This window comes from Adiantum capillus-veneris, chromosome 27 (genome assembly GCF_014529385.1).
Source record: "Adiantum capillus-veneris isolate H3 chromosome 27, ASM1452938v2, whole genome shotgun sequence".
Classification (NCBI taxonomy): domain Eukaryota; kingdom Viridiplantae; phylum Streptophyta; class Polypodiopsida; order Polypodiales; family Pteridaceae; genus Adiantum; species Adiantum capillus-veneris.
The window spans coordinates 117,213,224-117,357,402 of NC_140957.1; the positions used below are offsets into that span (position 1 = coordinate 117,213,224).

The following is a 144,179-nucleotide window of genomic DNA, read 5'->3' on the forward strand; positions in this document are numbered from 1 at the left end:
CTGCACCATCATCATCACCCTTTCCGCAAACCTTCAGGTCATATGTAGCTGCTTCCACAAGAGCAACATTATGTTGTATCTCTTCAACTAGATTTTTCATGCCGCCCCTACCAAAGTTCAAGCGGAGCATCTCACCTGTTGCCCTGAGGTGAATCTTCTTGTCCTTCTAGAAAACCACATTCCTTTTGTAAGCTTCATCAAACTTATCACATTCCTTAACATACCTGTGGTCTTCTCTATCGCACCACATGCATCGATCCCAGCCTTTGCGTGGAGGTTGCTGTCTAGGCTCAAAAGTAGACCCCTTTGCAGCTAACCCTTCAAATTTTATAGATTTGAAATTCAAATTTAACTCTTGAATACCTTTCACCAATCAATTCAGAACTAGCTCTTCCACTTTGGGTATTGTCGAGGTTGTTTTCTCCTTAGGTTCCTCTTCCACAACATCCATGACATCAACCACGATCAGCCTATCAACTCTCATCTGTCGTTTCAGTACAATCGTATTTACCAATTCAGTGACTATCTTCCAATCAGTTGTTAAGCCCAATTCACCTGTTGAATCCTCCAGCAACTGCACTAGACTCTTCTGAAGTCGTGGATCAGCAGCCTGAATGAAAAGTTCAACCTTCTGATCCTTCATTGAACGTTGCTCTGTCGAGGACAATTATTCTAATTTTTTTTCAAACTCCCGTAATAATTCTCGTGCAGATAAATTTTTTTTTTCTTCTGCACCCACTTCATAAAGCTTTGTGTGGTTACCCTTTGTGAATCCTCAAGAAAATATTCCTCCTACAGTGCCTTCTTGAATTCCTGCCAATTCAGACCTTGAATTGCCTGAATCTCTTTTATTCGGCCCCTAAGTTCTGGCACCGCAATCAAATGAAATCCTTCCACTGCTTTTTGATCATCGATTCCATTACCTTCCATTGCTTGCTCGTAGATATTACAAAATCTGCTAATATCCCGGCCTTAAATAGTTGTAATTTCTCTGTAACTGTATGTTGAGCTTTACGAATCCGCTCTTGCAGGTTATACTTCTGTTGGGAAGCCTATTGTTTTTGCATATATGCAGCAAACTGTTGCATCATTTGCTGCATGGCTGCCTCTTGCGGTGTTGACATCTTTCTCCACAAATACTTCTCACCCCGGCTCGTTTTGCATCGGGTTCACCAAGAATGTCGGGGGATTTGTGTTCGAAAGGTGAGCCAGGAAGGCACGGGGCCTCTGGCTATGAGAGGTGCAAGGAAGAGAGTTGCAGCAAACACAATCAATGTAGACAAATCTTGAAATAGACAGCTTGGACCACCAAAACTCAAATACCCAAAACGGACAATGAACAATACCACTGCTTAAATTAAATGTTAATTGTGGAGTATTAAGCTCCTTCCATGGTTTAACCTGCCTTAATCCAGGTGATAATTAAGAAAATCAAACTTCAATGATGATGATAATGTCCAACCCGATGATAGCAGTATGACGGTACTTTCCCATGTTCCTTAATTGGCCTACAGAGCTTATCTTGACAAAGCTCCTCTCCTTCGTTCTTCCTTTGCTGCTTCACGGTCGAGAGAGAGAGAGAGAGAGAGAGAGAGAGAGAGAGAGAGAGAGAGAGAGAGAGAGAGAGAGAGAGAGAGAGAGAGAAATCCTAGAGAAATGATTAATTAAGGCTTAGAAATACGACTCGGGTTATGGCTTTTTGGCTTCGGATTCCAATTACTTATGGTAGGTTTGAGTTTGGATTCGAATGGCTATGGAGTTTAGGATTGGAAACCTGCCTTCCTGCTAGGATTAGAGAGTTTGTTTAGCAGTAGGATTTGGTGGGCTTATGGTCTTTAGCTTAGGTCTATAATGGATGAAGAAATCTTTGGATTAGAGAAGGCTTAGCTTAGTATTAAAGCTCGCTTAAGAGGGTCGATTAAAGTGGGCTTAAGAGTTTAGGATTAGAGATTAGGCGACTGTGGAGCTTAGCTGAGGATTATGATGGCTATCAAGCTCTGGCTTAGGATTACGATGACTAACAAGCTTCTCTGGAGAGAAGAAGAAGAAGAATGAATGAAGAAAAAGGCTCCTTATCATTTTTATACCAGCCGACTTGAGAGTTTGCATGGGTAATTACCCATACTATTTTCGACCAACCCATTAGCGATGTCGCTAATGGGCAGCGCCCCTTGATGATGTGGCATGGCCGAGTTTGACCTGCGCAGAAGTTGACGCAAGTGACTCCAAATAGAAGCGCCATGGCCTAGCGAGTGTTTTTTGTTTCCTCAGTGTCGTCATTCGAGCCACCTGCTGCTCCTTGCGAGCGTCTTCTTCCTCCCCTACGCCCTTGCTGGCTGCTCTCGCCATCTCCTCCTTCCTCTTCACATTAGGTTTTTAAAAAAACCTCTTTTATGGCTAGTGGGCGGCCACACTACTTAGGGCGGCCTTTTTGACTTAGTGGGTAGTCATGACCCTTTTTAGGAACCACATTTGGCATAAATATCGGGCAATCAATGCATTGCATTTAGCATGTATATCGTTCATCTTGAAAATGCATTTGCTACTGGAGACGGCCTTCGGTTGCCACCATACCTGGCACATATATTAACCAAGGCATTGCCGTGATAAGCTCATCAAGATGTTAATGTACTTTCATGAAGACATCACATTTGGTGATTACATCGTCCAAGGCATAGCTTTCGGCTCCGATGGCTCCATTTCCTAGAACCTGGCTAAAGCTCAAAAATTACCAGATGAACAACTGACCGAGGCGACCAGAGTGGTACAGAACTGGCCCCCGGTGAAACTTAAATTGGCCATATCTTGCAACCGAAACTCCGATTGACAATCTGGAAAGACCAACACGCTCCTCAAGTGAGCACTTTAGGCTTATTCATTCATATCATCTTTGACCCTTTATCAGCAGCTGCCCCAATCCGGTACGAATTTGCTACTGACTCAACTTCAAACTGACATAACTTCTTATATGTAGCTCCGATTGACAAGCCGCAAAGATAGGCTTGTAGAGCACTTCAAGTACGTAATTATAATAAATAAAATCCTAGCTATGACCCCTTCAATCATACTCACTATTAGCATTAACAAGACATCTTTTGGCCCTTAGAGATGCATCTGGCATACTTTCATATTAAAATTGGCTTGTTAGCAAGCCCTCATTACTTCTGAATAATTATGTGGGATTCAAATAAACCTGATTGGCATCCTTTTGCTCATTTTTTTTTCATGGAAGCGAAACTGTATGACAACGCTCTTTCAAAAAAAAAACCAATGTTGGTGGACACTTTCCACTACCATTTGTTGATTCGATTAGGGTAAGTAGATATTCAGGAAGATTTTTGATCTATCTCACCCTCTGAATTGTCATCGATGAAGTTTCATGTATAAGACTCATAAGGTGAGTACGAAGTATCAAAACAACATTTCTGGTCAATATTGATCTTGGAAAGGCTATAGTCACCTGCTGGTAAGTCAAAAATCAGCTTTCAAGAAAAATTTCAAAGCTCGGCCAAAAATGGGAATATTATCTCGCCTATGATAGAGGCGAGCTAATATGATAGAGGCCTGCAAATGTGAGTTTTGTTGGCTAAAAATAATTGCAATAGGTTGCATAAAACCTGAATGCCACCAAAATTCCACAAAAAAAAACTGACCTATAGATAATAAGCACTTTTTTTAAGGCCTGACATTGAACTTTTTTCACTTGCACATCTTGATTAGGTAGTATTATGACACTTTTGTGAAGGCTCAAGAGATTATGATTTTATTTGGGAACAAAATTTTACCAAAACACTCTTCACTCTGAACGGACAGACAACTAGGACTGAGAACACTTGAAACTTAACAAAAATTGATAAGACTCCTTAACAGGTCTTAAAACACTTTGTTACAGCTGTGGGAAGTGAAAAAGTGGAAAGAAACTTGCAAAAGTGGGCAGTTAGATAATAAGCGCGCTTATTATCTTGAGTCTTGAAAAAGAAAAATTTTGACCAGTTGTCAACTCCACATGCATCAAAATGGTGTAATAAGACCCCTATTCAAGTTTGGTAGCATTTGGGATTATAAGTTGCGATAGGCCTAGAAATCATTTGAACCAGACTGCAGATACAAAAATTGGGCATGAAAACTTCAAAACTGAACCAAATTCCATGAGACTTGATTTGTGACTTTTTTATGCTGTGAACATCCGACACAATCCAAAAAATCATTCTGACCTTAGAGATAATAAGAGCACTTAATATCACTTATCCTAAAAATTCAACTTTTGGACATTTTTTCAAAGGGGATTCGGTTTAGAGTAGTAATAGAGTACTTGGGAGAAGTTTCAAATAATTTGGACAACAATTGACTTACATGATCACTAGATTTACATCTTGAAGCCAGACGCAAACTATTGGGGAATTGAGCTAAACTTGTCCAACAAATTGTTAAACCTTATTCAGGGCTTTCTGAGCACATGCTTAACCAATGTGGATCAACAAAAGTAAAAAATGATGATTTTTTGACTTAGTAGATAATAAGCGTGCTTATTATCTCCTGATAGCCAGAGAGCTCATTTTTGACATTTTGTGGTTCATAAGGCTCATAGACACTTCATATAGATAGCCTAGCAAGTTTGAGGTCATTTAGACACTATTTTCTACTTGAAATTGAATTTTCTTGATTTGAAGGTTGTAGATTATTTCTTTAGCTACTTTGGCAGGATTGAAGCTAGAAATTTGACCAAGAGTCCTTGTATATATTGCTGAATAATAGATTAACTAGCAAGTTTGAAGTCATTTAGACATTGTTTGCTACTTGAAATTGAGTTTTCTAGATTTGAAGGTTGTAGATTGGTCCTTTGGCAGGATTGAAATTCCTTGTATGTATTGCTAAATAATAGACTAGCTTCATTACCTTTGATTGTATAGAAGAGATCAAGATCCAGCGTGAGCAACAACCATATTGGATTTACGACGAGTGAAACGGGTTGGTATTGGTACTGAAGGCTAGGTATTCATTATCATTTAGCATTTTGAGTCTTTATGTATCTTAGGTCAAGCCATGTCATAGCAAATCAGGGCTGTAACAGAGAGACGGAGAGTAGAGTATCTACTAATAAGCGGAGTGTAAACCAAGGGGGACTTTTAGAGACTATAGTTGAGGAAGTGTCTGACACTTACTCCGGCTCAAGTTCCAAGATGTCTTTCTTTTTGACTCAATCATAGGCTGAAACCTCTCTCAGGTTCAAACACATTTGGACCTTTTACAAGATCAACAAGCATGGTGCCCATATTTATCTCGATCCCAAACGAGGAGTATGTGGTAAGGGTTGATGACCACATAGTTGAATTTGAAGAGGAAGTCGGAGCTAACAAACAAGATACCTTCTATATGGACCGAAATGGAGTGCAATATCTAAAAATTGGGGATCCTGACATTGTGGATTGATAGGGCTTGGAAGTTGATACACTGATTCTGAACATGACCACTAAGGAGGGGTCACCAGTGTTAGAATTGGAAGAGTATGACCAAATAGATGCCAAACCTTTAAAATGCATACCTATCGATACCCATGACTCAAAGTTTATTGTTGGGAGGATAATAATATCAAGGATTTAATTTTAACAGCTCATGCTAAACCAAAGCACTTGACACCCTTGAAAACAATGTATATTTTCAAGATCAAGGAGAAAGGCCTAGCGGACCTTCCCATACACCTCTTTAGGGATTGTTATAACAACAACTTTGTTATGATGACTCTGAAAGAGGTTGAACAGACCAAGTACTAGGGTTACTCGATCCGAGAAATGATTATGGATATGAGACCTGAAACAAAACAAATCTTGGGACCAACCAAGAGAGCATTTGGTAGTACGGTCAACCAACATACGCCAATGATGAGAATTGGGGGAGGGACATGGAAACCACTGCTAAACAAAGAATAACGAGTGACACAGGACAAGAAGAGGTCCACACGATTCATATTTACCAAGCAGCTGGTTTGAAGGCTTAGTTGGAGAGACACAAGTAAGGAGATCGAGTGTTGAACACAATTGTAGAGTCCCTGAAGTTGTTGGATGCATTGGACATGCGAATAACAATTACACGAAAAGATAGATTCAGAGTCAAAGCACTCGCAAACACAGGTGCTCGGATTATGTAGTAAGTTATTCAACCTACAAAAAGGCGACTACCCAACCATTGGAATATTGCAAAGCTTACCATAAAGACTTCACTCCAACACTGGGATTGACTAATTTGAATATCTTCATGCATGGATTTCTGTGCCGCACACGTTTATGTGCATTCTCGACGAGCATATGAATAAAGATATAGTGCTAGAAGTTCCATGGATGCAGACACACAAAGCTATTTAGGATTGTGATGACAAAGTTCTTGAGTTAACGCCCAAGGGTGGACAATTGCGTATACAGAAGAGTGGAAATCAGTTCTCACTCTTTGTGTTACCCTTTACTTCTAAGTGATGAACGGGAAGCGTAAAACTCCCTGTCTCAACTCTGGCTTTCGTTGCTCAATGCCATAATTAGCCTAATCGCTCCTAAAGCTTTTTTAAGCGTCGACTTATAAAGGTATTGAGCTGCATGTTGGCGATTATTACCATGATTAGCTTGGTTCCATGTCTCTCCAATGTGGAACGCTCTCGGTGCACGCTTTCGCTTCCAAGTTAGATAAACTCAATGCTAATGACACAAGAAGTAGGGTAAATAATCAAGATCTCATAGCATAGTGATAACACCGACTTACAAGGCTAAATGGGTTACAATTGAGCATAGATGTGAGCTTTTTTATAGGAAAAGGAGTGGTAGGTTGGATGACATTATAAGTGAGGTGTGAGAGCTTCTTAAAATCAGCCCAAATGGAGAGGATCATGGGCAAAACTAATATGCTCCAAATGGACTCATATGCAAGTGTACTAGGTCTAGAAACCTCTACGGGTCATATATGTATGGATGGGCATCATTTTCCATCATCTAATCATCATGCATGGCTAAGGAGAGGCTCCATAAGGCTAGGTAATTTAGGGTTATCCCAACAGCAACTTTTGCATCACACATGCATCTCTAGTTGCACACCTCACTTGCAAGCGCTTAATTGGGGTATAGCCAATCAACGACAAATGCGCTTGTTCAGTAGAACGATGATGTGTTTTTCTTGCTTTGCATGATCTCTTGAAAATGACAAAGAGCTTCTTGGTTCTGGCAACATTTGGCATAGCCTCCAATTGATGCATTCCGGTTGCACATGTTGCTCTTTGTGTTACCCTTTACTTCTAAGCGATAAACGGGAAGCGTAAAATGTCTTGTCTCAACTTTGGCTTTCGCTGCTCAATGCCATTTTTAGCCAGCTGCGCTTTTAAAGCTTTTGTAGGCGTCGATTTAACAAAGGTAATGAGCTGCATGTTGGCGATTTTTGACCTGCTAAAGCCTTAGTGTTGGGCTCGCTTGGGCGTCCTACAACCTATGGCATCCACGTGGAGGTTGGAGGCCAGTTACTTTGTAGAGCGTTAAAGGCTTAGAGGCGACGGTACTCGGCGACTGCAGTCGATGGGGCTAGCCTGCACGTGTTTGACGTGGTGCTTATAGGCATGCGACAGTAGGGGTCCCTGCAGGTGAACTCGCGAGCCTAAAAGTAGACAGCCGTCTTCTGCAAGCTGTGCAAGCAGTCCAGCGCTTCAATAAATGCAGTCAAGAAGAGTGAGTAGACCCCTGCAAGCAGAATTTTGCACGGCATTGCGTGGGAGATCTGTGGAAAAGGAGAAAGGTGCTCGCCTTTGGGCTGCAGACGTGCAATCTAAACAAGTCCCCTCACTCCTCGCGAGCTTGACGTGCTTAGAGTCGTCTTCTGCACGCTGTCCAGGCGGTCCAGCGCTTCAATAAATGCAGTCCAGGCGTTTGAGGACGTGACTGCAGGCTGTCAATTTCCGTTTGCCAGAGGGAGGGAGCGCGCACGTCAGTCGAGAGATCTCCCCGCTAGCTCAGCAAACATCCCCGCCAGTGCTCGAAAAAAACTTTTTTCCAATAAATTTACAAACCTACATGTGAGAAGTAATACATGTGAATTGACTAAATTTGAAGGTTTTTACACCAAATAACACTCTATTTTTTAAAAATTTGTAGGTATTCTCACCTTCAAATATAAAATTTGTAGGTAAATCTCAAAAGTTGTAGGTGGGATTACACTAAACCTAGGTTTTTTTCGAGCATTGATCCCCGCATTATTTTTTATGCCTTGGCTTAGTTAGCCCTAGATAAAAATAACATTATTTCTATTTTATTGAAAGGATGTTCTTATATTTGTGCCTCTCCAGGCTCTGCCTGATAAAGTGTTTTTTTTATCGTTGTGCTACTGAATTATGCAGCATTTAAAAGACTAGAATCAGGGTTAAATTTGCCTCGTAGAATACAAAAACAGCTTTCTGAAGGTATTTTTGCTATTGCTAAAGTAAATATTTTCACTTTTTTCAACGCCTATATAGGCTTATCTGGCTTCTTGGCGAAAGCAATCGAGATTCTGCAAATTTGCAGGTTGGTCCTCAGCCAAAAATGAGAAAATTATTAGATGGCGTACATAGTAGAAAAGAAAGCACAGGGGCATTTCTGCATTGGACCCGGCGCCGGGGGAGCCACCCACGCGCTCATTTCAGCCGCCAACAGCCCCCGCCGCCTGCCGATCGCCCCACGGCCTCTTTCAGTATAGCGTCAATGGGGACCATTCCTGGAATTTCTTTCTGCTCTTGTTTTTGGCCTGCTAAAGCATTCCCTTAGTGTTGGGCGCAAGGGGAAAAGGAGAAATTCCGCCCGAAAATAGAGAAAAATAGTGTAAAAACCTAAAAAATTAAGCTAATTTTCTAAATCTTTCTCTTTGCAAAAATAAGGAAAGGTATTTGCATGTTTGGGAAAATAGTTTTTCCCGAATACTGCATGCCGTTTTCGATTTTGAAAATGCTGTGAACCTCAAAAGAGAGATAGTGTTTCGCTGTAGGCAGTGTCACGGAAAAATGTGTCTCAACTGAATACCATGTCGTTTTTTATTTCGAAAATCTTGTCAACCTCAAAAGAGAGAAAAATAGTGTAAAAGCGCAAAAAATAGTACCTAATTTTTCAAATTTTCCTCTCGAAAAATTTTGTTAGGGAGAAATGTGTCTCGACCTAATACCATACTGTTTTCAATTTTGAAAATGCTCTCAACCTTAAAAGAGAGAAAAATAGTGTAAAAACCCTTCAAAAAATTAGCCTGGTGTTTAGAATTTGTCGGCATTTTTTATATTCAAAATGGTATGGTGTTAACCCGAGGCACATTTTCCCCAAATATTGCTCGGCAATGTCCAGGCTATGGTACGAAAATATTTCAAGAGGAAACTTCAAAAAATTAGGCTATTTTTTAATATTTTAACACTATTTTTGTATATTTTGGGACGGCATTTCTCCTTTCTCCATGCCCTCAATCGATATTGAAAACGACACGATATTAAGACGAGACACATTTTCCCCGAACACTAGAGCGGAATTTCAAAAATTAGGCTACTTTACAAAATTCCAACACTATTTTTTGTCTATTCTAGGGCAACGTTTTTCCTTTTTCCCAAATACTATCGTGCCCTCGAGCGGCGTTTTCAAAATTGAAACCGGCACACTATTAAGATGACACACAATTTACAACGAGTACTAGTTTTCGAAAATCCTTTTCCTACCAAGTGCTAAGGAAAAATCATTTTCTCGAGCATGCAAATTTCTTTTCGCTAAGTTTCTCAAGAGAAAAATTTAGGCTCGTTCATTCGTTATTTCTATGGTGTTCAACACATGAGCATGGTGGGAACCCTAGACCACCAACACACACTTGTCCACTAGTTCATTAATCCCTTTGAATTTGATGTCAAATATGATAGTAGGTTAGCTTTAAGATATAGTGAACCGTTGAGAAAGGCAAGGGAGCTTCAAAAATTAGTTCAAAAACATCCCTCTCCCTTACTTATCCTAAGATGCTTGTGGCTGTGTGAAGTATTATTTCTATAAACTTATTCATCCTTTAGCTAAAGCAAGTGCTTTACCCTTTGCTTCTTTTGAACACATCAAGTAATAATTGTGTGAACATTATTTACCATCCTCTCTTAATATGGTTGCCTCTTCTTCCTCGTGAAATCCACTCGATGGACATTACGATGGCTACGATGACAACGTTGAACCCATGTGCGATGAATCTAGTGATGTTCACTCGATGGAGTTTGAAAATGGTGACTCAATAGCTTGCTAACTTATAGAAAATGATTGATATATGCTTGGCAATAATGTGACTTTCCTTTTTATTTTTACAGAGTTACACAAGATAGTGCATCGTGATACAGCTATATCTTTTTTGGGACCCGATAGTGCCCTCGTTCTTGATCATGTGTCTCCACTCCGCACAAGGAGCGCTTCGAGCCTACCTAAGGTTGATGTTTCTTCTTCTCTTGGCGTTGGGCCCAAATCCCTCAAACGTGTGGAACAAAGTGGGGCAATAGCATGTACACTTTCCAAGACGTGTGAGGCGACAACGGAACTAAGTAAGACTTGCTTGCACCGCATAGATAGTGTATTGTTGTATCCAACCCTTACGAGTTTTGTTTTTGTTGTGGCAGCCAAACCTTTATTGGGGAGACCACCACCTGTAGTTGAAAAAAAAGAGAGCGTTGCGAAGGGTGCCAAACTAGAAGCACATATTGGTACTGAGTGTTCCCATGAGAATGTAATTCCCGCTGGTTCATCTTCTCTTGTGCCTTATATTCCCACTAAGATCCCTCTATTGCGCATTGTTGACATCACTGAAACTTGCCCTTGTTTCGCATTCGAGGGGTGCATACTTAATCGATATGGAACCTACAAACAAAGCCCAGAGGTCGCTAAGTATATGCGTTACCTTAAGGCAGACCAATTGATCCACTCAACACTGACACCATCACTTGTGCTATTAGCGATCAATTTATTGAGCAATTCATTGACACCCTTACTATAGGAGACTTTGTGCACATTGAGAATGTAACTGTAAAAAAAAAACTAAGTCAGATGGTTGCACATCTCCTCATGTACTATTTTTCAATGCTTCCACGATTGTAGAAAAAACAAAGCCTTTTGAAGTCAGCCTTAGTTTCTACCTAGAGAGCAAAGTGCGTCAATTTCTGGATGAGGCACAGTCCTTACATGCACAAGGCACCCGTACACACTTTGGAACTGTAGCTTTTGTTGTTATACAGGGCCATGCTAGCACTTCAAAAGTTGGTCTTTCCCAAGGTGATCTTATTGTTGGAGATGGGCCAGCGCCTGAGGACCGTGCCACTGTAAGGCTTGCTTATCTTCGCCCTTCTATAGATTTGCATCTTTCTAATGTTTTTCCTCTCTTGTCATCGTAGCTTAGCTTCGTGAATGCACGTAAAAACGATTACCACGCTATTTTTCGTGCTTTGGAGACCGATGTGCATCCTATGTTTGTTGCACAAAACATAGGTTCCTTCACCGGTCAAAGCAATACACTCTCAGTCTTGGATATTACTATCCTAGCACACGTCAAAAGCCCTCGTCTCAAGCATCGTTTAGAGGAAGCATATAAGGCTCATATTCTTGATGTTGGTCACAATCAAGAAGTAAGTATTGATCTTGCTTTTCCTTTTTCACCGCAATAACTCAACAAAGCTCTAACTTGTCAGATGTCTATACATAGGTAACTGGTCGTGAATATGAACTCAATTTTGGTGGAACGTTTTTGCGGTCAATGCAAATCTACTAAGATTCACCACCAACAGAGGTGGACTATTTGCTCAAAATCTAAAACTATTGTTTTGGTGCCCAAGGTTGAAGGAAAGATTTTGGCCAACAAAGCTTCCCCAATTGATGTTTCCTTAGCGGGTGACTTAGTCGACAAAGTATTGCACCTTGACAAAAACTTTGTTGACTTATATGCTTCTGATGTGCTAGATGCACGTGAGCTACTAGCCTCCCTTGTTCGCACTAGCAAATTCACTATCAACAAATTAGGCCTCATCACATCTTTTGTCGAAGAGACAAAGTAGTGCTCCTCTACAACATTGAAACTCCATCGCCTCCACGCCAAAGAACACCCTTTGTATTATATCGCTTTCATCCATTCTCATCTTGTAAATTTTCGTCTCAATATTTCAAGAGAAAATTTCAAAAAATTACGCTGCTTTTTTAAATTTTTACACTATTTTTGTTTATTTTGGGGCGGCATTTTTCCTTTTTCCATGCCCTCAATCGGCACTTTTTAAATTGAAAATGACACGATATTAAGACAAACTAAGTTAGACGATTGCACATCTCCTTATGTACTATTTTTCAATGCTTGCACGGTTGTAGCAAAAACAAATCCTTTTGAAGTCAGCCTTAGTTTCTACCCAAAGAGCGAAGTGCGTCAATTTTTGGATGTGGCATAGTCCTTGCATGCACAAGGCACCCGTACACACTTTGGAACTGTAGCTTTTGTTGTTATATAGGGCCATGGTAGCACTTCAAAAGCTAGTCTTTCCCGAGGTGATCTTGTTGTTGTAGATCGGCCAACAGCTGAGCACCGTACCACTGTAAGGCTTACTTATTTTCGCCCTTCTATAGACTTGCAGCTTTCTAATATTTTCCCTCTCTTGCCATCATAGCTTAGCTTCATGAATGCACGTAAAGACGATTACCATGCTATTTTTCGTGCTTTGCAGACCGATCTACATGCTATGTTTGTTGCCAGAAACATAGGTTCTTTCACAGGTGGAAGTAATACACTCTCAGTCTTAGATATTACTATCCTGGCACACGTCAAAAGTTCTCGTCTCAAGCACCGTTTGGAGGAAGCATATAAGGCCCATATTCTTGATGTTGCTCACAATCAAGAAGTAAGTATTGATCTTGCTTTTCTTTTTTCACCGCAATAACTCATGAAAGCTCTAACTCATCAGGTGCCTATACATAGGTAACTGGCACACTGCACTTTGTGAATGTGAACTCAATTTTCGTGGAACGTTCTTGCGATCAATGCAAATCTACTAAGATTCACCACCAACAGAGGTGGAATTTTGCTCTATTTTCTCAAAATCTACAACTATTGTTTTGGTGCCCCAGCTTGAAGGGAAGATTTTGGCCAACAAAGCTTCCCCGATTGATGTCTCCTTAGCGGGTGACATAGTCGGCAATACTTACCTTTGTGAATGCACGTAAAGACCATTGCCACGCTATTTTCGTGCTCTGGAGACCGATGTGCATCCTACGTTTGTTGCACGAAACATAAGTTCCTTCACAAGTCGAAGCAATACACTCTCAGTCTTGGATATCACTATCCTAGCACACGTCAAAAGTCCTCGTCTCAAGCACCGTTTGGAGGCAGCATATAAGGCCCATATTCTTGATCTTGGTCACAATCAAGAAGTAAGTATTGATCTTACTTTTCCCTTTTCACCACAATAACTCAAGAAAGCTCTAACTCATCAGGTGCCTATACATAGATAACTGGCACACTGCACTTTGTGAATGTGAACTCAATTTTGGTGGAACGTTCTTGCAGTCAATGCAAATCTACTAAGATTCACCACCAACAAGGGGTGGACTTTCGCTCTATTTGCTCAAAATCTACAACTATTGTTTTGGTGCCCAAGCTTGAAGGAAAGATTTTGGCCAACAAAGCTTCCCCAATTGATATTTTCTTAGCGGGTGACATAGTCGACAAAGTATTGCACCTTGACAAAATTTATTGACTTATATGCTTCTGATGTGCTAGATGCACGTGGGCTACTAGCCTCCCTTGTTCGTATTGGCAAATTCACTATCAACAAATTACGCCTCATCACATCTTTTGTCAAAGAGACAAAGTAGTGCTCCTCTACAACATTGAAGCTCCATCACCTCCACACCAAAGAACACTCTTTATATTATATTGCTTTCATCCATTGCTCATCTTGTAGATTTCCATCTCTGTCTCTTTCTGCCTCTCTCTCTCTCTCTCTCTCTCTCTCTCTCTCTCTCTCTCTCTCTCTCTCAGTCTCTCAGTGTGCGCGTGTTTCATTTACTTATCTTCCTTCCACCCCATACCGTAAGGGGAGGAAAAACTGCATGTACATGGCTTCCTCAACCAACCATAATGCATCTTTTGAACAATTCATTCAAAATGATATTGACAGTGCTTTCCTTGCTGATCACCCATGGAATAATAATGTTTCCTTGTGCTCAATAAAATATTAAAGCCGCGCTCGTCATTGCAAAAAATCACCAACATCATGATAGAGGCAGTGAGAGTATCATTGGAGGAAACACCAATGATCACACCTTCTCTAGCGCATTTGGCTTCCAGTAGACATGATTCCTCCATTTTGACCCAAGTATTAAATAGCCACACATCATCTATTAGTATTGCGCTTGATATTATCGATGTGTTCTCTTTTAGATTCAGTATTGCATGTGATGTTTATATTTACGGTGTACCAATAACTTCAGTCAAAAACACAACATTCAATAGTGGAACCGAACCAGCGACATTTTAGAAAATCATCATTGTTGATAGAAGTGGCAACCTATTTTTTTACTCGGGGGGCACCCGATCCTCACACAAACGCAAGCCTCGTACCTGGGACAAAAATGAAACAGAGTCATTGACAGCTTTGATTCTCCAGCAACCAAATGAACTCCCTATCTCCATCGCGAGACAATTTGCTTGCTTAGGTGATGGAACCATCCGAGAAATAGGTGCAATAACATCAAAAATTAAAAAACTTTTAAAAAAAAACACCCCACAGCTCCGTCCAACATAAACATTCAACAAGCCTCCCCATCAGAAAAAGCTATACAATAGTACACAGAAACAACAAACGATGTTCCTATATATCGATGTTATAAATGTGGACGTTTAATGTTTTTTTCCCAGTTAGGTCGAAAAGGGCGTAGGTCGGCACTTGGGAGGTCTAGAAGCAATGAGATACACGAAAACTGTGTTTGCACTTCATGCGATCGTAGAAGGCAAGAACATGGTGCACTGCTCATCCAATTGAATTCCATAGGATTTAACCTCCCCTTGGCTACAGTAGAGAAGCTAAATCATTTAGAAAGCCGCCTTGTAAGTCCTAGACTACCTTTCACCAAAATTAGGGAGCTTACATATGATGGTCAATTTGGCTTGCGAGGTAGCGTTGTTAATGTTTTGGCATCCTTGGGGAAAACACAATAAATATTGCCAAGGTTTATTCATGATGAAGCCTCGATAATAGTGGACATTAAGTGTCGTCTACAGTACAATCATTGCTACCTTTCCGGGGTTGTTCGACCATTGCTTACAATGAAAGCCACTGCTCAACTATTGCAAACATCTTTATACAAGAACGAAATATTACTCTGAACAACGAGTGGGTAAGCCATTTCTATAGTCTTTATTGTCCTTTGCCTGATGATTTTGCCGACGACAATCAACCATCAGAAGAAGATGATCTAGCTACAGATGTCATGCTCCATGGAATTGAATCATCACAACAAGTAGTAGATCACAACGACAAAATCTTCTTTGTAGCTCCTGCCGAGGGAAATAATCCTTTGAGTATTTTCAAAGATAAATATTCTGAAGAACTTAGTTTCCCTACTATTTTCTATGGTGAGCCCTGTAAATACCATACACTTGCTAAGCATAAATATCAGCACGTGGCCCAATGGGAGCTTATGCATAGTGATAGAAGGTTCTCACTAAATTTAGAGAATCTTTTTTTTCAAAACAGTCAAAGTCATGACTCAAAAAAGGATCCATTTGGATACGTATGCACAAAGGCAAGCTAACAATACACTAGTGGCCGCACAGGTTGTTGGAGATACTAACATTGAGAAGGTCTTGTCTTCCTAACTTGGATATGGTGACTTTGAGGCATTGCGAACATCACCTGACTACAAAGAGAAACTAAAAAAAAACGCCTTTGCTATGATTAGACAACTTGGACCACCAACATTCTTCATCACATTTTCTGCGGGGCTGAGAAACGTTGGAAGCCCTTGATTATAGCACTTACTAAGCTCAACCCCATCACGCGTGTAAGCACACAGACAGAAGCTTCATACAGACAAGATTTGGTCCGAGCCGATCCTGTAACAACAGCTCGCTTTTACTTGAACCGATTTAACGGGATGAAGAAATTACTAACCAAGGATATAACCATATTAGGAAAACTCAAAGATTACTTTTTTGTAACCGAGTTTCAGAGCCGAGGTAGCGAGCATGATCATGGGCTCCTATGCATAGAAAATGCTCCTATCTATGGGAAAGAACCCAACGAAGATGTTGTGGATTTCATTGATAAGTACATAACAACTGACTCCATGCTCCTTCTTGTAGATTTACAAGAAATTCAAACACACAACCATAGGAAGACTTGCTTCAAAAAACACAAGGGATGCCGCTTTGACTTTCCTCGCTACCCAATGCCTTTTACTATGATTTTAGAACCCTACCGTTCTCCAGATAACAATATCCAATACAAAAGAAAGAAACACAAACAAATCAAAGATAATATGCTACTACTAGATTATAAAGCGAATATTACATTCGAACAGTGGCTCCTATCTATGGACCTTCGATTTGACGATTACATCGAAGCTATATCATCCACAATCTCATGCCCAACACTTTTGTTGAAAAGAAATATCAAAGATATTTACAAAAATAACTTCAATCCAACTATGGGATGCGAATTCAGATATACAATACATTTTAAATGCACACGGAGCAGCTACCTATTGCACCTCATATATAACAAAATTTGATAACACACTCATCAAAGCAATCAAAGAACAATTTGACTCTTGCATTGAAAACAATGCAACTACATACGATAGACTTTGAAAAATAGGAAACACAATACTAAACACACAGCAAATAAGCTCACAACAAGCAGTATATATTGCACTTTCCCTACCTCTCTACAACGCAACTCGAGAATTTATGTTCATAAACACAAACCCTCCCCACGAGAGAACAATGCTTCTCAAGCGAAAACACCTCCTACAAAACATAGACCCGACCAGCACAAAAATCTTTTACGAGTCAAGCATAGACAAATACTGTACACGTCCGGCCCAGCTCAATGCCATATTCTACGGACTTCTACGTTTCTATAACCACATATCACATTCCAACCCAACAACGACAAAAGCTTTGCTAATGGCATACACAAGCAAGGCTGCCTTTAACATTGGTGGAACCACTATCCACTCAGCCCTCCACTTGCCACTGCTCACATCATCTAACACTTCCCTATCACCTGAGAGACTGAATGAGCTACGACTGCTTTATCGCGACCTACAGCTAGCCGTTTTCGATGAAGTCTCCTTGATTGGAACTAGCATCTTCGCTATGGCAGACTCTCGCCTGCGTGCAATAAAAAACAACTACGACCTTCCATTGGTGGCGTAGATGTTGTCTTATGTGGCGATCTTTGTCAAGCGAGTCCTGTGCGCGACTCTTGGATTTTCTCCAGAAAACATCAATTGCTCGAAGCTATCTCACCCTCTTTCTGGCATGACCGCATAAAGTCTTATGAGTTAACAAGCACCTTGAGACAAACTAACAAGACATTCATCGACATACTCAACAGGACACGCGTTTCAAAGCACACCAGCGAAGACATTTTGTACCTCAATACACATTACATGCACGCAGTACCTCATCCAGCCATCGTCTCCCACTTTTACTATGCAAATAAAGATAAAGGCCTACACAACCAACATATTTTCAACACTACCATAGGGACACCACTATTTATTGAAGCACAAGACACAAGGGCAAAAAATTGTAGCAAAACTATTCAAATACCAATAGATCCAAAATTGACAGCAGGTCTTCACAAAAAACTTCACTTGAAACCAAGACTAATTGTAGAACTTTGTGCTGGAAATATTGACATTCTCGATGGTCTAGTCAATGGAGCCGACGGTATATTAAAAGCGATAACATAAACCTCCACGACACAAACCATCTGGATTCACTTTCAAATCACTAAAGTAGGCCAAAAAACTAGGTATGAAAACCATCAACTATACATTGCATCAATAGATAGGCAATGGACACCAATCCAAAAAATAACGCGTGAGTTTCAAATAGGAAAGAACTTCCTGAACACTATTACTAGAACACAATTCCCAATTCAACCTAAAGCTGCTAGAACCATACACCGTGCACAAGGCTTGACGCTAGACACCTTGGCTTTCGATCCAACCAGCATTCGAAGTCACGGCCTTGTGTACACTGCCCTCTCCCGCGTAAGAGATCCCAACAACTTTTACCTCCTAGCAGAATTAACTTCCAACCATATTAAAGTATACCAAACAGTTCTAACTCAGTTACACCGCCTCAAAACACATGCCACTTGGCAACCTGCACAGCTTAACCTCCACTCTTTGCCCGACAATCACTTGATAATACAATCTCTTAACATTGTGTCCCTAAAGAAACACCACAAAAACCTTATTCATGATAATAGCTTAATGGCCTTCCACATTCTTTGTCTCCAAGAAACAAAACTACGACATCCCAACACAATGGCCATATACGATTACACACACACACTCAAACAATTGGCCTCATGAGAGTATCCCTCTTCACATCAAATAAAAACATACATTTACAACTCCACAACATCATTTCAAGTTACCCAACTGCTTGGTTTCTATCGATCATGCCCATCTGGGCGGATGCCCACGTTGCAATGCTCGGTGCCCCCCACTTTGGAAAAAAAACATACCTGCATGCATCGGGGACAGAGTCGTCCACGCCAGCAGAGCGGAAGCTGAGGGAGGGGGGTCCCTCAGCTGCTGCCCATGCATCCGCCGAAGCCTTCGTCTCATGGCTCCCCGTCATTTGCTCGCAACCTTGCCGTTTTCCTAGTATCGACTCACAAGACAGGATTTTGCTTCAACCAACTAATTAACGCAGAGGAGGAGAACGACAACGTTTTCCACTCAAGACCGCAGTCCATTTGAAAGGAAAGGAAATGGGTCAAGCGCGGATCTTAAAACACAGCGAAGAAAGGAGAGTGATCCATTTGAAGGGAAAGGAAATGGGTCAAGCACAGGGAGCTTGAATCACAGACATAGAAAGAAGGGTGCTGGACAATGGGTGGTGAAGAAGACTCCTCTGCTCTTGTTACCGTGGCGGATGAGAGAGCCCCTTTGCTATCGCAGACTGCCTTTGACCCTTCTATGCAGCAGCGGTGGACTGAACTTGAAACTGTTCACCTTATTTCTGCCTATCAAGAGAAGTGGTACTTGCTCAAGAGGGGACAACTAAAGGCTAGGCACTGGGAGGAAGTGGCCAATAATGTCTTCTTGCGTGGTGGCAGTAGCAAGCCCAGCAAATCTTCTGTCCAATGCCGCCACAAGGTTGAAAAGCTGAGGAAAAAGTATAGGGAGGAGAAGCAATTAGAAGAGCAAAGAGGGCCTGGTTCCTCATCTTGGCCCTTTTTTGATTACATGGATGCCATGGAGCGTGGTAAACCTATAAGCAAGATAAAGTTCCCTGCGACATTGGGTGGTGTTGGTGCTGTTACTTCTGGCAATGGCAATTCCAATCGGGGTAGCCACTCTCGATCAAAATTGCAGGACGGTGGTGACAAGGATTATGAGCCTCCCTTGAGTATGAACAAGGAGAGTCGTGATGCTAGTCCTCTGAGAAAGAGGGGGTCTGTGCGGGTTAAAGGGGGTTCAACTCAGCATCCTGAACGCACATACATTGAATCCCCTCGAGTCACCCTCCGCCCAAAGATTCGTAAGAGCTATGCCATGGATGATGATCACATCAGCATGGATGAAAAATCAACCTTCCCTGGTGTTAATCATTCGTTCTCAAAGCGAATGAAGACTGAGCTTGCCTCAATTGTCTGTTCTCTGGGAGAAGGATTTCTCAGAATTGAGCAGATGAAGCTTGAGATGCAACGGGACAATGAACGACTGAGAGCAGAGGTAGAGTTCAGGCGCATTCGCATGCTCTTGGATTCACAAAGGCAAATAGCAGAAATGTTTACAAAGGCACTAACTGGTAAGAAGGGTGTCAAGAAGCGACAGCTACAAGAGTTGTGAGACCGCTATGAAGGCACATCATAAAAAATCCAGAAGAGGTCAGTGCCTAATTCTGTCTGGAATTTTGTTCTAACGGTGATACTTGTTGGTTATTCAGACAAGCTTCAAAGTATGATGGTTGCAGGCCCAGCCTGATCATATTTAGATCGAGTAGTGTTTCTTTCTCAGAGCTACAGCTGCAAATTTCAGAACAAATCATGCATGTTGTTGAGACCTTCATTTATATGAAAGAATATGAGTACACAGTTCTGCAGTCTATCTTTACTTGTTTATTGCCTCTAAAGTACCTTGTAGAAGACAGAGTTATGACAGATAGTCACTGAAGTTTTTTCTCGATTATTTTTATCACATATGTCCAACAAACTTTGTTGCTATCAAGATTTCGATAAAGTTTTAAAATTTGGTGGGATGATTTTTCTTTCCAACACAAAGCAAGCTTATTAATGTTTTTGACTTCTGGGTTTTTGGTCTACTAAGCTTCATTGCTTTTTAAGGTTTTTTGACTTAGCAAGTACTAATTTGGTGTGTTCACGCCAGAAATATTCTTGGAGGCACTTATTAGAGTATGCACCGCTCTGCTTCTTCACTGTATCTGGTCTTGGCTGGCCATTTTGGCCAGCCGTCTCATCTATATCCGACCGCCCACTAGGGCTTATTATTTTCTGGGGCGCCCTCCCATTATTTTGGGTCATGGGGTTTTTGGTAGGTGTTGCCCGACCTAGCCCCTGCACTAGTAAATAGGTAGGGGCAGTATGCACCCTACACACACATTGTATCTGTGCCCTTCTGGGCTCTTTGTGGTCTATGCAGTTTTTTTTCGGGGGGGAGGGGGAGGGGGGGATTGAGTAGCCTCTCTCTCTCTCTCTCTCATTCTCTCTCATGACCACCCTTAGGTTTTGTTTTACTTCCTTTTCCATCTTGACGGACCCTCAATCCTTAACTGACATGTATCTAATGCTCTCACTTAGTGGAACTCGTTGTAATGTTTTGTCTCTGGTCCCATGGGTCATATCTGACCTTCGCGGACGATAATTCATGTATCTATCTATCTATCTATCTCCACTCTCACGCTTCTATTAGAGTTTTATCTCGTGTTCGGTGGTGCTCCAATATCTCCCAGGAGCAGATTAGGGAGTGAGGGTTGTTTTGTGGCTATGCCCGACCGTGTTTGAGGTAGACATACCTTTTTTGGCGATAGGCTGGCATGAGACAAGACTCCTGTTCCCAGGTGTTCTCAAGGTCAGAGTCTTTGTATTCTGCAGATTATCACGTTAGGTCACCTTGTGGTGGCATAATTTGTGCTATTTGGCATAGTTAATCTAGGTGTCCGTTTGAATTATCGTAATGTGGTATTTTTCCAATCTCCTTGATTTATTGGGTCGTGGGGTTTTTCCGATGTGGGTTGGGCATACCCCCTCTCTTGTATATTCCAATATTGCAAGAGAGTTTACCAGCATTTTGGGATAGTTCTCTCTCTCTCTCTCTCTCTCTCTCTCCAACATTTTCTCTCCCCTCTCTAACGTTTTCTCTACGCACTCTCTCTAGCTTTTTGTAGTTCCAACGTTTTGTCTCATTGTGATCTCACTCTCTCCTGTACAGTTATTGTAGGACACCTCGAGGCTGTTCTAGGACCTTGCAGAGGGCTGCCCTCTTTCGGAGGCTAATTTGGAGTCGTTCCTTGTGGTAGATTGGAGATTTGGTGTCTGCTTGTGATTGAGAGAATGAGACTTGATCGTCATGCAACTCACCTCTCCATTGCTCCTTTGACATGGTACTAGAACCACAGCGTGCGCTCGAGTCGGATAGGTGATTTGTGCGTGTTTTCGGTGCTTATTTTCACGACATAGAGGAGCATACGGTTGTTGTTGCCTTTCACTATGTTGGGGCTGATTTGGAGCGATTTGGAGAACCCTCTTCAATTCAATCGGTCCTAGCCTATTCACATGCCCAAGTTCTCGTCAATCATGATTAAGGAGTGTACGAGGAAGTTACAGATGAAGGAACCAAGTGCGACGAGGATTGGGGAGGTTGGTCGCAGTTCTACTCCGTTGTTGGAGACCAACGTGCCAAGATTCCTACTCTATCCACCTTTCCTACGGATTGACAATTGAATGGCGAGAACTATGCGATTTGGAGAGCAATGATGACAGCGGTCTTCGACTCATATGAGCTTGGAAGCTTTGTCAGTAGCGATCCCACAAAGTAGTGATGTGGCAACCATTGTAGACAAAGGGGGCACTGAAGACAAAGCGGGTTATGACTTTAAAATTCTAACCTTGGCCAAACTTAGAAGACATGGCGAAGAGGCCTAAAATCTAGAACCCTATCAACTTGCAGTTTATGGCTAAGGGGCCTAAAACCCTAAAAGAAGATGAAGACCTCCAATTTTGCATAAATTGTTGACGTGGCCATGCTGTAAGGACACCCCCGTGTTTTACGGAACTGCTGACATGGCATGTATAGATAGCCCGTGAATTGTGGAAGCAGCCCTCTGGGTGTATGCTTTTACAGAAGATGTCTTTGGAGCATTGCTTTTTATGCGTTTGCTTTTAGAGGCCAAGGGCCTTCAAATCTGTAAGGTGAGTTCTCTCTCTGGCATTCCACATTGCAGGGAAGCAGAGCAGAGCCCAGAAACTTGTACCGTGTTGAAGCAATAGAAAGAAATACTGGAAGGGGCACCAGGGTTTTGGGGCCAGTGCTCCCTAGGAGTGGAACTTCGCCATTCTGTGTCTCGCGTGGATTCTCTCTTTTTCTCTGTTCAGTTGTTTTGAAGTGCTAAAAGTCTATGTCAATTTGTTCTTTTTAATCAGCACGGGGTGGATTCTCTCTCTCTTTCTTTGTTCAATTGTTTTGAAGTGCTAAACGGTCTGTGCCAGTTTGTTCTCTTCAATTGGCACAGGGTGCCCTCCCGTTCCAATGGTATCAAAGCTTCAAGTGTGTGCTTTTGTAAAAGCATACGGCCCCTTCAAGAACATAAAAAGCAAGATGGCGCTTCTTGATTCTACAAAGTACTTGTAGTTCCTTCTTGATGAACTTCGCAACATCCTCTCGAGGCATCTCAGCAGAACCTTCCAATTTTGCAGAGCTTTCAGTAGATTCCGAACTACATGTTGCCGCCTCTGTTGCCTCAGGTTGTTCCTCTGCCTCTGACACGAGAAAGTACGAGGGCTTCCTCTCAACAACCTACACAGTTCTCTATTATGATCGAAGGAGTTTTCAGACACATGGTGCAACCATCTGACTTCTTTTCGGTGCGACCGCCTCTGTCACGGCCATTGCCGCCACCTCCCTCACCGCCACTTGGGTATAATGGTTGGAGCCCGCATGCCTACCCCTATTGGATTTGCACCTCATCAGCCCAAGGACTTCAAGGATGGCGGATCTACAATAAACTTTTTCACCTTTTTGGGAGTGAAAGATAGAAAGAAAGCCTTACAGTTTCTGCAGTAGTTTGACAATATTTTTGCAATGGGGAAGTACACTGAAGAATCAAAGATCTCTTGAGCCGCCGTTTTTCTCAAAGACAATACTATGCAATGGTGGAGTTTTATAGCTACCAAGTTGCACGCTCCAAGGACTTGGCAAGCTTTCGAGAATATTTTTGCTCGGAGTCACATGGCATTTCTCTTTGAAGTGCAGCTTTTGGCTCCGAGCAAGAATACTCATAGTCACATGACATCTCATGCCATGGAAGCCATGGAAGACCAAACCGCGGGGTCTGTCTTGCATACCTCGCGGATTTTATCCAATATCCTCACTGCTTATTAAGCTGACAACATTAACCTTTGGCATTCTGCTCAAGGCATCAAGCATTACATTTTGTTTTGGGCTTATGGATGATTTCTATGTCATACTCTGCGAGCTGATCCTGCCACCAGCTCTGCTTTTGTGAGAGCTTGAGCTGAGCGTGAAAATACTTAAGTGACACATTGTCAGTGTATATCTTCGTGTGCTTATCCAAAACATAATGATCTAAGCAATACACCACAACATACATTTCTTGCTCATGCGTAGCCCACCTCTTGTGGGGGGCGTTAGATATATAGGCTACATGCCTATTTTCTTGCTTTAGTACACCCCCCATTGTAACGCGGGATGCATCACTGTGTATTTTAAATGGTTTGCCGAATTCTGGCAGCTTCAATATTGGTAAGGCGCACATTACCTGTTTGACATGCTCAAAAGCCTTTTGAGCTTCATTTGTTCATTTGAATGCTTTGTTCCCTTTAATAGTGTTTGTGATGGGAGCCGTGATTTGAAAAAGTCCTCGATGGACTTGCGGCAGTACTGTGTAAAACCACAAATTCCCTGACCTGAGTGACAGTTCGTGGGGTTGGCGAATTTACCACGGCCTCAATTTTCTTTGGGTCTACCTGGGGACGTTCTGCAGTGACGAGGAAGCCCAAAAATTCGACCTCTTGCATTGCAAAGACGCATTTTTCAAGCTTGGCATACCATTTGCTTCCCGCAACCTTTGCTGCAGGACTTGTCGGAAGATCACGTAAAACATGTGCAGCAAGTCTTGCGGAGGTTGTGGGAACGCAAATGGTATGCCAAGCGTGAAAAATTCGACCTTGCAGTGTGGGGGGGATTTTATAGAGGCCTTCAAGGTCATGAAAGCTGCCACTTTCTTGAAAGGCAATGCGCTTACATGGTGGACGACAGTGTTGATGCAAGGATAGGCACCCGCCACATGGGTATAGTTCAAGCAAATGTTTGCATCTGTGTGGCTGTGTCACGTGACACATCCAACCCTATGTGTCCGTGGACAAGCTACAACATGACCAGGGTTCAGTTCAGTCAAGTCAAGTCTAGATTAGAAGTGATCTGGCACTTTTGTGAGTCTATTCGTAGACCGTGCATGCCCAGTCACTTAGCATAGATGCATATCCTCTTGTTGCACACAGCATGATCATCAGTATTCCCATCAGAATCCATCAGATTCCATCAAGGGAATTTTCTAGTGCATTTAGCCTATTTTCCGTATTTTTCACTTATTATTTTTAAGTGACTTTCCAACAAAAGTAGGTAGGGCAATTTTGCTAAGTTAATATATAAGCAAACCCAAGTTAGCACTTTCTGGCAGAAGAGGCAGCAAGAGCACATGCTCAACAGGCACCTTCTCAGCAGAACCCAGCAAGAACCTTGGCGTTTTCCATTGCCGTCATCGCCAACACCCTCAAGCACCTAGCGTTTTTTGTCTTGACAGTTTCCGCATCGGCAGCAGTACCCAGATCCATGGCATTTCCATCCTTTCCATGATCGCCATCACCCTCAGCATCCCAGCGTTTGCAGATTCCCATGATCGCCATCAAATCCCAGTTTGGCTAGCGTTTTCCATTTCAGCCCATCAGCGTTTTTGGACTTCATCAAGCTAGCGTTTTTGCTAAGGACCTAAGTCAGCCAGCGTTAGTGGTTTTCAGCCATTGCCGCGTCAGAGAGGCAGCGTTTTCAGCCCTATGGAACAGCAGTAGAATCAGCCCAAGTTGGTTGCAGAAGAACCCCCAATTTCAGCCTCGAAAACGCAGCCAAAACAGTCATTTTCAGCCACCGAAACAATCCCGAATTTCAGCAGATAGAAGACCACAGATTTCAGCCCTAAAGTCGTCATCGTCATCAATGTCGTCGTCATCGGCATAGTCCAAGTTGCATCAGTCCATTGCATACGCATTGTACCACTTTGTGCAATCAAAAAGTAGAACACTCTCGCCGACGAGAGTGGGGCCTTCGGAGGAGGGTTTTACGTCTCTGGTGTCGTATCTCTCTTCTCTCTCTATCTCTCAGTCTCATACACTTGCACGCACATTGTCCATTCACTTTGTTGTGATCATAGCACTTTCCATTAAGAACGGAAGGCTCTCCCTTCCATAAGAACTAAAAGAAACCTTGAGCACAGTTCGGAGCACTCATCATGAGCAAAGCGCAAACAATCATTCCGCTGCACCTAACAGGTTGTCAAATGAATTTGAAGCCGATGTCATTACAGATTGGCACCAACTTACTGCGGTTACTTGCAAGAGCCTACACGAGTACAATCGGAGGTTCTGTAAAGCGTTGCTCTCAGTTACCTCCTACAGGTTTGTGCCACTTACAGAGTAGATTGAGAAGTATTGTTGTGGGCTGCCTAGAGGGCTTCGAGACTACTGTACAAAGAACAGAGTGGCTACCCTCACTCAGCTTATGGAAGTTGCCTACACTGGTCATGCCTTGCTGAAGGGAGAGGACAGTGGGTTTCTGGCAACGTGAAAGGGGGTCAACAAAAGAAAAATTCAGCAAAGAAGCCCGTTGTGAAAGTGACTCTTGAAGCGTCCCAGGGGTTAGGAAAGACAAGGAAAGCCAAGGACTCAGCGGAGACGGCTGAAGGACAGGCTAAGAAAAAGAAAAGGAAGCCTTTTGTGCTCAAGGCCTTCGAAGAGAAGGCTTTAATGGCTGAGAACAAATGTTTTATATACGAGCAGCCTGGTCATTCTGCTGCAGATTGTCCCCAGAGGAGGAGGCTAGCTGACTCAAAGGACAGAAAAGGGAAGAAGCCCAAACCCACGGTCGGGTTAGTGCCAGATATGGTGGGTGATAGGCCAAACTTAGATGCCAGTGAGTTGCGGAGAGCGTGGGTAAAGTGAGAGACCAGACAACACTTACCTTGTTTGATCCAGGTGCTAAAGCAAACTTTATCTCATGAGAGTTGGCCATCAAGTTGGGCATCAAAGATGAAGAGATGGGGTACACAACAGAGGCAGGGTTGGCATGTCTTGGCCACTCAGAGTGTGTTACGCCTACCATAGGAAAGTTGCGTCTACATATTCAGTTAGATGTGGACACAGAGGAATTTTATATCATGCCACTCGAATGGTGCGATGCGATGTTGGGAATCCCGTGGATGTTTTGTATACATGGAGTGTTGGATGTCTTCAACAAGATCACATCCTTGATGTAAAGCTTAAAGGGAAGTCTGTCCCTATTGTATCTGCTTCGGCTATTACTTCTGTGATTAAGAATCATCTTTTTGCGTACTTGATTTTTGCACGTGACGTTTCACATTTTTGTGAGAGTTTAGTGACTGTTTTTCTGATTCATTACTATCGCAATTGCCCCGTGAGAGGCCCGAAGATCATGCAATAGATTTGGTGCCAGGTTGTAGCCCACCAAATAGGCCTCTTGTGACAGACTTGGACACTCCAAGTAAGAATCAATCGCGAAAGCACCAAATAACCACTTCAAAACAATTCACAGATCACAATAGATTTGCATTGGCCCGGCGGAGTTCCGTGCCTAGAGATATTGGCCCCAAAGGCTGGCGCCCCTTTCGGTGTTTCTTTTTTTGTATTAGTCAGTTCAAAGTACAAGAGAGTGGGTCGGGATTCACTCTCAGACTCTGCGTCTAGATGCTCTGAGAAGTGAAGGCCCAAACCACTTATTTAAATGTTTACAAGGGATGCCAAAAGCAGAGCCCCAAAAGCTTCAAATTAAAAGCAACTGCTCTCTCTCTCTCTCTCTCTCTCTCTCTCTCTCTCTCTCTCTCTCACAGAGTCAAACTTGAAAGCAAAAGCATTCTCTCTCTCTTTCTCATTGCGTAGAGAAAAAGCAAGGAGTCCGTACGGCTGGCCGCAAAACGCGCCGCAAATCATGGAATCTGTACCAGCTGCCACGTGGCATTTGCCCGGCAAATTAGGGTTTTAGCCAGAAATTAGGGTTTGCAAAAAATAAGGGTTTTTGGCAGATTTTAGGGTTTGCAGGAATTTTAGGGTTTTTGGCATCCGTAGCCACGTCATCACTTTGTGACATACCCCCCTCTTGAAAGCATTGTAATCGACTGCGATTACGCCTGCAAAACCGACAAAAGCCATAAACCGTCTTAGCAGACTCTGATTGTTAGTACCTACGTACTAGGAACACACATCTAGCACATGTACCAAATCGACAGTCACATCACAGGACATCACATGACATTCAACATTCATTCGGATCTTAGAGCATGATTTATCGATAATGTAGCTAGCAATCACATCTAGGTCCAATCGGGACCTCATCGATGTCCGATTGACTAACCCCTATTGCAACCATGTCTATTCGAGATCAATCAGACCAAAATGCTGCAGTCATTTCGTCTATGAGTTCCTGCACTTAAGAGAAGTCAAGAACAAATCAGTATCATAATCAGGAATTTCATTTCATAAAGTCATCCAGCAGAATACTGTCAGCTCTCAGTATCCCTGAAGCTCAAAGAGACATCAGTGACTTTAGTATCAAAATCAAGGCATTTGTTGACAAAGGAGCGGAGTAACTCCCCTCCTGTGCATCCCACTGCACCAGATCTTCGGCCAAGCTGAATTTCCGGGTTCCGTTTGGAGCAGACTATGCTAAACCAAAACATCGAGGTAAAGTTTCACAATTTAGGAGTATCTACTAGGTCCTCCTCCTCCATCCACTTCACATCAAATGCAGGAAAGTTCTTGAACTTAAACAAGAACCGCCTTCGGACTTTACCTTTAGTTTTCGTATCCTTATGTGCCAAAATCTGTTCAGGAACAAAGATCTCCTCGTTTTCTTCCACTTCGGGTTGCTCATCAGGCTCCCCATCATCAGGCACATCACCTTTAAAAGGTTTCAAGAGACTCACATGGAATGCATTGTGAATCCTTCAAGTATCTGGCAGTTTCAATCGGAAGGAGACATCATTTATCTTTTCAGTGATCTGGAAAGGTCCGTAGTATTGCATACTAAGCTTTGGAAAAAGCCTCTCCTTTCCCTTTTTCTTTCGTAGGCGTGCCTTCTCAAAACGTAAGAGCATCCAATCATCCTTCTTCAATTTCATGTCGCAACGATGGCGATCTGCTGCCTTTTTCTGTCGTTCTTGAGACTCCTGCAAAGTCTCGCGAACCTTGGCAAAAGCTGTTCCAAATCTCGCGAATATTTATCCGCTTCAAATATCTAATCTTTTGTGCTTAGGAAGGATGAAACCTTTGCAGCACTTTCAACAATCTCAAATGGCGTCTTCCCCGTCAAAGAGTGTATCGTGTTATTGTAGGCAAATTCCACCAAAGGTAAGTTCTTTTCCCATTGAGTCTTCTGATCCGAGATACAAGACTTCAATAAATGTAAAACCACTGAATTGGCAATCTCAGATTGCCGGTCAGTCTGAAAGTGGAACGATGACGAGAACTGCAACCGCGTGCCAATGTTCTCCCAAATTGCCTTCCAAAACAAACTCATAAATCTGGGGTCTCTGTCGAAGACAATCGTGCCATGTTATCGGAAAATCATCGTGATCATTCTGTGTTCTCCGGAGATCAAAAATGAAATCCATTGCAATACTTTCCCAGCGGCAGGTGGGTATGGGTAAAGGCTGTAATAATCCCTGTGTCTTATGCCTGTCAAACTTGACCTTCTGGCATACTGCGCACAACTCTTCCACATCCTTTTTTTTTTTTCGAGAAAGAGATCCTTCTATTAGTTACTGAAACTGTCCATAGGGCTACAACCACCTCTTCAAGAGAGGGCTACAACAACCATGATGGGCCACTCTCCCAATGAAAAAACCAGCATATGTACAATAAGGCTAAATCAAGAAATGGGAGGAGGGAAAAGCCACACAGGTGGTCGTAATGCCATTGGAGTACTCCCTAGACCATGGTGTAAAACGGCCCAGGACGCCAGAGTCGAAGGGAAGCCTCTCTGCGCTCCCGCATGCGGTCGGAGCTGCCTTGTAGTCCCTCAAGCTGTCCTCTGAGAGTATGGATAAGCTCTAGCCAAAAATCGCGAACAGTCTCTGCTGGTGGCACAGGGCAAGCCTCAAAGATGCGGAAGCAACGGGCCTGCCAAATGAACCAGAGTGTCAGGTCACTGATGAGCTCCCAACACTCCTCTCTCTCACTGCACCACTCCTTTGGAGTAAGCTCTGTAGCAGGCTGGAGTATAGGTCGCCCCTCCTGCATCACTATCATCCTGCTGGTGGAAGATAGCTCAAACTGAAGTGCCGGGCCCGTGAGGGTGGACCAAGCCGCTGCTCCCCAAGTGTACCATCGAGCCGTGGATAGAGCAGGCATCAGCAGAAGAACTCGTAGCCACACCAGCAGAAGAACTCGTAGCCACACCTGCTGGGCCGAGGGACAGTCCCAAAGACAGTGACGTTGACTCTCCACACAAGCTGCACATGCGGCCGAGAGACCACTATGCACTAGCCAGCTCCCAACTGCTGTAGCTTTGTGTGTGACCAACCACTGAAACAAGGTGACTTGCCTCGGCTGTCTGGAGTCCCACAACCTCTCCCAGAAGACTGCCAAGAACTCAGCTGTGAGACCCTCCTCCTGCCAATGAGGTGTTGCAGCGGGGCGGACCTCTCTGTGTTGCTAGTATATGACGTCCGGGTCGAACAATGTACTGTGTACTGAAAGAAAGGGACTCTTGGGTCGTCTGTAGAAGAGAAGGGGTCCCTCCAGAGCCACTCACCAGGATTCCACTGTACTCGTGCCAATGGACAACACTCCCAAGCCCATAGCCTCCAGTGTCTAGTCTCAAGAGCTGCTGGGTCAGGATCTATGATACAAGTCCTCCCACAAATGCCCACTACTTGGATCCTCTGAAAACAGCACACTGCCACCTGCGGGGCCTCTACTGCAACTCGCTGTAGGCGTCCCCCACCCTGAAGCTTGAAGAAAAGGGATGGAACAGTCTCTGAGCAGGCCCCGACGAAGATGAGAACCTCCAGTTGTGTGAAGGCTCCCATCCACCTGGGCGCTAATGGCTCGAGAGGCGTGAACCACTCAGCTGGAACTGCCTCTTAAGATGTCCTGGCACATGCTCTGCACCCCTCTCATGCCTTGTAGGTGGAAACCTTGCACCTCCTCTGACAAGCCTGTGAACTCTAACCAGTCACCTAAAGAGCGCGCTGGACCCGCTGCCATGGGACCCCAGGAAACATGAGGCCGACTACCAACCAAGTGGCCTCGTTGAGTGCTAACCATGGGGTTCCAGACAAGGGGTTGCAGTAGGCGCTCCTCTGTGCAAATAGGCTGTCTCTGCTCCATGCCTCGCCGCAAGAGCTCCCAAGATCGAAGCAGTCTCACAGCGAAGCGGTCCTCCAGTCTCCTGCTCAAACCAACTCTGCGCATCTCTGTGAAGATCCATCTGGTCGAAGGTTGCCAGGGGCCTCCTGCCTGAGGCACCCTAGCATGAAGCCGCTGTAGCAAGAACTCCTTCCCTGGCTCCTCACTTGGAAGAAGTCCTCTGATGATGAACTTCCCAAGAAGGGCTCTGCTCTGCTGTGCTGTGCTGGGTCAATGATCCCAAGCCCTCCCTGTGAACAAGGAAGAGTGATGACCTGCCAAGCCACTTTGGCTCGGGCTATCTGAGTGTCACGTCCTGACCAAAGGAAGTTCCTGATCAGCCTCTCTACCTGGATGATACAAGAACTTGAGAAGATCCAACAAGAAGTGATGTACCACATAGTCGCCAACAACACCTGGTTGGCCACTTCTATGCCAGCCAAAGAAAGTCGTGCTGAGCTCCAATGTAACAACTTTCTCCTGATAGACAAGAGAAGGGGAGCAATCTGCTGCTTGGGAGACAAGTCCAAACCAACCTGACAGCCCAAGTACCGAACTGCAGTCCCTGGGGGAATCCACCGAAAACCCTCTCCTGGCATCCAATCGGGTACAGGAGCACTACCAACCGAGAAAGCCACTGTCTTTCTCCAGTTGATCAGTGTGCCCGATGCACAACAGAAGGTCTCAAGAGCCTGCTCACACCTGTGAAGGTTGGCCTCCTGGCCATCTAAGTACAAGGCTGAGTCGTCGGTAAACTCAGTGTCCAGAAGCTCATCTCCCCAAATAGGGAGTGCTAAGCCCCGTAGACCAACTTGCTGCGACACCAAAAACCTGCTCATCGCTTCCGCATAGAACAGAAAGAGGAAGGGGGCAAGAGGACAGCCCTGTTTGACCGAACGTGTGAGCATGAAGCGATCACCTCTACCTCCCGCCAAAAGTACCTGACTGTGAGCCTGTTTGTACAAAGCTGACACCCCTCTGATCCAAGCATCTAAGAAGCCCATCCTGCGTAGAGTGCCCTCTAGAAAGTCCCAGTCAACTCTGTCGTATGCCTTCTCAAAATCGAGAAGAAGAATCACTAGGTCCTCACCACGGAGCCGTGCCAGGGCAGAAGCCTCCCAAAAAGTAAAGATGTTGTATCAAGGATACTGCGTTCCTTGACAAAACCTGTCTGAGTCCCATGTATAAGGCTCTCTAGAAGTGGCTGAATCCTCAAACTCAGAGCCTTGGCAAGAATTTTGTAGGCTGAGTTGAGGATGGTGATGGGGCGCCACTGTCGAATCTCATCCAAGGAGCCACCCTCCTTGGGAATGAGGTAGATCAGGTCCTCACTCATGCTGTCAGGCATCACTCCTGTATGCAAAATGTATTGAAAAGCACTACAGAGATCTGGACCAAGCAGGTCCCAGTACTCCAAGAAAAAACTGGGAGTCAGCCTATCCTCACCTGGACAGCTACCACGGGGGAGGGCCTTAAGAGCCGTGTGCAGCTCCTCAAGCTGAAGCGGTAGCTCAAGCCTCTGACGCATCTCCTCAGTCACAAGACAAGGCATCTGTGCCCAAACCTGCTCTCTGCATGCATCCTGACGCTCTGATTGGGGCTCTGCAGACAATAACTCACGGTAAAAGTCAGTAGCAATTGCACGCATATCCTCGGGTTCAGAAGCAATTGACCCGTCGGGCCTCCTCAACTGTCGCATGCCGAGGTCCCACTGCCTCAAAGAAAGCACCCGTCACTCTGTCGCCCACGTGGGTCCACTGAGCTAACTGTCGGTGGAAAGCAAACTCACGTCGCCTCTCCTCTGTGCTAGTCTGCTGGAGCTGCTCCTCCAACCAAGGACTGTGTGGATGCTGCTCCTGCATCCTCTGTAGAGAAGTAATGCCCCGTCTGAGATGCTGCTCCTCCTCTCTCGTTGCAGCCCGGCGAGCCAGAGACTCATGGAGAAAAAAACGGCTAATCTGAGCTAGGCATGAGGCCTCTCTGTCAGCAGGAGAATCCTGCCTGTCCAAGCTCTCTGTCCGGAGAGCCTCTACCCGCTCTCTGAGTGTTGAGTCCAACAAGACCCTCTCTGGGATGCGAAGCATCGTGCTCCCACTCCTCTGCCTGTCTGCCACTGTGAGGATCACTGGTGCATGGTCCGAGAAGGAAGTCCCTGCCAGAATGCCCACTGTCCCTCCCAAGTCACTGAAATGGTCACTAGTGTAGAAGCGATCTATCCGCGATAGATTCACTTCTCCCACTTTGCGGGCCGAACGAGAGAAGGCAAGGTTGTCTGGGGGCCTCACAAAACCAGAGTGCTGCCAAACATCTGAGACCCTCAGAGTCATACAAAACCTCTCCCAAGCTGCCAGCTCAACTCCATGAACAGTAGCGTGGCTACCACCAATCCTGTTAGAAGGGTCCTCCAACATGATGAAGTCCCCTCCTATGCACTAGTGTTCTGCCTGCGGCAGAGACTCAACTATCTGTGACCAAAACTCTGCTCGAGCACTCGCCACATTGGGCGCATAGATGTTCAGGAAGCCCACTAGGCAACCCTGAACCTGCATAGTAATCCATTGATCCCTGCCTGGCACAATAATCCCTCTGCCCACAATGGCTTGCTGCAAAGAGTCCGCAATAGTCATACATACTTTACCTTGGATGCCTCCAGGTCTAAAAGCAGCTGACCAAAAAGTGTCATATCGTCCACGCAAGAGCTGACCACAACGTCTAATGCGGCTCTCACACAGATGGTGCTCCTGAAGCATAAGGAGATTAATCTCTCCTCCCACAAGGCAGCGCTGAAGCTCCTGACGCAGTCGGCCCCGCTGACGCTGAAACTGGGGCCCGCCTAGTCCCTGCACGTTCCATGAGACGATCCTCTTGGGGAGCGAGAGAGAATAGATGCTGTCGCAGCAGCTAGACGGGCTATCTTCGAGGCTGGCTTGGATGGGAAGTAATCTGCATCCAAACGACCTCTAGATAGGCGTGACTGCAACGAGTGCCTGGCCCAAGCCTAAGCAGAGCGAGCCGTACGTAAAGCAACCTCCTCTGTCCAGGAGTCCTCATGAATGTATACATAGCAAGGCAAGCACTGTGTATCGGCAAAGAAGTAAACCACAATGTGTCTACATCCTGCTGAATCTGGAGGTGTCACCGCAAACTTGGTCAATGGCCACAGAGTCTGAAGCATGTCTGTAACTCCTAGTTCTCCCATGTGGTGAGGGAACTCTAGGACCTGTGTGTGCAACCATCCCAACACCGAGTCGAGAGTCCACTCTGTCTGGTCCCTGCCGTAGAGGGGAAAGGAGAAGCCAACTGTTGAGTCCAAGGCCTCTGTCCCCCTAGCTGCAAGGAACAGAACATGGACCCTGAAGCAGGTTGCCTCATGGTCTGCTGAGGGTTGCCGAGAAAACGAGTGAAGTCGTAGTCGAAGAAATCCCATCGGCGCCGGATGTCAATGCTCGTCAGACCTCGAGGGATATCTGCAAGGGGGGACGTCTGCACGTGTAGAGGGGGCCGCAAGAAAGGCTGTCCCTCTCTCGCCAAGCGACTCGTGGCAAAGGCGCTGCCAAGAGATCTCCTAGCCGCGGAGAAGGCCCTGCCCCCTGGGACGACTGTGGAACTGAAGCGGGAGGGGGGGGGGAGGAGCAGGGGGGACCGGTGGAGAAGAGGGGCGGGGGGGAGCGGTAGAGATAGAGGGGCGGGAGGAAGAGGCGGGGGGGAGGATGAGGAAGAGGGGGGGAACTCTGAAGTTTGGAGGAGGAGGGGCTGTCGAGGGATAAGCTAGGGTGGGGGCTGGAGCAAGGACCTCATCCTGCTCAAGAGGACCAAACCGGTTCCCCGTGGGAACCCACTGCTGCTGAGTAGGCGCCTGAGGAACACTCTGAGTGCCAGGCTGTCGCAATGGCCCCTGTCGTCGACGACCACGGAGCTGCTGCTATCCCTCCTTCGCTGGAGCCTCAGGCTCAGAGGGTGGCTTTGCATGTGTGTGCTGTGTCTCTGTCTGTGTCTGTTGGCCAGCCCTTGTAGGCTGGGGCTGAGGCTGTGGTGTAGGTCGCAGCCTCCTCCGTGGACAGGCCTTCGCTAGATGGCCTATCTGTCGAGAAATGAAGCATTGGTTCGGGAGGCCCGAATATTCCACACTCTGTCTAAACCAACCCCCACTCACCCGAGGCAGTAGAATAACCTTCGGGAGCGTGTGAGTGTCTCTGACCAAAACGCGAACTAAGGAAATGCTAGCTGCCTTGGCAGCTACTGAGGTTGCCGTGCGAGGTGTCTCCAGGACAGTCCCAATGGCTGAGCCGATCCTGGACAAAAGAGGTAAGTACTCCCTCCGCAAACTCGGAAAGCAGACGGAGATGGGGATGTCTGCCTCCTCTACTAGAACATCCGAAGCAGGGTCGAAACCTTGTCCCCACTTTCGAAAGTGGGCTCGTGCTGCTCGGATGGTCAATGGACTCATGGCGATGACCTTGGACACCATCTCGGAGGTCTCAAACTCGATCTGATAGTAACCTCGTCCGAGTATCTGTACGTCCAAGATCTTGCCCACCTCTGCGAGAAGGCGGCCTGGAGAAGGTCATGCAGCTCTCCTCTGCTAGGTCAGGTGCCGAGAATCTTGCAGATGACAAAAGTCACCTGCAAGCGCTCTACCTCTGCGGCTAGGCTCGCTTGCTCTGTCGGCGAAAGAGCAAGTTGAATGGTGGGCTCAGCGGGGTCGGGTGAGGGGGCTTCGGACGAGTCCCTCTGTAGTTGGAGCCTCCATCTGTGTCTATTGCTGTGTCGAAGAAGCGGACGGTGAAGCGACTCTCCAGCCGAGCGCGCCGAGCACTGTCCAAAGAAACAATGCTACCAGAGCCAAGTGCAGGAGGCTTCGAGGAGAAGAAGGCGGGGGTTGGGGGGGGGGGGGAGATCGGATAAGGCGGGCATAGTGTGGGACCTCAAGAGGCAGGCAGCGGGCGGGCGGGGTGGGGGGGTTTTGAAAGGCAGTGCGAGAGGGGGGCAGTTGGCGGGCTGGGGGCAGCGGCGGATACGCGTAGCAGGGGGTCGGTGGACTGGGCTGCCGCGCGCAAGGGAAGGCGGGGGGCAGCCGGGGGGGTGTTCAACAGTGCCGAGCGTGGCTGTATGTTTGTATTTCTTATGCTCCCAAACCTTGTTCCTTTTTGAGTCTCGGCCAAAAGAAGTATCTCTCTACCCCCTTCATGGTGGTAGCAATGCCGTGGTGACCCGTAAAAGGTGGATAGTGGCATTCAGTTATAACCTTTTCCCTTAACAGCTGTGTAACGCACAACATAGTCTTTCTCATGAAGTAGCCTTTCCGAACTGAGTATCGAGCTACTGTCTCCCCATCCCGTATCCGTGTGAAAAATATCTGCAAAATCTGTATCTGTGGCATATCGATCGACCATATCCTTGAAGCTCCTATGATGTATTGCGGAAATAGCTAGAACCAACGGCTTCCGAGACAAAACATCTGCCACCACATTCTTCTGTCCCTGCACATGGACAATCTGGAAGTGAAACTGTGACAAGATGTTCGCCCACCGCATCTGCTTTTCTGAAAGCTGCTTCTGTGACAAGAAGTAGCGCAAACTCTGATGGTCTGTAAAGACAGTAAAATCCGCTCCGAGTAGGTAATGCCGCCATTGAGTAAGAGCAGGGATAATCACCAAAAGCTCTTTCTGTTGCTAATCGGACTATTTTCTTATTTTTAATGATTAATCTCTTTTTTAGGATATTTTATTATGTGCACTAAGAACTGTTAAAAGGTTGTAGCTACAGGAACTGCCATCAAGAACGGACAAACTCTGATGTGTCATTTGATGGGTGACGGTAAACATCGCGAAGGAGTTTCCGTAAGTTCGGTGGAAAGGGCCGGGTTACGGGTGCCCCTGATGCGTCACATGATGGGTGACGGGTGCATCAGTAAGGGGGCATCCCGTAGGCTAAGGAGGAAATCCTAACTGAGTAAGAAAATACGCGTAAGAACGCAAGCACAAGAATAAAGATGGGTTCAATGAAGCTTTTTACGAAAAGTAGGAACAGTCGCGGGAGGACAGATGTTTTCCCTCGAGGAGTTTGTGTCTGCATTGCATCTGTGTCGTGTCCTGCACCCGGGGATGCCTGGAATGTGTCCGTGTAGCATTATTTTAACTAACTGAGTGAGTTTTTAAAGTTTGAACAGGTTCACACTTTATTTTATAAAGTGGCTGGTCACTTTAAAGTGACCAGCCCTTTTATTAATAAAATAAAGCAAGCAAGGCCCTTAAAAAAAAAACCAACGCTAAAACCAAGGCAGGGGGCTGATTTGCGATCTCTCTCTCTCCTCTCTCTAGAAAACGCAATTTTCTCTCTCCTCTCTCTAGGAGCGCCAAGCTCTGCTTTTGGACCCCTATTCCTGCTGGGTGTCGGACCCTATAAAAGGGTAGCCAGCGTTTCAGTTTGGAGGAGCCGGAAGTAGGAGAAAAGCACCAGTGTTGGGATTTTGGAGCAGAGTCTGGCGGCGGAAACTGCAAGTATTCGCGTGACGACTGAGTACGGAGGTCGATTCTCCGAGCAAGAAGCGATAGGTATAAGGTGTTGGTACGCTTTGAGAATTGTTGCTTTGTGTGGTTTGTTTTGCAGGAATCTCCTGTGTCACGGGAAGGCCCTTCACGGGAAGTACGGCTTCACGCCTAAGTCCCTGACGGGAAAGCACGGGTTCGCGCCTAAGTCCCTTACGAGAAGGAACGGCCTTGTGCCCAAGCCCTTTACGGGAAAGCACGACCTTCGGGTCTAAGATTACAGAACGGAGGGGTTTACTCGGGTTCTCGTGCTTGTATAAGAATTCTCCTTGAATAAAAGAATACTCTTAACAGGGGGGGGGACCAGCCCATCTTCTGGTCCCCAATCCTGTGTCGATCTTCTCCCTTCTCTCATGTTTTCAAAGAATTATAATTTTCAGATTTTCTAAGTGCTCGTGTACGCTCCCGTTTTGTGACAGTGGTATCAGAGCTCGGACTCCTCTCTTCTCTGAAAAGAAGGACGATTCCGGGAAGAACCATGTCGAGCCAAGGGAGAAGCGTTGAAGAGGAGCTTCAACAAGTGCAAGCTCAGCTTGCGGAGTTGCAACAAATCTTACTGTTGCCAGACGTCCAAAAGCTTTTGGGCGGAATGAAGAAAACGAATGGAACTGATGCAGCCAAGCATCCAGACAACACTGTTGGCGTGAGACCACAGGAGGCAAGAGAAGAAGAACGTGTAGAGGTGCACAAAGGATCTTCAGATCGGAATGAACGGCCTACTTCAAGGAAAGGCTAGGAAAAAGCGCTCTCTTTGCTAGACGAGAGCAAGGACATCTCTATCTCATCTCCATCTTACTCTCCTGATTATACTTCTACTTCTCGATCATCTCGTCAAAAGAAGGAAGCAGCTACTACTGCCACTACCCTACATCAACCTAAAGATAAGCCTCGATTCAAGAAGCAAGGTCGCAAGTCTCAACATCGCATGAGAGTCTTCAAATCGGGCGACAAGGACATCAAGTTCGAAACCTACAATGGACGGAGAGACATCTCCAAAGCACTGTCCTTCATCAGACAGTTTGAAGTCGCCTTTACCAATGGGCACTTCACAGAAAAATCCAAATTATGCCATGTGGGGATGCACCTCAAGGAAACGGCAAGTAATTGGTGGTTAGCCAAGATTCTGGAAGGTTCTCAGGCCAGAACTTGGGAGAGCTTCAAATCTGAATTTTATGAACAATTTCTTCCACCTGACTTCGAGCAGGACATACGGAAGGAATGGGACTGGCTTGCCCAGAAGGAACATGAATGAGTAACGACTTATGTGGACTATTGGTCGATTCTTCTGAAGGTCACTCCCTTCATGAAGATTGCCGACGAGGAAAAGAAAAGAAAATTCGAAGCGGGTCTCCAACCGTAGCTTCGAAAGAGTATGAAGGTGTATCCGCATGATACTCTTCAAAGGATGATGGAGTCAGCAATCATTGCTGAGGATTTGCACTCAACTGGGACGCCCAGAAAGATGGAGCATAGCACTTACTGTGCAAGACAAAGAGGGGTCTATGATGACCAAGTGGGCCAAGGAAGAAAACGTCCTCCATCTAGAGACGATGATCATTCTAAAAAGCCAAAGGGCACTGGCAAGCGAACTAAGTATCTTTCTCCTTCTCAACTTCAAACTTTCAGAGAGGAAGGAAGATGCTTCTACTGTGGCGAGAAAGGACATATGAAACCGGATTGCCCGCTAAAGCAGCAACGGCAAGAGCAAGCCTCTACGAGGCAAGAGAAAGCAAGGAAGGAACCCGCACCACCAAGCTCGAACTCAATTCCAGATGTTCAAGGAAACACAGAAACGGAGAAAGGGAAGCATCAACTTTTGAGGGGCTGGGGGTCTTTGAACAACCAGCGAGTATTGATTCTTTATGATCCAGGATCCACGGATAACTTCATCTCCCTGGATACTGCAAAACGTTTGTGCCTTACACCGGCTCAACTTGGCACATCGGTTACATCAGGATCGGCATTCGAGGGGTTGACAACCAATGCAACTCCCATGCAAGGACAGCTCAATCTTCGGATTGGCGAGTACAAGGACCGCGAATCATTTTTGATGGCACCCATCGAGGGATGTGATATCATCTTGGGTATGCCATGGCACTTTCACATGACACCTATTCCCGATTATGTGGAAAAGACCCTCACTTTTGATCATGGGGGTAAGAAAATAAAGATTTGAGCTGATGCAGGAGATTGGCAATTCCCAATTGTAAGCCATATCTCCATTAAGAAAGAAATGAAGAAGTGTGTTTCTGCTTACTTGATTTTTGCACAGGATAAAACTAGTAGGGACTCTCTCTCTAGTCTGGAAATTAAGCGTCTTCAATTTATTGAAAAGTACAAGGATTGTTTCATAGAAACACTTCCTGACAAACTCCCTCCGGTACGCCCGGAAGATCACCGCATAGATCTCATACCGGGTAGCTCGCCTCCCAATCAACCCCCTTATCGGGTGAGTCTTGCTTAGCAAGAGGAAATTTTGAAGCAAGTCAACGAGCTTCTAGAGAAAGGGTTAGTACGGCTCAGTGCTTCACCCTACTGCTCTCCAGTTCTACTGGTGCAGAAGAAAGATGGCACTTTTCGAATGTGCATAGACTATCGGTCTTTAAACAAGATCACAATCAAGAATCGCTTTCCAATCCCTCGGATTGATGATATACTTGATAAGTTGCAGGGTGCAAGTGTCTTTAGTCGCATAGACTTAAAGAGTGGGTATCATCAGATACGGATCGCCTCTGAGGATGTCCATAAGACTGCTTTCCGCACAACCTTTGGACTATATGAATTTTTGGTAATGCCTTTCGGCTTGACCAATGCTCCTGCGACGTTCAATCGCATGATGGACCGCATTTTCAGCCCGTATCGAGCTTTTACGGGAGTATTCTTTGACGACATACTCATCTTCTCTAAGTCAGAAGAGGAACATCGGAAGCACTTGGACTTAGTGTTTCAAGAATTGCGAAAGCATGAGTTGCATGTAAATGCAAAGAAGAGCGAGTTCTTTCTCTCAGAGATACACTATCTCGGCCATATAGGCTCTCACAATCAAGTGAGTATGGATCCTGCCAAGATCCGAGTGGTAGAAGATTGGCCTATTCCCACTACGGTACATGATGTACGTAGTTTCCTGGGATTATGTTCATATTATCAAAGGTTTGTTCGAGGATTTGCTCATGTAGCAGGACCACTTCATGATTTGACAAAGAAGAAGATTCCTTTCAGATGGGGATCGAGACATCAAGGAGCTTTTGATCGGCTCAAGTACTTGCTAAGCCATGGACCTATTTTGATAGTGCATAACTTAAGGAAACCATTTGAGGTTCACTGCGATGCTTCAGGCGATTTCATCGGAGCAGTGTTAAACCAAGAAGGCCATGCAGTGGCATACGAAAGCAGACGGCTTAAGGATGCAGAGTTGCATGCATCAATCTACGAAAAGGAACTCTCGGTTGTGATTCACGCCTTATCCAACTGGAAGCACTATCTTCTAGGAGCGGATTTTGTGATCAAGACTGATCACCAGAGTTTGCGGTATTTTCTTACGCAAAGGAAACTATCTGAGAAGCAGATGAGATGGGCAAACTTTTTGTCTATGTTTCACTTCTAGATCCTTCACACGGCTGGGAGTAAGAATGTAGTCGCAGACGCATTGTCTAGGCGGCCAAGGGTGAACGCTATCACTTCGGTGTATCACCAAGAATTAGAAGCACTATCGGATTTGTATCCGAATGACCCAGACTTCTCCACCATTTGGGGAAAGCTACATCGTGGAGAGAATGAGTTTCCCTATTCCATTCGGGACGGTTATCTCTACCACCATCAGGCCATATGTGTGGCGGAACCATTAAGAAAGAAGATCATGGATGAAGCACACGCCTCACCTTATGCGGGTCATCGGGGTATTCTCCCTACGACCTTAGCAATGGAAAGATATTTCTTTTGGCCTAGCCTTAAAGCAGACATTGATAAGTATGTCAGGGAATGCTTGGTTTGCCAAAAAGTGAAGTATGATCGGCATAAGACGCCTGGGTTGCTACAACCTTTGCTTGTGCCTAATGAACCTTGGGAAAGTATTGCCATGGACTTCATCATGGACCTCCCTAGAACTCAGACCGGAAATGACGCGATCTGGACCATTGTGGACAGGTTTAGCAAGCAAGCACACTTTATACCAGTCAAGAAAACGATCAAAGCAGATCATATGGCTAGGGTCTTTCTAGCACAGATCTTTAAGCATCATGGAATGCCTAAGTCTACTGTGAGCGATCGAGATCCTCACATGACAGGAAATTTTTGGCGTGCCTTGATGGATAATCTTGGTACAAAGCTGAATTTTTCATCTGCCTACCATCCTCAAACGGACGGGCAAAGTGAGATAGCCAATTCCATAGTATTGGATATGTTAAAAGCTTATGTGTCAGACCGGCAATCTGACTTGGAGAAATATTTGCCTCTTGTCGAGTATGCGTATAACAATACCATACACTCATCGACGGGGAAAGCACCTTTTAAGATTCTCTATGATAAGCCTTTGCTTCCACCCATCCTTTTAACTAAGGATAAGATCTTTGCAGCAGATGAATTTGTCCGGGATTTGGACACCGCCTACGGGCAAGTTAGGAGAGCTATTCTACGCTCTCAGGAAAAGCATAAGAAGGTTGCAGACAAGCACAAAAGGAATCTCGACTTAACAGTCGGACAATTAGTCTTACTCAAATTTGAGAAGGCAAGACTTAAGAAACAAGCGTCTCATAAGGGGAAAGTGGTAAAACTTTCTATCCGTTATTATGGGTCGTTTAAGATCACTGAGCGAGTGAATGATGTCGTTTTCGGATTAGAGCTACCGCCTAATTGGAAGATCCATAATGCTTTCCATGTCAGTTTACTCCGGCCATCTGTGGGACTGCCTCCAAGCCAGCCTAGTGCTGAGGAACCTCCTGAGGTTGAGGAAACAGAAGAAATACTCCAACCGGAGTAGATAGTAAGTCATCAGGAGCGGTCTCTCAAATCCGGAAAGATAACAGGGAAGTATTTGGTTAATTTTAAGAACTATTCGAATCTAGATTCTCAGTGGATGACACAGGAGGAATTAGCAGCTTATCCCGAGATACTGGAGGTATATGTCCAAGCACTACAGTTGAGGTCAACTGTTTAGAAGCCAGAGGGATGTTGCTAATCGGACTATTTTCTTATTTTTAATGATTAATCTCTTTTTTAGGATATTTTATTATGTGCACTAAGAACTGTTAAAAGATTGTAACTACAGGAACTGCCATCAAGAACGGACAAACTCTGATGTGTCATTTGATGGGTGACGATAAACATCGCGAAGGAGTTTCCGTAAGTTCGGTGGAAAGGGCCGGGTTACGAGTGCCCCTGATGCGTCACATGATGGGTGACGGGTGCATCAGGAAGGGGGCATCCCGTAGGCTAAGGAGGAAATCCGGATTGAGTAAGAAAATACGCGTAAGAACGCAAGCACAAGAATAAAGATGGGTTCAATGAATCTTTTTACGAAAAGCAGGAACAGTCGCGGGAGGACAGATGTTTTCCCGCGAGGAGTCTGTGTCTGCATTGCATCTGTGTCGTGTCCTGCACTCGGGGACGCCTGGAATGTGTCCGTGTAGCATTATTTTAACTAACTGAGTGAGTTTTTAAAGTTTGAACAGGTTCACACTTTATTTTATAAAGTGGCCGGTCACTTTCAAGTGACCAGCCCTTTTATTAATAAAGTAAAGCAAGCAAGGCCCTTATAGAAAAAAACAAACGCTAAAACCAAGGCAGGGGGCTGATTTGCGATCTCTCTCTCTCCTCTCTCTAGAAAACGCGATTTTCTCTCTCCTATCTCTAGGAGCGCCAAGCTCTGCTTTTGGACCCCTATTCCTGCTGGGTGTCGAACCCTATAAAACGGTAGCCAGCGTTTCAGTTTGGAGGAGCCGGAAGTAGCAGAAAAGCACCAGCGCTGGGATTCTGGAGCAGAGTCTGGCGGCGGAAACTGCAAGTATTCGCGTGACGACTGAGTACGGAGGTCGACTCTCCGAGCAAGAAGCGACAGGTATAAGGTGTTGGTACGCTTTGAGAATTGTTGCTTTGTGTGGTTTGTTTTGCAGGAATCTCCCGTCTCACGGGAAGGCCCTTCACGGGAAGTACGGCTTCACGCCTAAGTCCCTTACGGGAAAGCACGGCTTCGCGCCTAAGTCCCTTGCGGGAAGGAACGGCCTTGTGCCCAAGCCCTCTACGGGAAAGCACGACCTTCGGGTCTAAGATTACAGAACGGAGGGGTTTCCTCGGGTTCTCGTGCTTGTATAAGAATTCTCTCTGAATAAAAGAATACTCTTAACGGGGGGGGGGACCAACCCATCTTCTGGTCCCCAATACTGTGTCGATCTTCTCCCTTCTCTCATGTTTTCAAAGAAATATAATTTTCAGATTTTCTAAGTGCTCGTGTACGCTCCCGTTTTGTGACACTTTCTCATAAATCTGTGCTGTCATCTCCGGCCTAGAGAACAATCGGCTCTCGTAAGCAATGACATGGCCTTTGTATCAAGACCGCACCCAGACTACGACCACAAGCATCACAATATACTTGAAATGACTTCTGCAAGTCCGGTAAAGTCAAAACTGGTCCCGTAGTCAATTTCTCTTTCAAGGTCCGAAAGGCAGTCACCTCTGTGGATCCCCACGAGAAAGGGACTCCTTTCTGTATCAAGATATGCAAAGGGGAAGCAACCTCTGCAAACTTTCGGATGAACCGTTTGTAGGATGAACACATTCTTCAAATCGGGCCAATCAGGTATAGTCTCTATCTTGGCTGAATCCACTTGCACTCCTGCTGCTGAGACAAAGTGTCCCAAAAAGTCTCTGAAGCGGATGATCTCTGTGTTCTGCTTCATTCTTGGAGAAACAATGATATCATCAAACAGAGTGCCACCAAATAGCCTGTACTCTCGAAAAAATCCTGTCCATCATCCGATTAAATGTCGCAGGAGCATTGGTTAAGCCAAAAGGCATCACCAAATACTCAAATAATCCAAAAAGTAGTCCGGAAGGCTGTCTTGTAGACGTCTCTCGTCGCGATTCGGATCTGATGATATCCACTCTTCAGATCAATCTTGCTAAAGCACAAGGATCCCTGTAACCTGTCGAGTATATCATCGATCCTAGGAATCGGAAATCTGTTCTTGATGGTGATTTTGTTGAGAGCTCTATAATCGATGCACATTCTCCAAGATCCGTCTTTCTTCAAATCCAGCAACAGTGGAGAGCAGGTGAAGTACTAGGCTGGACAAGACCCTTTTCCAAGAGGTCTTTCCTTGGTACATAATCTTTTCAGTCTCTACTCGGCTCACACGGTAAGGTGGCCGGTTCGGTGACGTGCTTCCAGGTATCAGGTCAATGGTCTGATCTTCAGGCCCTCTAAAAAGCAATCGGCATGAGTGTGGAGAAAAATCTTGGCGTTCTTTTGATCAGGTCAAAAGATATTCAACCTTTATTCATCGTTCAGTTCTCTCTCTCAAAAGAATGAGTAAAGAAACTGAAGTTCATCAAGAACAATTCTCTGAGCCCTTCATTTATCAAAGTCGGTTTCTGTCACAAAAATACGGAAGCGTAAACTGACGTTTAATTGCACTTCAAATACTCAAGAGAATTAGAGGGAGCGAGAAAACTTGACACTTCATTGGGGACCAGAAGATGGGCTGGTCCCCCCCCATAAAGAGAATATCTTTATTACTAAGGGAGAATCTTTACAAGCACAGGAACGGGGCATACGCCCGTCCTCTATTCTTTCTTCTGTTCTGTTCTGACTACTGACTGAGAAAGTGTTTCCACTTTCTTTCTGCTTAGGAGATTTCCCATCTTCTGCGAGACTGGTTGGAAGCTCTCGAAAAGAGAGTCTATCTTCCAAAACAGCTCACCGGAAGCTCTCACAGAGGAGAGTCCATCTTTTGTTATGTATTGCCTTCATGCTCATTCATTCATGCATCGAACACAAAAGAGAAAACAAGCAAAATGCACACGCACATGCTTGCTGTAATTTTCTGTACATAACCTGAAATTCTTACCTGTGCACACCCCTACGCCGAAACAGAGGTCTTCTTCGCGATGGAATCGCGCCAAACTTGGTGTAGACTTAGGATAAGGAAAGAGAAGAGAATTTCTATGGCTGATTTGCTGAAAACAGCCCTAATCGAGGTGATTAGGGGCTGAAAACAGAGAATTATAGCAGCCGCACTCTGCTAAGAGAGCGTCTACGGCAGCTTCTCGCGATGAAACTTCACCAGAAGGTGTCTATGACTGTGAGATCCCTTGTTCTTGACAATGGGAGCACAAGGCTACCACATATGTCGCAAGGGGCTGCTCTCAAGCTTCAATGGAGGGATCCACCGCGTAGAGCACGCTCACATTAGGGGGGGTAGGTGCACTGCCAGCCCTGAAAATGGGGGAGGGGGGGCTCCTAAATAGCCATCAGGGAGAGGGGGCGCTAGGAAGAGAGAGAGGGTGAGAGTGAGAGTGAGAGAGAGTTAGTTTGCATTGGTAAGTGTGCCACTTGGCACACTTACTTTAAAAACTTAAAAACCATTCAACTTTTGACTTTAAAAACTTCTAGCTCATTAATTAAAAATGTGCAACTAACTAACAACTGCTACCAATGATTCTTTTATGAGAACACCAAAGGTCTGTCGGCGCAATGCCGCACCGGCACTGCACCGCCTTTACCTGTTCACACTTGTCCGGCCGCCCGCCCGGGCACGGACCGTTAAATTTAATTTAACGAAACTTACCCTAAGGCTTTATTAGCTTTATTAGCCTTAGGGTCACTGTTCTAAGGACCCCATCTCATTCATGTGCTTGTACTGACGCGCGTATTTTTCCTGAGCCTAAAATCTGAGGCTACTGCTTACCCCTTTCTGAAGACCCGATTTCCCAATCACTAGGGCTTCAGGGTAATTTTTGCTAAGGTCCCTCTGAGGTGTTCTAGCCCGCATTTAGGCTCACCTGAGACCTTAGAACTGCTAGGTCTATATTGGTGTGCACACAACTAATTAGATAATTCTTTTCTCGTAAATAAATTAATTATTTACAAAGTCTGACTTAGTTACATCCCTCTTGGTTCTAAACAGTTGACCTCAACTGTAGAGCGTCAACATAACTGTGCAAGATGTCAGGGTAGTCCTTGAGATCGGACTCAGTCATCCACTTTGCATCTAAAGGAGTGTAATTCTTGAACTTGACTAAATACTTTCGATGTAGACTCCCCGACTTGAGTTGTCTCTCCGAGTGGTGTATTATCTGTTCAGGTTGAAGGATTTCCTCAGTCTCTTCGACTTCTGGAGGATCTTCTTGTACTGGCGCCACTAGAGGAGGTCCAACATATGGTCGGAGGAGACTGACATGAAAAGCATTGTGGATGTGCCAGTGAGAAGGCAAATCCAATCTGAAAGTCACATCATTGACTTTATCTGTAATTTTGAAAGGGCCGTAGAATCTATGGGAAAGTTTGACAACTTTCCCTTTGTCGACCCGCTTTTTCAATCTAGCTTTCTCAAACCGAAGCAGGACATATTGTCCTTTTTCAAGATTGAGATTCCTTCTGTGCTTGTTTGCTTTTCTCTTCTGTTGCGCTTGAGTACGAAGAATTGCTTGCTTTACTTGTTGATGGGCGATATCAATATTGCGCACAAATTCATCTGCGGTGAAGATGTTTTCTTTGGTCACCATAATAGGAAGTAAGAGTGGCTTCCCGTAAATAATTTCGAAGGGGGCTTTACCAGTTGAGGAATGTATGGTATTATTATACGCAAACTCAACTATTGGTAAGTACTGTTCCCATTCGGATTGTCGTTCCGAAACATAGCACTTGAGGAGATCTAAAACAGTGGCATTAGCGATTTCGCTTTGACCATCTGTTTGAGGATGATAAGCTGACGAAAAATCAAGCTTAGTTCCCAAGTTTTCAAACAATGCCTGCCAAAATAGACTAGTCATGTGGGGATCTCTATCGCTGACAATAGTCTTTGGCAATCCATGGTGTTTAAAAATCTGAGCTAGAAATATTCTAGCCATGTGATCAGCTTTGATCGTCTTTTTTACTGGAAGAAAATGTGCTTGCTTACTGAACCTGTCTACTATAGTCCAGATTGCATCATTTCCATTCTTGGATCTAGGAAGATCCGTAATAAAATCCATGGCAATACTTTCCCATGGCGTGTTAGGCACAGGGAGCGGCTGAAGTTTGCCATAAACTTTATGTCTGTCATATTTCACTTTTTGGCATACTAAACACTCACGTACATATTTTTCAATGTCCGCACGGAGTGTTGGCCAAAAGAAATACCTTTTGAGGGCACTAGTGGTGGAAGCAATTCCCCGATGCCCGGCATAAGGAGAATTATGTGCTTCATCCATCACCTTTTGTCGTAAAGGCTGAGCTATGCATATTGCTTGTTGACGATAGAGTGTATTATCCCTGATAGAATAAGGTGGCTTTGAGTGACCAGCTTGAAGATCTGCCCAAATTGTGGCGAAGTCTGGATCTTGAGGATACATCTCGCTGAGAGATTCTAGTTCCTCATGATAAATTGTTGTTAGTGCATTGATCTTTGGACGCCTGGAGAGAGCATCTGCAACTGCATTCTTTGTTCCAGAAGTGTGTAAAATCTGAAAATGAAACATTGAAAGAAAGTTGGCCCATCTCATCTGCTTTTCTGATAACTTTCTCTGTGTGAGAAAGTAGCGAAGACTTTGATGATCTGTCTTGATAATAAAATCAGCTCCTAATAGATAGTGTTTCCAAATGGAAAGAGCATGAATTAGTGCCATTAGCTCTTTTTCGTATATGGAGGCATGCAACTCTGCATCTTTAAGGCGCCGACTTTCATAGGCTATCGCGTGACCCTCTTGGTTCAAAACTGCTCCTACACAATCTCCAGATGCATCGCAGTATACCTCGAAAGGTTTGCGAAGATCAGGGACGGTAAGAACGGGTCCGTGACTGAGTAGATACTTAAGCTTTTCGAAAGCTTGTTTTTGTCCAGACCCCCAATGAAATGGAATCCGCTTCTTTGTCAGCTCATGGAGGGGACCTGCTATCGCGGCAAAAGCTCGAATGAAACGCCGATAATAAGAACAGAGGCCAAGGAAACTTCGTACATCATGTACTGTAGTTGGCGTAGGCCATTCTACAACCGCTTGAATCTTTTCAGGGTCCATTCTCACCTGGTTGTGAGATACTATATGGCCCAAATAGTGGATTTCTTTTAAAAAGAACTCACTCTTCTTAGCATTCACAAATAATTTGTGTTTGCGTAATTCTTCAAACACTAAGGCGAGATGCTTATAGTGTTCGTCTTCCGTCTCTGAGAAGATTAAGACGTCATCAAAGAAAACGCCTGTAAAACTTCTATATGAGTGGAAGATTCTATCCATCATTCTGTTGAATGTAGCTGGTGCATTAGTGAGTCCAAAAGGCATCACTAAGAATTCATACAACCCGAAGGTTGTTTTAAATGAAGTCTTATGCACATCCTGAGGAGCTATGCGGATTTGATGATAACCGCTCTTCAAGTCTATACGACTAAAGACACTTGCTCCTTGTAACTTGTCAAGAATGTCGTCAATCCTAGGGATTGGAAATCGATTCTTGATTGTGATCTTGTTTAGAGATCTATAGTCTATGCACATGCGGAATGTGCCATCCTTTTTCTGTACTAGCAAGACAGGTGAACAATATGGAGAAGTACTAGGCCTTATTAAGCCCTTCTCCAAAAGTTCGTTAACCTACTTGAGAATTTCCTCTTGCTGCATTAGACTAACTCGATAAGGGGGCTGATTTGGAGGAGAACTTCCTGGGATCAAATCAATGGTATGATCCTCAGGTCGCGAAGGTGGGAGTTCATTTGGAAGTTCATCTGCAAAACAATCTTTATATCTTTCTATTAACTTAAGTCTTTTTTCCTCTAAAGAGGAAGAAAGTTGTGAAACAGACACATCTCTCTCTCTTGCAAAAATCAAGTACACTGAAACACACTTTTTCATTTCTTTCTTGATGGCAATATGGTTGGCGATAGGAATACGCCAATCACTTGCATCTGCAAGTACAAGATACTCCTTTCCTTTATGAGCAAAAGATAAGGTTTTCTGAACATAGTCAGGAATGGGATGCATCTTGTAGTGCCAAGGCATTCCCAAGATAACATCGCATCCTTCAAGTGAAGCTAGTAAGAAAGACTCTTGATCCTTGTAGTTGTCGACCTTTAGATTCAACTTCCCTATGATTGGAGTAGAGTTTGAGTTCTGCCCTTTGAAAGCTGATTGCGCTTGAATAGAGACTCCAAAACGATTGGGCTGCAAGTTCAGGTCGTCAGCTAGCTGGGTAGATGAAACCGGCCTGTTCAATCCGAAAAGGGCGGTAGACTTTACTTTAAACCTTGATTTAGCTTTCACCCATTATTAGTCGTCTATTTTACCTGTACTTTCAAGACACAACAAAGGGGAGAGGGATACAGGCTGCTAGATTGCACCTGTATGAGTAGACGGACACCAGATTGGCCCCTAACTTAGGCGCCCCTTTCGGTATTTCTTTATTGTTCAAAAGAGGGAATAAACGCTGTGGTTCCCTACAAGCTGCCCCGCACAAACTCGGCTGAATTTCCACTGTTCCAGCCTGATTTCGGCAGCATAACTGTACTAGAACCCTTCACGGTCAGTATTCCCACGCATTGACTGACTTTCCCGACGCCTACGGGCACTTTGCAAAACCTGGCGAGAATCTGCAGCACGCTGAATTCTCTGTTTTCAGCCCTGAAAATGCGCCAGATCGCCTGTACAGCGGTCCCCTTGCGTCCCCGAACCTCCTGGGGGTATTAGGGTCCGTTTAGGGCCAAAACCCTAAACCTGCAAAAATACACAGCAGGCTGTAATTCACTGTTTCGGGCTCCGTTTCGCGTGCCGGTCGCATCCCTAGCAAGTCCTCGAGCTCCCGCACCTGTAGGGCTACTTGCCCTTTGAATCGGACGAGATTTCTGGCGTGAAACCTCTCCGAATTCACCTGTACCTGCGGGGGGATTAGCCGCTAGCTAATCCAGTACCTGTGCAAGAGGCTCTTGCCTCGGCAATCGCGCATGAACCCACACAACTGTACATTGGTCAAATGAAGAGCCCACTAGAGGGGCATAACATACTGCCAAAGGGGAGAGAGAGGGCAGTGCGTAGCGTGCAGGGCATCACTCCTGGCACCGCACTGTGCATAAGAGGGAAAGCAAGCACTCCATAGCTCTTAACCTGTGACAGAGACTTGCAAAATGAGCCTCCCAGCTATAAATCACGTTTTTGCCTTCTCTATAAGTAGTAAACTGGCCTCAAAGTGCCAAGTGTCACTCATTTGTGCATTTTCCCGCTTTAGACCCTCGGGTCTAAAAATATCTCACCTGCAGCCTCTGTTGACTTGGCCACAGAGTAACAAAATGATCCCCATGTCAAACTGCACGTAATGACGCGAAGACATTTTCAGGTCCCAAAATAGCAGTTCCCTAAATTTTAGGAGATGCTGCCATTATATCTTTCTAGGTCATCCGACCCTCTTTGTACACTGTGGCCACATCCAAAACTGAAATGTAGCCTCTGTAGCAAAGGATTCCACTTTGGCTAGTCAATGACCCCACTTGGCTAACCATAGTCCTTGTCCAACCTTAGTGCTCTCTTGCCCTCAGGCCTGGACTCCCTCTGGACAGTTCCACACTAGCTATGCAATGCAGGGCAGTTAGATTTCCCGAGGGGTGTTTCCAAAAAGTGAAAGTAAATAGATAATAAGAAAGAAATCAACAAAAAGGATAGATAGTAGTCACACGCTGGTGACATACCCCCCTCTTGAAATCTCAAACGTCCTCGTTTGCATCTATGTCGTACATGCTTACTGTCAACACTGATGTATTCAACACCTGTCGACACATATACGACACATACATGCTCATTGTCAACCCTGGTGTATTCAACACCTCGTCGACTCATGTATTGCCTGCGTGTGAACCCTGTCCCAATGACATAGTGGTAGCTTCGCACTCTGCCATTGCTTTGAGTCACTAACTTTCCAATGACAAAATGGTAGCTGCACATTTTGCCACTGTCTTATAGTACACGTTGGATCCCGTAACACTTTCGAGCATACCCAAACCGACAGTTTAAGAATGCAGTTACACATGTACTCCTGAATAGAAGCAACCATTGTATCCTTGACAAACTGACAAGAAATACTCACTTCTATAGCACTAACCAAACTTTTGGACATTCCATAAGAGCAATTGCCAAACTGACAATCTGTACAGCTCTAACATTCATGTAACAGGTATTTCATTTGAGCTCACTTTAAATACCATGTACATCATTTGTTTCAGAAGCCATTGTCACACTGACAATCCATTTAGCTTTGAAACTCAAGGGGTCAAGGTAGGTTGCAAATCGAAGGCTTCCAGGTAAAGTGATAACACAGTTGGTGACTCTGCAAGTTCACCTTCTTCCATCCACTTAGCATCCATTGGTGGATAGTTTCTGAACTTTACCAAGTAACGCCTAGCAACCTTGCCTTTCACTTTCCTTTCTTTGTGTGCCAAAATCTGTTCAGGGACCAAGATCTCGTCAAGTTCCTCGACTTCCGGCTGATCTTCAGCTGGAATAGCTTCTGGCACATCACCCACATAGGGTCTGAGAAGACTCACATGAAACGCATTGTGAATCTTCCAACTGTCAGGCAATTTCAGCCTATATGCAACATCACTAATTATGTCGCATACTTGAAAAGGCCCATAGTAACGCATGCTGAGCTTTGGAAACAGTCTTTCCTTGCCCTTCATCTTCTTTAACCTTGCCTTTTCAAAGCGTAGAAGCACCCAATCACCAAGTGAATATACTACTTCACGACGGTGACGATCAGCTGCTTTCTTTTGCTTTGCCTGAGTCCTTTCTAAGGCCACTTTGACCTTCTTGTACATTTCATCCATGTCTTGAACATACTTATCTGCTTCAAATATCTTGTCCTTTGTATGCAGTATGGGAGGAACTTTCTTGCCACCTTCAACTATCTCAAAAGGTGCCTTGCCAGTTGATGAATGCACTGTATTATTGTATGCATACTCCACCAATGGCAAATACTGCTCCCACTTCCCTTTATGCTCTGACACATAGCACTTGAGCAGATCTAGGACAGTAGAATTTGCCTCTTCCGACTGCCCATCTGTTTGAGGATGAAATGACGAAGAGAATTTGAGCGTGGTGCCCATATTCTCAAACAAACCTCTCCAGAACAAACTTGTCATGCGTGGATCACGGTCGCTAACAATCGACTGTGGCATGCCATGATACTTGAAAATATTGCTCATAAACAAGCGTGCCATCTGATCTGGCTTTATCTTCTTCCTGACAGGAATAAAATGAGCCTGTTTGCTGAATCTGCAAATAATGGTCCAAATACCATCATTTCCTGTCTGCGTTCTCGGAAGATCAAAGATAAAATCCATAGCAATACTTTCCCATGGTTTATCTGGAATAGGTAGTGGTTGCAATAACCCTGGTGCCTTTTGCCTGTCAAACTTGACCTTTTGGCATATTAGGCATTCTCGCACAAAGGCATCCACATCCCTTCTCAATGTAGGCCAATAGAAGAATGTCTCAACCGCTTTAACTGTAGCATCAATACCACGATGCCCTGCATACGGTGGGACATGACTCTCTTCCATAACTTTGCGTCGCAATGGCTTTGTGACACACAATCTGCCATGCATCATCATGAACCCGTCTTTAAGAAGATAGTGTTCATGACGTTGTCCATCCATTAGTTGCTCGAAGACCCTTGCAAAATCTTCATCATTTGCATACTGTTCTCTCATATCATCAAGTTCATGATGATAAGGAATCGACACAGCTGAAATTTGTGGCTTCCTTGACAAGGCATCAGCCACAACGTTCTTCTTGCCTTCCACATGCACAATCTGAAAATGGAACATGGACAAGATATTTGCCCATCGCATATGCTTCTCAGATAACTTTGTCTGTGTCAAGAAGTATCGCAAGGTCTGATGGTCCGTTTGGACAACGAAATCTGCACCTAGCAGGTAGTGTTTCCAACTTAAGAGCGCATGAATCACAGCCAGTAACTCTTTCTCATAGACCTGCATGGTCATCTCTGGCCCTTGCAAAATTCTGCTCTCATAGGCTACTACCCTGCCATCTTGCATTAGCTCAGCACCAATGCTACTACCGCAGGCATCACATTGGACCACAAATGACTTCCTAAGATCTGGCAACACAATGACTGGATCCGAAGTCATCTTTTCCTTTAAGAGATTAAAAGCTAAAATCTCTTTTTGTGTCCATCTAAAGGTGGCTGCCTTCTTTTGAAGAGCATGTAAAGGTGAAGCAATCTCAGCGAAATTTCGGATAAACCGTCTGTAATAGGAGCATAGTCCCAAAAAGCTTCGGACATCATGCACCGTCTTCAAATTTGGCCATGACTTGATCGCTTCAACTTTTGCAGGATCCATTCTGACACCATCCTTTGAGACAATGTGTCCCAGAAAGTGAATCTCTTCCAGAAAAAACTCACTTTTCTTTGCATTGATGAGCAACCTATGACTGCGTAGCTCTTTGAACACAATGGCCAAGTGATGCCTATGCTCCTCTTCATTCTTTGAGTAGACTATCATGTCATCAAAGAATGTACCAACAAACTGCTGGTGTGGACGGAAAATTCTGTCCATCATCCTATTGAACGTAGCAGGAGCATTTGTGAGACCAAAGGGCATCACTAAAAATTCGTAAAGGCCAAACGTTGTTCTAAAAGCAGTCTTGTGCACATCCTCTGATCTAATGCGGATCTGATGGTACCCACTCTTTAGATCTATCCTGCTAAACATAGCTGCTCCTTCTAATTTGTCCATAATATCATCAATTCTAGGTATAGGGAACCTATTCTTGATGGTATTCTTGTTCAGTGCACGGTAGTCGATGCACATACGCCATGAGCCATCCTTTTTCTGCACCAACAACACTGGAGAACAGAATGGAGATGAACTGGGCTGAATCAGCCCCTTTTCTAACAACTCCTGTACTTGGCCCATTATCTCTTTCTGCTGAGCCGCACTAACCCTGTACGGAGGCTTATTTGGTGGGCTACAGCCTGGCACCAAATCTATCGCATGGTCCTCGGGTCTCTCTGGCGGTAATTGAGACGGTAATGAATCGGAAAAACAGTCACTATACTGTTGTAAAAACATTGACCTTTCTTTATCTAGCACAGATAAATTTGATTCATCACAATCTGACACTTCACGTGCAAAAACCAAGTACGCAGAAAGATGCTTTTTCATTACAGAAGTAATAGCAGAAGCTGATACAGTAGGAATAGACTCCCCTTTAAGCTTTACATCCAGAATGTGAGTCTTTCCCCTGCTCTGTACAGTGATCTTTTTGTTGTAGGCATCCATGATTCCCTGTACACGAAACAACCAAGGAATACCTAACAACACATCACATCCGTCCAGTGGCATGATGTAAAATTCTTCAGCATCTACATAGGACTGGATATGTAGACGCAACTTTCCAATGATGGGTGTCACAGCCTCTGTATGGCCAGGACATGCCAAACCTGCCTCTGCTGTATACCCCATCTCTTCAGGTCTGATTCCCAACTTTGAAGCCAATTCTGGGGAAATAAAGTTGGCTTTGGCACTTGGATCAAAGAAGATAAGCACTGTTTGATCCCTAACCTTTCCCCATGCTCTGCAAAGCTCACTTGCATCTGAATTTGGCTTGTCGCCCACCATATCTGGCACTAGACCAGCCATGGGCTTCTTTCCTTTCTTGTCTTCCTTGTCTTCAGAATCAACTGGCCTTTTCTTTGTAGGACAGTTGTAAGCAATGTGGCCAGGCTGCTCACATATAAAGCATTTGTTCTCTGTCCTCAGGACCTTCTTTTGCTCTTCTGACTTGCGAGGAAAACGTCTTTTCCATTTCTTTGCTGGTCCTTTTTCTGATTCAGCCGTAGCTTTGTCTTTCCCTGCGTTGGCTGACTCCTGAGTCCCTTTAGGAGCCTCATTGGGAACGTGCTTCTTGGCTGAATTTTTCTTGCCTGATCCTGCCTTGACGCCAGTGTTAAATTCACAATCTTCTCCCTTGAGCAAACCATTGCCAGTGTTTGCTACCTCGATGAGCTGCGTCAAAGTAGTGACTTTTGTCTTCGTACAGTACTTTCTCAATCCTTTAGGTAGGCCACAAGAGTATTTTTCAATCTGTTCTGTCAATGGCACAAACCTATAGGAAGTTACTGGAAGTAGAGCTTTCCAAAACTTCCGATTGTAATCATCCAGATTTCTGCAAGTGGCAGCATTAAGCTGGTGCCATTCTGTCATGACATCTGCTTCGAAATCATCAGATAACCATGCTGCTGCAAAAATCTGCTTAAAGTAAATCCATGTGGACGGAGCTTGCCCTTGAAGCAATAAAGTTGTCCACCATTGTCCCGCATTCCCTGTCAAGAAAGTGGCTGCCTTGCGGACCTTTGAAGCCTCTGTAAAGTTTCCCCCTGCATAGGCCTTGTCAAACTGCTGGAGGAATGAAAGAGCCTTCTTCCTGTCATCAAACCCTGTAAAGGTCGTGAATGACACTCCTTTGCCACCTTCTTTGTACGGAGTTGGCCTCTCCAGCGGCGTTAAATTGTCATATGGAAGTGACTGAAACATGGGAACACTATTAAGGTTCATCTGTGTTCCTTGGCCGCTATTAACTTGACCTGGAAATGCCATATTTGGCTGCTGATTTGTAATTCCAGCCATACCAAAATTTGCTTGTGGCATCCCAAATTGTCCCTGAGTGCTTTGAAACCCTGGTTGCATACCCATGACACTGTACATGGGGTTAGGCATCATCGTTTGAGCACCCGCAAACACTGTTCCTGGCGTATAAAACTGATTTCCAGGTGCATGACCAGCCATGCTCTGAAATACCGATCCACCTCCAAAATAGCCAGGGTGTACTGAAGGTGGTGGGAAGACCTGTTGCATAGCCTGTAAGTTGCTTCCCTGCCCATTAGAACCAGCTATAGGCTGCTGAAAGGTGGCGGGCTGAATTGGTACAGCTTGAAAAACTGGCATCTCAGCCACCTGTTCTTGCACCTTAGGCATACGTTGTGGAGACTGCATGTTCTCCGTCAAGTGTACAGGTGTTTCCATTGACTGTGCGGTATGAATCACCTGTGCTCGAGCCTTAACAGGCTTTTGAATATGATCCAGTGACCCAACTTGCTGAGACGGAACAGGAGGTTGCAGAAAGGCTAAAAACCTCGGATTCTGCATTACTTGTGTGAACATAGCCACAGCAGTAACCAACTGGGTCCTGAATATATCATCATCAGTCTGTGGTGGTCTTGAGGACTCACCCACTTCATGTGTCTGTTGACCCTGTGAAGAGGAAACCTCTTCAGTCACATCATCTGGTCTGTCAGCCATAATTACAATTCCCTGTGTCTGGTCTATGATCCCCTGTGTCTTCAAGCCGAAAACTGACCAAGGCTCACTTCTATGGGAAAAAGTGATTTAATCCCGTCGATGGAACCATGAAACCGGCCTGTTCAATCCGAAAAGGGCGGTAGACTTTACTTTAAACCTTGATTTAGCTTTCACCCATTATTAGTCGTCTATTTTACCTGTACTTTCAAGACACAACAAAGGGGAGAGGGATACAGGCTGCTAGATTGCACCTGTATGAGTAGACGGACACCAGATTGGCCCCTAACTTAGGCGCCCCTTTCGGTATTTCTTTATTGTTCAAAAGAGGGAATAAACGCTGTGGTTCCCTACAAGCTGCCCCGCACAAACTCGGCTGAATTTCCACTGTTCCAGCCTGATTTCGGCAGCATAACTGTACTAGAACCCTTCACGGTCAGTATTCCCACGCATTGACTGACTTTCCCGACGCCTACGGGCACTTTGCAAAACCTGGCGAGAATCTGCAGCACGCTGAATTCTCTGTTTTCAGCCCTGAAAATGCGCCAGATCGCCTGTACAGCGGTCCCCTTGCGTCCCCGAACCTCCTGGGGGTATTAGGGTCCGTTTAGGGCCAAAACCCTAAACCTGCAAAAATACACAGCAGGCTGTAATTCACTGTTTCGGGCTCCGTTTCGCGTGCCGGTCGCATCCCTAGCAAGTCCTCGAGCTCCCGCACCTGTAGGGCTACTTGCCCTTTGAATCGGACGAGATTTCTGGCGTGAAACCTCTCCGAATTCACCTGTACCTGCGGGGGGATTAGCCGCTAGCTAATCCAGTACCTGTGCAAGAGGCTCTTGCCTCGGCAATCGCGCATGAACCCACACAACTGTACATTGGTCAAATGAAGAGCCCACTAGAGGGGCATAACATACTGCCAAAGGGGAGAGAGAGGGCAGTGCGTAGCGTGCAGGGCATCACTCCTGGCACCGCACTGTGCATAAGAGGGAAAGCAAGCACTCCATAGCTCTTAACCTGTGACAGAGACTTGCAAAATGAGCCTCCCAGCTATAAATCACGTTTTTGCCTTCTCTATAAGTAGTAAACTGGCCTCAAAGTGCCAAGTGTCACTCATTTGTGCATTTTCCCGCTTTAGACCCTCGGGTCTAAAAATATCTCACCTGCAGCCTCTGTTGACTTGGCCACAGAGTAACAAAATGATCCCCATGTCAAACTGCACGTAATGACGCGAAGACATTTTCAGGTCCCAAAATAGCAGTTCCCTAAATTTTAGGAGATGCTGCCATTATATCTTTCTAGGTCATCCGACCCTCTTTGTACACTGTGGCCACATCCAAAACTGAAATGTAGCCTCTGTAGCAAAGGATTCCACTTTGGCTAGTCAATGACCCCACTTGGCTAACCATAGTCCTTGTCCAACCTTAGTGCTCTCTTGCCCTCAGGCCTGGACTCCCTCTGGACAGTTCCACACTAGCTATGCAATGCAGGGCAGTTAGATTTCCCGAGGGGTGTTTCCAAAAAGTGAAAGTAAATAGATAATAAGAAAGAAATCAACAAAAAGGATAGATAGTAGTCACACGCTGGTGACAGTAGAGATGAAGTTGTCTGTACTACCAGGGTCAAACAAAATAAGAGCCCGCTGGTTGTTGATACTACCCCATGCTTTGAGAAGAGCTCTTTCTTTTCCATCCTTGGTTGTATTTCCCTGTACATCTGGGACTGCATTGGAGGAGGGTGGTTGTGGAGGTTTGGTTGGACAGTCACCCTTCATATGACCAACTTGTCCGCACTTGAAGCATCTTCCTTCACTAATGTAGGTTCGCAACTCAGCAGGAGAGAGATATCTCCCTTTCTTGGGCTGATTTGGCTTTGCTTCTGCTTCGGAGGCGGTTCTTTTCTTCTTTTGAGAAGAAGTAGAAGAGGTAGGTTGCTCATGGAGAGCCTTCTGCTTGGCATGGTAAGTGCTTTGCTCCATCTTCCTTGGAGTACCCTTGTCATGTATTCCATCAGCTATGCGGGCTGATTCCATAAGTATCTGCAAGTTACCTCGAGGGTAAAGCTTCATAGCCTTTTGCAAGGCTTCATGCAAACCTGCTTCAAACTTGCGCATCTTCTCCGAATCGTCAATCTTCTTGAATGGAGTGACTTTCAAGAGAACGTCCCAAAACCTATCCACATAGCGTGGAACAGTTTCGTTCTCTGACTGTGAAAGTCGATCCCATTCTTTCTTTACCTCTTCCTCATAGTCTGGAGGAAGGAACTGTGCGTAGAACTCCTTCTTGAAAGCGGTCCAATCTTGGGGTTTGCGATCTTCCAGGATAAGGGTTAACCACCAATTGCTGGCGGTGCCTTTCAGGTACAAACTAACATGGCGAAGCTTGGATCTTTCTTTAAAATTCCCTTCAGCAAATGCAACTTCAAATTGGCGGATGAAAGCCAAAGCTTTGTCATTATCACGCCGTCCATTGTAGGTGTCGAATTTCACATCTTTATCTCCCGACTTGAATGTTTTCTGCCTGTGGTGCTTCTTCTTATGGTGCTCCTTCTTTCGATGCTTAGACTCCTTGGGGACAGGAGTCCTTTCCCTTGAATGTACTTCTTGCTGCGACGGATCGTCGAGAAACATGTCTTCCGGAGAAACTATGTCTTCCAGATCCTTCATGAAAGAGAACTGAGGGGAATCAGGGGGATCCTGCTCTTGAACTTTTGGATTAAACCGCACATGACGTTCTGGAGATTTCTTCTGCCTCTCGTGCATGCGGGAAGTTCCAATCAAAGGATCTTTTCTTGGTTGTGGCGCCTTTGGGTTCTGCGGGATTTCTCCCGACCCCATCGGCATTTTCTCCTTCCCTTTTTCAAGAGTATGGAGAATCTTTTGGACTTCTGGATGGGAGAGAGCTTTCTGCAACTCTTCCACCTGCTGTTGAAGGAGAGATAACTCTATCTCGCGTCCTCCCATTTCTGCAGTCTGCCAAGAGTCGTCAATCCCTTCAGGAAGAGAGAGAGGACCTTGCTCTGATACCACTGTCACAAAAATACGGAAGCGTAAATTGACGTTTAATTGCACTTCAAATACTCAAGAGAATTAGAGGGAGCGAGAAAACTTGACACTTCATTGGGGACCAGAAGATGGGCTGGTCCCCCCCCATAAAGAGAATATCTTTATTACTAAGGGAGAATCTTTACAAGCACAGGAACGGGGCATACGCCCGTCCTCTATTCTTTCTTCTGTTCTGTTCTGACTACTGACTGAGAAAGTGTTTCCACTTTCTTTCTGCTTAGGGGATTTCCCATCTTCTGCGAGACTGGTTGGAAGCTCTCGAAAAGAGAGTCTATCTTCCAAAACAGCTCACCGGAAGCTCTCACAGAGGAGAGTCCATCTTCCGTTATGTATTGCCTTCATGCTCATTCATTCATGCATCGAACACAAAAGAGAAAACAAGCAAAATGCACACGCACATGCTTGCTATAATTTTCTGTACATAACCTGAAATTCTTACCTGTGCACACCCCTACGCTGAAACAGAGGTCTTCTTCGCGATGGAATCGCGCCAAACTTGGTGTAGACTTAGGATAAGGAAAGAGAAGAGAATTTCTATGGCTGATTTGCTGAAAACAGCCCTAATCGAGGTGATTAGGGGCTGAAAACAGAGAATTACAGCAGCCGCACTCTGCTAAGAGAGCGTCTACGGCAGCTTCTCGCGATGAAACTTCACCAGAAGGTGTCTATGACTGTGAGATCCCTTGTTCTTGACAATGGGAGCACAAGGCTACCACATATGTCGCAAGGGGCTGCTCTCAAGCTTCAATGGAGGGCTCCACCGCGTAGAGCACGCTCACATTAGGGGGGGTAGGTGCACTGCCAGCCCTGAAAATGGGGGAGGGGGGGCTCCTAAATAGCCATCAGGGAGAGGGGGCGCTAGGAAGAGAGAGAGGGTGAGAGTGAGAGTGAGAGAGAGTTAGTTTGCATTGGTAAGTGTGCCACTTGGCACACTTACTTTAAAAACTTAAAAACCATTCAACTTTTGACTTTAAAAACTTCTAGCTCATTAATTAAAAATGTGCAACTAACTAACAACTACTACCAATGATTCTTTTATGAGAACACCAAAGTCTGTCGGCGCAATGCCGCACCGGCACTGCACTGCCTTTACCTGTTCACACTTGTCCGGCCACCCGCCCGGGCACGAACCGTTAAATTTAATTTAACGAAACTTACCCTAAGGCTTTATTAGCTTTATTAGCCTTAGGGTCACTGTTCTAAGGACCCCATCTCATTCATGTGCTTGTACTGACGCGCGTATTTTTCCTGAGCCTAAAATCTGAGGCTACTGCTTACCCCTTTCTGAAGACCCGATTTCCCAATCACTAGGGCTTCAGGGTAATTTCTGCTAAGGTCCCTCTGAGGTGTTCTAGCCCGCATTTAGGCTCACCTGAGGCCTTAGAACTGCTAGGTCTATTCTGGTGTGCACACAACTAATTAGATAATTCTTTTCTCGTAAATAAATTAATTATTTACAAAGTCTGACTTAGTTACAGTTTCTCGGCCCGATAGTCAACCACGGCGTAGTTCTTGTGGTACCAAGGGATCGTGAGTAGAACGTCACTCGCGTGCCCTGAACACCCTTGTCATTGCAAACGAAGTTTGCCAATTCGCGGTGTAATGGCAACATCCCATCCGGGTGCCAGTCGAACTACCTCCGCCTGTGGCGTCAGTCTGTTGGGCGTAATTCCAAATCGAGCCGCCAATTCCAAGTGAAAAGAAGTTAGCCTTGGCTCCTTCAAAAGAGCTTCCCGATTCTTCACTTTGCCCCAAAAGCGGCAAAGTTTGTACTTTCATTCATTAGATTCGGTGCAGGTCCCACGCCATGTGGTACCAGTTCTGCTTTTCTATCTGCCTTTTTGGCCACGTTCCTCAGCTGCTCTCAAACTCTCAGGCCTGTCATCGTCTTTATCATTCTGTTCTTTCTGTGCCTTTTTAGGGCACTTCGTGGAGATAGGTCCCTGTTCCCCGCATCCAAAGCACTTCCCCTCTCTGATGAAGCGAGCTCTCTCCTCAGGAGTAAGCTTGGGTCGTGCATCCTTTTTCTCTGGGTTGCTCTTTTTCTTTCTACTTTTATTCCCAGAAGTCTGTTCGGCTCGTTGTGTCATGGCCTCATCTGTGGGGTAGGTCAGACTGCCAGAGTGAATGGCAAAGCCCCGCTTCGCATGACTCATCAACTCCTGAATAGAAGCTGACTTCTGTTCCAAGCAGTGATCTCGGATCTCTGTAGGTAGACCCAAGGTGAACCGCTCAATCCGTTCTCTGAACGAGATCTTCTTGAATGAAGAGGCGGGTAGAAAAGAGCTCGTGAATCTTTCAGAATAAGCATTGATTGTATCTTTCTTGGTCATCCGAAGATGGTTCCAAGCAGCTCGTATATCTCGTTCATATTCTTGCATCAACCAAGAAGAAATAAAAAGCTTTTTGAATTTCAACCATTCAATTGGCACAGTCTTGTTTAAAAGAAGCGTGGACCACCAAGTACGAGCATTCCCCTTAAGGTAAGAGGTAGCTCTCCGAATCTTGGAGTGCTCTGAATAGCGTCCCCCCACGAAAGCAATGTCAAACTGCTGTATAAACGACAAAGCCTTCGAAGCATCTGAGTATCCTGAAAAGGTATCAAACTTGATCGAGTGGCCACCTTCCTTAAACTCTCAGACTTTCTTGCTTTTATCTTCGAGAAAGTCATACTGGTTGGCTTTGTAAAAATTCTTCTTGTTCGCATAGAAGTTTCCATCATCAGAATCTGAGCTGTTTGTAGACGAGTCCTCAGTAGAACTGTCAGGCTCTGGGCGAGTTTTAGCCTTCTTTGCCTTTTTCTTGCCCTTTCCGAAGCTTTGTTTCTTGCTTCGCTTTTTACCTTTTCTATCTTCTTCGCTCGAATCTGAAGAGCTAGACGAATTGTCAGAAGAAGAAGAAGAAGAACTCGGTACTCCTTCAAATCGAACACGTTTCTTCTGTTTCTTTGCCTTATCAAAAGTTGATTGACGACCCGAATATCCCGGGAAGTCAGTGCTTTTCTTCTGCTTTTTGCCGTGCTTTTTGGCTTTCTTTTGCACGTCAAAAAGCTGGGCTATCCGTGCATCAACCACCTCTTCTAATTCCTTCTCTGAATATTTCTTGTGAGCAGAAGGTTTCTTGAGAGTGGGTTTCGGGGATGGTGTAGTGGTTTTCTGCCACTGCTCATGCACTTCCTGAAAAGAAGTCTCGCTCATATATTTTGCAAATTTTGGGTCCTTCGCAAAATTGAGCATCATCTTCGTTGCATCGCCGATCAACTGGCGACGCTACATCTCTCGCTGCTCCGCTTGAGTAGGCCGAGGCAGGCCATACTGTCACGGGGACGTGGCAGTTATTAACCATGTCACAAGGATGTGGCTACTGCTAACCTTGGTTGTTGGTTTCTTTCCAATGGGGTTTATTTTTATTTGTTTTGAGACCCTCTTTTTGAAGTAGCAAACGGTCGGACATTGCATGGCCAATGTGAACGGTAGATTCGCCCGCAGACGGGAAGTGGTCGGCACTGGAATTCGTATGGTAAGAGGATGTCTAGGCTCATAGCAAGATCATAAAGGTCCCCCCGTCGCACTTAGCAAGTTGGTGGTTACTAGGAAGTGAACTCAATTAAGGCGTAAAGTCAAGGTGGGACTACCAACAAAAAGTATCCGACAGTCGGGCCACATTGCACTTTTGGATGCGGTCCCAATGAGGATAGATGGTCAGAAGACCAGTGGAAGCCCAACGGAAGCATCTCCTAAAATTTAGGGAACTGCTATTTTGGGCCGTGAAATGTGTTCGCGTCATTACCTCCGGTATGACTAGGGGAACATTTTATAACTCTACCGCGAAGTCAACTGACGCGTCGGTTGGGATATTTTTAAGCGGCGAACCCGAAACGGGAAAATGCTTGTCAATGCGCCAAGTGTCACATTTTCATGCACTTGCCTCTTCCAGAAAAATGGGCGCTGAATTTTTAAGCTGGGAAGGCCTCATTATGCAATTTGTCACAGGTTAAGAGCTATGGAGTGCTTTCTTTCCCTCTCATGTACAGTGTGGTGCCAGGAGTGATACCCTGCATGCTACACACTGCTCTCTCTCCCCCCTACGTGCAGTTATGTGATGCCCCACAAGAGGGCTCCTCATTTGACTGATGTACAGTTGTGTGGGTTCATGCTTTTGTGCTGAGGCAAGAGCCTCCTTGAGCAGGAACAGGGGTAGCTAGTTGCTACTCCAAAGCAGGCACTGGTGAGGGTCATAACCTCACCATACAAGTGCAAAATCAGCTCTGTGTATGCGCTGTAATTTTACTGTTTTTCAGCCATACGGACGCCAGAACCTTTGGGAATCGTGCCCCACTGGCAGAGGACAGTCAGGGGACTGTTTGGGGCTGAAAACAGGGCAAAAACCAGTAAATACAGCGTGCTGAATTTACTGTTTTTGGGCAGGAATCAGAGGGTATAAGCTAGTGCAAGTGAGTTCTAGCAAGGGAATTGGTTTCGCGCAAGTTTTGGGGTTGTTATGTTGCCGAAATTTGGCCAAATCAAATGGTATCTAGGTGGATACACGTGAAGGATTCCCAGGACCTTACCTTGTAATTTACCCTCCTAAAGAATAAAGAAATACCGAAAGTGTCACATTTTCATGCACTTGCCTCTTCCAGAAAAATGGGCGCTGAATTTTTAAGCTGGGAAGGCCTCATTATGCAATTTGTCACAGGTTAAGAGCTATGGAGTGCTTTCTTTCCCTCTCATGTACAGTGTGGTGCCAGGAGTGATACCCTGCATGCTACACACTGCTCTCTCTTCCCCCTACGTGCAGTTATGTGATGCCCCACAAGAGGGCTCCTCATTTGACTGATGTACAGCTGTGTGGGTTCATGCTTTTGTGCTGAGGCAAGAGCCTCCTTGAGCAGGAACAGGGGTAGCTAGTTGCTACTCCAAAGCAGGCACTGGTGAGGGTCATAACCTCACCATACAGGTGCAAAATCAGCTCTGTGTATGCGCTGTAATTTTACTGTTTTTCAGCCATACGGACACCAGAACCTTTGGGAATCATGCCCCACTGGCAGAGGACAGTTAGGGGACTGTTTGGGGCTGAAAACAGGGCAAAAACCAGTAAATACAGCGTGCTGAATTTATTGTTTTTGGGCAGGAATCAGAGGGTATAAGCTAGTGCAAGTGAGTTCTAGCAAGGGAATTGGTTTCGCGCAAGTTTTGGGGCTGTTATGTTGCCGAAATTTGGCCAAATCAAATGGTATCTAGGTGGATACACGTGAAGGATTCCGAGGACCTTACCTTGTAATTTACCCTCCTAAAGAATAAAGAAATACCGAAAGGGGCGCCAATTTTGGGGCCTACAGGTTGTCAGTGTCTGCTCGGAGCATTCTAGCTTCCGAGCCGTGTGTGTATTCAAGTGTTAATTCCCGTCGCAGGTTCTCTTTGCGAAGTGCTCTGTGTGTGTGTCTAAAGTAAAGAATATCGGGGGAAAGCCAACGCCTTCCGCCCTACGGGCCGGTTCCATGGTTCCGTTGCCAGGACATCAATCACTTTTTCCTTAAAGAGTGAGCCTGGATTGTTTAGGGTAAAGACACAGAGTGCAGGAACGCGGGGATTACACTATGGCCGACAAGGGGAAGGGAATTATGGAAGAGGGTTCCTCTTCAAAGGACAGGCAGGAGATCCTTATGGTTTTTGAGATTGGCGAGAGCTCACAGCCACGTCAGTCTGTACCACCTGTCAACGTGAATGTCCCTCCAGTAGTACAGGCCTTTATGACAGGGTAAGTTGAGTATGATGCGTTCAAGACTCAGTTAGTTGCCGCGGTGTGTCTTTTCGCAGCTGGTGCAGAATCCGAGGTTTATGGAATTCTTGCAAGCGCCACCAGTGCAACAACAAAATAGGCAACCTACACCGCGTACGGAGCTTGTTGATGCTCAAGCCCAGGTACTTCATGTGGCGCAGGAGGAAAGGGAACACTCGCATGTTGCGGAGTCGGGGGCTCCAAAGCAGGTTCCTCCCGTGCTTGAACAGGTGGCTAGAACGCCTATTCCACAGGTTATGCCAGTTCAGCCCGCCACCTTTCAGAGCCAGCATGCTGTCTTGAATGGACAGGGAGCTGGATACAAGGCTATGCACTCGATTTTTCCACCACCCACGGTACATCCTGGGTATTTCGGGGGTGGATCAGTGTTCCAAAGTATGGCTGATTATGCTCGTGGAAGTCAGCCGTACATGCCAGAAACAGTGTTCGGGGGTATGCAAGGCATCATGCCAAACCCCATGTATGGTAGTATCGGCATGTAGCAAGGTTTCCACTGCAACCAGGGCCAATCTGGGGTGCCACAGGGTCATATTGGCATGGCTGGTTTTTCTGGACAGCAACCAGATATCGCACCTTTGACGCAAAATATGAATGGCCAACACGTGCCGATCATGCCTACTATAGTGCCCATGTTGCAAACCATTCCGTATGACAATTTGGGGGCAATAGAGAAGCCGAAGGCTTACAAAGAAGGTGGTGCAGCAGTAAAGTTCAGTACCTTCAGTGGTTTCGAGGATAAGACAAAGGCCCTCACTTTCCTACAACAGTTTGATACAGCTTATGCGGGAGGGAATTTTACAGAGGCCTCGAAGGTCAGGAAAGCTGCCACTTTCTTAAAGGACAATGCGCTTACATGGTGGACGACATTGTTAATGCAAGGGCAGGCACCCGCCACTTGGGTTTACTTCAAGCAAATGTTTGCATCTGCTTGGCTGTCAAATGAATTTGAAGCCGACGTCATGACAGATTGGCACCAGCTTACTTCAGCTTCGTGCAAGAGCTTGCTGGAGTATAATAGGAGGTTTTGTAAAGCGTTACTCTCAGTGACCTCCTACAGATTTGTGCCATTGACAGAGCAGATAGAGAAGTACTGTTGTGGGCTGCCTAAAGGGCTTCGCGATTATTGTACAAAGAACAGAGTGGCTACCCTTACTCAGCTTATGGAAGTTGCAAACACTGGTCTTGCCTTGTTGAAAGGAGAGGACAGTGGATTTCCGAGCAGTGACAAAGGAGGGCAACAAAAGAAAAATTCAGCGAAGAAGCCCTTTGTGAAAACGGCTCCTGATGCGTCACAGGGGTCAGAAAAGGCCACCAAAGACAAAGATTCAGCCGGGACTTCTAGAGCGCAGGCAAAGAAACAGAAAAAGAAGCCTTTTGTGCGCAAGTCGCTCGAGGAAAAGAAGGTCCTAATGGCTGAGAACAAATGCTTTATATGCGAGTAGCCTGGTCACTTTTCTATCAATTGTCCACAAAGGAAAAGGCCAGCTGACTCAGAGGATAAAGAAGACCAGAAAGGCAAGAAGCCAAAACCCACGGTAGGTTTAGTGCCAGACATGGTGGGTGACAGGCCCAGCACAGATGCCAGTGAGTTATGCAGGGCATGGGGTAAAGTTAGGGATCAGACGACACTCATCTTTTTTGATCCAGGTGCCAAAGCCAACTTTATCTCACCAAAGTTAGCTATGAAGCTCGGCATCAGAGCTGAAGAGATGGGGTACACAGCAGAGGCAGGGTTGGCATGTCCTGGCCACTCAGAGTGTGTTACTCCCATCATTGGAAAATTGCGTCTGCATATTCAGTCGTATGTGGACACTGAAGAGTTTTACATCATGCCACTGGAAGGTTGTGACGCCTTGTTGGGGATCCTGTCACAAAGTGATGATGTGGCGGACAGCAGAAACCCTAATTTCTGCCAGAAACCCTAAAATTCTTGCAAACCGCAGAAGACTGATAAGGTAAAAAGCGAAGCAAGAAGCAACGCTTTGGAAAGGGCAAGAGAAAGGCAAAGAAGGCTAAATCTCGCCCAGAGACTCACAGTTCTACTGAGGACTCGTCTACAGACAGCTCAGGTTCCGATGACGGAAAGTTTTATGCGAACAAAAAGAATTTTTACAAAGCCAACCAGTATGACTTTCTCGAAGATAAAAGCAAGAAAGTCCGAGAGTTTAAGGAAGGTGGCCACTCGATCAAGTTTGATACTTTTCAGGATACTCAGATGCTTTGAAGGCTTTGTCTTTTATACAGCAGTTTGACATCGCTTTCGCGGGAGGACGCTATTCAGAGCACTCCAAGATTCGGAGAGCTGCCTCTTACTTTAAGGGGAATGCTCGTACTTGGTGGTCCACGCTTCTATTAAGCAAGACTGTGCCAGTTACATGGCTGAAATTCAAGAGGCTTTTTATTTCTTCTTGGTTGACTCAAGAGTTTGAGCGAGATATACGAGCTGCTTGGAACCATCTCCGGATGACCAAGAGCGATACAGTGAATTCTTATTGTGAAAGATTCTGGAGCTCTTCATTCAAGAAGATCTCGTTCAGAGAACAGATTGAGCGGTTTACCTTGGGTCTACCTACAGAGATCCGAGATCACTGCTTGGAACAGAAGTCAGCTTCTATTCAGGAGTTGATGAGTCATGCGAAGCGGGGCTTTGCCATTCACTCTGGCAGTTTGACCTACCCCACAGATGAGGCCATGACACAACGCGCCGAACAGACTTCTGGGAATGAAAATAGAAAGAAAAAGAGCAAGCCAGAGAAAAAGGATGCACAACCCAAGCTTACTCCTGAGGAGAGAGCTCGCTTCATCAGAGAGGGGAAGTGCTTTGGATGCGGGGAACATGGACATATCTCCGCGAAGTGCCCTGATAAGGCACAGAAAGAACAGAATGATAAAGACAACGATAGGTCTGAGAGTTCGAGAGCAGCTGAGGAATGTGGCAGAAAAGGCAGATAGAAAAGCAGAACTGGTACCACATGGCGTGGGACCTGCACCGAATCTAATGAATGAAAGTACAAACTTTGCCGCTTTCGGGGCAAAGTGAAGGATCAGGAAGCTCTTTTGAAGGAGCCAAGGCCAACTTCTTTTCACTTGGAATTGGTGGCTCGATTTGGAACTCGCCCGACAGACTGACGCCACAGGCGGAGGTAGTTCGACTGGCACCCGGATGGGATGTTGCCATTACACCGAGCATTGGCAAACTTTGTTTGCAATGACAGGGGTGTTCAGGGCACGCGAGTGACGTTCTACTCGGGATCCCTTGGTACCACAAGAACTACGCCGTGGTTGACTACCGGGCCGAGAAAGCGACTTTGATAAATGAAGGGCTTAGAGATTGTACTTGATGAACTTCAGTTTTCTTACTCATTCTTTTGGGAAAACTGAACGATGGATAAAGGTTGAATATGTTTTGACCTGAAGAAAAGAACGCCAAGATTTTTTTCTCCACGCTCATGCCGATTGCTTTTGAGAGGGCCTGAAGATCATACCATTGATCTAATATCTGGAAGCACGCCACCGAATCGGCCACCTCGTGTGAGCCGAGTACAGAATGAAAAGATTATGAACTCAGTGAAAGACCTCTTGGAAAAGGGTCTTGTCCAGCTTAGTACTTCACCGTATTGCTCTCCAGTGTTGTTGGTTTTGAAAAAAGACAGATCTTGGAGAATGTGCATCGATTATAGCACTCTCAACGAAATCACCATCAAGAACAGATTTCCGATTCCTAGGATCGATGATATACTCGACAGGTTACAGGGATCCTCGTGCTTTAGTAGGATTGACTTGAAGAGTGGATATCATCAGATCAGGATAGCGCCAGGAGATGTCTACAAGACAGCTTTTCGGATGACTTTTGGGTTATTTGAGTTTTTGGTGATGCCTTTTGGCTTAACCAATGCTCCTGCGACATTTAACCGGATGATGGACAGGATTTTTCGAGAGTACAGGCTATTTGTTGGCACTTTCTTTGACGACATCATTGTTTTCTCCAAGAATGAGGCAGAACACAGAGATCATCTGCTTCAAGTCTTTCAGGCATTACGAGATCACACGTTAGTGATTAATGCAAAGAAAAGTGAATTTTTCCTACCAGAGATACACTTTTTGGGACACATTTTTCAGCAGCAAGAGTGCAAATGGACCCGGCCGAGATAGAGACTATCCGTGATTGGCCCGATTTGAGGAATGTCCATGAAGCTAGAAGCTTCTTGGGACTGTGTTCGTACTACAGGCGGTTCATACGAAAGTTTGCAGAGGTTGCTTCCCCTTTTGCATATCTTGACACAGAAAGGAGTACCCTTTTCGTGGGGACCCACAGAGGTGACTGTCTTTCGGACATTGAAAGAGAAATTGACTACGGGACCTATTTTGACTTTGCCGGACTTGCAGAAGTCATTTGAAGTATATTGTGATGCTTGTGGTCGTAGTTTGGGTGCGGTCTTGATGTAAGAAGGCCATGTCATAGCTTACGAGAGCCGTTTGTTCTCTAGGCCGGAGATGACAGCACAGATCTATGAGAGAGAGCTTTTGGCGGTTATCCATGCTCTTACTCAGTGGCGGCATTACCTACTCGGAGCGGATTTTACTGTCTTTACAGACCATCAGAGTTTGCGCTACTTCTTGTCACAGAAGTAGCTTTCGAAAAAGCAGATGCGGTGGGTGAACATCTTGTCACAGTTCCACTTCCAGATTGTCCATGTGCAGGGTCAGAAGAATGTGGTGGCAGATGCTTTGTCTCGGAAACCGTTGGTTCTGGCTATTTCCGCGATACGTCATAGGAGCTTCGAGGATATGGTCGATTAGTGTGCCACAGATACAGATTTTGCAGATATTTTCACACGGATACGGGATGGGGAGACAGTAGCTGGATACACCCTTCGGGAAGGCTACTTGATGAAAAAGACTATGTTGTGAGTTACACAGCCGTTGAGGGAAAAGGTTATGACTGATTGCCACTGTCCACCTTTTACGGGTCACCGCGGCATTGCTACCACCATGAAAGGGGTAGAGAGAGATTTCTTTTGGTAAGACTGAAGAAGGATGTGGAAGAGTTTGTGCGTAGTTGCTTGGTATGCCAGAAGGTCAAGTTTGACAGGCATAAGGCACAGGGATTGTTACAGCCTTTACCCATACCCACCGGCCCGTGGGAAAATATTGAAATGGATTTCATTTTTTTTGATCTCCCGAGAATACAGAATGATCACGATGATTTTCCGATTACATGGCACGTCTGAGACGATTCTCTTCGACATAGACCCCAGATTTATGAGTTGGTTTTGGAAGGCAATTTGGGAGAACATTGGCACGTAGTTGCAGTTCTCGTCATCGTTCCACTTGCAGACTGACGGGCAATTTGAGATTGCCAATTCAGTGATTTTAGATTCATTGAAGTCTTGTATCTCGCATCAGAAGACTCAATGGGAAAAGAACTTACCTTTGGTGGAATTTGCCTACAATAACACGATACACTCTTCGACGGAGAAGACGCCATGAGAGATTGTTGAAACTGCTGCGAAGGTTCCATCATTCCTGAGCACGAAAGATTAGAAATTTGAAGCGGATGAATATTCGCGAGATTTGGATACGGCTTTTGCCAAGGTTCGCGAGACTTTGCAGGAGTCTCAAGAACGACAGAAAAAGGCAGCGGATCGCCATCGTCGCGACTGGAAACTGAAGGAGGATGATTGGGTGCTCTTACTTTTGAGAAGGCACGCCTAAGAAAGAAACAGGGAAAGGAGAGGCTTTTTCCAAAGCTTAGTATGTGATACTACGGACCTTTCCAGATTACTGACAAGATAAATGATGTCTCCTTCCGATTGAAACTGCCAGATACTTGGAGGATTCACAATGCATTGCATGTGAGTCTCTTGAAACCTGTTAAGGGTGATGTGCCTGATGATGGGGAGCCTGATGAGCAACCCAAAGTGGAAGAAAACGAGGAGATCCTTGTTCCTGAACAGATTTTGGCACATAATGATACGAAGAAAGGTAAAGTCCGAAGGCGGTTCTTGGTTAAGTTCAAGAACTTTCCTGCATTTGATGCGAAGTGGATGGAGGAGGAGGACCTAGCAGATACTCCTCGGATTGTGAAACTTTACCTCGATGTTTTGGTTTAGCATAGTCTACTCCAAACGGAACCCAGAATTCAGCTTAGCCGGAGATCTGGTGCAGTGGGATGCACAAGAGGGGAGTCACTCCGCTCCCTTGTCAACAGATGCCTCGATTTTGATACTAAAGTCACTGATGTCTCTTTGAGCTTCAGGGATACTGAGAGCTGACAGTATTCTGCTGGATGACTTTATGAAATGGAATTCCTGATTATGATACTGATTTGTTCTTGACTTCTTGTGAGTGCAGGAATTGATAGCCGAAATGGCTGCAGCATTTTGGTCTGATTGATCTCGAATAGACATGGTTGCAATAGGGGTTAGTCAATCGGACATCGATGAGGTCCCGATTGGACCTAGATGTGATTGCTAGCTACATTGCCGATAAATCATGGTCTAAGATCCGAATGAATGTTGAATGTCATGTGATGTCTTGTGATGTCTGGTGATGTCCTGTGATGTCGTGTGATGTGACTGTCGATTTTGTACATGTGCTAGATGTGTGTTCCTAGCACGTAGGTACTAACAGTCAGTGTCTGCTAAGACGGTTTATGGCTTTTGTCGGTTTTGCAGGCGTAATCGCGGTCGATTACAATGCTTTCAAGAGGGGGGTATGTCACAAAGTGATGACGTGGCGGACAACAGAAACCCTAATTTCTGCCAGAAACCCTAAAATTCTTGCAAACCCTAAATTTTGCCAAAAACCCTAATTTCCGGAAATCGCGGAGGCGGATTATTATTATTATTATTATTATTATTATTATTTTTTGGAAAATGATGAGCGACGCGAATTTTGCTTTTGCTTTTTTTTTATATAAAAAAAAAGAGAAAAGACTCTCTAAGAGAGAGAGAGAACTGATGCTTTTGATTTTAAAAGCTTTTGGGGCTCTGCTTTTGGGCATCCCTTGTAACCTTTAAATTAGTGGTGAGGGCCTCACTTCTCAGAGCATCTGGACGCAGAGTCTGAGAGTGAAACCCTAACCGCTCTCTTGTACTTTGATGATTGATTAATACAAACAGAAATACCGAAAGGGGCGCCAGTCTTTGGGGCCAATATCTCTCTCTAGGCACGGAACTCCGCTGGGCCAGTGCAAATCTATTGTGATCTGTGAATTGTTTTGAAGTGGTTATTTGGTGCTGTCGCGGTTGATTCTTGACTTGGAGTGTCCAAGTTTGTTACAGATCCCGTGGATGTTCCGAGTGCATGGAGTCTTGGATGCCTACAACAAAAAGATCACTGTACAGCATAGGGGCAAAACTCACAGCTTGGAAGTTAAGCTTAAAGGAGAGTCGGTCCCTATTGTATCTGCTTCTGCTATCACTTCTGTAATAAAGAATCATCTTTCTGTGTACTTGATTTTTGCACGTGATGTCTCAGATAGTGATCAGTCAAATTTATCTGTGTTAGATAAAGTTTGCAAAAGTTTAGTGACTGTTTTTCTGATTCATTACCGTCGCAATTGCCGCCAGAGAGACCTGAGGACCATCAGATAGATTTGGTGCCAGGGTGTAGCCCACCAAATAGACCTCCCTACAGGGTTAGTGCAGCGCAGCAGAAAGAGATTATGGGCCAGGTTGAGGAGTTATTAGAGAAGGGGCTGATTCAGCCTAGTTCTTTACCCTTTTGCTCCCCAGTGCTCCTAGTGCAGAAGAAGGATGGCTCATGGCGCATGTGTATTGATTACCGTGCGTTGAATAAGAATACCATCAAGAATAGGTTCCCTATTCCTAGAATTGATGTATTCTCGATCGTTTAGAGGGTGTTGCAATTTTCAGCAGGATAGACCTTAAGAGTGGGTACCATCAGATTCGTATAAGGCCAGAGGATGTGCACAAGACTGCGTTTAGAACGACATTCGGTCTTTATGAGTTTCTAGTGATGCCGTTTGGGCTAACAAATGCTCCTGCCACGTTCAAGAGAATGATGGATCGGATTTTTCGCTCGCATCAACAGTTTGTTGGAATGTTCTTCGATGACATGATAGTGTATTCGAAGAATGAAGAGGAGCATAGGCGTCACTTGACCATTGTGTTCGAAGAGCTGCGCAGTCACAGGTTACTTGTCAATCCTAAGAAAAGTGAATTCTTCCTCGAAGAGATCCACTTTCTGGGCCACATAGTCTCAAAGGATGGTGTTAGAATGGATGTCGCAAAGGTCGAAGCTATCAAGACATGGCCAGACTTGAAGACTGTGCACGATGTCAGAAGCTTCTTGGGATTGTGTTCCTACTATAGAAGGTTTATCAGAAATTTTGCAGAGATAGCATCGCCTCTTCACGCATTGCAAAGGAAAGTGGTCACTTTCAGATGGACCCAAAAAGAGATTTCAGCTTTTAGTCTCTTAAAGGAAAAGTTGACTTCAGATCCAGTTATTGTTTTGCCAGATCTCAGGAAGTCATTTGTGGTCCAGTGTGACGCGTGTGGCAGTAGCATCGGAGCAGTGCTAATGCAAGATGGACGGGTAGTAGCTTATGAAAGCCGAATTTTGCAAGGGCGAGAGAGGACTATGCAAGTCTGAGAAAGAGCTCTTGGCCGTGATTCATGCGCTTTCTAGCTGGAAGCACTACCTCTTAGGTGCTGATTTTGTTGTCCAAACAGATCACCAGACCTTGCGATACTTCTTGACACAGTCAAAGTTATCCGAAAAGCATATGCGATGGACAAACATTCTTTCCATGTTCCACTTCCAGATTATGCATGTGGAAGGCAAGAAGAATATTGTGGCTGATGCGTTATCAAGAAAGCCACAAATTTCAGCTGTGTCAATTCCTTATCATCACGAGCTAGATGACATGAAGGAACAGTATACTGCTGATGAAGATTTTGCAAGGATCTTTGAATAGTTACAAGAGGGGCAACATCACGAGCACTACCTCCTCATAGATGGTTTTATGATGATGCATGGCAGACTTTGTGTCACTAGGCCACTGCGACATAAGTTCATGGAAGAGAGTCATGTCCCACTGTATGCAGGGCATCGTGGCATTGATGCAACAGTTAAGGCGGTAGAGACATTCTTCTATTGGCCTACCTTGAGGAGAGATGTGGATGCCTTTGTGCGAGCATGCATAGTTTGCCAAAAGGTCAAGTTTGATAGGCAAAAGGCACCAGGGTTGTTACAACCACTGCCAATTCCGGATAAGCCATGGGAAAGCGTTGCTATTGACTTTATCTTTGATCTTCCAAGGACGCCAACAGGGAATGATGGTATATGGACCATTATCTGCAGGTTCAGCAAGCAGACCCATTTTATCCCTGTCAGGAAGAAGATAAAATCTGATCAGATGGCACGCTTGTTCATGTACAATGTGTTTAAGTACCATGGTATGCCACAATCGATTATCAGTGATCGTGATCCTCGCATGACCAGTTTGTTCTGGAGAGGATTGTTTGAGAACATGGGTACTACGCTCAAGTTCTCCTCTTCGTTTCATCCACAAACTGATAGACAGTCAAAAGAGGCTAATTCTACTGTCCTAGATCTGTTGAAATGCTATGTGTCAGATAATAAGGGCAAGTGGGAACAATATTTGCCTATGCTTGAGTATGCGTACAATAATACGGTGCATTCATCAACTGGCAAAGCACCTTTTGAGATTGTTGAAGGCGGAAAAAAGGTTCCTCCCATTTTGCGTACAAAGGACAAGATCTTTGAAGCAGATCGATATGTTGAGAACATGGATGAGATGTATAAGAAGATTAAAGTTGCCTTGGAGAAGACTTAGGCAAAGCAGAAAAAGGCTGCTGATCGTCACCGTCGTGAATTGCTGCTATCACCTGGTGATTGGATTCTGTTAAGGTTCGAAAAGGCAAGGTTAAAGAAGATGAAGGGCAAGGAACGGCTGTTTCCTAAGCTCAGCATGCGTTACTATGGGCCTTTTCAAGTGCTTGACAAGATCAGCGATGTGGCTTACAGGCTGAAATTGCCTGATGCGTGGAAGATTCATAATGCATTTCACGTGAGTCTTCTAAGACCCTTCGTGGGTGATGTGCCAGAAGATATGCCAGTTGAGGATCAGCCAGAAGTTGAGGAACTTGATGAGATCCTAGTACCTGAGCAAGTTTTGGCACATAAGGACAGAAAAGTTAAAGGACAAGTTGCAAGACGCTATTTGGTGAAGTTCAAGAACTATCCACCTATGGATGCAAAGTGGATGGAAGAGCATGAACTGTCAGAGTCACCAAATATATTGCAGCTTTACCTTGAAGCCTTTGGGTTACAGCCTACTTATGCCCCAACCCAACGTGTGCAAACGAGGGGTAATGATAGAGCTAGTTCATCAAATGTACATATGAATTCAGTGCCATAGATGGAAATGGCAAAAGTATGAAGGTCTCATTAAGTCATTTGTATCTATGTATGTTACGACCTTTCTTGCGGATACATGCGATGATAAAAGAGTGTTAATAGCACAAGATCATCAATGGCGTGTATTTATGGTATGCAATCGAGGACGTTTGCGATTTCAAGAGGGGGGTATGTCACGGGGATGTGGCAGTTATTAACCATGTCACAAGGATGTTGGCTACTGCTAACCTTGGTTGTTGGTTTCTTTCCAATGGGGTTTATTTTTATTTGTTTTGAGACCCTCTTTTTGAAGTAGCAAACGGTCGGACATTGCATGGCCAATGAGAACGGTAGATTCACGCGCAGACGGGAAGTGGTCGGCACTGGAATTCGTATGGTAAGAGGATGTCTAGGCTCAGAGCAAGATCATAAAGGTCTCCCCGTCACACTTAGCAAGTTGGTGGATACTAGGAAGCGAACTCAATTAAGGTGTAAAGTCAAGGTGGGACTACCAACAAAAAGTATCCGACAGTTGGGCCACATTGCACTTTTGGATGCGGTCCCAATGAAGATAGATGGTCAGAAGACCAGTGAAAGCCCAACGGAAGCATCTCCTAAAATTTAGGGAACTGCTATTTTGGGCCGTGAAATGTGTTCGCGTCATTACCTCCGGTATGACTAGGGGAACATTTTATAACTCTGCCGCGAAGTCAATTGACGCGTCGGTTGGGATATTTTTAAGCGGCGAACTCGAAACGGGAAAATGCTTGTAAATGCGCCAAGTGTCACATTTTCATGCACTTACCTCTTCCAGAAAAATGGGCGCTGAATTTTTAAGCTGGGAAGGCCTCATTATGCAATCTGTCACAGGTTAAGAGCTATGGAGTGCTTCCTTTCCCTCTCATGTACAGTGTGGTGCCAGGAGTGATGCCCTGCACGCTACACACTGCTCTCTCTCCCCCCTACGTGCAGTTATGTGATGCCCCACAAGAGGGCTCCTCATTTGACTGATGTACAGCTGTGTGGGTTCATGCTTTTGTGCTGAGGCAAGAGCCTCCTTGAGCAGGAACAGGGGTAGCTAGCTGCTACTCCAAAGCAGGCACTGGTGAGTGTCATAACCTCACCATACAGGTGCAAACTCAGCGCTGTGTATGCGCTGTAATTTTACTGTTTTTCAGCCATACGGACGCCAGAACCTTTGGGAATCGTGCCCCATTGGCAGAGGACAATTAGGGGACTGTTTGGGGCTGAAAACAGGGCAAAAACCAGTAAATACAGCATGCTGAATTTACTGTTTTTGGGCAGGAATCAGAGGGTATACGCCAGTGCAAGTGAGTTCTAGCAAGGGAATTGGTTTCGCGCAAGTTTTGGGGCTGTTATGTTGCCGAAATTTGGCCAAATCAAATGGTATCTAGGTGGATACACGTGAAGGATTCCCAGGACCTTACCTTGTAATTTACCCTCCTAAAGAATAAAGAAATACCGAAAGGGGCGCCAATTTTGGGGCCTATAGGTTGTCGGTGTCTGCTCGGAGCATTCTAGCTTCCGAGCTGTGTGTGTATTCAAGTGTTAATTCTCGTCGCAGGTTCTCTTTGCGAAGTGCTCTGTGTGTGTGTCTAAAGTAAAGAATATCGGGTGAAAGCCAACGCCTACCGCCCTACGGGCTGGTTTCACATACTCTCAGCCGGAATCTTCGTTGTGATCCCTGCCCGCATCTCCAGATGCAGAGGGAGGCGACTGGTCCTTGCGTGAAGCCATAGGTGCCGCGGAAAAAAATTGGGGATCGGATTTCCCGTTGTTAGGTGCAGCGGAATGAATGTTGTATTTTCTCAAGATTAGTGATCTTTATTGCTCAAGGTTTCTTTTAGTTCTTAGGGAAAGAGAGAGCCTTCCATCTTGTAGAGTGCTGTGGTCACGAACAAAGTGAGCGGATTGTGCGTGCAAGTGAATGAGACTGAGGGAAGGAGAGAGAAGAGATACGACACCGAGAGGTTGTAAAACCCTCTTCCAAAGGCCCCACTCTTGTCGGCGAGAGTAGTCTACTTTGATTGCACAAAGGTGTACACTGCGTATGCAATGGACTGATGCAATGGGACTATGCCGATGACGACGACGGTGATGACGACGGCGACTTGATGGCTGAAATCTGAGTTCTTCTATTCGCTGAATTCTGGGACTGTTTCGGTGGCTGAAAATGACTGTTTTGGCTGCGTTTTCTTGGGCTAAACTTGGGGGATCATCTGCAACTGAATGGGGGATTCTGCTACGATTCTAACTGCTGAAAACCTGCGTTTTCTAATGGCTGAAATCTGCGTTTTTGCTCATGCTGAAAAACGCTGGAAAGCTGAGATTCTGCTGGTCAAAACGCTGAGATCTGCATCTGGTAGGCTGGCGTTTTTGTGGGAAAAGCGCTGGCTGATATGGTTTGCTGAGGGAAAAACGCCAGGGCTGAATTCTGCTAGGGGGGCGATCCTGCAAGGGATGAGGGACCTGGATCTATGGTGATGTCTGCAAAGCTGAAAACGCCAATGGTGGGAACTGGCCCGGCGAGAATGGAATCCAAAACGCTGGGGGTGCTGGGGGGGGGGTACTGAAACCGGCCTGTTCAATCCAAAAAGGGCGGTAGACTTTACTTTAAACCTTGATTTAGCTTTCACCCATTATTAGTCGTCTATTTTAACTGTACTTTCAAGACACAACAAAGGGGAGAGGGATACAGGCTGCTAGATTGCACCTGTATGAGTAGACGGACACCAGATTGGCCCCTAACTTAGGCGCCCCTTTCGGTATTTCTTTATTGTTCAAAAGAGGGAATAAACGCTGTGGTTCCCTACAAGCTGCCCCGCACAAACTCGGCTGAATTTCCACTGTTCGAGCCTGATTTCGGTAGCATAACTGTACTAGAACCCTTCACAGTCAGTATTCCCACGCATTGGCCGACTTTCCCGACGCATACGGGCACTTTACAAAACCTGGCGAGAATCTGCAGCACGCTGAATTCTCTGTTTTCAGCCCTGAAAATGCGCCAGATCACCTGTACAGCGGTCCCCTTGCGTCCCGGAACCTCCTGGGGGTATTAGGGTCCGTTTAGGGCCAAAACCCTAAACCTGCAAAAATACACAGCAGGCTGTAATTCACTGTTTCGGGCTCCGTTTCGCGTGCCGGTCGCATCCGTAGCAAGTCCTCGAGCTCCCGCACCTGTAGGGCTACTTGCCCTTTGAATCGGACGAGATTTCTGGTGTGAAACCTCTCTGAATTCACTTGTACCTGCGGGGGGATTAGCCGCTAGCTAATCCAGTACCTGTGCAAGAGGCTCTTGCCTCGGCAATCGCGCATGAACCCACACAACTGTACATTGGTCAAATGAAGAGCCCACTAGTGGGGCATAACATACTGCCAAAGGGGAGAGAGAGGGCAGTGCGTAGCGTGCAGGGCATCACTCCTGGCACCGCACTGTGCATAAGAGGGAAAGCAAGCACTCCATAGCTCTTAACCTGTGACAAAAACTGAAAATGAGGCTCTCCCCCTCCTAAATTCAGCGCCACTTCTTGTTGCATGAGGCAAGTGCACCAGAATGTGCCACTTGGCACATTTACAAGCATTTTCCCGTTTCGGGGTTGCCGCCTAAAAATCTCCCAACCGGTTGCCCAGTTGACTTCACGGCAGAGTAAGAAAATGTTCCCCTTGTCATTCCGGAGGTAATGACGTCAACACATTTTCAGGTCCCAAAATAGCAGTTCCCTAAATTTTAGGAGATGCTGCCATTGTATCTTTCTAGGTCATCCGACCCTCTTTGTACACTGCGGCCACATCCAGAACTGAAATGTAGCCTCTGTAGCAAAGGATTCCACTTTGGCTAGTCAATGACCCCACTTGGCTAACCATAGTCCTTGTCCAACCTTAGTGCTCTCTTGCCCTCAGGCCCGGACTCCCTCTGGACAGTTCCACACTAGCTATGCAATGCAGGGCAGTTAGATTTCCCGAGGGGTGTTTCCAAAAAGTGAAAGTAAATAGATAATAAGAAAGAAATCAACAAAAAGGATAGATAGTAGTCACATGCTGGTGACATACCCCCCTCTTGAAATCTCAAACGTCCTCGTTTGCATCTATGTCGTACATGCTTACTGTCAACATTGATGTATTCAACACCTGTCGACACATATACGACACATACATGCTCATTGTCAACCCTGGTGTATTCAACACCTCGTGGACTCATGTATTGCCTGCGTGTGAACCCTGTCCCAATGACATAGTGGTAGCTGCGCACTCTGCCATTGCTTTGAGTCACTAACTTTCCAATGACAAAATGGTAGCTGCACATTTTGCCACTGTCTTATAGTACACGTTGGATCCCGTAACACTTGCGAGCATACCCAAACCGACAGTTTAAGAATGCAGTTACACATGTACTCTTTAATAGAAGCAATCACTGTATCCTTGACAGACTGACAAGAAATACTCACTTCTATAGCACTAACCAAACTTTTGGACATTCCATAAGAGCAATTGCCAAACTGACAATCTGTACAGCTCTAACATTCATGTAACAGGTATTTGATTTGAGCTCACTTTAAATACCATGTACATCATTTGTTTCAAAAGCCATTGTCAGACTGACAATCCATGTAGCTTTGAAACTCAAGGGGTCAAGGTAGGTTGCAAACCGAAGGCTTCCAGGTAAAGTGATAACACAGTTGGTGACTCTGCAAGTTCACCTTCTTCCATCCACTTAGCATCCATTGGTGGATAGTTTCTGAACTTTACCAAGTAACGCCTAGCAACCTTGCCTTTCACTTTCCTTTCTTTGTGTGCCAAAATCTGTTCCGGGACCAAGATCTCGTCAAGTTCCTCGACTTCCGGCTGATCTTCAGCTGGCATATCTTCTGGCACATCACCCACAGGGTCTGAGAAGACTCACATGAAACGCATTGTGAATCTTCCAACTGTCAGGCAATTTCAGCCTATATGCAACATCACTGATTATGTCGCATACTTGAAAAGGCCCATAGTAACGCATGCTGAGCTTTGGAAACAGTCTTTCCTTGCCCTTCATCTTCTTTAACCTTGCCTTTTCAAAGCGTAAAAGCACCCAATCACCAAGTGAATATACCACTTCACGACGGTGACGATCAGCTGCTTTCTTTTGCTTTGCCTGAGTCTTTTCTAAGGCCACTTTGACCTTCTTGTACATTTCATCCATGTCCTGAACATACTTATCTGCTTCAAATATCTTGTCCTTTGTATGCAGTATGGGAGGAACTTTCTTGCCACCTTCAACTATTTCAAAAGGTGCCTTGCCAGTTGATGAATGCACTGTATTATTGTATGCATACTCCACCAATGGCAAATACTGCTCCCACTTTCCTTTATGCTCTGACACCTGGATCAAAGAAGATAAGCACTGTTTGATCCCTAACCTTTCCCCATGCTCTGCAAAGCTCACTTGCATCTGAATTTGGCTTGTCGCCCACCATATCTGGCACTAGACCAGCCATGGGCTTCTTTCCTTTCTTGTCTTCCTTGTCATCAGAATCAGCTGGCCTTTTCTTTGTAGGACAATTGTAAGCAATGTGGCCAGGCTGCTCACATATAAAGCATTTGTTCTCTGTCCTCAGGACCTTCTTTTGCTCTTCTGACTTGCGAGGAAAACGTCTTTTCCATTTCTTTGCTGGTCCTTTTTCTGATTCAGCCGTAGCTTTGTCTTTCCCTGTGTTGGCCGACTCCTGAGTCCCTTTAGGAGCCTCATTGGGAACGTGCTTCTTGGCTGAATTTTTCTTGCCTGATCCTGCCTTGACGCTAGTGTTAAATTCACAATCTTCTCCCTTGAGCAAACCATTGCCAGTGTTTGCTACCTCGATGAGCTGCGTCAAAGTAGTGACTTTGGTCTTTGTGCAGTATTTTCTCAATCCTTTGGGTAGGCCACAACAGTATTTTTCTATCTGTTCTGTCAATGGCACAAACCTATAGGAAGTTACTGGAAGTAGAGCTTTCCAAAACTTCCGATTGTAATCATCCAGATTTCTGCAAGTGGCAGCATTTAGCTGGTGCCATTCTGTCATGACATCTGCTTCAAAGTCATCAGATAACCATGCTGCTGCAAAAATCTGTTTGAAGTAAATCCATGTGGACGGAGCTTGCCCTTGAAGCAATAAAGTTGTCCACCATTGTCCTGCATTCCCTGTCAAGAAAGTGGCTGCCTTGCGGACCTTTGAAGCCTCTGTAAAGTTTCCCCCTGCATAGGCCTTGTCAAACTGCTGGAGGAATGAAAGAGCCTTCTTCCTGTCATCAAACCCTGTAAAGGTCGTGAATGACACTCCTTTGCCACCTTCTTTGTACGGAGTTGGCCTCTCCAGCGGCGTTAAATTGTCATATGGAAGTGACTGAAACATGGGAACACTATTAGGGTTCATTTGTGTTCCTTGGCCGCTATTAACTTGACCTGGAAATGCCATATTTGGCTGCTGATTTGTAATTCCAGCCATACCAAAATTTGCTTGTGGCATCCCAAATTGTCCCTGAGTGCTTTGAAACCCTGGTTGCATACCCATGACACTGTACATGGGGTTAGGCATCATCGTTTGAGCACCCCCAAACACTGTTCCTGGCGTATAAAACTGATTTCCAGGTGCATGACCAGCCATGCTCTGAAATACCGATCCACCTCCAAAATAGCCAGGGTGTAGTGAAGGTGGTGGGAAGACCTGTTGCATAGCCTGTAAGTTGCTTCCCTGCCCATTAGAACCAGCTATAGGCTGCTGAAAGGTGGCGGGCTGAATTGGTACAGCTTGAAAAACTGGCATCTCAGCCACCTGTTCTTGCACCTTAGGCATACGTTGTGGAGACTGCATGTTCTCCGTCAAGTGTACAGGTGTTTCCATTGACTGTGCGGTATGAATCACCTGTGCTCGAGCCTTAACAGGCTTTTGAATATGATCCAGTGACCCAACTTGCTGAGACGGAACAGGAGGTTGCAGAAAGGCTAAAAACCTCGGGTTCTGCATTACTTGTTTGAACATAGCCACAGCAGTAGCCAACCGGGTCCTGAATATATCATCATCCGTCTGTGGTGGTCTTGAGGACTCACCCACTTCATGTGTCTGTTGACCCTGTGAAGAGGAAACCTCTTCAGTCACATCATCTGGTCTGTCAGCCATAATTACAATTTCCTGTGTCTGGTCTATGATCCCCTGTGTCTTCAAGCCCAAAACTGACCAAGGCACACTTCTATGGGAAAAAGTGATTTAACCCCGTCGATGGAACCATGAAACCGGCCTGTTCAATCCAAAAAGGGCGGTAGACTTTACTTTAAACCTTGATTTAGCTTTCACCCATTATTAGTCGTCTATTTTAACTGTACTTTCAAGACACAACAAAGGGGAGAGGGATACAGGCTGCTAGATTGCACCTGTATGAGTAGACGGACACCAGATTGGCCCCTAACTTAGGCGCCCCTTTCGGTATTTCTTTATTGTTCAAAAGAGGGAATAAACGCTGTGGTTCCCTACAAGCTGCCCCGCACAAACTCGGCTGAATTTCCACTGTTCCAGCCTGATTTCGGTAGCATAACTGTACTAGAACCCTTCACAGTCAGTATTCCCACGCATTGGCCGACTTTCCCGACGCATACGGGCACTTTACAAAACCTGGCGAGAATCTGCAGCACGCTGAATTCTCTGTTTTCAGCCCTGAAAATGCGCCAGATCACCTGTACAGCGGTCCCCTTGCGTCCCGGAACCTCCTGGGGGTATTAGGGTCCGTTTAGGGCCAAAACCCTAAACCTGCAAAAATACACAGCAGGCTGTAATTCACTGTTTCGGGCTCCGTTTCGCGTGCCGGTCGCATCCGTAGCAAGTCCTCGAGCTCCCGCACCTGTAGGGCTACTTGCCCTTTGAATCGGACGAGATTTCTGGTGTGAAACCTCTCTGAATTCACTTGTACCTGCGGGGGGATTAGCCGCTAGCTAATCCAGTACCTGTGCAAGAGGCTCTTGCCTCGGCAATCGCGCATGAACCCACACAACTGTACATTGGTCAAATGAAGAGCCCACTAGTGGGGCATAACATACTGCCAAAGGGGAGAGAGAGGGCAGTGCGTAGCGTGCAGGGCATCACTCCTGGCACCGCACTGTGCATAAGAGGGAAAGCAAGCACTCCATAGCTCTTAACCTGTGACAAAAACTGAAAATGAGGCTCTCCCCCTCCTAAATTCAGCGCCACTTCTTGTTGCATGAGGCAAGTGCACCAGAATGTGCCACTTGGCACATTTACAAGCATTTTCCCGTTTCGGGGTTGCCGCCTAAAAATCTCCCAACCGGTTGCCCAGTTGACTTCACGGCAGAGTAAGAAAATGTTCCCCTTGTCATTCCGGAGGTAATGACGTCAACACATTTTCAGGTCCCAAAATAGCAGTTCCCTAAATTTTAGGAGATGCTGCCATTGTATCTTTCTAGGTCATCCGACCCTCTTTGTACACTGCGGCCACATCCAGAACTGAAATGTAGCCTCTGTAGCAAAGGATTCCACTTTGGCTAGTCAATGACCCCACTTGGCTAACCATAGTCCTTGTCCAACCTTAGTGCTCTCTTGCCCTCAGGCCCGGACTCCCTCTGGACAGTTCCACACTAGCTATGCAATGCAGGGCAGTTAGATTTCCCGAGGGGTGTTTCCAAAAAGTGAAAGTAAATAGATAATAAGAAAGAAATCAACAAAAAGGATAGATAGTAGTCACATGCTGGTGACAGGTACTGCTGAGAAGTTGCCTGTTGAGCGGGAGCTCCTGCTGCCTCTTCTGCCAGAAAGTGCTAACTTTGGTTTGCTTATATATTAACTTAGCAAAATTGCCCTACCTACTTTTGTTGGAAGGTCACTTAAAATAATAAGTGAAAATACCAATAAATAGGAAATTAGGCTAAATGCATTGGAAAATTCCCCTAACTGATGCTAATGGATTCTGATGGGAATTCCGATGATCATGCTGTGTGCGACCGGAGGATATGCATCTATGCTAAGTGACTGGGCATGTACGGTCTACGAATAGACTCACAAAAGTGCTAGATCACTGCTAATCTAGACTTGACTTGACGTGAGTGAACCCTGCTGTGGTGTAGCTTGTCCACGGACACATAGGGTTGGGATGTGTCACGTGACATCCCCTCCTTTTCGAAGTGAGGTACTGGTACCGAACTGTATGGCGTCGAGGGAGATTGCCAACAGCATCCGGAATCATGGAAGGGACTCTTCGCCGGCCCACTCTGCTGTGTGGGTCGTGCGGTACTTGAACTTCATAAAGGTCTGCAAGTCTTGCTTCTTTGGGCCGCGCCGAAAGCGACTCAAAGTCTTTTGAATCTCCTTTCTTGTTTCAACTTCGTCTAGAGATCTGCTTCTTTCGTCTTCAAGAATCTCCATGGCTGAAAATTCTTGAAACAATCTCCAACACAAAACCATGAACATACCCATTCCATGTAAAGTGAAGGAAAAAAATCTTGTCTTCTCTAAAGACTGTATGGAATGTTGATGAACATAGAGACGAAGTGACAACCCGTCCTTCAAGCACATGCAAACAATGCGATCGAATCTTTTTTGTTTGATCGAAATCAATCAACTGTGGCAAATCACAATGGAAATGCCCATGCTTGGTGCTCACACTATCATGTGCTCTTTCGGAAACTGTGTCATGCCACGGAAGAAACATGGAATGTGACTTCCTGACATACAAACTTTTCAGCTTTTTATGAACAATCCGCATACATTCGTGCTCATGCATGAGAGAAACGTGCTCAACATACAAATGTCATGCCTAGGAAAAGGGATCACATAACGATGCTGACTAAAATACAGGAAACCTTTACGAATGAAACACTCGAACAATGCATGCGTATCAATCATGCGAACACACAATACTTCTTGTGATGGCTCTTTGGACCAAGGCTCGAGAGCCAAGATCTCTTCTTTGGGATCTTTCGAATCTTCTTGTGGGGGATCTGTGGACCTCGACTCGAAAGCCACGATCGATTCTTGGGGATTGATCGAATCTACAACGAGGTTAGCTTCGCTAGTAAAAGCATCCACTAACACATCATCCTTGTGAACAATCACATCATCAACATGCAAATCATCATGCTTGTCATTGTCATCCAAATCATCATGCTTATCATTGTGCTTCAAATCATCATGCAAGTCATTGTCAATCAAATCATCATCATGCTTCACACAATCATGGAAATCCTGTGGGTCATGCTGGGGAGAAGTAGAGACTGAGAGAGTCTCCTTTTCCTAATCTTGTGCGAACTGCGCCTGCACAATAGAAAAGAGTCGCAAGAACTCTTTCATGTGTTGGTCGCTCTTTTATTTTTGTGCTTTGATCTTGCGATCAAAATCTGCTTGTCTTGCTTTGCTCTCGCGCGCTATGGCTGCCATTCTTTCTTGGTACTTACGCTCGATGGCTGCCATGTCTTCTTCGTAGGCTTTTCTGTCTGCTTCTCTTTCTTGTTCCAACTCCTCCATAAGAGTTAGTGCAATCGTTGTTGTAGATGAAAAAGGGGGAGGGTCGGAAAAACCTCCTAGTGGGGAAAATTCTTCGTCGCCTCTCTCATGCTCATCACCTCCAAGCGAAGTATCCATTCCGCTTCGAGTGATGACCATTCTGAAGTCATGGGTTCTTGTGGTCTTGGGTTCTTAAGTTCACGAGGAACTTGGTTCTTGAGGGTCTTGGGTTCTGAAGTTCACGAGGAACGTGGGTTCTTGAGGTCCTTGATTTGTGAGAATCCAGGGTTCTTGAGGTTTTTGAGGTTTTCTTTCGCTTGCAAATCGCGTTGGAGAAGGATCTTCTCTTCACCCGAGTTCTACCCTTTTCTGCGGGCGCACCCCTTGGCGGCCTTGCGCTCACACCAAGGTTGCTTTTTCCCACATCACGTCGATTGGCCTGCCGCTAAGTGCACGGTCCGCTCTCAATGAGTGAAAAGAGACACAAGGGGAGGCTGGACAAGACCTTTCTTCTTGGGATTCTTGTCACTCTTCAACAAAACATGATTAGGAATCGCCACGCCCAAGTAAACTTGGGTTCGTGCGATCGCAAAAAGCAAAAAAATTCTTGTGGTTCTTGTGGTTCTGTAATGCAGAACACTTCCAAAACTCTGATACCAATGTTAGGTGCGGCGGAATGAATGTTGTATTTTCTCAAGATTAGTGATCTTTATTGCTCAAGGTTCCTTTTAGTTCTTAGGGAAAGAGAGAGCCTTCCGTCTTGTAGAGTGCTGTGGTCACGAACAAAGTGAGTGGATTGTGCGTGCAAGTGAATGAGACTGAGAGAAGGAGAGAGAAGAAATACGACACTGAGATGTTGTAAAACCCTCTTCCGAAGGCCCCACTCTCGTCGGCGAGAGTGGTCTACTTTGATTGCACAAAGGTGTACAATGCGTATGCAATGGACTGATGCAATGGGACTATGCCGATGACGACGACGGTGATGACGACGGGAATTTGATGGCTGAAATCTGAGTTCTTCTATTCGCTGACTTCTGGGACTGTTTCGGTGGCTGAAAATGACTGTTTTGGCTGCGTTTTCTTGGGCTAAACTTGGGGGATCATCTGCAACTGAATGGGGGAATCTACCACGATTCTAACTGCTGAAAACCTGCGTTTTCTAATGGATGAAATCTGCGTTTTTGCTCATGCTGAAAAACGCTGGAAAGCTGAGATTCTGCTGGTCAAAACGCTGAGATCTGCATCTGGTAAGGTGGCGTTTTTGTGGGAAAAACGCTGGCTGATATGGTTTGCTGAGGGAAAAACGCCAGGGCTGGATTCTGCTAGGGGGGCGATCCTGCAAGGGATGAGGGACTTGGATCTATGGCGATGTCTGCAAAGCTGAAAACGCCAATGGTGGGAACTGGCCCGGCGAGGATGGAATCCAAAACGCTGGGGGTGGGGGGTACTGCTGAGAAGTTGCCTATTGAGCGGGAGCTCCTGCTGCCTCTTCTGCCAGAAAGTGCTAACTTTGGTTTGCTTATATATTAACTTAGCAAAATTGCCCTACCTACTTTTGTTGGAAAGTCACTTAAACATAATAAGTGAAAATACCAATAAATAAGAAATTAGGCTAAATGCACTGGAAAATTCCCCTAACTGATGCTAATGGATTCTGATGGGAATTCCGATGATCATGCTGTGTGCGACCGGAGGATATGCATCTATGCTAAGTGACTGGACATGCACGGTCTACGAATAGACTCACAAAAGTGCCAGATCACTGCTAATCTAGACTTGACTTGACGTGACTGAATCCTGCTGTGGTGTAGCTTGTCCACGGACACATAGGGTTGGGATGTGTCACGTGACACCCGTAGAAAAGAAATTGGCCGTGCTCTGATACCACTGCAACAGACTTGGACACTCCAAGTCAAGAATCAATCGCGACAGCACCACATAACCACTTCAAAACAATCACAGATCACAATAGATTTGCACTGGGCTGGCGGAGTTCCGTGCCTAGAGATATTGGCCCCAAAGACGGGCGTCCCTTTTGGTATTCCTTTTTTTGTATTAATCAATTCAAAGTACAAGAGAGTGGGTCGGGATTCACTCTCAGACTCCGCGTCCAGATGCTCTGAGAAGTGAAGGCCCAAACCACTTATTTAAATGTTTACAAGGGATGCCAAAAGCAGAGCCCCAAAAGCTTCAAGTCAAAAGCAACTGCTCTCTCTCTCTCTCTCTCACAGAGAGTCAAACTTGAAAGCAAAAGCATTCTCTGTCTCTTTCTCATTGCGTAGAGAAAAAGCAAGGCGTTCGTACCGCTGGCCGCAAAACGCGTTGCAAATCACGGAATCCGTACCAGCTGCCACGTGGCATTCCTCTGGCAAATTAGGGTTTCAGCCAGAAATTAGGGTTTGCTGAAAATTAGGGTTTTTGGCAGATTTTAGGGTTTGCAGGAATTTTAGGGTTTTTGGCAAGAATTAGGGTTTCTTCTGTCCTTAGCCACGTCATCACTTTGTGACACCTCCCTACAGGGTTAGTACGGCTCATCAGAAAGAGATTATGGGCCAAGTAGAGGAGCTATTAGAAAAAGGGTTGATTCAACCTAGTTCTTCGCGCTTTTACTCCCCAGTGCTTCTAGTGCAGAAGAAGGATGGCTCTTGGCGCATGTGTATTGAATACCGTGCATTGAATAAGAATACCATTAAGGTATTGGCGCATGTGTATTGATTACCGTGCGTTAAATAAGAATACCATTAAGGACATGTTTTGTAATAAACTTGGACACCCCAAGTCGGGAATCTGGCACGACACACGAGAGAATCACTAATACTTAAATCACAATTTAAGTGAGATGACACGGCCCAACGCAGTTTTGTGCTCAGAGGTATTGGTCTCCAAAGTCTAGCGCCCCTTTCGGTATTTATTTTTATTTTAACAATTGAGCAAAGTACAAATTCCACGAGCCCTCTTTGCTCAACGCTCGTCAGCAATCTGAGTGGAAGAGAGGCCCTAGGTATATATTTAAAGGCCCATGGCCTCTCAAAAGGAGTACATGAAAAGCTTTAGTTCTTAAAAGCACTCAGACCCAAAAGTTAGCGCTTCAGCCAACCAACATGATTTGTGGCTCAAAAAGAAGGGGTCCGTACAGCCTGCCACGTCAGCGTGATTTGCGGAAATCCCAGCCTGCCACGTCAGTAGTTCACGCGATTATTGGGCCTTCTTTTCTTTCTTTACTTATGTGTCCCTTGGGCCCCATCAGAAGAGACCTCTTAAGTTGGGTACAACTTATTAAATTAGTCTTGTATCCCTGTGGTAATGGCACACCATCATTTTGTGACATACCCCTCTCTTGAAAGAATTGTAATCGCCCTCGATTGCACATGCAAAATCAGACATAAGCCGTAATCCTGTTCAGTAGACATTGACTCTAAGTATCGACGCACTAGACGACACGAATCCAACACTTGCACAAAGAAGACAATCATTGGACATCAAATCACATTCAAATGAAATCACATAAAATCCATCGAGATCTAGGACCATGATCTCTTGGCAACGTGTTTAGCAATCGCATCTAGATTCACACCGGACCTCACTGATGGCAGATTGACTAATTCTTATTGCTATCATGTCCATAGAATCTCAAGACCGAAATGTTGCAGTCATTTTGTCTTTCAAACCTGCACTCAAACACAGTCACATGAGAGAGCACACGTGTATCAGATTCATTTTTGAGAATTCCCATTTCAAAGTACTTCATTCATAAAGTCATAAAGCAAAATACTGTCCGCACATCAGTATCCCTAAAATCCAAAGGAAAATTAGTGACTTTATTCCATTTGGGTAATCTGTGACGAAGGAGCGGAGTAACTCCCCTTTTGTGTAGTCTCTTCTGCACTAGATTCAACCGTGCTGATCTGTGGGATCTCTTGGAATAGAGGAAGCTAGACCGGAAGCCTCAAGGTAAAGTTCCAATATCTGAGGATTATCTGCTTGGTCCTCCTCCTCCATCCACTTCGCATCCAATGCTGGATAGTTCTTGAATTTCACCAAGAACCTTCGTATCACTTTATCTTTCACTTTCCTTTCCTTGTGAGCCAGTATCTGTTTAGGAACGAGTATCTCCTCGCTCTCTTCTACTTCAGGTTGCTCCTCAGGCTCCGTGTTGACTGGCATCTCACCCTTGAAAGGTTTCAAGAGACTCACATGAAAAGCATTATGAATCTTCCAAGTATCTGGCAACTTCAGTCCAAAGGATACATCATTTATCTTTTCTTGAATCTTGAAAGGGCCATAATATCGCATTCTTAGCTTTGGAAAAAACAGCTTTCCCAAAAGCATTAAACTCAAAAGCTTTTAATTTTAAAAGCAATAGGCCCAAAAGCTGCCATCAAAATTCAGTCAGCACTTTTTACGCAAATTCCATACGGAATGCCACGTCAGCACTGCCAGCGTGATCTGCGGGTCCGTATAGCTGCCACGTGTCAACGAGAATCGCGGCGTGATTTTCGGGCAGTGTCTGTGTGTCCGGGGTTAGCCACGTCACCAGTTTGTGACATACCCCCCTCTTGAAAGCATTGTAATCGCCCTCGATTACGCCTGCAAAACAGACAGAGGCCATAAACTGTCTTAGTAGACACTGGCTGTTAGTACCGACGCACTAGGCACAACACATTTAGCACATGTACCAATCGACAGTCTCATCACTTGACATCATAGGACATCACATGGCAAATCAATCTAAATTCATTCCAAATCTCAGACCATGATTAATCGGCAACGTATTTAGTAATCGCATCTAGATCCAAGCGGGACCTCACAGATGCCCGATTAACTAATCCATATTGCAATCATGTCTATAGAGATATGAAACCGAAATGCTGCACTCATTTCGTCTTTCACTCAAACACGTCAAGTACAAATCAATCAATATCATTTTATTTTCAGGAATTCCAATTTATAAAGTCATACAGTAGAATACTGTCAGCCCAGCAGTATCCCTGAAACCCAAAGGGTTCTCAGTGACTCTATATCAAAAATCGAGGTAATCTCTTGACAAAGAAGCGGAGTGACTCCCCTCTTTTGCAAACTTGTTGCACTAGATTCACCCATGCTGAAATCGGGGTTCTATCGGAGTAGGCTATGCTAAACCGAATGCTTCAAGGTAAAGTTCCACAATCTGAGAAGTATCTGCTAGGTCCTCCTCCTCCATCCACTTTGCATCCAATGCAAGATAGTACATGAATTTAACCAAGAACCGCCTAATCACTTTACCTTTAATCTTTCTATCTTTATGTGCCAATATTTGTTGTGGAACGAGTATCTCCTCGCTTTCCTCCACTTCAAGTTGCTCATCTGGCTCCCCATCATGGCTGTGTCAAAATGTGAAAAGGGGAAGCAACCTCTGCAAACTTTCTATTGAACCGCCGGTAGTCAGAACATAAGCCCAAGAAGCTTCGAACTTCATGGACATTCTTCAAATCGGGCCAATCACGTATAGTCTCATTCTTAGCCGGGTCCATCTGTACTCGTGTGTCACGTGACACATCCAACCCTATGTGTCCGTGGACAAGCTACAGCACGACAAGGGTTCAATGAGTCCAGTCAATCTAGATTTAGAAGTGATCTGGCACTTTTGTGAGTCTATTCGTAGACCGTGCATGTCTAGGCACTTAGTGTAGATGCATATCCTCTGGTTGCACACAACATGATCATCAGTATTCCTACGAGAATCCATCAGATTCCATCAAGGGAATTTTCCAGTGTATTTAACCTATTTTTCCTATTTTTGACATTTTTCACTTATTATTTTTAAGTGACTTTCCAACAAAAGTAGATAGGGCAATTTTGGTAAGAAAATATATAAGCAAACCAAAGTTAGCACTAAATGGCAGAAGAGGAAACAAGAGCCAAGCTCAGCAGGCAACTTCTCCAACAAGACCCTTGGTGGATTTCCTCCAAGCAAGAAGAACCTCCCTTAGCGTTTTCTTCATCAGCCATTGCCTAGCGTTTTCAAGATCTGCACCATCGCCAGAACCAAGCCCTAGTGCCTAGCGTTTTTGCATCAGCATCCTCGTCAGCAGAAGACCTTCCCTAGCGTTTTTGGGAACTCAGCATTCCTAGCGATTTTGCAAAGAAATGCAGCCCTAGTGTTTTTGAAAACCTCAGCTTTTGCAGATCTCAGACATCGCCATTTTGAGCAGTAGAAGACCATCGAGATTCAGCCCTAAAGTAGCAGTAGATTCAGCCCGGTAAGAACCTCAGTTTTCAGCCGTTAAGAATCCCTGTTTTCAGCCCAAACCTGCAGATTTTCAGTGACAAAGACCCACAGAAAACAGCCCCCAAATCAGCGTTGTTGGACTAGTCGTAGATTTCAGTCCATAGCGTTTTTGGACAGCAGTAGAAAGATTGCAGATTTCAGCCCTTAGGTCGACTTCGTCATCACTGTCCTCATCGTCGACATAGCCTAGACTTGCATCAGTCTCATGCATTCAGTTTGTACCAGATTGTGCAATCAATAGTAGACCACTCTCGCCGACGAGAGTGGGGCCTTCGGAGGAGGGTTTTACAACGTTGCTGGTGTCGTATCTCTCTTCTCTCTCTATCTCTCAGTCTCATACACTTGCACGCACAGTGTCCATTCACTTTGTTTGTGATCATAGCATTCTCTCATTAAGAACGGAAGGCTCTACCTTCCATAAGAACAAAAGGAACCTTGAGCACAGTTCGGAGCACTCATCTTGAGGAAAGCGCAAACATTCATTCCGCTACACCTAACAATGGTATCAGAGCTTTGGCAGTGTTCTGTATCTCTCAAGGAAAGAACCACAAGAATCACAAGATTTTTCTTTTTTGCTTATTGCGGTCGCATGAACCCAAGTTCGCTTGGGCGTGTCGATTCCTAATCGTGTTTTTGAAGAGTGACAGGAATCCCAAGAAAGAAGGGCTTGTCCAGCCTCCCCTTGTGTCTCTTTTCACTCATTGAGAGCGGACCGTGCACTTAGCAGGCGGCCAATCGATGTGAGGTGGGAAAAAGCAACCTTGGTGTGAGCGCAAGGCCGCCAAGGGGTGCGCCCACGGAAAGGAGTAGAACTCGGGTGAAGAGAAGATCCTTCTCAAACGTGGTTTGCAAGCGAAAGAAAACCTCAAGAACCTCAAGACCCTCAAGCACCCAAGAATCCAAGACCCTCAAGAACCCAAGTTCCTCGTGAACTTAAGAACCAAAGATCATAGTGCATGGTCGTCACCTGAAGCGGAATGGATACTTCGCATACGGGTGATGAGCATGAGAGAGGCGACGAAGAATTTTCCCCACCAAGAGATTTTTCCGACCCTCCCCCTTCGCCATCTACGCCACAAAGTGTACCAAACCCTATGGAGGCAATGGTCAAGCAGATGATGGACATGATGGCCAAACAAGAAGAGACTCTCATGAACATGATGGCCCAACAACAAGAAGCGAATCGAATTGCGTTGGCTCAACAAGAAGCAAATCGCATTGCTTTAGAACGCGAACGCGACGAACGAAAAGAATAAAGAAAGAAGGAAGCGGTAGCACGAAACGCAGCCTTGGAGGCCGAGCGTGAAGCTCAAAAGGTGGCCTTGGTGGCCGAGCGTGAAGCTCAAAGAGTGGCTTTGGAGATCGAGCGTGAGGCTCAAAGAGAACTACACACTCAAGAATTGATTCGACAAGTACTTGCCTCGAAATCCGAACCAACCAAAGATCGTGGGAGTTCCTCAAGTGGCGCAAGCCACGATGCGGATTCCAACCATTCAGTCACAAAGAAGTTGACTTTCAGTAAGTATGATGGTAAGATGGAAAGCTACGGTTATTTATTCTTGGTTGCATCAATTTAATGCTTATTTTGCGACAACTAAGAAGACAGGAAATAGCAAAGTTTTGACGGCAGCCATGTACCTTGCCGGTGATGCCATTAATTGATACCACGCATGGCAAGAGGCACAGTTAGCCGCGCACCTAGAGGAAGCCGACGAACTCACGCCCCTTTCCTTCAATTGGGTTGATTTCCAAGACAAGCTCAAGGTGCGGTTTATGCCACCTCAGTACCTCGTACGATTGAAGGGCAATTGGCGCGCTTTCAAGAAAAATGGTATGCTGGTTATGTCTTTTTCAAATCGTGTTTTGCAGCTAGGTACCCAATTACGCAAGTCGGAATATGAACGCAAGGAGGCATTCCTTTATGGATTGGACGAGTATATCAAGTACGATGTCGAGGTGCTCGATCCAATCGATCTCAACAAGGCGGTAGCGATTGCTCTCGCACAGGCAGGGCTGGTCTTGTCCGTCGGACGGAACGAGGCGTACGGTGGCGTCCCGTCCGGTCAATGCGTCCGTTGGGTCCGGTGGTTTTTAGTACGTTTGACCGGTTTTTTAGTCCATCGACTGCGCTTTTTTTTGGGAGGTTTTTGGGTTACCTTTTGGCATAAAATCCCTCCCACCTATCCTAGGATCCCCCCCCCCCCCCCCCCCTCCCACATGCTCTGCCTTGAGCTCTCTCTCTCTCTCTCTCTCTCTCTCTCTCTCTCTCTCACACACACACACACACGCACGCACACATTGCTTTGGATTCCATTAGACTCCTCCCTCTCCCTCTCCCTCTCCCTCTCTCTCTCTCTCTCTCTCATTGCTTGATTGTCTCATTGTCTCATTGCCCATTGTGTCTCATTGTCTTGATTCTCAACTCTTGAGTGTCGGCACTTGGCACTTGCAAGTTGCCTTCTTGTCCAATGTGATAATCAATTGTCTAATTGTCCCAAGTCTAAAATCTAGGGTTAAGAATTGCATGTTTTTATTTTTGAACGTACGTAACCATGTCGTACGACATAAAATTTTCTAGTTCGATGAGTACCGTACATCTTCGTACGTGGACAAAACGTACGTGACCGTACGAGACCACCCTGCGCACAGGAGATAAAGCACAACAAGGGAAAGCCTAAGGAGAACAAGACTTCCACAAAACAAGGGAAAGCCTAAGGAGAACAAGACTTCCACAAGTACCTCGCAAACTTCTCAGAACTCTCAGAACGGTAAGAATGGTAACTCTTCTAACCAATCTTCCAACAGTCTCTCAGAAAAGAATTCTTCCAATGAATCTAAGGGTAAGGCTAACACAATTGCTAAACCTAAGCTTACTCCAGATGAAAAGGTAGCACAAGGAATTGTAGGAGGATACATCACGTCGGAAGAGCAAAGCACTTATTCTAAGGAAGGTCGTTGTTTTCATTGTGACATTAAGGGTCACATAAAAAGAACATGTCCTAAGCTTGAATCGAATGAATTTAAAGAATCCTCAGAACCCACTTCCTCTGTCAATGCAATTAATGATAACACGAGTGTGTCCCAAGTTTATCATGACCCTCCCATTGATGATTCTCTCATTAAATGTTATGGTTATATGACGGGGCAGCGTTTTGTCATATTGTTTGACCCAAGTAGTATGCATGATGTGATTAGTCCCTCTATTGTTAAGAGAGCCCGCCTAGAAGTTAGTCAGAGATCTCCTATCGAGGTCTCTGGCTTTGTTCCCGCTATGGATGCTCTCATCATGGAGGAGTGCCTTGATGTGTTGTTTGGAATTCAACAAGCTGCCTTCCCTAGAAGATTTGTTGTCTCTCCTCTCTCAGGATGTGATATGATTTTGGACATTCGATGGTTTCGTGATGCTAACACTCTTATTGATTGGGAGGCTGACGCTTTCACTCTCAATGTCAAAAGTGATTCTCCCATTGTCATTTATGGAGAGGACATTGTTTATTCTCCATCTCTCATTGCTAATATGCAGGACAAGATTGAACGGATTCATGAGAAGGAGACTCTCTCAGTCTCTTCTTCTCCAAAGCATGATACACAGGATTTGCATGATTATGAGAAGCATGATGATTTGATTGACAATGATAAGCATGATGATTTGGATGATAAAGACAAGCATGATGATTTGTATGATCAAGATGTGATTTCTCACAAGCATGATGATTTGCATAATCAAGATGTGATTTCTCACAAGCATGATGAGTTGCATGAAGATGATGTGATTGTTCACAAGGATGATGTGTTAGTGGATGCTTTTTCTAACGAAGCTAACCTCATTGTAGATTCGATCAATCACGAAGAACCGATCTTGGCTTTCGAGTTGAGGTCCAAAGAACCCCCGCAGGAAGTTTCGATCAGTCAAGAAGAACTGATCTTGGCTCTCGAGCCTAGGTCCAAAGAACCCTCACAGGAAGTATTATGTGCTCGCATGATTGATACGCACGCATTGTTCTAGTGTTTCATTCGTGATCGTTTCTTGTATTTTAGTCCGCGTCTTTATGTGTTTACTTTTCCTAGACATGACATATTGTATGTTGAGCACGTTTCACTCATGAATGAGCATGAATGTATGCGGATTGTTCATGAAAAGCTGAAAAGTATGCATTCAAGGAAGTCACATTTCATGTCTCTTCCTTGGCATGACACATTTGTAGAAAGAGCACATGACAGTATGAGCATCAAGCATAGGCATTTCCATTGTGAATTGCCACAGTTGATTGCTTTAGATCAGAAGAGAGATTCGATCTCATTGTTTGCGTGTGTGTGCTGAATGGTTTAGCACTCCAACTATTGGTTCATCTACATTGCATGCACAGTCTTTTAGGAAGACGAGATTTTTTCCACTCACTTTACATGGAATGGGTATGTTCATGGTTTTGTGTTGGAAATGGTTTCAGGAATTTTCAGCCATGGAGATTCTTGAAGAAAGAAAGAAGCATGACTCTAGACGAAGTTGAAGCAAGAAAGGAGATTCAAAAGACTTTGTGTCGTTTTTGGCGCGGCCCAAAGAAGCAAGCATTGCAGACCTTTATGAAGTTTAAGTACCGCACGACCCACACATCAGAGTGGGCCGACGAAGAGTCCCTTCCAGGATTCCGGATGCTATTGGCGATCTCCCTCGACGCCATACAGTTCGGTACCAATACCTCACTTTGAAAAGGATGGGATGTCACGTGACACATCCAACCCTATGTGTCCGTGCACAAGCTACAACACGACAAGGGTTCAGTCAGTCCAGTCAGTCTAGATTTAGAAGCGATCTGACACTTTTGTGAGTCTATTCGTAGACCGTGCATGTCCAGGCACTTAGTGTAGATGCATATCCTTTGGTTGCACATAGCATGATTATCAGTATTTCCACCCGAATCCATCAGATTCCATTAAGGGAATTTTCCAGTGCATTTAACCTATTTTCCCTATTTTTGACATTTTTCACTTATTATTTTTAAGTGACTTTCCAACAAAAGTAGGTAGGGCAATTTGGGTAAGAAAATATATAAGCAAACCAAAGTTAGCACTAAATGGTAGAAGAGGCAACAGGAGCCAAGCTCAGCAGGCAACTTCTGCAACAAGACCCTTGGTGGATTTCCTCCAAGCAAGAAGAACCTCCCTTAGCGTTTTCTTCATCAGCCATTGCCTAGCGTTTTCAAGATCTGCACCATCGCCAAAACCAAGCCTCAGTGCCTAGCATTTTTGCATCAGCATCCTCGTCAGTAGAAGACCTTCCCTAGCGTTTTTGGGAACTCAGCATTCCTAGCGTTTTTGCAGAGAAATGCAGCCCTAGCGTTTTTGAAAACCTCAGCTTTTGTAGATCTCAGACATCGCCATTTTCAGCAGTAGAAGACCATCGAGATTCAGCCCTAAAGAAGTAGCAGATTCAGCCCGGTAAGAACCTGAGTTTTCAGCCCTTAAGAATCCGTGTTTTCAGCCCGAAACCTGCAGATTTTCAGCGACAAAGACCCACAGAAAACAGCCCCCAAATCAGCGTTTTTGGACTAGTCACAGATTTCAGCCCATAGCGTTTTTGGACAGCAGTAGAAAGATTGCAGATTTCAGCCCTTAGGTCGACTTCGTCATCACCGTCGTCATCGTCGACATAGCCTAGACTTGCATCAGTCTCATGCATTCAGTTTGTACCAGATTGTGCAATCAATAGTAGACCACTCTCGCCGACGAGAGTGGGGGCCTTCGGAGGAGGGTTTTACAACGTCGCTGGTGTCGTATCTCTCTTCTCTCTCTATCTCTCAATCTCATACACTTGCTCGCACAGTGTCCATTCACTTTGTTTGTAATCATAGCATTCTCTCATTAAGAACGGAAGGCTCTACCTTCCAAAAGAACAAAAGGAACCTTGAGCACAGTTCGGAGTACTCATCTTGAGCAAAGCGCAAACATTCATTCCGCTGCACCTAACATCGTGTTGCTGAGATGATGTGTCCCAGAAAGTGTATCTCTGGTAAGAAAAATTCACTTTTCTTGGCATTGATTACTAACTTGTGATCTCGTAATGCCTGAAAGATCTCTAGCAGATGTTGTCTATGTTCTGTCTCATCCTTGGAGAAGACTATAATGTCATCAAAGAAAGTGCCAACAAAAGATCTGTACTCTCTGAAAATCCTATCCACCATTCAATTGAAAGTCGTTGGAGCATTGGTAAGGCCGAAAGACATCACCAAAAATTCATATAAACCGAAGCTCGTCCGAAAACCTGTCTTGTAGACATCTCTCGGTGCGATTCGGATCTGATGGTATCCGCTTTTGAAATCAATCCTGCTGAAACAAGAGGATCCCTGTAATCTGTCAAGAATATCATCGATCCTCGGAATTGGAAATTTGTTCTTGATGGTGATTTTATTCAGAGCTCTATAATTAATGCATATTTTCCAAGATCCGTCTTTCTTTAAAACCAACGACACCGAAGAGCAGTAGAGTGAAGTACTCGGCTGGATAAGACCCTTTTCCAAGAGGTCTTTCACTTGGTTCATAATCTCTTCATTTTGGGCTCTGCTCACACGGTAGGGTGGCCGGTTCGGTGGTATGCTTCTAGGTATCAGATCAATAGTATGATCCTCAGGACGAGATGGTGGCAACTCACCTGGCAGGCCCTTAGAAAAGCAATCAGCATGATAATGGAGAAAATCTTGGCGTTCTTTATCAAGTTCAAACATATTCGTCATGTGTTCATCATTTAACTCTTTCAAATAGATCGAGTAAAGAAACAGATTGGATTTCATTAATTTGGAAACGACCGAAGCCGATACAATAGGGACAGACTCGCCCTTCAATTGCACATCAAGTACAATTTTTCGGCCCTTTTCATTTGTCAATGTCGCTTTCTTCGCCTGATAATCAACCACGGCGTTGTTCTTATGGTACCAAGGGACTCATCACAACCTTCCAAGGGCATTATGTAAAAGTCCTCGTGCCCCAAACACCCCTGACAATGCAACCGAAGTTTGCCAATTGCAGGTGTAAGGGCTATGTCCCGTCCGGGTGCCACTAGAACTGCCTCTGCTTGTGGTCCCATCCGATCGGGTGTAATCTCGAGTCGTGCCGCCAATTTAGGTGAAATGAAGTTGGCCTTGGCTCCTCCATCAAAGAAAATCAGTGCTTCTTGATCTTTCACTTTGCCCCAAGCCGACAAAGTTCTGTACTTTCATCAATCGTGCTTGGGTCAGTACCCATGCAATCTGGAACCAGTCCTGCTTTCATCTTGCCTTTTCTGCCACGTTCCTCAGTTGCTCTCGAACTCTCTGGCCTGTCTTCATTATGTTCTTGCTATACCTTTTTAGAGCACTTCGTGGAGACGTGCCCATGTTCCCTCCATACAAAACACTTCCCCTCTTTGATGTAATTGGCCCTCTCTCGAGTGAGCCGGGCTAGTGAATGCTTGTCTTTCTTTTCTTGGGAACTCTTTCTCTTTCTACTTTCATTGTTAGAAGTCTGTTGGGTTCTCTGAGTCAAGATCTCATCAGTGGGTAAGTCAAATTGCCCGAATGTATTGCAAAACCCCGTTTCGCATGACCCATCAATTCTTGAATAGAATTTGACTTTTGTTCCAAGCAGTAGTCTCGGATCTCTGTAGGAAGTCCACAGCAAAACCGCCTAATCTGTTCTTTAAACAAGACCTTCTTAAATGAAGAGGCTAGTAGAAAAGAGTTCCAAAATCTCTCGCAACAAGTGTCCAGAGAATCTCCCTTGGTCATCCGAAGATGATTCCAAGCAGTTCGTATATCTCGTTCGTACTCTCGAGTCAGCCAAGAAGAAATAAAAAGCCTTTTGAATTCAACCATTTAACTGGAGCTTCCTTCCTTAGAAGAAGTGTGGACCACCATGTTCGAGCATTTCCCTTGAAGAAGGATGTAGCCCTCCTAATCTTGGAGTGCTCTGAGTAATGCCCTATAGAGAAAGCTATGTTAAACTGTTGTAGGAAGGCGAAAGCCCTCGGAGCATCTCGGAATTCTTAAAAAGAGTCAAACTTAATTGATTGTCCACCTTCTTTGAATTCTTTTACTTTCTTGCTTTTATCTTCGAGGAAGTCATATTGGTTGGCTTTGTAAAAATGCTTCTTCTTTGCATAAAACATGTGATCATCAGAGTCCGAACTATTTGAGGATGACTCCTCTGTAGAACTGTTAGAAACTGGGTGAAATTTAGGCTTCTTTGCCTTTTTCTTTCCCTTTCCGAAGCTTTGCTTTTTGCCTTTTCTGTCTTTTTCGCTCGAGTCAGAAGAGCTAGAAGAATTGTCAGAAGAAGAAGAAGAAGCAGAAGAAAAACTGGGTAGTCCTTCAAATCGTACACGCTTCTTCTGCTTTCTTGCCAATGCAAAAGAAGATTGACGACCCAAATAACCTGGGAAGTCAGTCCCTTTCTTGTACTCTTTTTCGTGCTTTTTGGGTTTGTTGTTTGCGTCCAAAAGCCGACTGATCTGTGTCTGAACTACCTCTTGTAATTCTTGCTCTATAAACATCCTTGGAGAAGAAGGTTTCTTGATTGCTGGTTTGATGGGTGGCTTTGTGGCCTTCTACCACTAGGTATGTACTTCTGCGAGGGATTGCTGAGACAATTTTTGCAAATTTTGGATCCTTCGCAATTTTAGTCATCTACTTTGTTGCCTCGTCAACCAATTGTCGACGTTCCATCTCTTCAATCTCAGACTGAATAGGCCGAGGTGGGCCATACTCTTCCTCTGTTTGCTCATGAGAATCTTCTTCGTGATCTCCTCCCGCATTCGTAGATGCAGAAGAAGTCGACTGTTTCTTGTTGGAATCCATAAGTGCCGCGAGAAAAGGATCGGATTTCCCGGTAGAAGAGAAATCGCCCGCGCTCTGATACCACTGTAACAAACTTGGACACCCCAAGTCAAGATTCTACCGCGACACCACAGAAATTCACTTCAAATCAGTCCACAAAATTGACACGGCCCGGCGTAGTTCCGTGTCCAGAGGTATTGGCCCCAAAAACTGGCGCCCCTTTCGGTATTTCTTTTTGTATTAATCTGTGCTCAAAGTACAAGAGAGCGGGTAGGTGCTCACTCTCAGACTCTGCGTCTAGATGCTCTGAGAAGTGAGGCCTTGCCCACTTATATAAAGGTACAAGGGATGCCCAAGAGCAGAGCTCCAAAAGCATTAAACTCAAAAGCTTTTTAAAAGCAATAGGCCCAGGCTGCCATAAAAATTCAGCCAGCGCGTTTTACGTAAATTTTGTACAGAATGCCACGTCAGCACTGTCAGCGTAATCTACGGGTCCGTACAGCTACCACGTGTCTGCGCAAATCGCGGCGCGATTTCCGGGCAATGTCTGTGTGTGTCCGGGGTTAGCCACGTCACCAGTTTGTGACAAGGTAACGCGCCTGGTAGGCCTTGAGAGAAACAGTTAGCTTGTGCGTGTAGAAATTCTTGTCGTTCCTTTTCCAAATTAGACATATTTTGACCTTTGTTCATCATTCTCTTCTTTCAAGAAGATCAAGTAAACAAAAAGATTGAATTTCATTAATTTGGAAATAGCTGAAGCTGATACAAGTGGGACAGACTCGCCCTTCAGCTTTACATCAAGTACAATCTCTCGGCCCTTCTCATTCTTTAAAGTAGCTTTCCTAGCCCTATAATTGACCAGGGTACTGTTCTTGTGGAACCAAGGGATTCCTAGGAGGACTTCACACCCTTCCAAAGGCATGATGTAAAAGTCCCCGTGCCCTAAATACCCCTGACAATGCAAACGAAGTTTGCCAATGACAGGTGTAATGGCAACATTTCGTCTGGGTGCCCTAGAAGAGCCTCTAGCTGTGGCCCCATTTGCTCGGGCGTAATTCCAAGTCGAGCCGCCAATTCGAGTGAAATAAAATTGGCCTTGGCTCCTACGTCAAAGAAAATGAGGGCTTCTTGATCTCGTACTTTGCCCCATGGGCGGCAAAGTTAAATGCTTTTATTTATCTGCTCCAAGTCGGTCCCCACACAATCGGGTACTAGTTCCGTCTTTCATCTTTCCTTTCCTCCGCGTTTTGCGGTTGCCCTAGAACTCTCTGGCCTATCTTCTGATTGTCCTCTGGGTGCCTTTTTGGGGCAACCTGGGTAATCAACACTTTTCTGTTTTGAGGTACTTTGATTTCTGTTCCTTTGTCAATCGGAGACGTATATCTTTCTTTTTTTGAAACTTCCCTCGTCTATTGCTACCCTTTGTCGAATTTTGTGTGGTCCTTGGTGTCAAAATTTGGTCAGTTGGATAAGTCAGATTATCCGAATACATAGCAAACCCTTACTTAGCATGTTCCATCAGCTGTTGTATGGACTTGGACCTTTGTAATGAGCAATAATCTTGTATCTCTTTGGGAAGTCCACAACAAAATCGTTCAATTGGCTGCTTAAAAGTGATCTTTTTAAAAGAAGAGGCGGGAGAAAAGCATCCCAAAATCTCTCGCAATAAATATCCAAAGTATCTCCCTTGGTCATCCGAAGATCTGTAACAGACTTGGACACTCCAAGTCAAGAATCAACCGCGATAACACCAAATAACCACTTCAAAACAATTCACAGATCACAATAGATTTGCACTGGCCCGGCGGAGTTCGGTGCCTAGAGATATTGGCCCCAAACACTGGCGCCCCTTTCGGTATTTCTTTTTATATTAATCAGATCAAAGTACAAGAGAGTGGCTAGGGTTTCACTCTCAGACTCTGCGTCCAGATGCTCTGAGAAGTGAAGCCCTCACCACTTATTTAAAGATACAAGGGATGCCCAAAAGCAGAGCCCCAAAAGCTTTTAAAATAAAAAGCATAAGAGCTCAAAAGCTTCTCTCTCAAGTTCTCCTTTTTTTTTTGTTAAAAAAAAGCATTCTCTTCAAAAGCGAAATTCGCGTCACTCATCATTTAAAAAAAAATTTATTATTATTTTTTTTTCAGTCTCCGCAATTTCCAGAAATTAGGGTTTTTGCTGTTCGCCACGTCATCACTTTGTGACATACCCCCCTCTTGAAAGCATTGTAATCGACCGCGATTATGCCTGCAAAACCGACAAAAGCCATAAACCGTCTTAGCAGACAATGATTGTTAGTACCTACGTACTAGGAACACACATCTAGCACATGTACAAAATCGACAGTCACATCACACGACATCACCAGACATCACAGGACATCACATGACATTCAACATTCATTCGGATCTTAGACCATGATTTATTGGCAATGTAGCTAGCAATCACATCTAGGTCCAATCGGGACCTCATCGATGTCTGATTGACTAACCCCTATTGCAACCATGTCTATTCGAGATCAATCAGACCAAAATGCTGCAGTCATTTCGGCTATCAGTTCCTGCACTCACAAGAAGTCAAGAACAAATCAGTATCATTATCAGGAATTCCATTTCATAAAGTCATCCAGCAGAATACTGTCCGCTCTCAGTATCCATGAAGCTCAAAGAGACATCAGTGACTTTAGGATCAAAATCAAGGCATCTATTGACAAAGGAGCGGAGTAACTTCCCTCCTGTGCATCCCACTGCACCATATCTTCGGCCAAGCTGAATTTCTGGGTTCCGTTTGGAGTAGACTATGCTAAACCAAAACATCGAGGTAAAGTTTCACAATCCGAGGAGTATCTGCTAGGTCCTCCTCCTCCATCCACTTCGCATCAAATGCAGGAAAGTTCTTGAACTTAACCAAGAACCGCCTTCGGACTTTACCTTTCTTTGTATCCGTATGTGGCAAAATCTGTTCAGGAACAAGGGTCTCCTCGTTTTCTTCCACTACGGGTTGCTCATCAGGCTCCCCATCATCAGGCACATCACCCTTAACAGGTTTCAAGAGACTCACACATGCAATGCATTGTGAATCCTCCAAGTATCTGGCAGTTTCAATCGGAAGGAGGCATCATTTATCTTTTCAATAATCTGGAAAGGTCCGTAGTATCGCATACTAAGCTTTGGAAAAAGCCTCTCCTTTCCCTTTTCCTTTCGTAGGCGTGCCTTCTCAAAACGTAAGAGCACCCAATCATCCTCCTTCAATTTCAAGTCGCGACGATGGCGATCCACTGCCTTTTTCTCTCGTTCTTGAGACTCCTGCAAAGTCTCGCGAACCTTGGCAAAAGCCATATCCAAATCTCGCGAATATTCATCCGCTTCAAATATCTAATCTTTCGTGCTCAGGAAGGATGGAACCTTCGCAGCACTTCCAACAATCTCACATGGCGTCTTCCTCGTCGAAGAGTGTATCGTGTTATTGTAGGCAAATTCCACCAAAGGTAAATATCTTTCCCATTGAGTCTTCTGATCTGAGATATAAGATTTCAATAAATCTAGAACCACTGAATTAGCAATCTCAGATTGCCCGTCAGTTTGCAAGTAGAACGATGACGAGAATTGAAACCGCGTGCCAATGTTCTCCCAAATTGCCTTCCAAAACAAACTTGTAAATCTGAGGTCTCTGTCGGAGACAATTGTCTCAGGCATGCCATGTAATCTGAAAAATAAGTGGTGAGGGCTTCACTTCTCAGAGCATCTGGACGCAGAGTCTGAGAGTGAAACCCTAGCCACTCTCTTGTACTTTGATCTGATTAATATAAAAAGAAATATCCTGCTTTATTTTACTTCCTTTATGTCACTGGGGCCCCATCGGACGGGGTCCGCATAAGTTGGTTTCTTCTTCTGTTACTTGTTCTCTTAGGGTTTAGGCCCCTCGGCCGACATCTGCAAGTTGACTCCCTTCTCCAGGGCTTTGACACGTCAGCAGTTTGTGACAGTGAACGCAGTTCATGATTTGGTTCAAGTGTTATTTATGTGACATTAAGTCTATGTGGGAGGAGTATTTGCCATTGGTGGAGTTTGCAACTTTTCATACAACATTTTTGTACATAACGTCGACTGGTAGGACACAGTTTGAGATCGTTGAGGGTGGCAACAAGGTTTTGCCTACTAGGGATAAGATCTTTGAGGCTGATTATTTTGTATAGGATCTAGCCATATTGTTTACCAAGGTTAAGGAGGCCATAGTCACCACCCGAAACGGAAACGGCAGAAACGGAAACAGAAAAACCGGTGTTTTGGAGTTTTGCCCGAGGCCGAAACAGTTCAGAAATGCTTCTCAGTTTTTCAGAAGTAACATGAAACAAGTAGCCTAGGAGAATAGGTGGATCAATCATTGTTCATGTGACAAGTCCTAATTCAAAAGCTCAAACTTATATCTTCAAAACCAAACACCTACAACTTCATAGACGGTTTTCAAACCAGAAACCTTCAACTTTATAGACAATTTTCAAACCAAGATAAATCTCACATGGTACATACATATGAAATTGTTGACTGTGAATAAGGTATGTCAGAATTTGATATTTTCTTCTTGTAGTGTAAGGTGCAGCGGAAGTGAACGTTGAACTTTGCTCAAGATGAGTGCTCCGAACTGTGCTCAAGGGTTCCTTTTTACTTACGGAAGGGAGAGCCTTCCGTTCCTTTAGTGAGAGAGTGCAATGGACACAAACAAAGTGGTGAACACTGTGAATGAAGGTGCTGAGATTGAGAGATAGAGAGAGAAGAATACGACACCAGAATGTTGTCAAACCCTCCTCCGAAGGCCCAATCTTCCAACAATATCCCTTACTCTTCTAACCAATCTTCCAACAGTATCTCATCAAAGAATTCTTCCAATGAATCTAAGGGTAAGGCTAACACAAGTGCTAAACCTAAGCTTACTCCGGATGAAAAGGTAGCACAAGGAATTGTAGGAGGATACATCACGTCGGAAGAACAAAGCACTTATTCTAAGGAAGGTCGTTTTCATTGTCACATTAAGGGTCACATAAAAAGAACATGTCCTAAGCTTGAATCGAATGAATCTAAAGAACGTCCGAGATCTCCTATTGAGGTCTCTGGCTTTCGTCCCTGTATGGACACTCTCATCACGGAGGAGTGCCTTGATGTGTTGTTTGCAATTCACGAGACTGCCTTCACTAGAAGATTTGTTGTTTCTCCTCTGATATGATTTTAGGCATGAAATGGTTTCGTGAATTGAACCCTCTCATTGATTGGGAGGCTAACACTTTCACTCTCAATGCCAAAAGTGATTCTCCCATTGTCTTTCATGGAGTGGACACTGCTCCTTCTCCATCTCTCATTGCTAATATGCAGGTCAAGGTTGAAAGGAGTCAGGAGAAGGAGACTCTCTCAGTCTCTTCTTCTCCAAAGCATGATACACAGGATTTGCATGATTATGAGAAGCATGATGATTTGAAGGATAAGGATTTGCATGATGATTTGGATGAAAAAGACAAGCATGATGATTTGCATGAAGATGATGTGATTGTTCCCAAGGATGATGTGTTAGTGGATGCTTTTTCTAGCGAAGCTAACCTCGTTGTAGATTCGATCAATCACGAAGAACCGATCTTGGCTTTTGAGCCGAGGTCTAAAGAACCTCCACAGGAGGATTCGATCATTCAGGAAGGATCGATCTTGGCTCTCGAGCCTAGGTCCAAAGAACCCTCACAGGAAGTATTATGTGTTCGCATGATTGATACACATGCATTGTTCGAGTGTTTCATTCGTGATCGTTTCCTGTATTTTAGTCTGCATCGTTATGTGATCCCTTTTCCTAGGCATGACATATTGTATGTTGAGCACGTTTCTCTCATGGATGAGCACGAATGTATGCAAAGTTTGTATGTCAGGAAGACACATTCCATGTCTCTTCCTTGGCATGACACAGTTTTTGAACGAGCACATGATAGTATGAGCACCAAGCATGGGCATTTCCATTGTGATTTGCCACAGTTGATTGATTTCGATCAAACAGAAAAAATTCGATCGCATTGTTTGCATGTGTTTGATGAATGGGTTGTCACTCCGTCTCTATGTTCATCTACATTGCATACACAGTCTTTAGAGAAGACACGATTTTTTTCCTTCACTTTACATGGAATGGGTATGTTCATGGTTTTGTGTTGGAGATGGTTTCAGGAATTTTTAGCCATGGAGATTCTTGAAGACGAAAGAAGCAGGACTCTAGACGAAGTTGAATCATCAAAGGAGCCACATAAGACTTTGAGTCGCTTTCGGCGCGGCCCAAAGAAGCAAGCGTTGCAGACCTTTATGAAGTTCAAGTACCGCACGACCCACACATCAGAGTGGGCCGGCGAAGAGTCCCTTCCAGGATTCTGGATGCTGTTGGCGATCTCCCTCGACGCCATACAGTTTGGTATGAGTACCTCACTTTGAAAAGGAGGGGATGTCACGTGACACATCCCAACCCTATGTGTCCATGGACAAGCTACACCACATCAGGGTTCAGTCAGTTTAGATTAGCAGTGATCTGACACTTTTGTGAGTCTATTCATAGACCGTGCATGCCCAGTCACTTAGCATAGATGCATATCCTCCGGTTGCACACTGCATGATCATCAGTATTCCCTTCAGGATCCATCAGATTTAGTCAGGGGAATTTTCTAGTGCATTTAGCCTATGTTCCCTATTTTTGGTTATTTTCACTTATTATTTTTAAGCGACTTTCCAACAAAAGTAGGTAGGGCAATTTTGCTAAGTTAATATATAAGCAAACCCAAGTTAGCACTTTCTGGCAGAAGAGGCAACAGGAGCTCCCACTCAACAGGCAACTTCTCAGCAGTACCCCATAGCACCCCCAACGTTTTTGGATTCCATCCTCGCCGGGCCAGTTCCCACCATTGGCGTTTTCTCATTTGCAGACCCTCGTCATCAACCTCCGCATCCTAGCCGTTGCAGATCCCCAGTATCGCCATCAAACTCCATTTGCTAGCGTTTCCACAATTCAGCCATCTCAGCGTTTTTGGATTGCAGATGCAGATCAGCCTAGCGTTTTTGGCTAGCAGCAAGACCTATCAGCGTTTTCAGTTTCAGCCCGTTACCGCATCAGAACCACAGTGTTTCAGCCTATGACACAGTAGCAGATCAGCCCCCAAGATGGTTGCAGATGTTCCCCCATTTTCAGCCATAAAAACGCAGCCAAAACAGTCATTTTCAGCCACCGAAATAGTCCCGAATTTCAGCAGTTAGAAGATCTTAGATTTCAGCCATCAAGTCACCGTCGTCGTCATCGGCATAGTCCAAGCTGCATCAGTCCATTGCATACGCATTGTACACCATTGTGCAATCAAAGTAGACCACTCTCGCCGACGAGAGTGGGGCCTTCGGAGGAGGGTTTACAACCTCTCGGTGTCGTATCTTTTCTCTCTCCTTCTCTCAGTCTCATTCACTTGCACGCACAATATCCACTCACTTTGTTCGTGATCATAGCACTCTCCATAAGACGGAAGGCTCTCTCCTTCCCTAAGAACTAAAAGGAACCTTAGCAATAAAGATCACTAATCTTGAGAAAATACAAGATTCGTTCCACTGCACCTTACACGACGAGACGGGCTGGAATTTGAAAATGCTAATGGCTGAAATCTGCAAATCTTTATATGCTGAATTCCGACTCTATGTCGGTGACGATGTCGACGACGACGATGCAACGAGGGCGCACTGAAAACGCAGATGCTGAAATCTGCGTTTTCCGGGCTGAATCTGCAAACTTTGATGGATCTGACCGTGCGGCGAGGATCTGCTGCGGGAAGGTGAGATCTGCGAGGTTCGGGACTTCTACTGCGATGTCTGACTGCCGAAAACTGAAAACGCTAATGCTTACTGAGGTCTTGTCGCGAAGATCTGCAAAAACGCTGAGATACGAGGCTGATGCAAAAACGCTAGGGCTGAAAATGGTTCCTGCTGCAAAAACGCTGTGAGTCTGTTGGTGCAAACCACTAACGCTAGGGCTGATCTGTACTCTGGTGTCGCTGGGGAATCTGCTATCGGGATGATATGTTGTGTCTTGTGGTCGTCGAGGCTGATCTACCATACAAAAACGCCAAGGGCTGATCTGTGGTTGCAAAACGCTAGGTCCTTGCTACTGTGTTGCAAAGGCGCTAGGCCTGCTGGGGTCTTGCTGAGAAGGTGCCTATTGAACCGAAGTTCTTGCTGCCTCTTCTGCCAGAAAGTGCTAGCTTTGGTTTCCTTATATATTATCTTAGGCAAATTGCTCTACCCAGTTCCTAACAAAAGTCACTTAAAAATAATAAGTGAAAAATGTCAAAAATAGGGAAAATAGGTGTAATGCACTGGAAAATGCTCCTGATGGTAATCTGATGATCATGTTGTGTGCAACTAGAGGATATGCATCTAATCTAAGTGTCTAGACATGCACGGTCTGCGAACAGACTCACAAAAGTGCCAGATCACTTTCTATTCTAGATTGACTTGATTGAACTGAATCCTGGTCATGCTGTAGCTTGTCCACGGGCACATAGGGTTAGATGTGTTACGTGACATTTAGGCATCTATAAATTGTCCGAAACGGAGTTTCTTTTGTTCCGTTTCGGGCCCTCGAAAAGCCGTTTCCGTTTTGGACCCTCAAGACGCCGTTTTTGAAGGAGGCTTTATTGTAGTCTCAAGGACGACAAAGGTTGGTTATATCAAACTAGCTATTATGCACATGGTGGGGCATGCATATGATGGATACGTTCTTGTTTTCAGGAGAACCATCGAAAGGGGTAGACGATGATCTACCAGATGCATATCTGTTCTCCGTGGAAACATGATCTTAAATCAAAGCAAGAACTCTGAGTAGACTTTGTCCAAGCAAAGGAGTGAGCCGTACAAGCATTGCAAGTGTTCCCAATGTGGTGTTCAAGTCATTTGAGTGTCCATTAACGGAGATTAAGGGGGAACACATCCTCTTGTAACAATCCAACCTGGTCTGAACAGGATAAATTATTGGACAGATTTTTGCTTGGTTCAAAGAACGACTCTGACCTCATTAAGAAACATCCCATGAGTGGTCTTTAGAGAGTGAAGTAGTGATACACTCCATTAGGTATCAGCAAAGAGAAGAAAGTAAAAGGGAAGACGTCTCTGAATTATTTGGAGGTGGGCCAAGTGGTGATAAACTAAAATGTGCCGGATGGAGGAGAGGGTGACCCACCCCTCAGGTTTGACATTTATACCTTGTGACCTTTGGTTTAGAGCTTCCATGGAAAAGCCTCAGGCAGGTTGGCATACAACGATTGGTTTGGTGCAGTGCGTAGTGGGGAACACTCCATGCTTCTGTGAACAGATTATCACGTGTGTAAACATACTAGTCATGGTTGTACCTTTTAGCGCACCCGAGGTTCTCGGGTGGTGGTACTCTGCCCATGGGAGCTCTATTGGAGATGAATGTCCGTAGCATTGCATCTCTGATTAATTATAGTGCATCCGGAACATCTTGATGAGTTTTGTGAAAGGTGGATATATCTGTGATAAATGGCCAGTGAAAAACTGTTCCAATCTGGATGAGTCAAATGTGAAAGGTTAGACCAAAATGTAATGGTTAGATAGCTGTAAACTTTGCTGCATGATATCAATGTCTACTGAAGGTCGATGTGAGGTGTTATCGAGGGCAATTCCTTGTCTTTTCAGAGGGGGTATGTCACCAAATTGACATGTGGCAAAGTGTTGATGTGGCAGGTTGTATATTGTCGATGTGGCATTTACCGCGTGCAAGTACCTGCACATATCTTTGTGTTATGCATTTTTCCCTTTACAATCATTGCTTTTTGCTGATCTTATGCCTAAAGCCTCTCAGGCTTTTAAAGTAGATGCTTTATCTTTTTATTAGTGGCTTTTGGGCAATCACATATTTAAATAAACTCAAAAACAAAAATTCTCACATATTTCTGCGTTTTGCTTTTTCTCCTCTTGGACGATTGCTTTTAGTTAGATGTTATAATTTTCAGTTAGTGGCTTTTGGGTAATCCACATGTAATAAGCATTTACAGTAATAAAATGCTGCCAAGGGTGCCTATTCCAGGGTTCAATACTTTCTGAGGGGAAATTCCACCTTCTTTGTGTAACATGTGATTGTGCTGTTCTTTTAAGTGATCCAAGTTTCAGTCCCGTCAAGGTCGGGCGCCGGGGGGCATGCACTCTGAGCCGTCCATCTACCGGACATTCTTGGCCGGAAGAAAGGCTTGTAGCCGCCGGATGCTCGCCAAGTCAGCAGTTGGGATTAACACAGCCATCATCCAATGTGAATAGGCGAAGTCATCGCTCGCCACCTGAGCATACAGAACTCGAACCTGTCAATGTCATTGCCACCTCAGCATAGAGATGACGCTGTTGCAGTAAGAACCTGCCAAGTCAGCAGCAAGAAGCATTTGTTAGCCCCCCTCCCCGACTTGAGACAGAAGACCAGAAGACTACTTTCTTTGAGCTTCATCCAACCAATCTAGAGTGGCATTTGTCAGATCATCACTCATGCCTCGTAAGGTCCAACAAAAGTGATGCAAGCTCAAAACCTGTGGAAGGAACTTCAACTAAGATTCAAGATTGCAACACCTTATTCAATATGAAAGTGCTGAGTTGATGATGGTGATGATGTTGAAGATGATTCATTAGATGGTACAATAAATAGCTGTATCTAAGGCTCATGTTAAGAGTTTCATGCCTTCAATCTTGAGGTAAGAAAAATAATATATGCCATGTATACAGTTCACAACAATTATATTGGTAAAGGTGGATGAGTTTTGAGAGCTGATAGTTATGTAGCTAGAGATTCTCTTGAGGATGAAAGATAGATGATGAACAATAACGGGGCTCCTTCTGTATTCTTGGTGGCATGCCCTATCAATTTGCACATTTCTACGACATATTGATCTCCATATTAAAATTTAAAATGTAGGAGATCTCACCAATGTGTGCAACCCCCCCCCCCCCCCCCCCCCCCCCCCCACCAAACACACACACACACACACATACACACGAGTACTCAAGACAAAAGACCAATAAGTTGAATTGTGTTTATTTTGCATCCAAGCACACTTTTATGGTCTTTGATTACACTGTACTAGACCAAATGAAGGTTCTATTTGGTGCAAGTATGTAACTGCAGGGTTTGTATGTGTGCAATGGGTTCTAATATTCATATTGAGTGCACTAAGGGACACACTTGCATGCATCTAAGACCTAACTGGATGCATTTCTACCATTTCATTGGCACCAACTTCACCAAACTGTCATTTAAAGGTCAATTGAGTACAGAGGTACAATAGAGTTGAACTGGGTGCAATTAGATCAAATGGAGTCACGACTAAGCATACTTGGGCACAATTGTGGGCAAACACTCGAGTTCAATGGCAGCCTCTTTGTTGCACAAGCTTCACCCATGTTGTTTATGTTTTTGTGCTCTTTGGAAGCGTCACTTAGTGCAAGTTGCTTTGTTGCATCAATCTTTGAAGGAGAAAACTCACATTTAGCATTATTGTAAATTTTCTATGTTGGGTGTTCTTAGAGGTTTTGCTCGACGCAAAGTTGCCTCACTATCTTAGTGTAGCTTGTGTCCACGTTCTGTTGGTTACTCAAGCTTGGGGCTAGTGTGTCAAGCCCGTGGGAAACTCCTCACAAGGCATGTAGATACATTTTAGTCTTCTTTTAGTAGTTTGCATGGCAAGATTGCTTTTATATTGCAAGGCTTTTCACAAAAATGTACATAATACAATGTAGCGTTGTTGTACAAAACTCTCTCTCTCTCTCTCTCTCTCTCTCTCTCTCTCTCTTTGTGTGTGTGCGCGAGTGTGCTTGCGCTGTTGCTCTCTCCCTTGTCATGGCACCCCTCAGAGTTCACTGGCCATAGTCGCCATCTCCTACTTCTGGTATCAGAGCCTTGCCTTGCTTGGCCTCGGGCACAACCACCACGTGGAGTAGTCACCTATAGAAGAGAAGGGAAGGTCGTCGACCTACACAAAATTGAGCACAATTGGCATCAATACGGACGCCTTGGCAAGATGATGCATTTGTGACGTTGAAGCGCCTCCTTATCTACTGCACGCTGCGAGAAGAATTCTCTTATGGTTGTTACTGTTGCAGATTTCGGCCTGGTTTGTTTTCATTTCACATTATTTATTCCATTGTCCAACCTTATTTAAACCCTTAGAGTCCATTCACACCCTCAGTTCGGAGGGTCCATTCACACGGTGCTCGGTGTTAAATCATAGATTAGCAAGTAATCTTGAGCTCCAAATTTGCAACATATCGGCAAGCCTTTTCTCAAAATTTAAAAGCCATAATTCAAACGACATCAAATCAAAATGTATCTTAAAACAACTCATATTTTTACTAATGGTGGCGTCGCCCGACCCAATCGTATTCGACAGTGGTCTTCAGAATTGAACTCTTTAGCAGATTTACTATGGATTCAAAGGTTGACAAGTTTAATGGTTTTGGTTTTCATACTTGGCAAATTAAAGTGAAAGGCTATCTGATGTGCAAGAATCTCTGGAGCATGGTCAAGTCCCTATCTACCGACGAAGGTGGCACATTCACTGCAGGTATGAAAGCGCTATTTGCCGAGCAACAACGCAAGAACAAGCAAGCATTAGGTATTATTTTGACATCTCTCGAAGATGACTTTATTCATTATTTGGATGACGTGCAATCTTCAAATGCTGCTTATGGAATTAGAGAAAGTGTTTGGTCCTGAAGCCAAACACTTCAAAATGGAGCTGTATTCTCTTTCCATGGGTAATGTCGAGAATGTTGCAGCTTTAGCTAGCAGATTGAAAAGCATTTGTACTCAATTAATTTATGTTGAAACCCTTGTGCTAGATGAAAATCTTATAGCTGTTTTCTTTCATAGCATATCTGTAAAATTTTGTCAGATTGTAACTATTTTAAAAGAAAAAGATCTACTGCCTTCTTTGGACGGTATCGTTAATTCATTGCACGAAGAAGAGAAATGAATACCACGTGTTAGTTCTGCTATACCTACTGCATATGTAGCCAACGCTTGCACTTCAGCTGTAACTTCAACTAGACCTAATACCAACAGTAGACCTTGTGCGATATGTGGCTGCAACAATCAGCAAACTAAGGACTACTTCAACAAAAATCCTTGCGTCCATAGTGGAAAGACAAATCATCTTTCGGATAAATGTTTTAAAAAGAACAAACGACAGCTTAACACGGTTGATGGTGAAGATGATGGGGAAGCATAGATGCTTCTCGTAGAAAGTGATGTCCTGTAGTTTTTGAGTTTATGTTGCCTTTTTTATGTCAGTCATTTGTTAATAAATTGTACGGGTTATAGACACTGCAACACATCAGTGGTAAGACCGGAATTTTATGTTTGGTTCTGAGGTTTTGTTGTCTCACACTAATAGTTGTTTGAAGAAAGTACACACACACAGCTACGTTGTTGTCAAGGGGGGGGCAGGCGATTGAACTCTGCCATGGTCTGTCTCGGGTCCATTATTAGTGGTTTGAGCTTGAGCTTGGGGGGGGGGGGGGGGGGGGGGGGGGGGGGGGGTTTATTGGGTATTCAAGCCTGGTCCAGTGTGTCAAGCCCGTGGGAAACTCCTCATAAGGCATGTAGATACAATTTAGTCTTCTTTTAGTAGTTTGCATGGCAAGATTGCTTTTATATTGTAAGGATTTTCACAAAACATACATAATACAATATAGCGTTGTTTTACAACTCTCTCTCTCTCTCTCTCTCTCTTTCTTTGCTGCCGCTCTCTCCCTTGTCATGGAACCCTTGAGACTTCACCCACCATAGCCATTGAGGCGGTCCGGGGCGGGCAACAAGAAGAGTGGCCTCTAAGCACTCTTCTATGCTCCCGTGTTGTTCAATTGGGTTGGGGTTGGAAAAAAACAACAACACACACACAAACCCGCAACATAACCCTACACAAGTTTGGGGCAGCACCTAGTTTTGGATGCGAACTAGGACGCAGAGAGAGAGAGAGAGAGAGAGAGAGAGAGAGAGAGAGAGAGAGAGAGAGAGAGGTTGCTTTGAAATGTATCGGCAGTGATCAAGCAAACACAATTATATATGTGAGAAAGAGAAAGAAGGGGGAGGGGGTGCTTGTTGCATTAATACCTTCTTACAAATCTGTCATGACCAATCAAAGTGAGATTAGTATTTGTTCAACATAGCTTGAGTAAATTATACCACAACACATCACAAGAAAAACCACCCCAATCACTATCTTAAGGCCAGGGAAGTCCTCTCCACCCTGTCACCCTCTTACAGTATGTGGGATTTATGGCTAAATTGATGACAACACCCAGAGACAAGCTATCAAGAACTTAAAGAAAACACCAAGACACTTACACATCAATGTTGTCCATTACTTCATGTTAGAAGAGAGACAAAGTGTCCAAGCTTAGTCCAAATCCACCCTCCTTGATTCAGCAAATGTTGGGCTTACACTAGTAGGAGAAATGATAGATTTCCTACTCTCAATTGAATGATCACTCTCTCTTACAATGGCATAGAGTTCCCTTGCTAATCACCCCTAATACAACACATGCATATGCATAAGACAATGAGCTTCCACTCAAGAGCTCCTTCTAAAGAGGTTGAGCTTGGCTTCTCAAGCTATAGCATAGTGCTCTTGCTAATGGCTCCCCCCGTTTTGTGCTAGCTACACCCTCCTTTAATAGCAATTTTGAGGGCTAGGGTTACTCCTCTAACCATGGTTGGGTTAGATTTTCAACACTTATCTAATTTCTTTTGCTTGGAATTATCAAGAAGTTGGTGTGGATAGATGAAGAAGAGAGAGAGAGGATAGAATTGGAGGTCATAGGACTTTTCATAGTAGGTTAGTTAGTAAATTAGTAGAGTTAGTATTTTTATTGATTTACAAATGGAATTGGATACTTACAATGGGAGTATCCAAGTAAGATAGAAATAAGGAAGAAAAAACTCTTAATAGGTAAGAAAATATGGATTTCTTACAATGTTGATGCTCCAAGTGTCTTGAGTAGGGTCAATTTTGACGCTTGTTGACAGTCCACTAGCTTTGATGGTACGTTTTTTCTCCACTCTTGACCTTCCTTGGGAGCCAAGGTAAGTGAATGTGAGTAATCAATCACCATGATGTTGTCTTTCAAGAGAAGAGGCTGAATTTTGTGGTTTTTTGATAGATATAGGTAATATGGATGAGGAAAAATGAGATTAGGTGGTCAATTTTGGAATGGAAGTGTGTGTAGGAGACATGAGTTCACCATGGTTTCTCTTATTCTTCAAGGTTGAGAAGAAGGTGAGTAGGGTGCAGAGAGGAGTGGTGAGAGAGGTAGGGATGATGAGTGGAGAAGTATGTGTGAAAGAGGAAAATGATAAAGTGGAAGAGGGAGTGTGGCTACATAGCATGGGCAAACTGGGGTCCACCAATAAAATCATAGCTCACAGCTTGTAGCTCAACAAAATATGAAAATATTTGAGGTAAAAGTTCAGCCCACGAGCTACAACTTTTGTTTGTATCACCTTTTCAAATTCGGAGAGTATGTGATCTTTAAAAATTCAGCAAAACCGACTGTTTTTTTCCACTGCACAAAGGCCTTGTGAGGTCCTTCTTTGGATGATTCTTTTGATTACCTCCAAGAGTGAGCCCCCCATGGTGCATGCATGCATTCCACATACCCTTGATCTTATTTGGTAGGTCTATAATTAAAGATATTGTTGAGATCATAATATAAGTGAATAGTACAACTAAGAAAATCAAATATTGAGGGGTCTAAAAAAATATGTACATGTCAAATATAAATAATATAGGTGGAAAAAATATAAAGGGGTCAAAATAAACCTCTCTCATTATAAGTCTACCATAAAAAGATGAATATTTTTGGTGGTCTAATTTATGAGAGTAATAGAGAAAAGATGTAGGAAGGAAAAAATCACAATAGTGAAAAAATATACACATAAATAAAACTAGTTTTTTTGGATTTTTATTGGGATGGAGTTACACAAAAAATAAGAGAAGTTTGCATGAAATTATTTTTATATGGAATAAAGAGATGCAAAATGGTAAGAAAAAATATGGTAATGGTGAGTCAATGTACATAGCATAAATAACACACCATAAGTAGAAATATTTAAATAAATACCAAAATAATTATGAAAAAATTCTTTTATTTAGGCTCTATATACAATGAAATATTTACACATAAATGGGCCATAATATACTTATAATTTTTTATTTTTTTTATTTTTTATTTTTTGGCTCAACTAGCCCAGTGACTAGCTAATTGAGGGTTTTTAAAAAGATATGGAAAAAGTCCCCTAACTCACACACACCTATATACAGTGAAAGGGTAAGGGTAACCACAATGTTTGAGTGATTTGATAGGGTGAGGTAACTTGCTATGGAAATTACAGAGAGCCGAAAAACGACTATCATTAGCCCTCCCCCAGGATGATGGTATATTCATGTACTATCATAATGCATCTTTTCCAAAGAGAGTGCTTCAGAGTCCTTGACAAGCTCTTTATTGTTTGGCCCCTTGGAATTTTGGTTTGAGTTACACTCATGCTTCACGGAACAATACTTACATGAGATAGCTGCCTTTTGACAGATCTTTGGTAGATCCTTCGGTAGAAGGCGACTCAAATAAGGCTTCAAGCGATACCCGTTTACCTTCCTGGAGTGCTCTTTCCCATTCAAGTCCATAAGTTGATAGTAACTTGAATTGAAAGCCTTCTTGACTATGTATGGCCCTTGCCATCTAGTTTCAAACTTGGCATCAAAACGATTATCGAGTCGATTGTCATACCTTAGCACAAGATCTCCTTCATTGATGCCTTTGTCCTTCAGTTTCTTGTCAAGCTTTTCCTTCGTCTGTGTGGCTTTCCTCTTGTAGCACTTGTATGCTGCTTCTCTTTTCCACTCAAGCTCAGCTAAGGTAAGAAGTCGATCCATCCATGCTTCTTGATCATCTTGTGCTACTTTGCCATGAAGTCGCATTGTTGGAATGTTGAGCTCAATTGGTTGTAAAGCCTCTTGACCATAGACCAAGTGAACTGGTGTGAAATCCGTGGCTTCCCTATATGTGGTTCGATACGCCCACAAGGCACCATCCAAGAAGTCATCCCACAACTTTGTCTTGTTTTTCACCATCTTTCTAATGATGCCTGCAATGACACCATTAGCTTTTTCTACCAAACCATTTGATTGGGGATAGTAGGGTGTACTATGATGATGTAGAATGTGAAGTTCTTCACAGACTTCTGTGAGCAAGCCCTTTCTAAACCCTGGACCATTATCAGAAACAATCTCCAAAGGTGTGCCAAATCTACAACAAATGTGAGTGTAGACAAATTTTCTCACTGTCCTCTTATTTACCTTTGCCACACTTTGTGCTTCCACCCACCTAGTCATATAGTCTACAGCCACTAGAATGTAGAGTTTACCATTTTTTGTCTTAGGCAGAGGACCCATAGCATTAATGCCCCACTTTTCAAAGGGTCCATTTGCAAGCACGATTTGCCTTGGACCATAAACCAATCTTGTATTCCCATTTACCTGACAATTGTGACAACTTTTACACCAATGTTGGACATCCACATGGAGACTTGGCCAAACATACCCCGCAAGCAAAATCTTCTTCACAGTTAACTCTTGGGCAAAATGACCACCACATGCCTCTTCATGCAAACCTTTTAGAATGGCTGGAATCTCCTTGATAGTTGGTACTCTTCTGCACACTTGATCCTTCCCTCTTTGATATAGGGATCCTTCTAGGAAGAGATACACGATTGCCTTCTTCATGAGTCTCCTCTTCTGAGCCTTCGTGAAGTCTTGTGGAAACTCACCCTCCAAAATGTAGCTAATAATGGGAATAATTGACTCCAATCCCTGGTATCTCGGTTGCTTGACAATTGCTGCCACCATGATGACCTGCACTTCTTTCTCAACACATGTAACTACTTGCTGTGGAAGTAAATCGGCATCTTCATTCTGTTTCCTAGGAATATGATATAGTTGCACTTCTTCAAATTGATTAAACAATCTACGAATGGCATGAACTTTTGTCCTGAGGCTTTCATTCTTGCATGCCCAAATGCCTAAAATTTGCTTCACAATGAGAAGTGCATCCCCTTTTACCATGAAACGTTGTATACCTTGGCCAATGCATATCTTTAAACCATGAAGTAGTGTGTCGTATTCTACTTCATTATTGCTAGTTGAACCTGGTAGATTGACCTTCTCTTTCATGACCACCTCCCCACTTGGGTTGAGCAACACTAGCCCTCCCCCTGCTTTTCCTGTGGCTCGTCGAAAAGATCCATCAAAGAACAAGGTAAAAGCATTAGGAATACTTTTAGGTGGTGGCAATGGTAAGGTCTTTACTTCAGGCACCTTAATCTCCTTTTCATGTACCCTATAAGTAAGGATCCCTACCAATTGTGCACACACACTATCTTCTACTTTGAAAGTATTGAAACTCTTGCAACTTCATAATCTACTTTGAGATCCTAGTACTAAGATTCATTTGAGATGACACCCAAGGAAACAAATTTCTTGTAGTGAGAATTACAAAAGGTTTTGGTAGCAAGTAGGATCCAAACTTTCTCACCGCAAACATGAGAGAAAGCATCATGAGTTCTGCCTCCGTGTAGCCTCTCTCCAAAGCATTCATGACCCTACTAGCAAAGTAGATGGGTCGCATCCTGGTACTGTGGGGATCTTGTTGTAATAAAACTGCACCAATTGTTTCCTTCCCAACACTAGGTACGAGAAACCATCGGCATCCAATAAGGTATTTCTTATGAAGCGCTTGTTCAATCTAAAGATGGCAGAGAATGGTTCAGTTGCAGAACACCTAAATGAATTTAACACAAACATAAGTCAACTTCGATCAGTGAAAATCAATTTCGATGACGAAGTGCGAGCTCTCCTTATACTATCATCTCTACTGGATAGTTGGGACAGCCTTGTGATGGCTGTAAGTAATTCTATCTCTGGCACAAATACTCTTAAGTTTGATGATATTGTGGGTGTTCTCCTAAGCAAGGAAATGCGAAGGAGAAGCACAGGAGAATCATCAAGTGCTGCACAATCAGTGGAAATAAGAGGAAGGCTTAAGGAGAGGTTCAAAAACCAAAAGGGTTGTGATCGCTCAAGGCGGAGCAAGTCACGCACAAAGTCAGTTCTTGAATGTTGGAACTGCGGCAAGAAGGGCCACGTCAAGAAGGATTGCTGGTCAAAGAAGAAGAAGGAGACAGAGTCTCAAGACAACAAGCCAACATCGGAGGCCAATGTGGCAGGTAAAGTAGAGCAAGATGCTCTAATTCTCTCATTAGACAATGTGTCTAATTCCTGGATAGTAGATTCCGGGGCTTCATTCCACGCGACACCACACAAGCAACATTTCCAAGACTACACCAAAGGTAATTTTGGGTATGTATACTTGGGAGATGATGAAGCTTGTGAGATTGTCGGCAAAGGTACAGTTTCTGTCAAAACTGCTAACGGAAATGAATGGAAGCTTAAAGATGTTAGGCATGTTCCTTCTCTTTGCAAAAAATTGATCTCTAGAGGACAATTGGACGATGAAGGTCACAACATTGCATTCGGAAACAAACGGTGGAAGATCTCAAAGGGATCTTTGGTGGCTGCCAAGGGTGAAAAAGTCGGTACACTTTACTTGTGTAATGTTAGCACGCAACCTTCAGCTTGTGCAGCAACTACAGAAGTTGACAGTGCGGTGTGGCACTACCGACTTGGGCATATGAGTGCCAAAGGAATGCAAATCCTTCAAACAAAGAAGCTTCTACCAGGTTTGAAAGAAGTGGACTTAGAGTTCTGTGAAGATTGTGTTTATGGTAAACAAAAGAGGGTAAAATTTCAAAAATCAGGAAATGAAAGAAAAAATAAAAAACTTGAGTTGGTTCATTCTGATGTTTGGGGTCCTGCAAGTACACCATCACTTGGTGGCTCATTGTACTATGTAACATTCATAGACGATGCGACTAGAAAAACATGGGTTTATGTCATGAAGAATAAATCCGATGTATTTTCCATATTTCAAAGGTGGAAAGCCTTTGTGGAGAATGAAACAGGTACCAAGGTTAAATGCCTCAGATCCGACAATGGAGGCGAATATTGCAGCCAAGCTTTTGAAAGCTTTTGTGCTAGCAATGGCATTCGGAGGCAAAGGACAACCCCAAGGACACCTCAACAAAATGGGATTTCGGAAAGGATGAACAGGACAATCATGGAACGAGCACGAAGCATGCGGCTACATGCAGGCCTACCGCTTGAGCTTTGGGCGGAAGCTGTAAGTACGTCTGTGTACTTAATCAATCGGTCACCCTCAACGGCATTGGATGGGGGAGTTCCAGAAGAGGCATGGACAGGTAAACCGGTGAATTATTCATTTCTCAAAGTGTTTGGGTGTGAGGCTTTCATGCACATAGATAGAAGCCTAAGATCAAAGCTAGATGCAAAGTCCAAAAAGTGTTTCTTCATTGGCTATGGAGAAGGAGACTTTGGGTATCGCCTATGGAATCCTGAAGATGGTAAAATCTTAAGGAGTAGGGATGTAATTTTTAACGAACAAAATATGTACAAAGATTACTTGGAAAGAAAACAAACAAAAGAAACAGGTGATGAGTACATGGAGCTTGAGGACGGCGAAGACTCAAGGACTGCAAACGGTGACAATGTGCAACAACGTCAACCAAATGAGGAGCCTCAACCTATTCCCCGAAGATCTACAAGAGCAAGTAGACCTCCAAAAAGGTTTGTTCTTTCCTTCAACCATCTCTTGATCTCAGATTCTGGAGAGTTGGAATCATACGAAGAAGCTATGCAACATGAATCCAAAGAAGAATGGACGAAGAGCATGCAAGTGGAGATGGACTCACTACATCGCAACCAAATATGGGAGTTGGTTGAGTTGCCTAAAGGTAAGCGGGCACTTCAAAACAAATGGGTGTATAAGCTGAAGGAAGAAGAAGGTGGGAAGAAAAGGTACAAGTCTAGGCTTGTGGTAAAGGTTTTTCTCAAAAGAAAGGTATTGACTTCAATGAAATATTTTCTCCTGTTGTAAAAATGAACTCAATTAGGCTTGTCTTAAGCCTTGTGGCTGCTCATGATCTAAATCTCAAGCAAATGAATGTAAATACGGTATTCCCTCACGGTGACTTAGAGGAGGAAATCTACATGCTTCAACCAAAGGGGTATGAAGTAAAAGGTAAGGAGAAAATGGTTTGCAGATTAAAGAAGAGCTTGTATGGTTTAAAGCAAGCATCAAGACAATGGTACTTGAAGTTTGATCGATGGATGTTGGATCATGGATTCACAAGATGCAACTCGGATCACTGCGTCTACACGAAGAATTTGGGAGATGGGAAATTCATCATCCTAATTTTGTATGTTGATGACATGTTGATTGCAAGTGCTAACATGCAGGACATCAAAGACCTAAAAGAGGAGCTATCCAAATCTTTTTCAATGAAAGATTTAGGTGCTGCAAAGAGGATACTTGGTATGAAAATATCAAGGGACAGGACGAAGAAGACAATAAAGCTATCTCAAGAAGATTACATCAAGAAGGTACTAGAAAGGTTTTCAATGAAAAATGCAAAACCAGTTTCTACACCTTTGGCTGGTCATTTTAAACTAACGAAGGATATTTGTCCAAAGACACAAGAGGAGATAGCCTATATGTCTAAATTTCCATATGCTGCAGCGGTAGGTTCTCTAATGTATGCTATGGTCTGGACAAGGCCAGACATTGCACATGCAGTGGGAGTTGTGAGTAGGTTCATGGACAACCCAGGTAAAGAGCATTGGCAAGCTGTGAAGTGGATACTTAGGTATCTAAAAGGGACAACAACAAATGCTTTGTATTTTGGAGGAACTGATATTTTTCTAGAAGGGTATGCTGATGCAGATATGGCAGGTGACAAAGATACTCGAAGGAGCACTACTGGCTATGTGCTCACGGTTGGAGGCACAGGAGTAAGCTGGGCTTCAAAGCTGCAGAAAGTGGTTTCACTTTCTACCACGGAAGCAGAGTATGTAGCAATGACGGAGACAAGCAAAGAAATTTTGTGGCTTCACAGATTCTTAGAAGAGATTGGATTCAAACAAGACAATTGTGTCTTGTACAGTGATAGCCAAAGCGCTATCCATCTTGTGAAGAACTCAGCATTTCATTCAAGGACAAAGCACATTGAGGTGAGATATCACTTCATACGCACTCTTTTGGAAGAGGGACAACTAAAGCTAGGAAAGGTGCATACAAGTGAAAATCTTGCAGACATGTTTACAAAGGTGGTCAACAAGGAGAAGTTGAGCTTTTGCTCATCTTCAATCGGCATTCAAGGATAAGAAGCTAGAATGGAAAGCAGCCACAGGTTTGGTTTGGAGATCAGTCTCCAAGTGGGAGATTGTTAAGTATGGAGCCTGATTTACCCTTGTAATTTTCTTTGGTAAAAGCGCACATTTGTAAGGCCCCCATTATGAGGAGAAGCCATCGTGCGTGAAGGAAAATCACTCACCGGAAACCAAAATTTTCACGGACAAGAATCAGGGGCAACTTTAGAGGCCTCTGGGGCAGAGGCCCCTTAGACTTTTTTTGGGCCGGAATATTCCTGTTCGCCGGAATATTATGGCCGGACGGCGGCCGGAAAGTGGTCGGAAAACAACCGGTCGGTTGGCCGGTGGTCGAAAGTCAATGGCCGGTGGCCACACATGGGCGGATTGGAAGGTCCGATTTGGACTTATTCGCACAAGGGTGGCTACACATGGCTGTCTCTCATAAGAGAGGGCAGCCCTTTTGGCCTATAAAAGGAGGCCATTTCTACACACATTTCATAGTGTGAAGTTTATGCAACAAGGTGAGTGTGAGGTGGTGAGAGTGAAGCAAGGAGGGAGCTCCATTAAGGGTATAATCCCTTTGTAAACTACTTCTTGTTTTGAAGTACTAAAGACATTGAGTGGCTGCTTTCCCGTGGACGTAGCCCACATTGGGTGAACCACGTATATCGTGTGTACTCTCTCTCTCTCTCTACTCTATAATCTCGTGTATATAAATCTGTCTCTCTCCATTAAGTAATCTACTCAATTATCTATTTAGCTACGTCTTATTTCCTAACAATCCTTTCCTAAACATGGAGGAAAAGATTGGAATGGTAATTTGCAAGCACATAAAAGCTTGGAGCTATCGGAGCACAATGCTACCTTAGAAACGCATCTCTCCGCAATCCAATTTCATTTGTTGAAAGGAGCTCATCAAATGGGTATCCAGCCCTACGGTCCTCAATCATGGTGGAATGGTTGACTATGTTCAATACCTGACCAAAGGGTTCTAGTGACTGTTCGTCTCAACAACGCTGCTGTAATTGACAAAATCTTGATTAAAAATGTGTTTTACCTTAACCACTCCCCAATTTGTGTATAGCACGGAATCCATCATTTGAATCTCCAAAATCCTTTAAGGATATGTACCCGATGTGGGTGGACTTTGTCAACTTGTCAATCTAGTTGTGGGATAATCTTAGAGACCTTGCAAGTACCTTGGGTACTCCCCTATTCGTACCAATGCACAAAAAGCTAGGGACTGTATCAAATAAGGAGTGCATATGCTGGGATGTACGTAAGCCTCCTCTAGAAAGCATGGTAATTGATGTAGGTGTAGGTTTAAAAGTGATCCCTCTCAAATTTGGTACATTTTTGGAGCATGTTTCAAGTGCAATGGGTTAGGCCACTTTTCTAGAGACTGCCATCTAAATGGTGCAAATGAATATGTAGAGGGTGGGCCAGAAAAGGTACAAGAAATCACATCTAAAGAACTGACAGTTTTCAACATGGAAGTCAAAGTTGCAAAGCAAGGTGAAGGTGGGAGCAACATTGAAAATGACGTGATCAAATCAAGCAAGATGGGCACTCATGTGGACACCCCTCAGGACCACTCTACTGTTGAGCCGAGTTCAAATGTTAGTAGTAAAGCCATGCCAAGATTTACAATCCTCTGCATTTTGTGTGATCAGAACACCAATGAAGCCTCATCAAAAAATTGCCTTGGCTCCTATCCCAAGGATAATGGATGGGGGTTGTAAGAAGTCTTTGTGATTATGTGCAAGCAAGTAAAAACCTTGGCATGTAGCAACTTCGAGAACCCCTCAAAGAGTTAGGAAGAATCTCATATTAATTTGGGAAACTTCTTTGAGGTACTTCATGCCAAGAATTGGAGGGGCCTATTTACCTCAGAGATGTCCTCCTCACGGTTAACTATGGTGGAGGCGGGCAACAATGGCAAGAAGGGTATTCGTCAAGGTGATATGGAGGAGGATAACAAAGAGAGTCAGTGATGGATGGTTCTCTAGATGTAGAGGAGTTTGTCCCACTCTCCCCATAATGGATGATCTACATATTCAGTCTCAGAATGTGAAGGATATAAAGCGCTCTAATCTGCGAAGAGGTAAAAAAAGAAGCTAAATTGTTTTGGCTGATTTAGGAGCACCATGTTTATGCTTCTAGTTGTAGGCAATAGGGAATAAGCTATTGTTTTATGGCAATGGCACTCTTGGGTTTTGTGGGGTGCTCTCCATGATTGATAGGGAGTTGGAGCCACAAGTAGTGCTTAACCACGGAGAGTCCTTGGGGAAAGAGTTAAGTGGGAATGCCAGTTTACTACCATTATTAACATTTATGCTCCATGCAATGCTAAGGGAAGAGCCAAACCCTTGGTGGGTCTAAGGGATTAGACCCTGGAAGGAGACTCGTGCATCATGGGGGCTTTCAATATGGTGGAGGCTTGAAAAGAAAAAACGGGTTCAGCTAGCCTACTTGCCAATTCTAAAACATCCAAATGGCAAGCACTTTGCAAGAAATAGGTGCTTCTTGACTTGTGGATTTCTAGTCCGTGGAGCCGCTCTCTTGATTAGACATACAAGAGCCTCTAGTATGCCAACACAACTTTCCGTCTGGATAGGTGCTACATCTCCCATCAGGTTGATTGGCCTCCCCTTTTGTGATTTTTTGTATCAATACCTCCAAGAGTATGTAAGATCACTTTTCCCTTAATCTTCACATAGCTAGGGCTAGTAATGATGCTTTCTCCTCGGAGGGAAAGAAGAAGAAACTAGTCTCCATAGAATGTCTCTTTAAGGACCCTCTCTTCAGGTCCCTTGCTAAGAAGGCTCTCTGCAAACTGAAGCAAGATGTGGATTGAGCAGAACCTCACACCTAGTCCTCCCTAGTGTGTAACATCCAATCAATGAAGTAAAACAAGCAAGGACTCTAGAGAAAAAGGCTCAAGAGGACACAAACAAGGAGCTGAAAGAAGAAGTAGAGGAGTTCTCCAAAAGAAATCAAGAAGGAAGTTCTTTGTAGGTGGAGCACAAGAGCTGGATTGAGGCCAAAGTGCCACTTGCTGCATTGCAAGCTGAGGATTTAAAAGAGAACCGACTGTTGGCCAGAGAACTTGCCCTCAAACCCAAACCTACCAGCCAGGGTCATTTCTTTAGAGCTCTTAAGGTCAAAAGAAGAAAGGATTCTATTACAACAATCATTGATAGGAGGGGGAACGTAATAAGAGAACAAAATGATATGCCCAAACTCATGCTTGACCATCTCAGTCAAATTATTGGTCAGCCAAGAAAAATGATCATGGGGGTTCAAGGAGGCCAAAGCCCAATTTTTTGGTACTGCTAAGTGTGGTGTGATGCCAACTAAAGCAAAAGCATTGCAGAGGCCCATTTCAATGGATGAATGGTTGACTACCTTGCAAGCAATGGGGAAGGAAAATTCCCTTGGGTGGGATGGACTAAGAGTCGGATTTTCAAAGAATTTTTGGGAGGATCTTAAAATTGAGCTAGTGCAATTAGTAAACATGGCTCTCTTGGAGGGACAATTAGGTGCAAGCCTCAAAAAAGGACTAATCAAGCCTATTCCAAAATTGATTTGTTGCTCTCTGTTAAAATAGTGGCATCCACCCCCCCCCCCCCCCCCCCCCCCCCCCCCCCCCCAAAAAAAAAAAAAAACAAATAATTTAAAAAAATACCAGTGAATCCCTAGGACCTTGGTCAACCAGCGTATAAGCTTTTCCAAGGTGATTGCATTAAGGATGGCCCCAGTCTTGAACAAAATCATCACCCCCCATCAACATGGTTTCATCAAAGGACATTCTATCCATGATAACATCTTGGAAGCCATGGTTGGCATTGAGTATTCTACTTTCACCAAGCAAGAATGTATCTTCCCTTAACTTGACTTGGATAAGGCTTATGATAGAATCTTGTGGTCATACATTGAAATGTTCATGAAGGATTTGGGTTTTGGACCCAAAATGTGTGCCATAGTTCACATGCTTGGGGAGGGAAGCTACTCTGAGCTGCTCTTCAACAATAGGATAGTGGGAATGTTTGAGGTCAAGTGATTGATCATCAAGCAAGGTTTTCCCCTTGTCTTGATGCTCTTTCCTATTAGATTTCACCCTCTGATAACCTCGCTCAAGAACAATGCGAAAAAAGGGGAAATTCAAGGTCTATCACTTGCTAGAGGGGAACAATTTCTTGCAAAGTTGTTTGCAACATGATTCTTTGCTCTTCCTTAAAGCCAAGTCAGAAGTGCTAAGAAGAGACCTCGAGATTGTCCAACTATTTTCTATTGCTTTCAGCTCAATGTGCAATATTGAGAAATCAAGATTGATTTCTCTCTCTAAAAGCGACTCATTTGACCCCACGGAATGGTCAGGGGAAGTTATTGGTAACGGCACTGTGTTTAGATGCCCAGTAGGGTCATATTGGATAAGCAGAGATTTGACTAGTTCTTCAACAAGATATATAGCACAATGAGGTGGGATTTTTTTCTCCTCCCCTTCCATAGCAGAGTTACTGTGATCAATGATTCCATGATCCCTTACATTTCATTTGTGTCTTCACTGCTAGTATTGAGAAAATTCAATTGGAAAGAATTTTTGAAGTCCATCAAATGATTCTTGTGGAAGAGCAACACTAGAGCCACAACCCCTTGCCAATGGAGGGAATAGGAATGGATAGCGAGACCAAAGAAACAAGGTGGCATTGGGATAATTGACCCCATGCTTCAAATCCAGTTGGAAAGAATTTTTGAAGTCCATCAAATGATTCTTGTGGAAGAGAAACACTAGAGCCACAACCCCTTGCCAATGGAGGAATGGGAATGGATAGCGAGACCAAAGAAACAAGGTGGAATTGGGATCATTGACCCCATGTTGAATGCAAAAGCATTGTGTGCCAAATTAGTTATCTTGTTGATGGATCAAAAATAAGAATGGACCATCATGGCTTGGGATATGATAAACAAAGAAAAGCTTACCTCTAAAGGAGGCACATGGAAAGAGGCCACACTGCATGATAAGATTTTGGCGCCTATCTAGACCTTCCTTAAGCTTGGAGGTAGCACAAGGGAACTAGCACAAAAGTGTAACAAAGTCGGTTCAATACTAGAATAGGGGGAGAAGTTCAGATACTGCAGGGGCTCCTTGAACCCTTTTTGGAGAGACGTTGCTCATCAGGCAAGCAACAAAGTGATCTCTAGACCATCTCACCTTTGGGATGATAGAAACCGCTACTAGAAGGATGCGGAGTTTTTAGTGCTTCAACATAATTTTGGTTTGTATAGAAGGCTTTTGATCAGCAAACTCTTGGAAGTCTTGTCATTATCACCTTCACCCATCTTCGGGTGAGAGATATACTAGAAAGCCTGGCATTGGCCAAAATATAGAGTGTTCTTGCTCCCCAAGTCCTAGGATACGTATAGTGAGCATGTATACAAAGCGGACTAGTCTGCCCCACTCACCAAAATATGGAAGAAAATTTGGTTGGAAGAGGATTGGCAAAGGAGTGTTAATGCCATATGGGAGATCAAATGCCCTAAATACAAGTCCTTGAATAAGTGTTGTGTTTTCACCTCGGTTGTTTGAGCCACTTCATTTTCATACAATATGGAACTTTAATTGATTGGGTACTTGTTGTCCAGAGCTCTGGCAAGTAATATATTGAAGAGTTTTTCAGATACATATGTTGGGATGTTCTTCAAGCTTAGAGCTTCAGCTGCAATTTCTATGCTGCCTTCTGTTCCAAAGTTGAAACTAGGATTCCTTGGCCACCTAGTTTCCTCTTTTTCCGTGTCCTAGGTGTTTCATTCAAAAAAAAAATTGATCTCATCAATTGTACAAGCTTAGCTTTTTGAATATATGGTAGTCTGGAAATGTGTGAGATTATTGTAGCAGTTAATCAAAATTTTATTTCATTGATATTTATTGTAGTAGTGCTAGAATTGAATGTATCTACCACCTACTCTATCATAGAAATATCAATGAGGATTTTTGCTACTTCTAGCAAAAGTTCCATATCTCAATTCTAGCGAAACTCCTTCACATTGTCCTTGAATACGTACTAGCCTATTGCTTGGTAGAAGATAGTTGTTTGTGGTTTCTCTTATTCTATAATTTGTGCTATGGCTACCAAATCCTAGTGATTTTCTTCTAATACTGCTTGCATCCCTTTGAAGACTTTGTTCTCCCCATCTCTGAAGTCTGGGAGGTGCCTTGGGTAGAGAATGAGAATTTTCTTGAGCTAGACAGTGATGGAAAGAGAGCTCAAACACAGGTGATGTCTTAGTGTGTGTGTGTGTGTAGGTAATAAGATTGTGCACATGTAGAGGGCGACCAAATGGACTTAGGATCGCACACTCTCCTCATGATGATTCTAATTTGGGCCATCAGTGACCCACTACTCTTGGGTCTCGAAAAGATAACGGCTCTTGTTGGCACGTCACGGATGCATTTGTCAAGCTTTATAATGATTATGATTTGATTTCCCAAAAATATTTTTTCTTTAATGCCTCGCTAGTTGTCATTAGTCACTTTAAACTCTGGTGCTCTAACTACTTTGGATAGTGGTCCACTCTCCAAATGATCTAAGTCTCATGTCTGATGGGTTTCAAATTAGCACTACTCTGCAAATCTTGGCTAGCTTTGTTTAGGTTAGATCCTATCAGGAATAAATTCATGACCTCCCTTTTTGAATCTGATGTATTTGATCGTTGAGTACATTGTGTTGGTAGTTTTTTTGGTGCTGAATAGTAAATGTTTATCATGGCTCCATTATACACACTAGGAAGGAATATTTCAAATAAATCCTTCAGTCTAATGGTGCCATTTGAGAACACCCAATCAACCTCATAAGATCTTGACAATGCTATTTTCAAATTACATTTCTTAAGCCCTAACTGGGCTGGTATAACAAGATTAGATCTCTTTTTTGCAACTCTTGCACCTTCAACTTGTTGTCATGCCAGTATTTCCTTCTTTGATGAACCATCTCTTGTTCTAGTATCATCCGTTGTCTGACCTTATCTAGGTTCAACAAATCATCTAGTATCTTTTTCATATTCAAATTGTAATCCACGTCATGCTCTATTGTAATTTTGAGACTCCAAACGTCAAATTCCAGTGGTACGATAATATGGCAATTAATTTTTTTGAAGCTTTTTATCCCAAATGTGAGAACAATTTTTGTTAGAATATTCTTGATGGTCTTGTTACTACTTTCCATTGTATCTAGGATAACATGATGTTGAATTTTTATGCTTGAAAGAGAAAATTTCAATTAGTATTTGAATGGTATCATTTATGAAATGAGTTCCCTTATTTGAAACTATCTCCAAAGGACAACTATATCATATGCTCATGGACGAACCATGCTATGGACTTGGTTGTATTATTTGACAATGCCTTGGATTCCACCCATACCATACCAACATATAATATGCTCATGGAAGAACCACGTTATGGACTTGGTTGTATTATTTGGAAAACATGCCAACATATGATATGCTCATGAAAGAACCATGCTATGGACTTGGTTGTATTATTTGGCAATGGCTTGACTTCCACCCACTTATTGACCTAAAATTTTTCCATTATTATGTATGTATTCATTTTGGGTGTGACCTTCTCAAAAGGTCCCATAGAATCAAGACCCCATTTCATGAATATCTCCATGAGCTAAATAGTGGCTAGAGGTTTCATCTCTGTTGTTGTTGGCCTATTTCTCTGGCAAATGTCACATGTCTTACAAAAAGCTCCAGCATCAAATATCATACTATGCCATCGTAAACCAACTTGAAGAATTTTTTTGTCAGTGATTCTAGTAGAAAATTGTCCACATAAACTTCCAATGTGTGCCTCAATAATTACTTGCATCCTTGCTTACATAGGAAACATCTTCTTAAAACTCCATTGATCTATCCATAATTGTTACCTTCATACTTTTGAGAATGAGAGTTGTCTACCTAGATGGTGACTAGTCTTCTGGCATTCCACCATACTGCAAGAATTATTACACGTCCTACCACTCTGGATTGGGATCCTCCATAGCCATTGCCTGAAACAACTCAGTCCATTCCACCATATTGTAGGAATTCATACATGTCTTGCCACTCTAGATCTGGTGTCATGCCAAGGGTAGGAATAGACGGACACGGCCCGGGAAATGTGCCGGACACACATGCAGTAAAGGGGTCTATATATGGAAGAGGGCCAGGGGCCTATATATAGGATGGTTGGGAGGTTATTCGCATGTCTGTCTACCCGCTGGTCTAACATTGGTATCAGAGCAAGGTGGAGAGGAGGGGGCAGCAAGGAGCTATGGAGGAGGGAAGCATGGCGTTATCTCTCTCTCTCTCTCTCTCTCTCTCTCTCTCTCTCTCTCTCTCTCTCTCTCTCTCTCTCTCTCTCTCTCTCTCTCTCTCTCTCTCTCTCTCTCTCTCTCTCTCTCTCTCTCTCTCTCTCTGGGAAGCGTAAAACTTCGCATGGCGAAGCATGATTATCGCCTTGAGGAAGGAGATGGGGGAAGGCAGCATAGAGATAGACATTCAAAATCTGAAGGAGGCCATGCATGAGGCATGCATAGCCCTGCAGAAGGTAGGGAAGGTTTCGATTGCATTCTATGTCATGCTCGAAGATGGCTTTGAACTTGACAGAGCGTTGACCAGTGGGATCGGCCGCCATGGCAAAGCTCGACGAAACAAAGCGTTGCAAGAACCGCCTCTTGCATGGCAAAACTGGGTCGACCAACTTTCATGGAATCGGGTCGTAGTAGCACCAAAAGGGTGCACCCTAGAGAGTTGCACAGATTTCGTCACAGGCCGCAGCCCTGTAGGGGTGTAAAACAAGCCATGCAAGTGGAATTCGTTTGCGCTGCCTGTGTTTTTCGCCATAGCTCAGTTTTAGCTTTCTAATTCACATTAGAGATACCCTATTTTGGGGATTTTGCCCAAAATAGGGTCCTAAAATGCGTTCCCACAATGGCAGTCATGCAAGGGCAACACGGTCGCCCAACTCAAAAGCAATACAGTCACCGAACCAAGCCATGACTAGGAAGGTCATTCGGGTTGCAGAATTTCAGAAGGCAGACTGGCAGCAGCTTGAGTAAAGCACTAGCCATGTGGCCAATCCGACTTACAAGGGTAAGCACGATCGCCATCATTGTGGCATGCAAGGACATGCAAATCAATATCATGCACGGCAAGGCCGTGTTTTCTAGGAATTTCTATGGTTTTTTCGAATTGCCGAAGCATCAATGGTGATGCAGCTCCTGCATTCAAGAAGCTACGATGATGACGACATAAATAATATTCGTCGCTGACCTTCAAAGGCAAGGTATGACAATTTGTTGCACTTTTCTTGTTTGATTCATGCTCAGTGTGCAGCTGTTAAATGTATGCTCAAGCACGGCTCACGTGGTCTTCAACTTGTTGTTCTGATCATTGATCAAGGCTCATTAAGTGCATACACCACTGTGGTGTTGAGTACACCACTCCAGAGTTAACCCTTGCAACTTTTTATCATGCATGGCATGTATATACTTACAAGGGCAATGTCCGAAGCAAGGCTTTCATTTTTGTCCTGCTGGCATTTGGAGTATGCTAGGAGCATATTCATTGGGGAAATTTTTACAATTGTATGGTATGACCATTTCATGGGGGTGCATAGGACGACTTCTACTTACAATACGGCAAGTGTAGGCAAGGCCTATAGTTTGTCATGCAAATTTCTTCCTCGCCTATCTTTCATTGGTACATCAAGAAAAAGTGCTCAGCATGGCCGACCATTTATCACAGCCTGCAAAACAGATAGGAGTCTCTTTGCTTTCAGTAATCAAGTTATGCAGGTATGCATATAAGTATTTTTCTACTTTTCAATAAAAGGTACAATTGGACAAGGTCCATTATCTGTGCATGGTCGACACTGTTGACTCTGTTCGCTATGACATCTGTCGTCAATAGCATTTATTGGCAATGAGGCCGGACATAGTTATCTGAAGCATGGCTTCTCCTGAGTACCTTGATAGAGTACGCTCGTCAAAGGTTACATTTTGCTTCAAAGGCAAGGCCAAGGGCCAATTTTTCAATATCTCAAGGAGATAGGCATGGCTAATTTCAGTTGTAATCGCTCGACAAGGTCGATTCTTTCCGTCATGCTATCTGTATCTCACCACCAGCAACATCAATTGGCTATCAGCAAGGCTTCAATTTATGTGAAGCAGGGCTTCAATTTACGCATCTTACATTAAGATTCCCCACGTTCGGCATATGCTATGAGCATGGGTCAAAGCATGGTTTGGTGGTACAAAAAGTAGTGTCCTTGACACAACATATGCTTGGTGATTCTTGTGTGTAAAAACCATGGGCATTTTTTTGGAATTGGGGAGGGCAAATAAACTTCTTTTTTAAGTGGACGTTTTTTTAACTTTAGAAGCATGCAATCCTAAGAAGAGGTGGGGGTGACGGCGGGGCCGGGGGGTGGGGTTACGGTTGGGAGCTTTCACTCCAGCACCTCTCTCTCTCCCTCCTTCGCACGTCCCTCTCCCTGTGTCTCTCTCTCAGTTTTGAACCTTCTCGCCTTCCTTGCCGCCTCCATAGCCACCGAGCTACTGTGTTCTCGCTCTCTCTCTCTCTCTCTCTCTGTGCAAATGGATAGTAGCGCAGGAGATTACTGTCTTGGTGATGCTCAGGACCTTTCTTTCGATGACATAGAAGGTGATGCTCAGGACCTCTCTTTGAACGAGGTAGAAGGTGATGCACAACTCCTCTCTATCGACGAGATGGAAGGTGACGCATAGTTCCTCTCTTTTGACGAGGTACAAGGTGGCCCAAGCAATGTTCAGCAGATGCACATCAATTCCATTAGCACTAGTATTCCAGCCGGTAATCAGGCTTTTCTTCGTGATTATTGGGCTGCAAAGAAACGCGCACAGAGAAGCAAGGAAAGACATCCTATGTCTGCTCTTGGATTACGGGAAGCCAGGTCAAGAAAGAACATTTGTGCAGCGGTGGCTCGATGTTGGCGCAAGCAAACAGTAGGGATTGCAAAGAATGAGCAGAAGGAAATATTCCGGCAACTCCTGGACCACCAAACATTTTCCTTGTTGCAACCATCAAATTTCAGCAAAGTCAAAGACACTGTTGTATCGGGTGTTCGTAACACTTTGACTCAAATCAAGGTCCCTCATTCAGCAAGTGAACTTTTTGTAAAGATAAGCTCTTTGGCAATGATTCTGAACAATAGTACGAACTCACAATCAGTAAACCAATTCAGAATGGCTAGTATCTTGGGGATCCATCGAAGGAATATAACTGCAGCAAGCTCACGGCTAGAGAATAAAGATGAAGATGAAGTGTTGCCATTGAGTGCTTGTGAGAGACAATTTCCACGAGGAACCGTTATTACCAATGAAACAAGAGATTTGGTATATGCCTTTTGGACACCAGAGAGCACAGTTTCACCCAACAAGAAAGACATATGCAAGATGAGAATTGGAAGGAAAAGTGTCGTCAAACATCCTATACATCTACTCGACGAATCTCAGGTACCAACAACTTCTAGTAATTGTTGATCTCGTTTGGTGCTACTTAAGGCTTATTTGGTCCAGACAGTACCAAATTTGGTAGTCTGCTGTACGACAGAGGGTGTTTACAGTACCAAAGAATATCTATAAAGTACCAAATCCTAGCTATCGACTGCCAAAGCCTATCCATAGAGTTTAAAACCCTCTCTATAGAGTACCAAAAACTAATTATCCAGTACCAATGCCTATGTATAGAGAACCAAAAGTCTATTTACAGAGTACCAAACTCAACGGATACCACCAAAGCCTCTCTGTGGAGTACCAAATCCTATCACTATAGGACCAGGATCTATTTACAGGGTATCCCACACTTTTGATAGTATGAAAGCCTATATGTAGAGCACCAAATCATGTCTATCGAGTACCAAAGGCTATCTATGGAGTACCAAAGCACATCTGTAGAGTACCAAATCTGGTGTATCTAGTACCAAAGCATATGTATGGAGTACCAAAGCAGATCTATAGAGTACCAAATCCGGTATATCAAGTACAAAATCCTAGCTATCGAGTGCTAAAGCCTATCCATAGAGTTTCAAACCCTCTCGATAGAGTACCAATACCTATTTATCTAGTACCAATGCCTATGTATAGAGAACCAAAAACTATTTACAGAGTACCAAACTCATCGGATACCACCAAAGACTATCTGTAGAGTACCAAATATTCTCTGTAGAGTACCAAATTCTATTTGTAGAGTACCAAAGCCTATCACTATAGGACCAAAGTCTATTTACAGGGTACCCCACACTTCTGATAGTACCAAAGCGTATATGTAGAGTACCAAAGCCTATCTATATAAAGTACCAAAGCACACATGTAGGGTACCAAATCCGGTAGATCGAGTACCAAAGCCTATCGATGGAGTACCAACTCAGATCTGTAGAGTACCAAATCCGGTATATCGAGTACAAAATCCTAGCGATCGAGTGCCAAAGCCTATCCATAGAGTTTCAAATCCTCTCGACAGAGTACCAAAACCTATTTATCCAGTACCAATGCCTATGTATAGAGAACCAAAGTCTATTTACAGAGTACCAAACTCATCGGATACCACCAAAGACTATCTGTAGAGTACCAAATCCGCTCTGAAGAGTACCAGATCCTATCTATAGAGTACCAAAGCCTACCACTATAGGACCAAAGTCTATTTACAGGGTACCCCACACTTCTGATAGTACCAAAGTCTATATGTAGAGTACCAAACTCATCGGATACCACCAAAGACTATCTGTAGAGTACCAAATCCTCTCTAAAGAGTACCAGATCCTATCTGTAGAGTACCAAAGCCTACCACTATAGGACCAAAGTATATTTACAGGGTACCCCACACTTCTGATAGTACCAAAGCCTATATGTAGAGTACCAAATATATCTATAGAGTACCAAAGCCTACCGACAGTACCAAATCTACGGTACCATATTTGGAACTTTTTGGTACTGTTGAACTTGGGTGCACGTCTGTCCACTATTACAGTACCAAATTCGGTACTTTTGGGTACTGTTGAACTTGGGTGCACGTCGGTCCACTATTATAGTACCATATTTGGAACTGTCGAAAGCCAGTTTTGGCACTACTGCAGTAGTGAAATTTTACCAGTACCATGATGTTGGTTTTTTTATGAATCGTTTTGTTTTTGTGCCATAGGTTGAGCTGTACCAAAGATTCAAGAAGGCTCACCCAACAGTGGTAGTGTCTCTTAGATGCTTCGAGGCATTGAAGCCATACTTTGTACAGAAGTTGAAGGACAAAAATACTTGCTGCTGTGTGGTTCATGTGCAGATGCTCTATTTCATAGAGGCCCTTAATCAAATGCGGCAGAACAAGTTCGGGCACCACGGGAAAGGTCACCTTTGCACTTGCTCCGTTTGTTGCAGAGGTGATGAGAGAGGAACGTGTTTTGCAAACCAAGGAGTGTGTCAGCACATCACCTCTATGTGGTAATCCATCATGTGCCCAAAGGCTCCAAATTGTGAATATCATGCAAAGAAATGCTTGATGGGGGACTTCTCACAATGTGGAGTAGGGAGGTTGACATTTTGTCCCGATGAGATAGCAGAGGATAGCAAGGAGGTGTCTGTGAAGGTTTTCATGGAGGTTGGAACAGTACAGGTTCATGAAGGTGGGAGTGAGAAGAAGAGAAAGGACTTGATTGTGCAACGGATGAAAAGTGAGACTTTTCTTAGCCTATTTTCAGCCCATCTGATAGGCTTCATCAGGCACAACTTTGTCTTCCGCTGGCAAGCCCAACAATTCAAGGACTGTTTGCAGAATTTTCCTAGCAACGTTGTAGTATCTGTTATTGACTTTGCGGAGAATTATTCCTTTAAAGTTCAGAATGAAATTTAGTCAATGCATTGGTGGTCTACCCAAGTCACAATACTTGTGCACATCACTTATTTAAGAAATGCAGCAGGTGGTACACAGAAGACGCTACACTTCTACATATCAGATGACAAGCAGCATGACGCATTGTTTGTACAACATTGTTTCTTGCTTCATGACAAGTGGCTGAAAGAACGAGGACATTCTCTGCAACAACATTGGGTTTGGTCAAATGGTGTTGCTTCACAATTCAAGGCCGGTAGACCTTACTATTTTGTGGCCAGGTACTATCAAATGACAGGCTTGCACATGATGCATAACTTCTGTGCATCCGGCCATGGAAAAGGTGAACATGATGGGGCAGGGGCAATCATCAAGAGAACTTTGACGCATGAGGAATTGAAACCGGATGGCTGGCGTATGAAGTGTGCAGTCGATGTTGTCAACTTTTTGAAAGCAACTTTCCAGCCAAGAGAACAATCTCAGAGGTGTAATATGCAAAGAGTCTTTTGGATTATTGGCGCGAATGAAGTGCAGCGCAATCTGCAATGGGACTGTGGGCGCATCGTTTGCTCCCGCTCATTTCATTGTGCTGATGGCTATTCATAGGACAACCACACCGCCATATGCTTTCGATCACTTTCATGCTTTTGTGATCCGTGTATGCGTGGGTTGTGGAGAAGATGCAGGAATAGAATGCACATTGAAGAATGGAAATATGTTTGCATCAAACCATTGCCAGAGTCCTGGGATACAATTAGGGATGACGAATGAGATGACGAGGAGGAGGGTGGAGATTCAACATCGATTCCGATGAGCCAAGTGTCCAACCTACCACTATATGAAGGATGCCCTGAAATGTTAAGTGGCATGCTGTCCATAGGGGATAATTTTGCAATAATAGCAGCTGAGGCAAACGAAGACTTCTACATTATCAAATGCACAGAAGTGTTGTACCAAACGGTGAAAGCACAAAAGGATAAGTGGCATAACAAAATTGTTAGAGGAGGGAAGGTTGTTGAAGGCTTTTTTTATGGCCAAGTTGAAGGAAAAGCTGATACATACCGGCTATTGGATCACACATCTCCGGTAATGATCTACTCACATCTTGTTAGGGCCATACGTTTCCCGATGGAGCCAATTGCAGGATCCCTAGGTCAAATTTTACAATACAAGTTGTCTACTGAAGTATATGAGAGGATATACAATAGCATGCCATATCATGATGATGAGAGCAACGAAGGTGCGTCCATGTTACTTGAGGGCAATGAGAAGCCCTGATTGAACAACTGAATCTGGTAGTCAATAGTACCAAATTTGGTAGTCAACAGTACCAAGTGTATTCCGCACTATGTGCTTTTTAGTGACTGAGTCAACTTGATTTTTTGGCCCTGAGCTTTATCTGTTCTCTCTATCTAGTTTTATGTTGGTATGTTACCTTTCATTAAATTACTGTTTCAGTTGTCCTCACTATATGTGCATTTGGTACATTTTGGTACTATTGAACTTGGGTGCTTCTCTGTCCACTATTACAGTACCAAATTTGGTACTTTTTGGTAATGTTGAACTTGGGTGCACGTCTGTCCACTATTACAGTACCAAATTGGAGCTGCTTGAACTTGCTGTATCACTTATGGTTTACTTTATTGCTCTATCTGGTTCTGTGTTGGTATGTTACCTTTCATTACATTACTGTTTCAGTTGTCCTCACTATATCTCTACTTTCTGGTACTGTTGAACTTGGGTGCACGTCGGTCCACTATTACAATACCAAACTTGGTACTTTTTGGTACTATGTTGAACTTGGGTGCACTCCTGTCCACTATTACAGTACCAAATTTGGTACAATTTGGTACTCCTTGAACTTGCTGTATCACTTATGGTTTACTTATTTCTTGTTATTTTTCAGTTTGTCTATTCGTATTTGATACGACCACCTTGAGCAATGTCTAGAACTACGTTGATAACATGAAAGGTATGCCAAACATAGATGCTATCTGCCTCAAAAATTAAAATTTTGGGTAACCTGGTTAGCTCCAAGAGGTTTCAACAGAATTAGTTAGAGGTTTCAATAGTAGAGATCAAGATACAAAGACAGTCTGAACAAGAGAAGTGGTTTTCCATTATGTATAGTATCGGGTTACAAAATTCCACTATTTACATGATTATGGCAATCTGCTACCTTGGGGGATCAAATTTATAGGAGTACCCCTCCATCTGTATGAAGTAATTAGTAATGTACCCATAAATATCGTCTTCAATGTCAAAGACTGGGTTTTTGCGAGTGTACGTTGTTGGGTACCGATCCCTTATCCACCCGAGCAACCAAGGCAAAACAAAATCCAGCAAGTAAAACGGGTAATCGGTTCCTACTACCATGGGATCGTATGATCGGATTGCCATACAGTTTTCATAGTCATTTTTAAGAGACTTGTATCTACAATCATCTACAAGAATAGTGTTGCTAGCACGTACTTTGGGTGCCTTGCCCACAACGTCCGTAGTTTCTTCAGGAAAACGGGCTTATCGCCCATGTGTTTGGGCACAACCGGCACCTCCGACATACGGGGCCGCCATATTTCACAGTCCTCTTGGGAGAGAATATGTGCTAATGCCAAAAAACGAGGTTAGAGGTATGCGTAACTTATGTCCTGCAACATTCAAAGTGGGCATGCTTTACCTGCAAAATATTTTTTCCTTCTATGGTTGGGGAAGCACGCGTTCACCATGTGTAACAGTTTTTACCTTCTACAGCAGGACCACAACCCTAGGCTGGCTTTCTGTTTAAGCCGTAGGATGAACTGCTCCACATCCGGCCTTACAAGACAAATTACATTCTTTTCGAGATAGACTACCCGTGGCGTGTGCTCCTTTGGCAGGCACTCAAGTTCCTCAGGGATTTCGCTGCAGTTGGTTAGTAGCACGCCATTACAATCAAGCACAATCATCCGCCCGCGTCTAGCAGCCACATCAGGCTGCAACAATGTGCTTGCCGGTGTCTCGTCTAACCACCAACTTACTACAGCACCAACAAACATAATGAGTGGGGACAAATACACAGTGCAAACATCATATCTAAAACAGAAAACTGGTCCAAAAACTACCAAATTTGGTACTGTATTGTACAAGTGATAAGGACTATCCGAAATCGCAAGTTCAAGAAGTACCAAAATTGTACTGTAATAGTGGACAGACGTGCACCCAAGTTCAACAGTACCAAAAAGTACCAAATTTGGTACTATAATGCACATATAGTGAGGACAACTGAAACAGTAATGTAACGAAAGGTAACATACCAACACAGAACTAGATAGAGAGAACAGATAAAGCTCACGGCCAAAAAATCAAGTTGACTCAGTCACTAAAAAGCACAAAGTGCGGAATACAATAGATTCTCACTAGCTACAATTTGCATGCACGGGATAATTGATCACGGGGGCGATTGCGCTTCTTTCTCTGCAAACAGAAAAGTTCCTGCAAGGTCACGGAATCAGGGGAATCACCTCTTCGCTTCGAAACAGCATCGGCAGCAGTAGAGTCAACGCCCCCGTCGGTGCTGTCCACAACAGTATCGTTCGCAAGTACTTCTTCCTGCTCATCCTCGGCCTCCCTCCAATCTTTGTTGCCTTCCGACCCCTCTTTGAACTCCCCTTCACTCCCCTTTGTGGTTTCTACCCCCTCCCCAACACCCCCCTTTGTGGGTTCTTCCTCTCCCTTCTTGGCCGTTGCTTCATCGAGCTTTGTGTTGGCAGCATCCTGGCTTTCCTCCGCATCCAGCTCCTCCTTGTCCTTAGTCTTTTTACCATCTCTGGCCTCCTCCTCACTTTTACTTTCGCTGTCACTTGTCTTTTTTATCATCTCTGGCCTCCTCCTCACTTTTACTTTCGCTGTCACCTGTTGCCTCACATCTTTGCCCCGTCACATTGTCTTTCCCTATAGAATTACCTTGCTTCAGATCATGGAGAACATCTGATATCTCCCTTGTCACCTCATCCACATCCCATATTCGACTTGCAGCCGACTTTGTGGCGTGCTGGTCAGCAACTGCAGCATCCTACTCCTCTGCAAACACAAAGAAAGACATCACATACTAACTTGTATGAAAACCTCACTGAGTTGCAAGTGCGCATATGTATTGAAAAATGCACACATACTTACTCCTGACAACTTGAAGCCCACTGGCCCAGGACTTTGCCAAATCAAAGATTACCATATTACAACCCGGCTTGACACACTGATCCTTGCTTTGTAACAGAGCATTGAAGCACAAGGGATGATACTGGTGTCGGCACTCTAGCATGAAGGTTCCGACTACATGTGCGCACTCCAAGGGCTCACCGCATGCAGCACACATACCAAACACCGGGATCACATTTACGGAATCATTAACCTGGGGCCTAGGATATAGTAGTAACCTCTTCCCAAGCCTGATATCAGACAACATCTCCTTCACAAATAGGGTATGCTCTTGACCTTCCTTCCATTTTTTCTCCAGAGTGTCATACTCAGCCTGTTGACAACCAGCGGTCCCAATTAGTTTAAAAAACTATCAAGAAGTCATACCGAGATTGGTACTTCTAAGTACTGTACTACGAAACAGAACCCGAACTACCAAAACCACCAAAACTACCAAAAACTACCAAACTCGGGAATCATATAGTACCAAAAACATATAAATACCCTCAATGCAGAACTAAACTACCCAAACCTTATCAAAACTACCAAAAGACACTTTTTGCAGCACTTTCAAATAGTACCTAAAAGTACCAAAACTACCAAAATCAAACTACCAAAAGCCACTTTTTGAAGCACTTTCAAATAGTACCTAAAAGTACCAAAACTACCAAAATCAAACTACCAAACAAGCTTTTTGCATCACTTTCAAATAGTACCCAAAACTACCAAAATCAAACTACCAAACAAGATTTTTGCAGCACTTTCAAATAGTACCTAAAAGTACCAAAACTACCAAATCAAACCAAAACTACAGAAGCCACTTATTGCAACACTTTCTAATAGTACCTAACAGTACCAAAAGTACCAAAACTCCCAAAATCAAACTTTCAAATAGTACCAAAACTACCAAGACTACCAAAGAAACACTTTTTGAAACACTTTCAAAAACTACCAAAATTACCAAAATCAAACTACCAATTACACTTTTGCAGCACTTTCAAATAGTACCTAAAAGTACCAAAACTAGCAAAACTACCAAAGCTATCAGCATAAAACTACCATAACACCTTTTGCAACACTTTCAAAAAGTACCTTAAAGTACCAAAACTTCTTCATAGTACCAGAAACACCAAACCATAAGACAGAAGGAAACCATAAACTACCTAGAATAAAAACAGTTCTACCATGAGTACCGAATACTACCAATCCCACCAAACCAAGCATAAACAGTTCTATCAAAGGTACCTAACACTACCAATCCCACCAAACCAAGCATAAACAGTTCTACCAAAGGTACCTAACACTACCAATCCCACCAAACCAAGCATAAACAGTTCTACCAAAAACTCCCAAAACTACCAGCACCTGTTGCTCTAGAATATCCTTGTCGAGAAATGACGTATCTTCACTGATTCCGTATCGACGTAGCATCCTTCGACTGGCAGCCAAATCAGCTTCTATCACATTGATTTCTGCGTCATCGCCAGTGTTGGCCTCTCTCAATGTTTCCAGTTGGGTCTCATATTCCTTGATGTCGTCCATAATCTGCTTGACAAGTTTATTGGAACCCTCTGCCCTCAAGAGTGTTTCCTTCTTCTACTTCAGAGACATTGTCAGCTCTTTCAGCCTATCGGCTACCCCGACACATGTCCGAGGGACTCTCCCAACCATAGCTTCAAGGTCCCCAATATAATCAGGTGTCTTCTCCTCATGACACTGTGGGGGGACTTTCTATGTAGGGGGCATACTAA

At 44.3% G+C, this 144,179-nt stretch overlaps 2 protein-coding genes across 3 annotated transcripts; both read left to right on the forward strand.

Moving 5' to 3' along the window:
* The first annotated feature begins 18,692 nt into the window (after positions 1–18,692).
* LOC147422629 (uncharacterized) lies at positions 18,693–112,890 on the forward strand. 2 transcript variants are annotated; one of them, XM_086503721.1, is made up of 2 exons: positions 18,693–20,110; positions 112,121–112,890. In XM_086503721.1, the coding sequence occupies exon 1, from the start codon at positions 19,110–19,112 to the stop codon at positions 20,070–20,072; it is 963 nt and encodes a 320-aa protein (XP_086359847.1). In that variant the 5' UTR covers positions 18,693–19,109; the 3' UTR covers positions 20,073–20,110; positions 112,121–112,890. The 2 variants fall into 2 exon arrangements, with proteins under 2 accessions (XP_086359847.1, XP_086359848.1); XM_086503722.1 differs by lacking the exon at positions 112,121–112,890 and adding an exon at positions 96,990–105,925.
* On the forward strand, positions 106,068–112,114 carry LOC147422630 (uncharacterized). Its single transcript, XM_086503720.1, has 2 exons — positions 106,068–110,666; positions 110,738–112,114. Exon 1 carries the CDS (start codon positions 107,174–107,176, stop codon positions 108,407–108,409), a length of 1,236 nt encoding a protein of 411 aa, XP_086359846.1. The 5' UTR covers positions 106,068–107,173; the 3' UTR covers positions 108,410–110,666; positions 110,738–112,114.
* Positions 112,891–144,179: the final 31,289 nt, after the last annotated feature.

Excerpts from the sequence above, each read along its gene's own strand:
- LOC147422629 (XM_086503721.1), top strand. The coding sequence starts at position 19,110 with ATGGGTGGTGAAGAAGACTCCTCTGCTCTTGTTACCGTGGCGGATGAG.
- LOC147422630 (XM_086503720.1), top strand. The coding sequence starts at position 107,174 with ATGATTTTAGGCATGAAATGGTTTCGTGAATTGAACCCTCTCATTGAT.